This window comes from Eleutherodactylus coqui, chromosome 5, assembly GCF_035609145.1.
Source record: "Eleutherodactylus coqui strain aEleCoq1 chromosome 5, aEleCoq1.hap1, whole genome shotgun sequence".
Classification (NCBI taxonomy): domain Eukaryota; kingdom Metazoa; phylum Chordata; class Amphibia; order Anura; family Eleutherodactylidae; genus Eleutherodactylus; species Eleutherodactylus coqui.
The window spans coordinates 34,673,102-34,817,280 of record NC_089841.1 but is presented as its reverse complement, the minus strand read 5'-3'; the positions used below and the strand labels follow the sequence as shown (position 1 = coordinate 34,817,280).

At 46.8% G+C, this 144,179-nt stretch overlaps 2 protein-coding genes across 4 annotated transcripts; both read right to left on the bottom strand.

Moving 5' to 3' along the window:
- Positions 1 to 33,149: 33,149 nt before the first annotated feature.
- Positions 33,150 to 110,759, bottom strand: LOC136627177 (zinc finger protein 850-like). The gene is made up of 24 exons (XM_066602112.1): positions 110,589 to 110,759; positions 97,798 to 97,939; positions 97,281 to 97,460; positions 97,080 to 97,203; positions 96,933 to 96,997; positions 96,377 to 96,479; positions 92,501 to 93,432; positions 91,752 to 91,858; positions 78,828 to 78,908; positions 73,190 to 73,334; positions 72,681 to 72,863; positions 72,475 to 72,598; positions 72,329 to 72,393; positions 71,725 to 71,827; positions 67,047 to 68,301; positions 66,148 to 66,323; positions 63,376 to 63,539; positions 52,976 to 53,055; positions 46,628 to 46,772; positions 46,115 to 46,297; positions 45,909 to 46,032; positions 45,762 to 45,826; positions 45,162 to 45,264; positions 33,150 to 34,905 (listed from the first exon to the last, which is right to left on the bottom strand). The coding sequence occupies exons 1-24, from the start codon at positions 110,672 to 110,674 to the stop codon at positions 33,482 to 33,484; spliced, it is 6,159 nt and encodes a 2,052-aa protein (XP_066458209.1). The 5' UTR covers positions 110,675 to 110,759; the 3' UTR covers positions 33,150 to 33,481.
- Positions 110,760 to 111,988: 1,229 nt separating this feature from the next.
- Positions 111,989 to 120,374, bottom strand: LOC136629204 (uncharacterized). 3 transcript variants are annotated; one of them, XM_066605382.1, is made up of 2 exons: positions 119,485 to 120,373; positions 111,989 to 112,277 (listed from the first exon to the last, which is right to left on the bottom strand). In XM_066605382.1, the coding sequence occupies exons 1-2, from the start codon at positions 120,310 to 120,312 to the stop codon at positions 112,245 to 112,247; spliced, it is 861 nt and encodes a 286-aa protein (XP_066461479.1). In that variant the 5' UTR covers positions 120,313 to 120,373; the 3' UTR covers positions 111,989 to 112,244. The 3 variants fall into 3 exon arrangements, with proteins under 3 accessions (XP_066461479.1, XP_066461480.1, XP_066461478.1); XM_066605383.1 differs by lacking the exon at positions 111,989 to 112,277 and adding an exon at positions 112,693 to 112,827 and having other exon boundaries at positions 119,485 to 120,374; XM_066605381.1 differs by lacking the exon at positions 111,989 to 112,277 and adding an exon at positions 115,532 to 115,589 and having other exon boundaries at positions 119,485 to 120,374.
- Between the last annotated feature and the right edge of the window lie 23,805 nt (positions 120,375 to 144,179).

The following is a 144,179-nucleotide window of genomic DNA, read 5'->3' as shown; positions in this document are numbered from 1 at the left end:
CAGCCAGCACAGCACAATACCCCCTGGTCATGTGACCACCGACTCCTCCCACACAGGTGATCACATGACAGTGACATCATCACAGGTCCTGGAAGCTGCTGTCCGGCTCTACAGCTGGAGGTCTGTGTGTCCCCTCATGTCAGGTCAGTGGGGAAGAAGAGGATTAACCCCTTCAGGACCGCTGGGGGAGGATTAACCCCTTTTGACCATCTTCCTCCTCAGGGATCTTGTGCAGCCGGTGATAGCGCCCCCTTTCTGCCGTGTCCATATAGTGTAGCTCTGCCCCATGTAGGTCGCATGCGCGGCTCTGCTCCCTGTGCTCCTTCAGTGACGCCTGCTTACTTGTCCAGCGTCTTCTATTCGGTTCTGCGGATGTGCCGGCCGGCGCTCATGCACAGTATAGAATACGCCACGCCGTTGCTAGGTGATGGCGTTGATCTCACAACCATTGCTGCAATGATGATTGCAGGATTGATGGCTTTCATTGTCTTCAAGGAAGCCGTCCGTGGGGAGACCGCACAAAATCGATTTCCGCTTGTGGACATGAAATTGCGTATTGCCATAGTGTGCTGCGGTTTTTGCAATGCAAATCCCCCCGTCTGCAGGCGGCCTTAATCAGTAGACTATTTAAGTATTTATTTATTTCTCTACCCATCCTGTTCTGGTATTGTTTTAAGTGCAATTTAATCACACCATGTCTGTGCCTTGTCATAGATATGTGTGTGTGTGTGTGTGTGTGCGTGTGTATATATATATATATATATATATATATATATATATATATATATGTGTATATATGTGTATATATATATATATATAAATATATATATATGTATATATATGCATGCCTCTTCGGATCTATATTATCATGCCTGAGGAAGAACCCTGAGAGGCTTGAAAGCTTGCTGTAACATCATGCATTTTTGTTAGTCAATGTAAAGGTATCATATCTACAAGATTAATTGGTTTCTCTTGCTGGGAACAATCACACTTTGGCCTGAAGATACTAACCGGCAAGTAATATGGACTTGAGTTTTCGGGGTCTTAGAGAGAGGGACAATCCTATTATACAGTGACGGACCCCACTGCAGGAGACACCAAACCCAGGGTCCAGGACCCGGTAGGCCGGCTGGTGAAGCATCTCATGTGGCTCCATCTATAATCAGCCACCATCCTTCAATCATTATCTTTGCCATTTGTAAGTTCAGATTTCTCCCAGCACTTCTCTTCTGAAAGGCCAAGTAGCTCTGGGAGTGCAGAACTCACAGAGATAGGGATCTGGGACAGAGCCTATATTAGTGTAGTATAAATAGCGTGTGATCAGTATATTAGTGTAGTGGGATCAGTATATTAGTGTAGTGTAGGTGTAGTGTGATCAGTATATTAGAGTACTGTAGGTTTAGTGGGATCAGTACATTAGTGTAGTGTAGGTGTAGTGTGATCAGTATATTAGTGTAGTGTAGGTGTAGTGGAATCAGTATATTAGTGTAGTGTAGGTGTAGTGGGATCAGTATATTAGTGTAGTGTAGGTGTAATGTGATCAGTATATTAGTGTAGTGTAGGTGTAGTGGGATCAGTATATTAGTGTAGTGTAGGTGTAGTGGGATCAGTATATTAGTGTAGTGTAGGTGTAGTGGGATCAGTACATTAGTGTAGTGTAGGTGTAGTGGGATCAGTATATTAGTATAGTGTAGGTGTAGTGGGATCAGTATATTAGTGTAGTGTAGGTGTAGTGGGATCAGTACATTAGTGTAGTGTAGGTGTAGTGGGATCAGTATATTAGTATAGTGTAGGTGTAGTGGGATCAGTATATTAGTATAGTGTAGGTGTAGTGGGATCAGTATATTAGTATAGTGTAGGTGTAGTGGGATCAGTATATTAGTATAGTGTAGGTGTAGTGGGATCAGTATATTAGTATAGTGTAGGTGTAGTGTGATCAGTATATTAGTATAGTGTAGGTGTAGTGTGATCAGTATATTAGTGTAGTGTGATCAGTATATTAGTGTAGTGTGATCAGTATATTAGTGTAGTGTAGGTGTAGTGTGATCAGTATATTAGTGTAGTGTAGGTGTAGTGGGATCAGTATATTAGTGTAGTGTAGGTGTAGTGGGATCAGTATATTACTGTAGTGTAGGTGTAGTGTGATCAGTATATTAGTATAGTGTAGGTGTAGTGGGATCAGTACATTAGTGTAGTGTGATCAGTATATTAGTGTAGTGTGATCAGTATATTAGTGTAGTGCAGGTGTAGTGGGATCAGTATATTAGTGTAGTGTAGGTGTAGTATGATCAGTATATTAGTGTAGTGTAGGTGTAGTGGGATCAGTATATTAGTGTAGTGTAGGTGTAGTGGGATCAGTATATTACTGTAGTGTAGGTGTAGTGTGATCAGTATATTAGTGTAGTGTAGGTGTAGTGGGATCAGTACATTAGTGTAGTGTGATCAGTATATTAGTGTAGTGTAGTGTAGGTGTAGTGTGATCAGTATATTAGTGTAGTTTAGGTGTAGTGTGATCAGTATATTAGTGTAGTGTAGGTGTCGTGGGATCAGTATATTATTGTAGTGTAGGTGTAGTGGGATCAGTATATTACTGTAGTGTAGGTGTAGTGTGATCAGTATATTAGTATAGTGTAGGTGTAGTGGGATTAGTCTATTAGTGTAGTGTAGGTGTAGTGTGATCAGTATATTAGTGTAGTGTAGGTGTAGTGGGATCAGTACATTAGTGTAGTATGATCAGTATATTAGTGTAGTGTAGATGTAATGTGATCAGTATATTAGTGTAGTGTAGGTGTAGTGTGATCAGTATATTAGTGTAGTGTAGGTGTAGTGTGATCAGTATATTAGTGTAGTGTGATCAGTATATTAGTGTAGTGTGATCAGTATATTAGTGTAGTGTAGGTGTAGTGTGATCAGTATATTAGTGTGGTGTAGATGTAATGTGATCAGTATATTAGTGTAGTGTAGGTGTAGTGTGATCAGTATATTAGTGTAGTGTAGGTGTAGTGTGATCAGTATATTAGTGTAGTGTAGGTGTAGTGTGATCAGTATATTAGTGTAGTGTAGGTGTAGTGTGATCAGTATATTAGTGTAGTGTAGGTGTAGTGTGATCAGTATATTAGTGTAGTGCAGGTGTAGTGGGATCAGTATATTAGTGTAGTGTAAGTGTAATGTGATCAGTATATTAGTGTAGTGCAGGTGTAGTGGGATCAGTATATTAGTGTAGTGTATGTGTAGTGTGATCAGTACATTAGTGTAGTGCAGGTGTAGTGGGATCAGTACATTAGTGTAGTGGGATCAGTATATTAGTGTAGTGTAGGTGTAGTAGGATCAGTATATTGGTGTAGTGGGATCAGTACATTAGTGTAATGGGATCAGTACATTAGTGTAATGGGATCAGTACATTAGTGTAGTGGGATCAGTACATTAGTGTAGTGGAATCAGTACATTAGTGTAGTGGGATCAGTACATTAGTGTAGTGTAGGTGTAGTGGGATCAGTACATTAGTGTAGTGTAGGTGTAGTGGGATCAGTATATTAGTGTAGTGTGGGTGTAGTGTGAGCAGTTATTAGTGTAGTATGATCAGTATATTAGTGTAGTGTAGATGTAGTGTGATCAGTATATTAGTGTATTGTAGGTGTAGTGGGATCAGTATATTAGTGTAGGTGTAGTGGGATCAGTATATTAGTGTAGGTGTAGTGGGATCAGTATATTAGTGTAGTGTAGCTGTAGTGGGATCATTATATTAGTGTAGTGTAGGTGTAGTGGGATCAGTATATTGGTGTAGTGGGATCAGTACATTAGTGTAGTGTAGGTGTAGTGGGATCAGTACATTAGTGTAGTGTAGGTGTAGTGGGATCAGTACATTAGTGTAGTGTAGGTGTAGTGGGATCAGTACATTAGTGTAGTGTAGGTGTAGTGGGATCAGTGCATTAGTGTAGTGTAGGTGTAGTGGGATCAGTGCATTAGTGTAGTGTAGGTGTAGTGGGATCAGTGCATTAGTGTAGTGTAGGTGTAGTGGGATCAGTACATTAGTGTAGTGTAGGTGTAGTGGGATCAGTACATTAGTGTAGTGTAGGTGTAGTGGGATCAGTACATTAGTGTAGTGTAGGTGTAGTGGGATCAGTACATTAGTGTAGTGTAGGTGTAGTGGGATCAGTACATTAGTGTAGTGTAGGTGTAGTGGGATCAGTACATTAGTGTAGTGTAGGTGTAGTGGGATCAGTACATTAGTGTAGTGTAGGTGTAGTGGGATCAGTACATTAGTGTAGTGTAGGTGTAGTGGGATCAGTACATTAGTGTAGGTGTAGTGGGATCAGTACATTAGTGTAGTGTAGGTGTAGTGGGATCAGTACATTAGTGTAGTGTAGGTGTAGTGGGATCAGTACATTAGTGTAGTGTAGGTGTAGTGGGATCAGTACATTAGTGTAGTGTAGCTGTAGTGGGATCAGTACATTAGTGTAGTGTAGCTGTAGTGGGATCAGTACATTAGTGTAGTGTAGGTGTAGTGGGATCAGTACATTAGTGTAGTGTAGGTGTAGTGGGATCAGTACATTAGTGTAGGTGTAGTGGGATCAGTACATTAGTGTAGTGTAGGTGTAGTGGGATCAGTACATTAGTGTAGTGTAGGTGTAGTGGGATCAGTACATTAGTGTAGTGTAGGTGTAGTGGGATCAGTACATTAGTGTAGTGTAGGTGTAGTGGGATCAGTACATTAGTGTAGGTGTAGTGGGATCAGTACATTAGTGTAGTGTAGGTGTAGTGGGATCAGTACATTAGTGTAGTGTAGGTGTAGTGGGATCAGTACATTAGTGTAGTGTAGGTGTAGTGGGATCAGTACATTAGTGTAGTGTAGCTGTAGTGGGATCAGTGCATTAGTGTAGTGTAGGTGTAGTGGGATCAGTGCATTAGTGTAGTGTAGGTGTAGTGGGATCAGTACATTAGTGTAGTGTAGGTGTAGTGGGATCAGTACATTAGTGTAGGTGTAGTGGGATCAGTACATTAGTGTAGTGTAGGTGTAGTGGGATCAGTACATTAGTGTAGTGTAGGTGTAGTGGGATCAGTACATTAGTGTAGTGTAGGTGTAGTGGGATCAGTACATTAGTGTAGTGTAGGTGTAGTGGGATCAGTACATTAGTGTAGTGTAGGTGTAGTGGGATCAGTACATTAGTGTAGTGTAGGTGTAGTGGGATCAGTACATTAGTGTAGGTGTAGTGGGATCAGTACATTAGTGTAGTGTAGGTGTAGTGGGATCAGTACATTAGTGTAGTGTAGGTGTAGTGGGATCAGTACATTAGTGTAGTGTAGGTGTAGTGGGATCAGTACATTAGTGTAGTGTAGCTGTAGTGGGATCAGTACATTAGTGTAGTGTAGCTGTAGTGGGATCAGTATATTATTGTAATGTAGCTGTAGTGAGATCAGTTTATTAGTGTAGTGGGAACAGTATATTAGTGTAGTGTAGGTGTAGTGAGATCAGTATATTAGTGTAGTGTAGCTGTAGTGGAATCAGTATATTAGTGTAATGTAGCTGTAGTGAGATCAGTTTATTAGTGTAGTGGGATCAGTATATTAGTGTTGTGTAGCTGTAGTGGGATCAGTATATTATTGTAATGTAGCTGTAGTGAGATCAGTTTATTAGTGTAGTGGGAACAGTATATTAGTGTAGTGTAGGTGTAGTGGGATTAGTATATTAGTGTAGTGTAGGTGTAGTGGGATCAGTATATTAGTGTAGTGTAGGTGTTTAGTGGGATCAGTATATTAGTGTAGTGTAGGTGTAGTGGGATCAGTATATTAGTGTAGTGTAGGTGTAGTGGGATCAGTATATTAGTGGAGTGTAGGTGTAGTGGGATCAGTATATTAGTGTAGTGTAGGTGTAGTGGGATCAGTATATTAGTGAGCTAACCAGATTTTCCTGTAGTCAAAGCGGAAAGTGAGGTGTGGTCAGGGGGCCGGGCGGTGCTTTTAGAACATGTGATTTTATCTCTGTCGGTTTAAAAAGGACTATTCAAAAAGATAGAAAGAAACACCCTGTGGTCGTTTCTGTCAAGTCAGGCGGCTCTTGGTCCCTTTGTAGCTGGATTACTGGGGACGCGACAGATGGTGTTCCGCACGTGTCCCCATTGCCATGACAACTGCGTCATTTGCTCTGTCTCTACCTGTCATTAGCAGGCGCCAGGGGCTGTTTCTCCCGGCATCCTGTGATTGGGTCCTGCTGCTATCAGGCTCCCCGCCTCAATCATCTGCTGGTGGAGGAGTTCTGACAGCATTTAAACTGCTCAGTTTCTTTCCGACCTTGCCAGTGTATGTTTTGTCTCCAGCTACACCCACGTTACCTTGAATTGATGCCCTGTTGTGACTTGCTTGCTTTGGACCTGACTTCGACTTCGCCTGACCCCTTGTACCGTGTTCTCTTCTGTTTTCAACCCCGATTGCCTAACCTGCTTTTGTGTTTGTTTGTTTGCCTGTTTTTGTCTGTGAGTCTGACTCCTGCTCCGCATCCCTAGTGAGCCTAGGGACTGCCGCCCTAGGGCCTAGCCTAGGGGGGCAAGTAGGTAGGGACAGGGGTTGCCGGTAGGATTAGGGACTTCCACCTGCCTGGACTCCAGTCGTGACAGTTTCCTAGCTGGAGCACTTAATGGCCTTTTGATATACGCTTGTAGCACTGTGTAGGCCTATACTCTAATTCTGGTCATGATTGTATGTTGTTTTATAGTACACTGAGGTATATTTAAATGGTAAATATATATCATATAAAAGATCAGTCCTACCTTCCATAAAAAGTGGTTTTTCCTTTTGATACATTGCTTTAAGTGTTAGCAGATGATGGACCAGCAGCAGTTGTCCTCTTATCAGCTGTTGCCAAGGCCTCATACGTCATTGAAGAGTTGGCCACTTGGAAAAACGTGTCCTAGGACTCGTCAGCAGAATTACATTTTACTATAAGCATGGCTTTCAATGTTTCTATTTCTGGTTGCGTCTTTTTGCTCATCCACATAACATTGATGGCCGAAAATACTCTCTCCCAAACTATATTCGTTTTCGGAAAGCATTCAACAAGCTCCATGAATTTTTGAACTTGGTTGAATGGCACGTCATGTTCCTTAAAATTGAAAAAAGGTTTCCACCCTTCACACGTCTTTTGTTTGCTATCCTCAAATTCCACTCTTCAAATTTTTCTGATGGCGCAAACTATCTGACCTTGGCAGTATCATCCAATAAGTCATTATCGTTGTGTACGAGGTCTTGAAATTTTGATCCCAGTAACTGGAAGCTTCTCTTAATGCTTTACCATGAAGACACCAACTCCAAACAAATTTAGGTCTTCAAATTGATTGGATCCCTTCTCGAGAATTTCCTTACAATTGTCATAAAAATTGTATATCATCTTCACAAAGTTGTTTTTCTGAACCAGACCAGCCTTTTCGAGCTGATTTAGTTGCACTCATGCCTCATTCAAAATGAACCCGTTTTCACCTCAATTCTTACATTTTTGGACCAATCCCTTGTATTTATCAGTAACATATAGTGTGGCTATGAATGCTGGGGGAGCCCAGGGTGCCAGTGTAGTTCAGCTACGAGGTGCAGGCAGCCTGCTAGATTGAAATATGGCATCATTATTAGGTTGTAAGCCTGCATGGTGCACTACATGTATCATGTGGCCTGACACCTTGTTTTTGCAAGAATACTACTAAGCTACTGCCCCCCTCAATATAAGGAGGGCGCAGGAGTGGCTGTTCATCATGAACTGGCACCTGTGCGGTGGCTCCTCCATTTGGCAGTTTTGCTGTCTGCATATTTGAGATGTGGAGGTTCTACCTGCCCTCTTGCATCAGTATATCAGTAAGTATAGGGCCACTTTCTGTGTTTTTCTTTTTTTTTGTCTATTTATATTTCCCTTTTGTGTGATTTTACATTACAGGTAAGTTGCGGCGGTGATCAGGGGGGAGCGGGGGGGGGGGGGGAGAGTGAGAGAGAGATCTCCCCTCCGTTCCACCCCGCTCTTCCCCGCCGCTCCTCGCCCGCCGCCGGCACCCGAATCTTTAGAGACGAGCGGGGAGATACTCGGCTAAGGCACTACTCGCTCGAGTAGTTAGCCTTAGCGAGTATACTCGCTCATCTCTAGTCAAGATCCAACGATACCTCAAGTGCTGTCACAGTTTGTTGCTTCAGCCGCAGAATTGTGCAATGAAATATTGCTGCAATGTTGTGAATGAAGAATAGCCACAATTCAGCAAATGGATCTGCAAAAAAACATACAAATTTATGTAGGGCATTTTTTTTTGCGATTAAAAAATACGATTTCAATCCACAAAAAAAGTTTTAACATTCTTTCAACTGCAGACATAAGAGAAAGCCATCCAGTCTTCCCATATCCAAAAATTTGATGATCTTGCCAAATTCCCAGAAGTCCTTGAGTGACTCCACAAGAACACTATAGACGTAGAAATCGTAGACTGGTAGAGTTGGAAGGGACCTCCGGGGTCATCAGGTCCAACCCCCTGCTCAGTGCAGGATTCACTAAATCATCCCAGACGGATGTCTGTCCAGCCTTTGTTTGAACACTTCCATTGAAGGAGAACTCAACACCTACCGTGGTAACCTGTTCCACTCATTGATCACCCTCACTATCAGAAAGTGTCTTCTAATATCTAATCTGTCTCCTCCCTTTCAGTTTCATCTCATTGCTTCCAGTCTTTCCTTGTGCAGATGAGAATAGGGCTGATCCCTCTGCACTGTGGCAGCCCTTCAGATATTTGTAGACAGCTATAAAGTCTCCTCTCAGCCTTCTCTTCTGCAAGCTAAACATTCCCAGATCCTTTAACTGTTCTTCACAGGACATTATTTGCAGACCGCTCACCATCTTGGTAACTCTTCTCTAAACTTGCGCCATTTTCTTAGTCTTTTTTAAAGTGGGGGTGCCCAGAACTGGACACAGTATTCCACCTGAGGCCTGACTGAGGAAAAGGAAAGGGGGATAATTACCTTGCATGATCTAGGCTCTATGCTTCTTAACACATCCCACAACTGTTAAAGCCTTTTTTGCTGCTGCATCACATTTTTATTCATGTTCAGTATGTGATCTATTAGTATACCCAGGTCTTTTTCGCATGTGTTGCTGCTGCTTAGCCCAATTTCTCCCATTCTGTGCTATTTTTCTTGCCCAGATATAGGATGTATTTCTCCTTGTTTAATGCCATCCTGTTAGTCACCGCCTACTGTTAAAGCTTTTCTAGATATTTTTGAATCCTCTTTCTTCTCTAGTGTTAGCTATCCCTCCTAGCTTTGTGTCGTCTGCAAATTTGATCAGTTTTCCATCAATTCCCTCCTCTAAATCATTTATAAAAATGATGAACACTGGGCACAGGACAGAGCCTTATGGTACCCCACTTGATACATTCTTCCACTTGGATGTGTATCTTTTTGTCAGGGTAATTCTAAGTACAGCACCAATCAGGCCCACCCCACTTGCCCCGCTGCCGGCGGTAAGAAGAAAACACCACACGGAGGTCTGGTATCGTTCCTCACACGGGGACATGACTGCGCTCTTTATTACAGATTACATGAGATCTTATACCCTTTTGTCCCATCACCAGGAATGGGTGATGGGCTCATTGGCTAAAATTCACAGCATAACCATATATGGGAAGTCCGGATTTCCGGACTGAGACAGTGAAAGTTCAGATGCATAGTTGAACGGTCGTTATCTTGCTATGGCGCCTCTGGAAAAACAGCCAAGTATGCGTCCTTGTGTCTGGTTCTTCCTTTGCTGGGTTTTAAGATACATTTTGTCTTTGTCTCGCAAGGCCTTTGGAATATCTGATGTAAGGCGACAGATTAAGTTTTTTCTCATTTGGAATTGAATAGAACTTGCATATAGGTATAAAGCATAAAAAACATATGGCAATATATACATATACCTTCACAAACCCCCCTAAAAAACTTAATATGGAGATCAAGTACCAGACCTTGTACTCTTCCTCGGTCGCCTCTCCCTTGCATCAGGGTTTCTCCACTGCCCGTAAGTCCCTACTCCTAGGAGGGGGGATCCCTACCTCACCTCAGAAGGAGGCCATGGATTCCCTGGGCTTATTTCCGGGCATCCATACCCTCTATCTGTACAAGTTAACACCCCACAGGGTGTGCCCTCGCCGGAACCTAAGGTCTTCTGCACTAACCCTAGGCAAATGGGAATTCCACTGACAGTCCATCTTATGAGACCGGGACAGGCGCAGTACTAGTACATTTCTCCATTCTTCTGGTAACGTATCTGGTTGGCATTATCGGAACTGGCTCTTCATCTTTTTCAAACAAGGGAAACGTTGGTGTCACATTATCCAGTCCCTTACTCATACTCTTTTATCAAAGGAATAATACACATACAGGACATTACATACCCCACCTCTTTCTGCTAAAATCATATCCAGGGCCACTCTATTTTGGAACACCATGGATGCAGTGGGCCCTAACTGGTCAGCTAACCCTTGCGAAGCATCTCTGGTGTAGTTTACAAACCTCTGCTGATTGTAATAGATATAATTCATCCAATCTACATTATTATTAACAGTGACAATAGCAAATAAGGACTCAAAACCTGCTTTAACCTGATCTCTAGAATTAAATTAATCTCGCACCCCCCTTGGCACTCCTCTTGCATCTATGTATACATGTGGATCAAAGTTACCACCTGGAGTGTCAATGTCTCTCTTAGCACGATGCGGTGTTGGATTCTCACCTTCAGTGTAGTCTTCATATTGCACATTTGATTGTATTAATTTGTTCTGATCCCTGAAACAAGGGGCTAGTGTACAGTAATCAAAGGTGTGTGTTAGAGGAATTGTACCACATTATAGCATGTAAAGGATATGCAGGATCATGAGTTTTTGCAGTGCGAAGTGTGGATCCAAGTGGGCTTTCCTTCGAGCTTGACTGCAGTTGGGGTGGTGAGCAACATCTGGTAGGGACATTCAAACAGGGGTTCTCTCTTAAACTTTTTCACATAGACCCTGTCACCTGGTTTTAGATTGTGACACTCATCTGTAGGACCTGGGAGAAAAGCAGAGACTGCAGAATGCATTATTGACAATTCCTTGGAGAGGCCTATGACAAAATTAACAAGAAAATCATTCCCCAAACTCTGCTACTGTTGCATGTACCCTCCTAGAAAAAGAAACACTAATGGGAGACACTCAATTCAAGATTTGCCCATTTCCTCTATTGTCTTTTGTATCTACTTTCCCCCTACTCCGCGGATGGTAGGGTGTGTGAAAAGCCTGGAAAATACCCAAAACAGACATGATGTGTTGCATTATTTCACCTGTGAAGTGTGTACCTTTGTTTGACTCAATCACTTCCGGTACCCCGTATCTGCAGATTACCTCATTCATGAGCTTCTGTGCGGTTACCTGCTTATTTACTTTGGTAACAGAGTAGGTCTCCAACCTGAAAAGAAATCAACAACAAGCACATATTCATACTTCCCAACAAGTGGGAGCTGAGTGTAGCCAATTTGCAATCCCTGAAATGGGTAGAGTGGTCTAGGCAAGTGTTTTGTGGCCCCTTTACTTCTGCCCTGTTGCTTTACGGCAAAGATCATGCAAAATTGGACAAATGATGCAGCAGCTACAGAAAACCCAGGAGCCACCCGTCCTCGTTCAAGCGTCGACATCATTACTGCTTTGAGAGGTGCGTCTTTCTGTGCATCAGCTGGGCCATCATGGGGCACAGGGATTGTGGTGGGCAAGTGCTGTTGACTGTTCACCATATGCCGTCCCTTTTTAGTCCATTTTTCCTTTTCTTCCTTGCTGGCTTGTAACTGTAAAGTCCTTAGTATATCAAAGTTCAAAGTTTTTATCAAAGTCCAAATTTTTATCAAAGTCCAAGTTTTTATCAAAGTCCAAGTGTAGTCAAAGTCCAAAGTTATTGTCAAATTCTTCTTTTCTTCCATGGCTCCAGGGCCGCTGCTTTTGCTGTGTGGCCTGTCATGGCGTTGCCTCTTGTTTCTCCGGTGTAGGAATTGGTGTGAGCTTTCCACTTTGTCAGGTAGAAGTAGGGTCTCCATGAGACTGCACCACTGCATCATTCTTAATTGGCTGTCCTGCTGAGGTAAAGAACTATCTGGCCTTCCATTTTGGGCCGTAATCATGAGCTATGCCAAATGCATACCGGGAGTCAGTGTAAATGTTTGCCGTCTTACCTGTGGCCACTCTACACGCCTCCGTGAGTGCTTTTAATTCCGCTTCTTGTGCTGAGACATGCGGAGGCAGAGGTTCTGCTTTTACCGTGTCATGTTGTGTTACGACTGCATAACCGGAGTGGAGTTGTCAATCACCCTGGGTACCATCTATAAAAAACAACTCAAAATATGCATTATTAACAAGGGCTTTCAGTAACTTTTAAAACCTAAATTTTCTTGTTGCATCAATGCTAGACAATCAGGCTGGTATTCTATTTCAAAAAGATCAGAATCTTGTTGCAAAAAATTAAAACATTTAAAAATGGCTTGCAAAAAATTTAAAAATGGCTGACTTGCAATACCTAGATCACCTATGCCTTCTCCTCCCCCCCTTTGAACCAGGGTACTCAATTGGAAGAAATAGTAGCCGGGTTCAAGTTAGTACAACATTGTAAAAAGATTTGATGGATGCAGATAAGGCCTGTAAGATGTTAGCACCAATAACAGAGACATGAGTTACATCAGGGCAGAATAATCTACAAACATCTATTAATATTTGAAATGTGATATTCCTTTAAGTGAATTCATTATTAGTCTGTTCCTGCCTGCAATGTCTTATCAAATTTGAGAGAGAGAAAAAAAAACAAAATCTTTTACTAGCTGCTCAAGATCCTCACCCCCTCCCTTGTCGAGAAGAGGGATGAAACATTACGTACTATTACATCATCTAGCTCCACCCCTTCGATATTGGCTGCGTGCGTCTTTTTTTCACCTTCATTTAAGCTTAACAGTCTACACGTCCACATCTCAACCAAGCAAAGTCCCATGCATGGGGGGGACTTTTATCCCCAGTCATTACCTGCATCACACACTCACCACAGCCCGAACACGGGTCACTAACTCTCATCCATCCATGCTCTCAAGTCTGCTCCGTCACCCCCCATTGAAGGTGTCCCAGTACATGCAGATGCACAGACAAAAAAAGTTTGACAAACATACATACATCAGTTGAAAAACATTGAGGTGAGTGCTATAATGTTATAAAGTACATGATTCTATTGAGATGAGATTGTGAATGAGTGCTATTTTTGACAAATTATGTGAAAAAATTTGCTGAGTGACTGAGACATTCTATCTTTCTTATGTACTGAAGCTATTATATGCTATATTAAACGCTGAAATATTTTAGTTTCTGTGACCCTGAGCAAACGTGGGAAAAACCTAGAAAAATTTGTTATTCTTCATTGTACCGACCTGCAGAAAAAAAATGTATCATGTCATTTATGCTGCATGCGAGTCTATGGTAGCAGTAAAAATACACAGTGAATATGCCTGACATTTGTGTATTCACAACATATTTATGCAGAATGTAAGGAGAAATCTGCTGCACCATCTCACGTTTTTGTTTTCGCCCGCGTAAATACGCAGTTATCGCTACATACTTACGTGCAAAGAAAAATCTGAAATCTGCCCGGAATACATGTACATCAGTCATGTTAATCCGCTGCAATTTATGTGACGGAATACACTACGCCTATGTTAGTGAGCCCTTATTCTCTCCAGTAAATGTATTCATTATTTTGGATTTCTGTGGTTTTCATAACGATTCATCTTCTTTCCATTTAGGTCCCACAATACAGGATCCTCTGTTATCTTCTATAGAACAATTTCCCTGATTGACCCATCTAGGATGGAGAAGGACAGGAACAAAATGGCGGAGAGTATATTAAATCTCACCCTGGAGATAATCTTCCAGCTTACTGGAGAGGTGAGAGATTCTGATGATGTCACTTTATATAATTCTTATCTATGATAATAACAGATGATGTCACTGGACAGGGGGAGAGATTCTGATGATGTCACATTACATCATACTTGTCTATGGTAATAACAGATGATGTCACTGGGGAGGGGATGGACTCTGGTGTAGTGATATTTATTACTGTCTCCCCATATACAGGATTACACGTTAGTGAAGAAGACCTCTAGTGATGGCTGTCGGGCCCCTGTGTGTGATGGATGGGGAAGACCCCTGAGCCCAATCATGGGGCCCCCACCTCACCCCCTGATACATGAGAACATCAATGTACAGAAGATTCTAGAACTCACCAACAAGATGATTGAGCTGCTGACTGGAGAGGTGAGGCTGCAGGGAATGCTGGGACATTATAAAGTAACAGCACTGGAGGCTTCTGGGTGATGACTGTATGTTGTGTTGTCAGGTTCCTAAGAGGTGTCAGGATGTTGCTGTCTATTTCTCTATGGAGGAGTGGGAGTATTTAGAAGGACACAAGGATCTGTACAAGGAGGCCATGATTGAGACTCACCGGCCGCTCCCATCACCAGGTAATAGACAGGACTAAATACACGGGGACTTTATTATCTGTATGGGAAGAATGACTTCAGTGTCTGTCTGTGTTTCCTGCAGTTCCATGCAGTAAGAGAAGCCCACCAGAGAGATGTCCCCATCCTCTTCTTCCACAGGACCACCAGGTAGATGGAGATGTCCCTCTGATCTGTAGAAGGCTGTGAAGCTCTTGTCTTCAGTCTTATTAGATCTCTTCTACTTGTGTGATGAGGCCGGTGGAGATGGCAGGATTACCGCTGACCAGAGACATTACATGTTGTCTGGATCTTCTCCCAGTTTTCTAGCCGTGGACACTGCTGGTGTTACATTTGTGTGGGCAAATAAGCACAGGGCCCACACGAACGCGCCCAAAGTACAGGGATAAGAATCAGACAAAACAAATCACACACCAACGCACTATAGCTAGCATGCAAGAACAGAGCAACCACATACAACAGGACAGTTCACTCCTCAAGTCTAGTCACCAGCTCAGACATACAGAACATGACGCTGATCACAGCATATACACAGAACAGGGCTATCCGCACCTAATGTCTGGCCATCTGCACAAACCCCTGTTCAAACTCAACATATGTACAGGCATGCAAGACTAACCAACCATAGAGTGAAAGGATACCAGCCACCAAACACAAACAGTAAGCTACAAAGGAAACATGACTGCTCACCAGGTAAAGTAAACCATAGAGTAAAGGGATACTAGCCTCCTCTTGCAGAGGGCGGCTATTTATCTGCAAACAGACCGGTGGTGATTGGCTAGCAGGAGAACACCACACCTAGCCAGCTCAATCATTCCACACTTGTGGGGCTGTGCTGCAAGAAACGTATGTGGGTCAACAGATCCCAGCCAGCACAACCTGACAGCTGGTGGGAATAAGGAGCCAACAAGTTGGATTTATATCTATCTGATCAGAGGCAAAACTAAAAGCACGTCCCCTGCAACCTGTAACCATACCTGAACCGCGCAGCTGCAAAATGAATTTACATACATGATCCCGCCCCTTGGCAGAAGGAAATATAAGCAAAAAAGACAGGTGGACTATGCGAGACAGCGTGCGTGAGATACTCTGTCATGCACAGTACAATATCACTGCAATACTCAGTGATGGAACAGGTCACCAGCGGCTCCACAGCAGTAAAAATCTGCATGACCCACACAGTGTTTTATGCTTGCAACCATGGGACCTCAGCATTAGGCTGTGTTCATGTGTTTTTTGTTTCATTTTCTATTAGGATGACGATCTGACAAATATTAATACTACAGTGACAATTGTGACGATCAAAGAGGAGTTTGAAGAAGAGATTCCTACAGGTAACCGCCCAGGTGAGTAGTAACCACTAAATAGAGCAGAGAGGAGTCACAGATTCTCCTCGGTCAGCGGCTGCAGATGGTTATGTAGGTTTATAAGCTCTGTGATCTGTCAGTTTTCGCTGGATGTTCCCCCATTCAGCCAAAGGGCTCCTTCACACGGGCGTATTTTACATCAGTATGTTGTGAGCCAAAATCAGGAGTGGGTTCAAAATATGCAAGAACTGCAAATCTTTCCATTACACTTTTTCTCCACTCCTGGTTTTGGCTCACAAAATACTGATATAAAATACGCCCGTGTGAAGCAGCCCTAAATGTGGGTGACATGTGATACCGTTATAGGTGATAACACACGATGGGCATCTATAATATGGGTGTAATTATGGGCACCACATCGTAATAATGACACCATTATCGTATGGATTGTATCTGTATGAATAAATGTTTTGAAATAGAAAATCTGAGTGTAAAATCCATCTGTAGTCCGGATATATAATATATCTATGTGAACGAGGCCAATTCCTTTTAGACTCCTAGACTCCAGATTGTGGAGACATAGACCCAATAACAGAAGATTCCTTGGAGGATGGAAGGTTGGTGCTATGAGTGTCAGGAATGCTTCTCCCCAGGGCCTGGAAGAAAGAAACCTGGATGCCGGATCATCATTATCATATAAGAAATCTCACTGCAAGCAGGAAAGATTAATATCATCAAGTGTGGAGGGGGTAATGATGTCCAAAAAAAAGCTAGATTTAGCAGGTGAAGATCAAGTACTTGTTGCTACCTGTACGTTGCAAGCTGGACACTCTCCTAACTCTCCATTCATACGTGCGCTGTTATAACGCAGTATAGGTGCACGAAAAAAATCGCACCTATACTGCACTAAAAATCGTGTGAACAGGCAGCTGCTCCAGGAGGAGAGAGAAGAAGCCCCACAGGGATTTGGCACTTCCCCATAACCGTAAGAGAGCGGGGCTATGGATTAATCCCCCATAGTTGTGCTCGGTCTCCCTGCTATGGGGGATTAACCCATGTGTCTCTCCCTCGTGTGGCGCAGAGTGTTAAGGCAGCAGTTTGCGAGTTCAATCCCCGCATGGTTCAGGTAGCCGTGTCAAGGTTGACTCACCTTCTATCCTTCTGAGGTCAGTAAAATGAGTACTCAGAATGCTGGGGGGTTAAAATTACCTGAAATCACTGTGCAATGAGTCGGCGCAATACAAGTCGCTTTCCCTATGGATATCCCCATAGCGCAGAGAGAGTTGGCATCTCTCAGGGATTCCCATAGCAAAACTGGAGGAGGCGCAGCTTGAGGGGCGAATCCCCATCACTCTCAGAAAAGCCCTGTAACCCACCCCCCTCTCTCTCCCCACTATAGGGAAATCATTTGGGGAGAGAGGTGGAGGGAGTCCCGTACTGATCCAGTACAGGACTACTGATTACAGCAGGACATTTAAAACATCCTGCCAGTAGTACATTTTAAATGTCCTGTTGTAAATTCCTGTTAGTCACCACAGAGATCAAGGTAACCCTCATCCCCGTGAGGACTAACAGGAGTTTACAGGACATTTAAAATGTGCTTCTGGCAGCACGTTTTAAAAGTCCTGCTATAAGCAGCAGGGAATCTTCCTTTCCTGCACAGGAGTTTCCATAAACTCCTGCTCCACTAGGACTCAATGGAAACTTCTGCGCAGCTCCTATCTTTTCGTGCAGCACGGGCCTTAGATGTCGGCATTGTTGCCATGCATGTCCTATTTGTTAGATGTGCTAATTTAGCGTGTCTAACAATCTATATATATATAAAGACGAAAGCCCTTACTGACTCACTTACTGACTCACTTACTGACTCACTCACTGACTCACTCACTGACTGACTGACTCGCCACTAATTCTCCAACTTCCCGATGTCATAGAAACTTAAAATTGGGCACGAGCATTGAATATGTCATAAATAGGAAAAGTTAATGGGTCCCAACTCGATTATTCAATTCTAAGTGCAAAAGAATTAGTGTCCAAATTTTACGTACAGAATCTAATTCTCTCACTTCCCGATGCCATAGAAACTTAAAATTTGGAACAGGCATTGATTGTCATAAATAGGAAAAGTTAATGGGTCCCAACTCGATTATTCAATTCTAAGCGCAAAAGACTTAGCGTCCAAATTTTACGTACGTAATCTAATTCTCTCACTTCCTGATGTCATTTTATATAAAGGAAACGTCGCATGGTTACCTCCCCGTGATGTTTCCTGGGTAACGCAAAGAACTATGCAAAATGGTGAACTTATTTTTTTCCTCGGTATCTCTAAAGTAACCACGACTTCATAAGATTTTCCGTGTGAACACCAGATAAACACCAGTACCAATTTAACTCGGGCTAAGCTGGGTATATCAGCTAGCTGTTCATATGAACGCTTCTATAGGATCCCGTTGGATCCTATAGAAGCGCTTTCTGTGCACACCTCTTATGTGCTAAACAGAACTCGTCTGAATTAGGCCTAGAGAAGAGCCAAGCAGGGATGATGGGTTAATGGTTCGACCACCTTTGATGACATGGGTGGTGACGCGATCAATTATCTGCCTAAGAGACTGTTGCACCACCACTGGAGATGAATGGTAGGACAGCACTGGACTGTGAGCAGTGATGTGGCTAGATTACCCAATTTGTATTTAGAGTAGGGGAGGCCACATGGTGGCACCATTAGCTGAAATCTGGTGTATGCTATGCGGTGTACATTGGTCGGTGAGTGCAAGTTTGGTCCTGCTGTAGTGGCTGCTGCACTGAGGAGAGACCCTGAATAGTCCTGAAAAGCAAGGTCATGGTGACTGCAGTGATGCAGAGCACAGCCCAAGGTATGGACTAGAGGAGTTTCCCTCCTATCTCACCAACATTTTTGTGCAAGAGCAAGATTGTCTATGTCAGCGAGGAGAGGAAGTCTCCCTTCTTCGTGAGTAGAGCAGGAGAGACAGCTGAAGATGCAATTGCTGCAGTTGACGTCAACCAGGCCAAATAGAAACATACCTCAGCACTCATACACATTTAAGATCTGATTGTTTATACTACCCATATGAAAATGCAAAGGTCTTAGATCATTTTGATCAAAACACGGAGGCTCATCCGCCATATCCAGGTAACCCTATTGAATGGATTCTTAGTTTTTAAAGTACAAGAAAAAAAATTTGGTCCCAGACAGGCTGAAAGCGCCAGCCCACTTCCTCCCTCTCCCCATCTCCATGACAAGCAAGACACTGAGAGGACGCTATATTACTCTATCCCCTAATGGAGCATCCTCCCAGTGTCTTGGTTGCCATGGAAACGGTGAGAGGAATGAAGTGGGCTGGTGCTTTCAGCCTCTCTGGGACTGCTTGTAGAGGCTTCCCTGCACTACTTGTTTCCCCGCCCTCCCTGTCACATGGGAACTTCTCACCCACCCCTACCTACCTCCCCCGCTCTTTCTCTCTGAGTAAGTAGAACACAGATGCTGACATTTGCTCGGCAGGCAGCGTCTGCGGCCTGTAACTCCGCCCACCTCTTTTGAATTTCTGACACTCTGCCGCCCAGTACATAAAGGCTTCTCATAATCAGGTATATTCTTTTTGAAAAAGTTGGTTTTAACCCCTGAAACGCGTTGCATGCTTCCTTGCTGTATGTTTGTCTACCTACGTTTAAATAAATGACCCTTTAGAAATTACCCACTACCTCTGGCATCATCACTGGGGGAAAAGGGGTCTGCAAATGCTATCAGACACCTCCTCCAAGTAAGTGCTTTTCGCTTTTAATTGTGAATACTTTTATCTAGTGATCGGAGCACAGGATTTTCGCACATTTTTTTCTTGTGCTTTTGCTTCACCGAGCTCCTTTGTGGTGTTGGTCACCCCTAGACACTCTCCTTTATCTGGATCCCAAGGTTTCCAGATTGTATACTTATGGGGATTTCAGGTGTGACGGCTGTTACCTATCTAGGTGCAGCTGTTCATACCAGGTGAGTCCCCTCTTTTTTTCTTTTCTTTTGTTCTTTTATCCCACCTGATTGTGACCCACTGAGACTGAAGCACTGTCCTATTTACACTGTGTGTTTTTCCTCTTAATTCTTTAAAGACATCTCTCTTTTGACCAAAAAAGCCTGTTCAATATGACCATATAGCCAAGTATCCTGGTTCCCCCCTCTACCTTGGTTTGTGATAAAGTGCATGTAGCTTTCAGAGAGTTTGTGAGATGGACACCACCTAATAGCACTGACTCACAAGAACATTTATGGTTCTCCACTGAGCATTTACTAGTAGAGTGGTGACAGATATATAGATACATGAACATATGAAGATGAAGGCTTCACCACAGAAGGGGAGAACTGTAACATAACACCTTGGTGGCAGAACATCATGATGATCTACTGGTCTTCGCTCTGAAGTCTACTGCTAGTTTGTGATCTGACTGCTTATTTCTGTCCAATTGCATTTTGCTATGCGACCTATAATTTATATTGAAATGTTCTAAAATATCAATACCATTTTACTTATGTTCAATAATAGTAAAATCAGCTTTATTCTTGGCAGATGACTGCACCGGGAGCTCAGAAGGACGTCTGATATCTGCAGATTTTGAATCAGATGATAATAGTAGACAAGATACATATGAAGAACCTGCCATTATCCCAAATATACTCTCAGCTACTAACAGCAAAGATCCATCATTTGATCCTCTAATACAGGTCCCATCTTTTGATCTATCACAAACTGATAAGCAGAAGAAAAGTTACAGAAGACGAGAACATCAAAGAGATCACAGAGGAGAGAAGCTGTATTCATGTTTAGAATGTGGGAAATGTTTTACTTATAAAGCAAATCTTTTTGTACACCAGAGAACCCATACAGGAGAGAAGCCGTTTTCATGTTCAGAATGTGGGAATTGTTTTACTAGCAAAGCAAATCTTGTTATACATCAGAGAAGTCACACAGGAGAGAAGCCATTTTCATGTTCAGAATGTGGGAAATGTTTTACTAGCAAAGCACGTCTTGTTACACATCAGAGAAGTCACACAGGAGAGAAGCCAGTTTCATGTTCAGAATGTGGGAAATGTTTTCATGCAAAATCAAATCTTGTTATACATCAAAGAAATCACACAGGAGAGAAGCCATTTTCATGTTCAGAATGTGGCAAATGTTTTACTAGCAAAGCACGCCTTGTTACACATCAGAGAAGTCACACAGGGGAAAAGCCAGTGTCATGTTCAGAATGTGGGAAATGTTTTTATGAGAAATCAAATCTTTTTAGGCATCAGAAAATTCACACAGGAGAGAAGCCATTTTCATGTTCAGATTGTGGCAAATGTTTTACTTGCAAAGTATATCTTGTTACACACCAGAGAATTCACACAAGGGAGAAGCCGTTTTCATGTTCAGAATGTGGGAAAAGGTTTACTCTGAAATCATATCTTGTTAAACACCAAAGAAATCACACAGGAGAGAAGCCATAGTCATGTTCAGAATGTGAGAAAAGGTTTACTAAGAAATCACGAGTTATTAATAGAGATGAGCGAACGTACTCGGTAAAGCACTACTCGTCCGAGTAATGTGCTTTATCCGAGTACCTCCCCGCTCGTCCTGAAAGATTCGGGGAGCGCCGCGGAGCGGGGAGCTGCAGGGGAGAGCGGGGAGGAACGGAGGGGAGATCTCTCTCTCCTTCTCTCCCGCCCGCTCTCCCCTGCTCCCCGCCGCAACTCACCTGTCAGCAGCGGCGCTCCCCGAATCTTTCAGGACGAGCGGGGAGATACTCGGCTAAGGCACATTACTCGGACGAGTAGTGCTTTACCGAGTACGTTTGCTCATCTCTAGTTATTAAACATCTAAGAATGCACACAGAAAAGTAACTATTTTTTCTATGTTAAACTCATTTAATTGGCAAATGCTACAAGAAAAGAAATGCAAAAAGGTGATTTCATGTGAGAATAGGTGTTATTGTTTTTAAAAAATGCCACAATACCAATGGACTTTTTCCGGGCATTTTATGACATTTTTTTTCAGCAAAAACTGCTATGATTGGATGTTAATTAAAGGTCATTAAAAAGCTTTTTAATGTGCTGTGAACAGTTGTTTTCTTATATTTGCAGCAGGGAGAAGGTTTGAGACTTCTTATTCTGTTTTTTTTTCTAATAGGTTGTTTTTTAGAGCAGCTTCACAGACCATATATGTGCACACAAAATCAAGAGACTAGAACCCATTGATTTCAATGAGTTCATTCCTAGGCTGCTTTCTCACGGCCGAGAAAAATCATGCGAGGTTTGTGCATTGCGAGACGCACAAATCTTGCATGAATATGAGATCAATTCTTTTGAATGGGGTTCTATATATGAGTGATTTTTTTTTTTTCACGCATCATTGTGCTAGAAAAAAACATGCCGTGTTCCATCTCATCTGTTGTTTTCAACAGGGCAGAAAACACATTGCACGACCTGCAATACGTCCGTAAGTGTGATGCAAGATTTCCCATTGCAAACAACGGTAAACACTTTAGGATCGCAACTTCCCTGAAATGATGGGAGGCATTTTTAAGACAAAATTGCCTTGCATCTGCAGGGACATTGCACGTGCACGAGCGCAATATCAGGCCAAGTGAGAAAGAGAACAGCTGGAGAGAGTGAGAAGGAGAACAGCTGGAGAGAGTGAGAGAGAGAGTGAACAGCTGAAGAGAGAGAGTGAGGGAGGGGCGTGAGAGAGAACAGTGGTTGCTCAGGAGGAGAGAACAGCTGGAGTGAGAGAAGTAGAATGGCTGGAGAAAGAAAGAGAGAGAACAGCTGGAGAAAGAGAGAGAGAATGGCTGGAGAGAAAGAACAGTTGGAAAGAGAGAAAATAGCTGGAGAGAGAGAACGAGAGAGAAACTATAGAGAGAGAACAGCTGGAGAGAGAGTGAGTGGGGGGAGGGAGAGAGGCAGCATGGAAAGAGGGGGATAGGGAGAGAGAAGCAAAATGAAGAGACAGGGAAAGCGGAGAGATAGAAGCACATGGAGAGGGAGAGAGAAGTGGCATGGAGAGCGAGCGAGTGGGAAAGGGAGAGAGAAGTAGGTATGAAGAGTGGGAGAGAAAGAAGAGGCATGGAGAGAGGGGGAGCGGGTGAAGACAGAAGCAGCATGGAGAGAGATGGGGAGAAAGGAGCAGCATGGAGAGAGGGAGGGGGGAGAGGGGCAGAGAGAAAAGCGGCATGAAGAGAGAGGGCGAGGGGGGAGAGGGAGACGGGGAGAGAGAAGTGTCATGGAGAAAGGGAGGGGGGAGAGAGATAAATAGCATGGAGAGAGAGGGAGAGACAGAAGTGGCATGGAGAGGGGGTGAGAGAGAAGCAGCATGGATAGAGAGGGGGTAGAGGGAGAGAGGGGCAAAGAGAGAAGCAGCATGGAGAGAGGGAGACAGAGAAAGGAGGAGAGAAGCATCAGGGAGAGGGGGAGAGAGAAACAGCATGGAAATAGAGGGAGAGGGGGGAAGTGAGAGAGAAGCGGCATGGAGACAGAGGGAGATAGAGAGAAGGGGCATGGAGAGTGAACGAGAGAGAGAGGGGAGCTTCACAACCATTTCTCCAAATATTTAATGTTGTCGTAGCGAACATCAAGTCAATCTAGTTCAATAAATACACATGATCACATGGGAGGGCATGAACATGCTGAACTTAATTTGCACTAAATAAATACTAGGTAAGAGGGCACAGACATTTTGAGATTAATAGCAGGGAGGGATGACCATAACAGTAAATAATTAGTCCAATGACAAGGAATGTGAAATCTCTCCTTCAGACCTGCAAACAAGGAAGATGGAACAATACCTCTGCATCACCACCTTTTGGATGGCAGAATTCCTTCAAATCAATGTATGAGTTTTACCAAGTTTGTAAAGTTGATTATTGGGAATAGCACCCCTTCTGGGTGCTCTCTTTAGGGAGAGACAATGCCATCCCTGACCCACTCACTACCCAGGAGTCTCCACACACCCTCTGGGGGCTCTCCTAAAGGACACCCCTATTGACCTCCTTCAGACCTTTCATATTCTCCACTGATACAAGAACCCTGCTCCAAGGTTCCTTCCATTCTTGAGGGTTTCCAAAATGGCCATAAAGTTATACTCCCAAATTCTTCTGTAATGCTGCGACTTGAAGTTGCCCTTCAGTATGATAACTCTCATCTGCTCTATGTTGTGTCCACGACAACAGAAATGTTTTGCCACAGGTAGTTCAGTCTTTCTCTAATTATATGGTGATGAGATCTCATCCTGGCTCTCAGTTTTTAAGCTGTTTCCCCACCTTTAAAGCCCCCAACAGGACATTCACTGCACTGGATCAGCTACACAACATTGTATGTGGAACATGTAAATGTCCCAGGAATCTTATAGTTCTATTGTGCGTTGGGGATTTGTATCCTGTCACATCAGTACATGTGAGCAGGTGTTCTTACTCTTTTCAGTATAATAGTGTTTTATCCCCTTAAGGACATGGCCTATTTGGGCATAAGGATGCAACTATTTTGGGGGGATTTTCATCTCCACTTTTCAAAAGCCATATCTTTTTTTTCTGTTAACATAGCCGTATGAGGGCTTGTTTTTTCCTGGCAAATTGTTGTTTTTATTGGTGCCATTTTTGGGCACATAGACAATATTGTAAAATTTTTATTATTTTTTTTATGATAACAGAGAGATAATGCATCAATTCTGCCATTGCTTTTTGTTTTTTTACAGCGTTAATCATGCAGTATAAATGACACAATATGTTTTTTCTGTGGGTCGGTACGATTACGATACCAAAATTCTTTGTATTTTTGTAGGTTTTTCCATTTTTTCACAATAAAAACCCTTTTTGAGAAAAACATGTTCTAAGTCGCTGTATTTAAAGTCCTATAACATTTTTATTTTTCCAGGGATGGAGCTTTGTGAGGCTTGTTTTTTTTTGTGTGACGAGCTGTAGTTTTTATGGGTACCATTTTGGGGTACATATGGCTTTTTTGATTACTTTTATTGCATTATTTGGGAGGCAAAATGAACAAAATAAGCATTTTGCCTTAGTCTTTAAGGGGTTTTTTTTTGGCACTTTTTGTCCCTGTAGGGAACCTGTACCATAGCAGCTATGGTCTATTTGATAAAGCATTGCGGGACTTCTGTCCTGCAACCACTTATCGCTTGTTATAGCGATCAAAGGTACTGGCAAAGCAGGACGCCTGTAGCTAGCGTCCTGTTGCCATGGCAACCCATTGGACCTCCGCGATTACATCGCGGAGGTCCGATGACATCACAGACGAAGTGTGCTGCCTCTGTGAACCCTTTACATGCCCAAATCTACATTGCAGCCTGTAAGGGCTTAACAGCAGCGGTCGCTGTGTTTATGTACCCCCGCTATTGAAGTGGCTGGCCAGTTATCGGTAACAGCCAGCTCCCACTGATGGATAGTGCGGTATCTTTTCTGATCCCGCACCATCCACAGGGCATAAGTATACATCCTGTTGCGTTAAGTACACTGAAGCCAGGACGTACACTTATCCCCTGTGGCATTAAGGGGTTAATATGTCTGAAAAATTTCCTTTTTTGTGTGGTGTTCCCCTAAACCCAAGGACTTTACAAGTATTTTTACAAGCATTTTTTAGCATTTTATTGATTTTTTTATTTATTTTTTGGGTAGTTTTTATTAATTATATGAAACCAAGGAATTCTTGTATTTAATATATCTATGTCTATTTGTCTGCGTTTTATTGTCGATTAAATGATCAGATGACTGCAATGCCGTCACTGATGTCATCATGCTTACTGCCCTTGCTTCTCTTTATTACAGATACAGTGAAACACATAATGCATTCCACTAGGTCAGTGGTTTCCAAACTTTTTCCGCCATGGAACCCTTTTTGAAGCAAAAGTTTCACATGGCGCCCTAAAGCAGGACAGAGGGTGTGGTCAGGGGCGGGGGTTAAGGGCGTGGCTTATCACAACATATGATTTTTACATCCGTCATTATAAAAAGGACAGGGCCTTTAAAAAAAACAAAAAAAAAAACAGGGCGAAACGCTGGATGGGCTATTAATATACATTATATTTAAAATTAACATGCTGCAGAATTAAATCCCGCACCTCATGTCATCCACACGGGTTTTGTGCAGATTGCTGCCACCCCGTGTGGATGGGATTTTCAAAATCTCATCCACTTTGCTGCTACTGTGAATTCTGCAGCAAATCCACCCCATGTAGTAATAGTGACCCCCTGTATGGTGGCCCTTGTAGTAATAGCAACCCCCTATATTGGCCCCAGTAGTAATAGGTGACCCCCTATTGCGTCTGCAGTAGTAATATGTGACTCCCTATTGCATCCCCCGTAGTAATAGGTGACCCCCATTGCCACCCCTGCTATTGGTCCTCGCTCCACTCACAGCTGTAGCAGTGTCTGGGCTGGCTTTAGTGAGGAACATGACCTGCAGTGGCATTGCAATGTGACTTTGCTTTATATGTCACCGCAGGTTCTGTTCCTCACTAAAGTCAGCCCAGCATATATCTATATTCCACAACACTTCTGCTCGATTCACAACCTGATTGGTTGTTTGGGTTGGCTGATTCACTATTAAAGCAACCTGATTGGTTGTTTGAGTTGGGTGATACAGCTGTGACTAGAGCTAGAGCTTTTGTTCTTTATCCATTTCTTGTTGAATGGGGGGTTCCTCTTGCTGCTCTCTGAAGTTGCGGATATGTGGGATGTAGGGATATACACTGCATAGCCTGCCTGGACTTCGGGCACTAGCGGGTCAGCCCTTTACCAGGGACCTTGCGCCAGGTAAGTCCCTTTCTTCCTATTTTCTTTTTGTCTACATCCATTTGAAGGTGCTGCCCTATCCATATACTGTACAAAAGGCACTGCTGGTTCTCTGATCAGTCGCACTGAAGGGGATTTTCTGCATTCGATCCATCGCAGGGTTGTGACATTCTATGGGCTACACAAGGTCCATAAGGGACGGGACCCCTTGAGATGTCGCCCCATTGTATCAGGGGGGGAAGATCTGATACAGAACTGTGGGATATAGATGGTATCCTGCGCCCTTCTGTTACGGCATTGCCTTCAAACATGAGGGACACCAGAGACTCACAATTAAAGATAGCTGGGATCCTGGTGACATCTGGGATATGGCGGCTTCTATAGACATGGAAGCGTTGTACAGCTGCGTTGTTCATGAAGATGGTCTTCAAGCCGTTCGATCATTTTTAGAGACTCTCAGTCATTTTCTATCTAAGCATAATGAATGTCCCGAACCTTTTGCACTGTATACTTACCGACAATTACTCTGTTATCAACGGCTGGTTCTTCCATTAGCTCCGGGTACAACAATGGGGAGCCCTGGTGCCCCACGTTTGTTAACCTGCGCCTCGGTTGGTGGATGGACCACATAGTCTATTCTGATGATGGAGCACAGTGGACGGAGCAGATTGTATTCTGGACTTCATATATTGATGACAATTTTGTGCCATGGCCGGGATCTACAGAGAGCTTTGGTGACTTTGTGTCCTAGCTGAATATCAACGCACTAAATTTGAGGTTTACATACGAAATTGATAACGTCTCTACCGTCCCTTGAATTTTAGTATCTGGGAGCAACGACAGTCAACTAATGACCAGCTTATACTGAAAAAGTAAAGTGAGCAACAGTTTTCTCAGATAGGATAGCTACCCCGCCACCCTCCCCCCATCCATTTCGGAGGGGCATTCCCAAGAGGCAGTTACTCTGAATCAGGAAGAACTGCTCATCCGAAGCAGCATGGGAACAGGAGGCAAGAGACCCCAAAGGGCGATGTATGCAGAGAGCATATCCATCCGGCTACATAGATGAAGCTTACATTACTGCCAGACATCTCTAGAAAGGGGGTGATTATCCTCCGGTGGTAAAAAAAAAAAGCTAATGTTGGGGTATATATGGTGGTCCGACTGATCGGTACACCTTTGACTCAGCTTCTGATTCGACTTGAGACATTCATCGTAAATATTGCCCCCCCCCCCCCTTGAAAACTGATCCTGAATTGTCGGATTTCATAGCAGACGAGCCATCCATTACATACAGGAAGGCTCGAAGCAGAGGTGACCATTTAGTACATAGCTACTTGTACCCCCGATTCTGGCCAATTCATGGCTTAATAGAATGTGGCCGATGCAAAGCTGGTCAGACATAAAAGTTGGGTCCGAATATCATGATCAATATATGTCTAAGACCTTTTAGTTAAATGTATTTGCCGACTGCGGTGGGGTATTTGTGCATCTGTGACTGTGGCCAGCGGTACGTGGGAAAAACTAACCGTGAATTCAAGATACACATCCTAGAGCAGAGTCACGATATCTGGAAGAACCCGCTATCTAGACATGTAATGGAGACAGTGGGGATCCACCAACCATTAAGTGTTTTGCTTTGGAGGTCATGAGATTACCAATACACAAGGGGAATGTTGGTCAGATATTGTTGTAGAAGGAAACTTAGTGGATATTTCATCGTAAACCGGTTCGGCCTCACGGTTTGTATGAATGCCCGACTTTTACATCGTTTATTGGGGTAACTAGACCAGCTTTGTATTGGGGTACATTGATATAAGCTCCTGGTTGGGGTTGTTTACCTTACCTAATACCCCCTTATGGACCAAGTATTGTCCATAATATGTGTTCTTCTCGAATTATAATATCCTCTTCTCTGTTCTATATGGTAATTAGTAATAATCAGGTTCCTGGTGTGACTCAGGCCAGGCTCACACAAACATGTGTGCTGACGTACGAGCACTCAGCATGTACGCAATGAAATGCATACTTTTTACGTGCTGCCTGTCGTGGCATTTACATGTGTGTAATATCCACCAAGTTAGTGCATGCCGCAATTGTTTTCATTTGCGTGAGTAATCCATGCATTAAAAAAAAATTGCAAGTGGTGAGTGGCCCAATACAAGTCAATTGGCTATTAGCATTGCGTGCTGTACGTGGGAAATCTGCGCTTGCGAAGCACAATGACAATACACCTGTGTGAAACCAGCTAACTTTGTTTTGTTATGATAGATGACATGACCAGAGTGAACTGTATATGCAAATATGGCTACCCAGACAGATGGTGTCTCCATGAAAATGGCTACTTTATGGGGACTTATGCAGCTCCCTATATGCTCTACATCCTCACTGTTGCAAATGCGGTTATCCATCTAAGTCACATGATTGGTCAGCTGAATGATCCGCAGCGGACATCTTTGTTGAGGCATACCAGTCCCGTGTGTATGTAGTGGGATCGCTGGAAGGGATGTCTATTATCTAAATCTGGCTGATCATGTGATAAGCGGGAGCCATGTGATGTCACTTAGACGGCCATATAAACAGCTTTTTCCCACGCAGCATGTTGCTTCCTTTAGAGGCAGATGGAGAGCAGAGACCTCATGCAACAGCAGCCGGTCGGCATCATGGACTGACCGGGATGGGCAGGGACACAGCTATTCTTCCCATGTGAAGGCCATAATGCTGCATTGAGATCTGAGGATTCTCTTCTGCTTTATTGCAGAGAATTCCTCTGTATCTCCTGAGGATCTGAGACCAGATGTAACCGTCTAGGAAACGCGTCGGGGAGTTTGTTACTATCGGTTTATTCTTCATCATATGCCTGTTACTGTATCTGAGGAGGCTTTCATCCCCTGATATCAGCCTGCAGGTTTATATCCATCTGCCTGTTCTTCATGGGTAAATAATAATGTCTGCATATATGAATATTTATAGTGAATGGTTCTGGGTTAGGAAGAGGACTGGACTCTGATGGCACCTTGTTTGCTCCGTACGTTGTGGACTGATTTGCACCTGCGGGATTACACTGCTGGGACTTGGTTAATCCTAAATATACGATTGGAAACAAAACTCCAGCACTTCCATGGATTCCAGGATAAACCGCTCCCACAACTGTACTTACATGTTTCTGACTGAGGTCTTATCTGCAGCATGCTCTGAATAAGGACTCTTATGTTGGAAGTTGTTGTTATTCTGGGATTCCCAGAGGAGCCAGAGTTTTGTTTCTGCTGCTGTTTCTGGTGTGCCTGCACATGTCCGTGCTCCTGGGAAGTATATCCATGCAATGAGCCGGTGTTTGGGGTTACAGCTATATATATGATTGTTACATGGAGAGATTCAGTGTATCTGGGGATCATGTGGTCGTGTATATAATAATCTGTATGCTCCCCTGATTGATATTTGGTTGTGTATTCAGGGGGATATGGAGATGGGGGGTGTCCGCTCCTGCTGCTCACTGTGATAGAGACCTCTTAGGAGGAGAAGGACGATGATGAGGTGCTTGACCCAACATGGACAGACAGGTCATGATAGCATCTCACAGGGAGGTGGAAGAGGCCGGCAATGCGGACAGCGCCATGCTAAGGCAGGGAGTGGGGTGTCGCAGACAAGGGCAATTAAATTAATAAACGGAATGGGAAGACCGGAATACCCAAAGAGGGTGGTCAAAATTGAGATTATTCACCCTGGAAAAAAGACAATTAAGGGATGACCAAATAACTATGTATAAATACATCAGGGGACAATACAAAGATCCCTCCCATGATCTGTTTATACCCAGGACTGCGACGGTAACAAGAAGGCATCCTCTACCTTTAGAGGAAGGAAGGTTTCATCACCAGCATAGAAGAAGGTTCTTTACTGTAAGAGCAGTGGAACAGTGGAACTCTGTGCCTGAGGTCATGGTGATGGCAAAATCGATAAGGGAGTTTAAGAGGGGGCTAGATGTGTTTCTAAAGCGCTATGATATTACAGGAAATAGACATTAAATAGCCAGCGGGGTTGTTGATCCGGGACTTGGAGTCAGGTAGGAACTATTAAACGTTGATCCAGAGATTATTCTGACTGCCATTATAAAGTCGGGAAGGAATTTTTTCCCCCAAGGGTGCTAATTGGCTTCTGCCTCTTGTTTTTTTTTTCCTTCCTCTGGATCAACAAAGGGGGTGGAAACAGGCTGAACTAGATGGACATTGTCTTCCTTCAGCCTAATATAGTATGTTACCATCTCCAACTTTGCAACTTGATTATGCAAACTTGTAGTTTAATTACGAGGATCTGTAGAAGCTATGTCTAACTTGCAACAGCTCATCTCTAACTCTTGGGCTTTCATTTGCAGTTTCTTACAGTCCTGTTCATACTGCACAGATTGCGGAGTTTTTCTGGAGGCGCAATCAGCTTCATCTCTGGCTACATTTCTGAGGTTTTGTATCTCTTGATGGGCTTTTGAAAGAAATTCCTCATTATTTCTTTTTCTCACCTCTTAATTCTATCAAGCCTTCTTCATACTGAACAGTTTTCTGTTCCGCAGCAACCTGCATTCAGCTTCAGTTTTAGCTACCCTTTTAAGGTGTTCATTTTTCTTTAAGACCACTGCACTTTCTGCTTTCACCTGAGCCGCTTCTTTGAGAGCATCATCTCTTTCTCTCTGGAGTCTCTGTCTGCTCCTCTATTAGTAACCCTTGCTTCACCATAGTATTCTGCACAGCCCGCATCTGTACAAGTTCTGCCTGGTCTTTGAGCAAGCGTTCACAGTCTGTCTTACTTTGGACCTCAGGGTCTACACTAACCACACCTTCTTCTACTTTGCAAGAAGCAGTTTTCTTTCCCTTTTTCCTCTTCTTTGCACTTTTAATGTTTGTAGCCCAACAGACTTCTGGTTGCTGCTAGCAACTATTTCAATTACCTTGGAAACTACAGTTACAAAATTCTCTCTCTCCCTCTGGAGGCATATATGTGCTCTCGCCTGGCGTTGGCTGAACTCTCTGTGGGAACCTGTTTATACTCTATCTTTATTTGGGGAACAATTCTGGCAGCAGAATGTACCTTTCCATTTTCCTGCAGCTGAACTAAAGGTTTCAAAACCTAAGGGGCTAATCTCATTAAAGGAGATGTCCCGCGCCGAAACGGGTTTTTTTTTTTTTTAAACCCCCCCCCCGTTCGGCGCGAGACAACCCCGATGCAGGGGTTAAAAAAACCACCCGCACAGCGCTTACCTGAATCCCGGCGGTCCGGCGTCTTCATACTCACCTGCTGAAGATGGCCGCCGGGATCCTCTGTCTTCGTGGACCGCAGCTCTTCTGTGCGGTCCACTGCCGATTCCAGCCTCCTGATTGGCTGGAATCGGCACGTGACGGGGCGGAGCTACACGGAGCCGCTCTCTGGCACGAGCGGCTCCATAGAAGACTGCTGAAGACCCGGACTGCGCAAGCGCGGCTAATTTGGCCATCGGAGGCCAAAAATTAGTCGGCTCCATGGGAACGAGGACGCTAGCAACGGAGCAGGTAAGTAAAAAACTTTTTATAACTTCTGTATGGCTCATAATTAATGCACAATGTATATTACAAAGTGCATTATTATGGCCATACAGAAGTGTATAGACCCACTTGCTGCCTCGGGACATCTCCTTTAACTCTCTGTGCCAAACAGCATCTTTTCATGGTTTTTAGGTAGTCTAACTACATTTGAGCAATTCGCTACACACATTTTTAGACCTCAATTCACATGCTGCAGATTTCCCCTCATCATCATAAGCAGTTTTACTATACATTAGTACATCATCAAATTTTGCACCTTCCTGCAAGAAAAACACATTATCAGAATGTTCCAGTCCATGTTGCATCATTTCCTCAGTCCTCGGAGTGGTCTCCCCACTCCCCCGACTTGATGTGTGGCATTGTAGCCACTTTTCAGAACCCACAGATGACAGTCCTTGAACACAGTTCATACCTGCAGTTTTCGTATAAGACTGCGCCGACTTCTTTCCCTCCCACAGTTGAAAAAAAATAAGAAAAGTCCATGCCCAACACAAACTCTACCAGCAGTCTTTCACATTTCGTCAGCACACGTTATCGTATAATATGGCGTCTTAAAGATTACACTCACCGTCGTATCAGTCTCAGGACTGCACCAAAGAAATGGCAATATGTCTGACATAACGGTTGATGTGTCCTGCTGGGACACTGGACTTTCCAATGCACAAAAGTCTATGTGTCTTACTGTCGACGTCTGTTGCCCCTGGCAACCACAAACTTCGGCCTCCTGGCTCTTTAAACCACTGCTAGTAGCTTTTGTCGCTTAATGGCAACTTCAGCCTCCCGGCTCTGAATTCTACCTCCAGTAGCACTGCTCCAAGCAGATATCCACTTTACACCCATCGCTTTCTGCACCACTCAGCTTTGTGCCATCGCAAACTCTACTATATGTGGCAAGGGGGTTCACTTGCCTGCAGATTGCTGACCTTAATGTCAGGAAATGGGCACCACATGTGCACAAAAACACTCAGGAGACGTGGATTCTCTTTTAAATCTGGCACCTGCCAGTATTTATTGAACATTACACAGCAATTGTGTACAGCAGACAAATGTCCATAATTTAGGGTTTACAACCACAGGATCCCCATCTGTGGCATCTGGAGGGCGTCCTCCATCAGACTGGTGTGACGGTTCCCCAAACAGGCCCACACAGAACCTCAGGCTAGCGGCCTTTCAGCTCCACTGAGCTAACACTTTCCCTGAGTGTGACAGGAACCAATATTTTTATATGGCTTCCTGCCACACCCATAGGTGTTAACACTCTCCTATCCAGACTCAGAATGCCTCTCTAGGCCCTCTGAAGGCAACTCTCACTACTGCAAGTCTACAGTGTGAATTCTTAGATGTTTAAGAACTTGTGATTTCCAAGTAAAGCATTTCCCACATTCTGAACATGAAAATGGCTTCACACCTGTATGAGTTCTCTGATGTTTTACAAGATATGCGTTCTTAGAAAAACATTTCCCACATTCTGAACATGAATATGGCTTCTCTCCTGTGTGAATTTTCTGATGTGCAACAAGATTTGCTTTGATAGTAAAACATTTCCCACATTCTGGACATGAAAATGGCTTCTCCCCTGTGTGAATTCTCTGATGTTCAACAAGATTTGCTTTCCTAGCAAAACATTTCCCACAATCTGAACATGAAACTGGCTTCTCCCCCGTGTGACTTCTCTGATGTGCAACAAGATTTGCTTTCCTAGTAAAAGATTTGCCACAATCTGAACATGAAACTGGCTTCTCGCCTGTGTGAATTCTCTGATGAATAACAAGATCTGATTTATTTGAAAAACACTTCCCACATTCTGAACATGAAAATGGCTTCTCCCCTGTGTGACTTCTCTGATGTCTAACTAGATTTGTTTTGTTAGAAAAACACTTTCCACATTCTGAACATGAAAATGGCTTTAGCCCTGTGTGACTTCTCTGATGTGCAACAAGATTTGCTTTGCTAGTAAAACATTTCCCACATTCTCTACATGAAAAGGGCTTCTGCCCCGTGTGACTTCTCTGATGTGCAACAAGATTTGCTTTCCTAGTAAAAGATTTGCCACAATCTGAACATGAAACTGGCTTCTCGCCTGTGTGAATTCTCTGATGAATAACAAGATCTGATTTATTTGAAAAACACTTCCCACATTCTGAACATGAAAATGGCTTCTCCCCTGTGTGACTTCTCTGATGTCTAACTAGATTTGTTTTGTTAGAAAAACACTTTCCACATTCTGAACATGAAAATGGCTTTAGCCCTGTGTGACTTCTCTGATGTGCAGGAAGATTTGCTTTGCTAGTAAAACATTTCCCACATTCTCTACATGAAAAGGGCTTCTGCCCTGTGTGACGTCTTTGATGTGTAACAAGGTTTGCTTTGACAGTAAAACATTTCCCACATTCTGAACATGAAAATGGCTTCTCCCCTGTGTGAGTTCTCTGATGTTCAACAAGATTGGCTTTCCTAGCAAAAGATTTCCAACATTCTGAACATGAATATGGCTTCTTTCCTCTGTGGGGTCTTTGATGTTCTTGTCTTCTGTGACTTTCCTTCTGCTTATCAGCCTGTGATGGATCAGTAGATGGGACCTGTAGAAGATGATCGGATGATAGATCTTTGCTATGAAGTGCTGAGGAGATAACTTTGATAATGGCAGGTTCTTCATATGTATCTTGTCTACCCTTATCATCTGCTTCAAAATCTGCATATATCAGATGCCCCTCTGAGCTCCTGGTATTGTCATCTGCAAGAAATAAAGCTGATTTTACTATTTTTGAACACAAGTAAAAATCAAAATTGGCATAGCAAAATGTAATTAGACAGTATTAAGCAATCAGATCACAATCTTACAGTAGACTTCAGAGCGAGGACCAGTGATGTTCTGCCACCAGGCTGTTATTTTGCAGTTTTCCACTTCTGTGGTGAAGCTTCCATCTTAATTGGTACATATATCAGTGTACCTTTCACCACTCTTCTAATAAATGCTCAGTGGAGAACTATAAAGCTTCCTGTGAGGCAATGCTATTAGGTGGTGTCTGTCTCACATAGTTCCTGAGAGCTACATGCACTTTATCACAAACCAAGGTTGAGGGGAGGAAACCAGGATAGCTGCATATATGGTTATATTGAAGATTCCTTTGGAGGCTTTTTTTGTCTAAAAAGTGATGTCTTTAAAAATTAGGAATCTATTCAATTATGTTCACATGAATATAGCAGATGAGCCCCCATGTTTTGATCAACTTTTTTTTTTTTTTAAAGGAATTTTATTTAGCCAGAATTAACAAGCATGTAAACACGTAAACACGGATAACTGTCACCGCAGGTGTCAGATTCAGCAGATAGTACATTGCATGAAAAACAGGGTAGAGATAACCTTTGCCTGCTTACATATACATATTTCTTCTTGGCATGCTATACCTGGCTAGTACTTTTATTTCTTTCGCCCCCCCCCCCCCTTTAAACTCTTAACTTTATCAGTTATTGCTAAACAGTAGTTTAACCTTGAATAGATCAGCTGTGATCAATCAGGAAAAAAAAAAACCCAAAAAACTTAAACTTAGCCCCCCCCCAACCCCTTGGCGCGACTCTCTTAAGAACAACTGTGGGAATAGAGGAGAAAAAATTAGTTTTCTGAGCATAGGGTTTTATCGTAGAAAGCAGATTTAGCAGGTGTCTCTCTTTTTTTTTATCTTCTCTCACCCTCACTCCCCCCCTACCGCCTGGCTTGGCTCTCCCGACGCGGTCGCGGGGCAACTCACCCAGCTATCCCAAATCTTGTCGAATTTTTCAGGGCACCCCCTGGCCATGTATGTCAATTTGTACATTGGGATTTCAGCATTAACGACCCGGATCCATGCGCTCCTAGTCGGCCTCCCAGGGTGTTTCCAATTAAGTAGGATCACTTTTTTTGCATAGAAGAGTAGCAACTTGTATAATGTACGTGTTGCTGCCGCCACCGGCAGGTCTCCCACTAGCCCAAAGAGGCATGTTCCAGGATGCATGATCCTCGGTGCCCCTAGATGTGTTTCCATGAAGACAAGCACGTCTCTCCAGTATTCCTGTAGGACCGCGCACTCCCAAAACACATGCATGACCGTCCCATCCGCCACCAAACATCGTGGGCACGTTGCAGTAGGGAGCAAGCCCATGGTGCACAACCTGGAGGGGGTATAATATATGCGGTGCAGAAATTTAACTTGGATGAGCTTGTCTCTAGCGCTAACCAGGGGGGGACCAGAGCCACCCAGTATATCCTCATCCTCCCCTGAGGTCAGGTCAGGAATATCTCCCTCCCATCTCTGTACGGCCCTTTCGCCTAGCGGGGCCAAGCACCGCACCGTAAGGGCATAAAAACTCGACAGCGGTTTGACAAGATTGCACATCTGCGCCAGGCTCTCCAGCCGTGTCATGGATAGTGGGATAGACAGACCTCCAAACTGAGCCCTGGCTGCATCTCGCAATTGATAGTACCTAAAGTAGGAGTTTTCGGGCAGGCCGTGGGCAACCCGTAGCTGCATAAAGGTGCAAAACTTGCCCTCCCTGACTATGTCAGAGAGGACATTAACGCCCCGGCGTCTCCAGAAGGCGGACTCCGGGAAGCGCTGGAAGTGTGGCAGTTTGGGGTTATTCCAGAGGGGAGTGTGTGGGGATCGCGCAGTCTCCTCTGTTGTGGACAGTCTCGTGACCCGTTGCCAGGTCTCCAGTGTCACCAGCATGGGAGTAGGCAGAGGGGCGACCGAGGCTGAGGGGCCGCTCAGTAGCAGTCCCCGTAGGTTCTGAGCAGGGTCCACCATTCTACGTTCCAGGCCCACCGCCGGGTTGTAATTTGACGAGCATATCCACCATCCCGCGTATACCAGTTGGCTGGCCAGGTAGTAGTAATAGAAGTGCGGTAGGGCCAGTCCCCCTCCGTTCAATGGGAGGCACAGAGTCTCCAATTTAATCCTGGGTGTAGTGCCCCTCCACAGTATGCGCAGTACGATCCCACGGAGCTTAGTGAAGAATTTTTTAGGGACTAACATAGGAGAATTATGCAGTATATACAGGAATTTTGGTAGCAATTTCATTTTTAGCAGGTTTATTCTGCCCACCAGCGTGAGTGGGAGAGAGGCCCAGCGTGTCGCCGCCTCCCCGGCCCATGCCAGGAGGGGGACTAGGTTGGAGTTGTAAAAGGCGGATAGTTCCGCTGAGACCTTTACTCCCAGGTAGGTGGTCTGGGTTGTCCAGCTCAGCGGGGCGGGCAGAGGGAGCTCGGCGGCCGCAGGGTCCACCGCCAGTAAGTGAGTCTTGTCCCAGTTGACCTTAACGCCAGAGTGTGCGCCGAATGCGCCGAATATAATCAGGGCTGCGTCTAGAGACGCCTCCGGGTCTTGGAGGAAGAGTAGGGTGTCATCTGCATAGAGCGCTATGCGCTCTTCGTAGTTGTTCAGTTTAAATCCCTTCACTGTTGGTGACGTTCGGATTTGGATCGCAAGAGGCTCTATGGCGAGGGCAAACAAGGCAGGGGACAGAGGGCAACCCTGCCTTGTGCCTCTGCTCAGGGAGAATTGGGCAGACACATGTGCATTAGTTTTAATGTTGGCCACCGGGGAGTCGTATAAGATCTCGATCCATTTAATAAAAGTTGGCCCGAATCCGAACCGCCGCATCACCGCCCATAGGTACTTCCACTCCACTGAGTCGAAGGCCTTTGCCTGATCTATAAATACCAGGGTGCGCCTCCCGCAGTTAGTGTGCTTGTACGACAAGTGGTTGAAGAGCCTCCTCAGGTTCATGTCCGTGCTTTTGCCAGGCATGAAGCCGAACTGGTCCGCGTGTATGATCTCTTTTAGTACTGAGTTTATACGCGTCGCCAGTATTTTTGCGAGTATTTTTACGTCGTTGTTGAGAAGGGAAATGGGACGGTAAGAGCCGCAGTCCGTGGGATCCTTTCCGGTTTTAGGGATCATTATTATGAGAGCTTTACGCATTGTGTCCGGTAGCGCTCCTTCCCGCAGAATAGAATTATATAGTGTGAGGAGTCGCGGGGCCAGGATTTCCACATTTTTTTTATACCACTCCCCGGGGAGCCCATCCACGCCCGGTGATTTCCTATTGGGGAGTGCCCTAATAGCCTCCGTTATTTCTTCTATACTTAGATCCCCATCCAGGTGGGCCGCGCTGTCTCCACTCAGTGTGGGGAAGGGAATGCCATCCAGGTACGCCAGGAGCTGCGCTTCAGTATAGCTCAGTCTGGAGGTGTACAAATCTCCATAGAATTGGGCAAACGTTTGATTAATTAGTTTGGGATCATTTAATAGAGTACCCGTGCCGTCCCGCACCGCCGTAATTGGTGGCAGTGTCTGATCCTCCCTAGCCAAGTAGGCCAGTAAGTGGCCGTTCTTGTCTCCCTGATCAAAAATCCGGTGGCGGGAATACAGGAGTTTCTTCTTGGTGTATTCGATAAGCAGTAGTTTGTATTCCCGTCGCAGGGCACCCAGAATTGTAATAGTTTCCGGGGAGGGGTCTGCTATGTGCCCTGCCTCTGCTAAATCAAGGCGCCTTTCCAGGTCCAAGCGGCGGGCTCCCAGGGATCTTCTATGCTCGGCAATAGCCGAGGTAAAGGATCCCCTGGTGAAGGCTTTAAATGCGTCCCATACCACCAGCTCCGAGGCCGTCCCCTCATTGACCTCCCAGTACATTTCAGCCTCTTGTTCTACATACTCATGCACTTCTCTCTGTTCCAGCCACAGCGGACTCAGTCTCCACATAGGGCGACTGCCCCCAACTCCAAGGTCAAGAACTAATTGGAGCGGGGAGTGATCTGAAATGCCTCTGGGTAGATAGGATATATCACGAACCATAGGGAGGCAGTCCGGGGAGCCAAAACAGAGATCTATACGCGAGAAGGCATTGTAGGTCGGAGTGTGGCATGAGTAGGCTCTGTCATGTGGATGTCGCGTGCGCCATATTTCCTGCATTGAGTAGGAGTCGGCCCACGCAGGCAGCCGAGCCCGTGTGGAGGCGGCTGGGGTGAGACGGTCCCGCACCGGGTCCAAAATCAGGTTGAAGTCTCCCATAATTACTATCGGGGCCGCCTCAAGGAGGACCACTCGTGCCATCACCTCGTGAAGTATTTCAATGTTAGCAGGTGGTGTCAGGTAAAGATTTACTATCGTGAGGAGACGGCCATGGAAGGTTCCCTGTAGGATCAGGTAGCGACCCCCAGGATCTATGTGTATTTGGCGGAAGGCAAACTGGGCCGATTTGGCCACCAGTATACTGACTCCTCGAGCATAGTTTGAGTAAGTCGCGTGATACGCTGAGCCAATTGTTGCTCGTTTAAGCGCCAGCGTCTTTGAGCCCCTGAGGTGTGTTTCTTGAAGTAGTATCATGTGGGGGGAGTGGGTTTTAAGGAAGTCAAAAACCAATGCTCTTTTAATTTTAGAGTTTAGTTCCCTGACGTTCCAGGAGACCAGTTTTAAGTATGTGCTAGCCATTTTCAAGGGGGTAGCCATTGTTCCCATGAGTTCTTATAAAGCATCCGAAAGAGAGTCGCGCCAAAAATAACAACAAATAGAAAATTACAAAGCAATTCGCATTTACCAGCCTCAAACCAATCCCTCCCCTCCCACCCTACCCATCCCCCCGAACTTTGGACAGGTTTCGATCCCATAACTCACAACTTTGTAGGGGGCGTGAGACCTAGCCCCAATCGAGAATCACCAACAGACTATAACAGAAAAATGTAGAACAGTAATAGCAGTTACGAGCATGAAAATAAAGTCCCCCTGTGAAGAAACAGAGACAGGGTTATGTGATTGTGGGCCGCGTCAGTGTGGGCTATAGGTACCCGGCACAGGCCGCGGGCGCTGCGTAGGCCCTCAGTCCAGTCGGGCCCCCACAGTCTAAATAGAGAGAGATAAAAAAAGGGGTAACTTTAACGCAGCCCACATCGTTTTGCATTTTCATCATCTTCAGCTGCCGGCCATCTTATCGGGAGTGGAGGGAGAGGGGAGTGGAGGGAGGGGGGTGGGAACGGGAAATAAGAGGGGGGAAAGGGGGGGGGAAGGGGGGGGGGGAGTGGGAAAAAGGGGGGTGCCACCCTCCACCATTATGCCGCAATAATTCTGAGAAAGCAACGAACGGCCAGCCGCATCAAACGCGCATTTGTGAAAGTCTCACGGTGTAGGTTAATTTTGTTCGAGCCAGTTTAGGACATCCTCTGGGTTTTCAAAGAAGTGGGAACGGTTATCCTTGATCACCTTTAGTCTGGCAGGATATAACATGGCGTAGACAAGTTGTTTTGAGCGCAGCATTTTCTTTGCCTCTACAAATTTTTGGCGCTTTTGCTGTACCTCTAGAGAGAAGTCCGGAAAGATGCGGATTGTTTGTCCGTCAACCCTTATCGGGTCTCTCTCGCGGTTGAGCGCCAGGATTTTGTCTCTGTCCCTATAGTTAAGCAGTTTTGCAATGAAGGTGCGTGGAGGGCTTCCGGGCGGTGGGGCTCTTGATGGAATGCGGTGTGCTCTCTCGACGCAGAATAGGGGTGACAGAGAGTTGGGGCCGTACTCCTGTTTGAGGAGCGATTCCAGGAAATCACAGGGATCTCTGCCCTCAGCGCCCTCCGGTAGTCCTATGAATCTCAGATTGCATCTGCGCAGGCGGTTCTCCATATCATCCAGTTTTTTCCCCTGCGCCGTGAGGTTAGAGCCGAGGGTGCGCACTTGATCTGAGAGTGGTGTAACAGAGTCCTCTAAGTTGGAGACTCGCGTCTCAACTTCTGTTGTACGTTCTCTCAGCGTTTGGAAGTCCGCTCGCAGCAGACCAAAGTCCGACTGTAGTGCGTCAATTTTTTCTGTGAGGGCAGAGCGCGATTCTGTAATCGCTTTCAGCACATCGGCGATAGTTGGGCCAGATGCGGGAGGTGAAGCTGGTGCTGTTGCCTCAGGGGGCGCACTTTGCGGGCTGGGTGGCGCGTTAGGTCGGGAGTCCGTTGAGGTGCTGGGCCGTGAATATTGCTGCAGCTTGCTAGTTATTTTGGCTTGCTTGGTGGGCGCCATCTTGTCAAAGGATAGTAGTAGGGGATGTCCACCGGTCCGAACTTATAAATGTCACAGGGGGGGATTCATGCGCAGTTTAAACTTTAATGCATAGCTGTTGGGGTGCAAACATAGTGTAGTGGCATTTATGCACCTTTAGCGCGACACTTGCAGGCGGCAGCTCCGGGGTTGGTTTCTGAGTGCGCATGAAGCAGTCGGCGCAGTCTCTGGGTACCACGTGTTAAAAGGCGAGATACGCAGAAAGAGGGGGCTGCCAACCGCCTCCGCACCTCTCTGTTCAGGAGTAGAGTGCTTCCCTGAGGGAGAGTGGCTCCGTGCGCGGTGCTCCTCACTGTGTGCGTGGGTCTCCGCTGTGTTTCCCCTTCACTTCTTTCCCCCCCGCTGCCCCCGATCTTTCTCCTCTTGCACCCCTTGTCTTCCCTCGTCTAGGTGGTGTCCGACTGGGGGGGAGGGGTAGAGGGGGCCCCTTAATATGTCTGCCTGTGTGAAGTGCTTACTGCACGACAGGGAGCTCGCTCCAGGGGGTTTCAGTGCCTTCGGCGTGGTGCTACTGTCCAGTAGGGGTGGGGGAGCGCAGGGGGGGGGGCCGCAGGGTCCGGTGGCCGCAGTCACGGCGTCACTCACCCAGTCTGCTGTTTTGCGGGCCTGCCGTTCTCTTTCCTGCTCCCTCTGTCCGCTCCCCGGCTCTCCTCAGGTCCCAGCAGCTGCCCCCTCCCCTCCGCCGCTCCCCAGGGAGGGTTTGCCGTTGTCTTCCGCGGCCGGCCTTCACTTCCGGTCGGCCGCGTCTGTAAATTTAGGCCGGGGATGCGGCTGGAACTGTAGGCCTCAAAATCAAAAGTTCAGCTAGAGACCCACGGAGGGTCTCTTTCCGCAGGTCTCGGTCCGGAGGTGCCCAGGGTAATGATTTCGCCGCGGTGGAAGCCTCCAGGCGCGGCAAAAACTCGCCGGTATGCTCCTGCTGCCAGGAGCCCCGGTCTGTGCGTGCGCTCCTGTTGCCGGCTAGCCACGCCCCCCATGTTTTGATCAACTTAAGAGCTAAGAACCTAACATTTTCATGGGGGTAGTATAAACTACAGCTGTGCAGTTTTATTCAGATCTCAAATGTGTATGAGCGCTGAAGCAAGTTTCTGTTTGGCCTGGTTGACGTCAGCTGCAGCCATTCCATCTGCTCTCATGCAAAAGCTTTGGTAAATTGGGAAGGAAACTCATTTTGCCAATACCTTGGGTTGTTCTCTGGATAACTGCAGTCACCATAACCTTGCTTTTCCTGCCTATTTAGGGCCTCTCGCTTCGTTCAGCAGCCACTACAGCATGACCGAAATTGCACTCACCCCCAGTGTACACCACATACCATACACCAGATTCCAGCTTATGGTCCCATCTACTCTAAATACATATTGGGTAATCTAGCTGCATCACTGCTTGCAATCACAAGAGGGACCAGTGCTGTCCTACCATTCATCTCTAGCGGTCGTGCAACAGCAGCATCCTATGGGCAGATAAGGAATCACATTACCACCCATGTCAACAAAGTGAGTCGGACCAGAGACCCCCTTCACCAGTCAGAGAAACAGCATTGCTCAATAACTTCTTAGGGGCAATGTTGTAGCATCATCACTGCTTGGCTCTTCTTTAACCCCTTAATAGACACGCTAAAAACACTCACTGTTACCCTCATCCACTCTCGGCTCGACTATTGCAATTCGCTGCTAATCGGCCTCCCCTGCACCAGAGTCTACCCCCTCCAATCCATCCTGAATGCGGCAGCCATCTTCCTGTCCAGCCGCTACTCGGACGCCTCTGCCCTGTGCCAGTCACTGCACTGGCTGCCCATCAAATACAGAATACAATTTAAACTCACTACCTCATCCACAAAGCGCTCCACAGCACCGCACCGCCCTACATTGCTTCCCGCATTTCAATTAACCACCCGACCCGGGCCCTCTGCTCTGCTCATGAAATCAGGCTGAGTGCCTCTTTAATTCGAACCTCTCATTCCCGCCTCCAAGACTTCTCAAGAGGAGCACTTGTCCTCTGGAACGTGCTACCAAAAAATATCCGGGCAATCACTGACACACTAAACTTCAGACGTGCTCTAAAAACACACCTCTTCAGGGAAGCATACCATATCCCCTAAACCAAACCCCTCTGTACCCCACCTGATAATATGCTCCCAGTCCCACAGACTGCAATCCCTGCTAGCCGTAATCAACCGATACCTGAAGTCCTTCCAATTCTGACACTATACGGCCTGACCATTGTCTGTGTGTATAGCATCCCTTATTCTCCACCTCGCCATACTGTACACATCTCCAGGCTCTTTACCTCCCCCCCCCCCCGCCTATTTGTAGTATGTAAGCTCGTTGGAGCAGGACCCTCACCCCCCCATTTTCGTTTTCTCATCCCCGCATTTAAAAAATCGTAACTCCTTTATTTATCCATCGTCGTCGCTGTATGAGGGCTTGTTTTCTGCGGGACAAGTTGTATTTTTCAATGGTACTATTTAATGCACAATATAATGTACTGAAAGGCCTTAAAAAAATTCTAAGTGGAGTAAAATGGAAAAAAAAAAACAAACAAACAATGACATTCCGCCATCTTTCGGTGCGTCTTGTTTCTACGGCGAACAAACTGCAACGGAAATGACACGATAACTTTATATTCTATGGGTCAGTATGATTACTATGATGCTAAACTTGTTTTGCTGTTCTACTTTTATTTTTTTTAAAGACCTTTAATTTTTTTAAATTATTTTCTTCCATCTTCTGCGCCCAATAACTTTTTAATTTTTCTGCCGACGTAGTTGTACTATTTTGCAAAACATATGACTTTTTGATCGTTTTTTATTGCATTTTTTTCTGGGAGACAGGGTGACTGAAAAAGTGCATTTCTGGCTTTATTTTTTTTTTTTGGACGACATTCACTGTACGGAGTAAATAATGCGCTACTTTGATAGATCAGACTTTACGAACGTGGCGATACCAAATATGTATATTTGTTTTATGACTTAGATTTTTTTATTATAGATATAGCAAAAGGGGGCCGATTTAAACTTTTATTACTTTTTTTTTTACAATTAGTAAAACATTATTGTTATGATTTTTACTTTCTTTTTTAGCCCCCTTAGGGACCACAACTAGAGATGCTTTGATTGCTCCTCCAGTATGATGTAATACCATAGCATTACATCATACTGTAATCTGACAGGCAGTCTATAAAGCCACCCCACGGCGCTAGCTGTATAGGCAGTCTGCTAAGGCAGCCCTTGGGCCTTTCAGAAGGCCCCCGGCAGCCATGACACCTGCACGTCTCCCTGCGATCTGATCGCTGATTGACAGCGGCATTTAAAAGGTTAATAGCTGCGATCGGCAGTGCGGCTGACTGCAGCTATTGCCCGTGGGTGTCAGTTGTAATAAACAGCTGATGCCAGTGCTGTATGAAGAAAGGTTTCCCCGCGATCTCTCTTCATACATACCCCGACGATCCATGATGTAAATGTACGTCCTTGAGCAGGAAGGTGTTAAGGAGGGTTTCCAGCTTACAACTTACAGGCACAGCTCAGCCCATTGGATCAGATCTGTACTTGATCTTCACCTTCTTAAAACTAGCTTCTTTTTGGATGTCATTCCCCGACACACAGGATTCAGGTTTCTTCCTTCATTCATATTTTCTATTTCAAAACTTTTATCCTTCTTAATAACGGATACAATACATAAGATAATCACGTCATTATTACGATGTGATGCCCATAATTACACCCATATTATAGATGCCCATCGTGTGTTATCACCTATAACGGTATCACATGTCATCCACATTTAGTTTGTACTTTGGATGAATGGGGGAACATCCAGCGGAAACTGACAGATCCCAGAGCTTATAAATCTACATAACTATCTGCAGCCGCTGACCGAGGAGAATCTGTGAATCTCTGCTGTATTTAGTGGTTACTACTCACCTGGGCGGTTACTTGTAGGAATCTCCTCTTCAAACTCCTCTTTGACCATCACAATTGTCTCTGTAGTATTAATATCAGTCAGATCTTCATCCTGATCCAAAAGCTGTGAGACAAATATTGTAAAAGTCAGCAGACGGTTGGAGAAGTCCTGTGAAATGATCATTAATCATCATGAAAACCCAAAATGACCTGACCGGAGTAGTTATCTGAGCCACATAGCTGAAGGTCTAGAAGCCGGACATAGATATTAGATGACGGGTCAATGACCCCTCAGGAACCTCATACACATGTATATCCGGCATGGCTAGACACGCTGCACGTTGTCTCAGTGGAGATCAGCAGCTACCAGACACATCCGCTGTTTGTTTCAGGGGACATAAAGGAGCAGATAGATATAAATCCAACCTGTTGGCTCCTTATTCCCACCAGCAGTCTCCACCGCCAGAAAACTGGGAGAAGATCCAGACAACATGTAATGTCTCTGGTCAGCGGTAATCCTGCCATCTCCACCGGCCTCATCACACAAGTAGAAGACATCTAATAAGACTGAAGACAAGAGCTTCACAGCCTTCTACAGATCAGAGGGACATCTCCATCTACCTGGTGGTCCTGTGGAAGAAGAGGACGGGGACATCTCTCTGGTGGGCTTCTCTTACGGGATGGAACTGGAGGAAACACAGACAGACACTGAAGTCATTCTTTACATACAGATAATAAAGTCCCCGTGTATTTAGTCCTGTCTATTACCTGGTGATGGGAGTGGCTGGCGGGTCTCCATCATGGCCTCCTTGTACAGATCCTTGTGTCCTTCTAAATACTCCCACTCCTCCATGGAGAAATAGACAGCGACATCCTGACACCTTATAGGAACCTGACAACACAATATACAGTCATTACCCAGAAGCCTCCAGTGCTGTTACTGTATAATGTCCCAGCATGCCCTGCAGCGTCACCTCTCCAGTCAGCAGCTCAATCATCTTCTTGGTGAGTTCTAGAATCTTCTGTACATTGATGTCCTCATGTATCAGGGGGTGAGGTGGGGGCCCTGTGATTGGGCTCAGGGTTCTCCGCCATCCATCACACACAGGGGCCCGACAGCCATCACTAGAGGTCTTCTTTACTAATGCAGTGTAATCCTGCATATGGGAAGACATTATAATTATCACTATAGACATTTCCAGAATCCCTCTCCAGTCATATCATCTGTTATCACACTAAATAATTCTTATTTATAGTAATATTATCAGAATCTCTCCCCTCTCCAGTGACGTCATCTGTTGTTACAATAGATAAGAATGATGTAGTATGACATCATCAGAATCTCTCCCGTCGCCGATGAAAAGAATGATAAAGATATCATAAAGAATGATATAATGTGACATCATCAGAATCTCTCACCTTTCCAGTGACATCATCTGGTAGTACCATAGATAAGTATGATGTAATGTGATATCAGAATCTCTCACCTCTCTAGTAAGCTGGAAGAGTATCTCTAGGGTGAGATTTAATAAACTCTCCGCCTTCTTGCTCCTGTCCTTCTTCATCCTTGACGGGTCAATCAGGGAAATTGTTCTATAGAAGATAACAACAGAGGATCCTGTATTGTAGGACCTGATAAGAAAGAAGATGAATCATTATGAAAACCAAAGAAATCCAAAATAATTAATACATTTACTGGAGAGAATAAGCGGTTGCTCACATGAGCGTAGCGTTTTTTTTTGCCAACCAAAATGTGCATTTTCCGTGTGCATTTTGGGTTTTTGTGAATGTTACTATGCAGCGATAACCGTGTATTTACGTCGGTGACAAAAAAAACCTTAGAAGGTTGTAGTAGTGCAGTACACAGAAGGGCCTGTAGAGGGCTGAAGACAGGACTTCTGGTGTGAGGGTTAAAGGGGTTGTCCCGCGAAAGCAAGTGGGTCTATACACTTCTGTATGGCCATATTAATGCACTTTGTAATGCATTAATTATGAGCCATACAGAAGTTATCAGAAGTTATTCACTTACCTGTTCCGTTGCTGGCGTCCTCGTCTCCATGGTGCCGTCTAATTTTCAGCGTCTAATCGCCCGATTAGACGCGCTTGCGCAGTCCGGGTCTTCTTCTTTTCTCAATGGGGCCGCTCGTGCCTGAGAGCGGCTCCTGGTAGCTCCGCCCCGTCACGTGCCGATTCCAGCCAATCAGGAGGCTGGAATCGGCAATGGACCGCACAGAAGCCCTGCGGTCCACCGAGGGAGAAGGTCCCGGCGGCCATCTTCAACCGGTAAGTAAGAAGTCACCGGAGCGCGGGGATTCAGGTAAGCGCTGTGCGGATTTTTTTTTAGGTCCCTGCATCGGGTTTGTCTCGCGCCGAACGGGGGGGCTGTTGAAAAGAAAACAAAACCGTTTCGGCGCGGGACAACCCCTTTAAGCAAGGGGTGGAGCAGGAACTAGATAAAAGCCAGTTTCTGCCAAAAAGCATTAGAGAGAGGACCAGCGCAGCATAGGAAGGTGCTGCAGGCTGGTGGCCTAGCAAAGGCCAGAGTCCGAAAGGGATGACGCCCCTGGACTCACACCCAAGTTGGGGTGCTTATTTCAAAGACATACATATATAGACATTGTGTGATGTGCTGAGAAATAAACGCTGGCAGAAGCCAGACAAAGATATACGCAACTCCTGAGCCGTGTTTACACGCGCCATTTCTGGTACGAGAGGCCAGCGATCCCGAGGCGAGGGCAGCCCGTTTGCTACAAGGTGCAGGAGATTTCTCCTTTCATTCTGTGTAAATATGTTGTGAATATTCTTCATGGTGTATTTTTACCACTGCCACAGACTTGCATAAATGACATGATAGATTTTTTCCGTGGGTTGGTACAATTATGACAAATATTTTTTTTTAGATTTTTCCACTTTTGCACCTTTTTTTGAATTTTTTTTTTTTTAATTCGAAGTTCCATGATTTTTTAAAATTTTTTTTTATTTTTCCATGGACGGAGCTCTGTGAAGGCTTGTTTTTTGACTGATTAGCTATTGTTATTATTAGTACTATTTAGGGGTGTATATATATAGTGACCCAGAGGGATCCTACACAGCAATATAAGTATTAACTTGGGGATTGAAACGTTTAACCCCTTGAGTGGCGGGTTTCCTACCACCCTGTCGTGCCCACCAGGGCAGGTTTTTTAAAATGGTCTAATCATTGAATTTCAACTAGTTTTGCAGTTGCGTCTCAAGAGCCATAACATTTTCATTTTTCCATTGACATGGCCATGTGAGGGCTTGTTTTTTGCGGGACAAGTTGTGATTTTTTAAACAGGGGGGAGGAAAAAAAGAAATGGGGAAAAAAGAAAAAAGGGGCCATGTCATTAAGGGGTTAAATAATGTATTAACTTCCTTCTCTGGGTTATTATGACGCACACGGATACCACATGTGTGATTGTATTTTTGATTTTTTACAAAGTAAAGGGAGACAAGTGTTTTTTTTATTTTTTTAATAATTTTTTTCCTTTTTTTTTTTTTTAATTTTTTTAAAAAATTTTCTTTTTTTTTGTCCCTTTAGGGGACTTCCACAGGGACCCATCAGGACCCCTGATCACATTCCAGGGGTCTGATGGTGACAGCCCTTTACATGCTGCAGTGACAGCCCTTTACATGCTGCAGTCACATAGACTGCAGCATGTAAAGGGTTAACACAGCAGAGATCGGAGGTTTTCTCTGATCTCTGCTGTAAGAGCAGGTACCTAGCTGTCCTCTGACAGCTAACAACCAGCTCTCCCTGCCACAGAGACCATCGGCTTGCTTCTGACAAGCCAATGGTCTCTATGGCAACCTGTAAACAAAGCAGGACATTGCCGACATGTCGGCAATATCTTCTGCTGGTTTTTCAAAGCCCTTGCTTTGTTCTCTGTGGGACTGTGCAGGCAGAGCACACTGTCACAGCTTGTGGCATTGTGCTCTGCAGCTCCCATAGTGATACATAGCCCGGAAATCTTCCGGGCTATGTTGCTATGAGCAGTAGAGCTCGTCACGGAACTTTTCCGGGCGTGCCACTCAAGGGGTTAACTAAAGGTTAATCTGCCGAGTAACGGGGTTAGGAATAATCTGCCCAGCAACCAGCCTCTTTTCCATTGGCTGCTGGTAGTTCTTACTCTCATTGGCCAGTATGCCTGATGAGAAGGACTCAGGGATGGAGAGGACAGAGAAGGTAGGAGAGAAAGAGAGAAGAGTGCAGATAATAAAGAGACAGAAAGACAGAAGAGAGAGTGAAAAAAAAGGGAAAGTCCGCACAGGAAGGGAGGAAGTGCGCAGTTAAGGTCCATTTACACGGGACGAATGTTAGGCAAAAGATGCCCGACACTCGTCCCCGCATGCACACGCTCCCATGCTGTCACACGGGTGCTAGTATAGCTGGCTCGCTCACGGAGCGAATGGAGAGGGGCAGGGGAGCGAGAGGAGAGAAATCTCCTGCACTGCCCCCCCCCCCCCCCCCCCCCCCCATGCTGGCCGCTCTGTGACCATGGAACCACAGGAACGAGTGTCTGGCATAGTTTTTCCGACATTCGTCCTGTGTAAATGGAGCTTAAATTAGAGGACGTGGAGCGGACACACGTGATGGGAGTTGGTGAGAACAGCGAGGAGGAGAAGACAATGGGTGGAAATAGTGCGAGGTGCAGTTTGCAGAGAGATCCTGGAGCGGGTGAGCAGCTGTGAGGAAGGAAGTGCAGGAGCCCGTCTTCCATCCGTGTTACTGTAGAAGCCATCGCAACAGTCAGTACTACTGCAGAAAACCTCTTCTTGATCAAGGCTGTCACCCCACAGCCGTATGTCCCCAAGTCATCCCGTCACCTCACAGCCATATATCCCCAAGTCATCCCATCACCTCACAGCCATATATCCCCAAGTCATCCTGTCACCTCACAGCCATATATCCCCAAGTCATCCCATCACCTCACAGCCATATATCCCCAAGTCATCCTGTCACCTCACAGCCATATATCCCCAAGTCATCCCGTCACCTCACAGCCATATATCTCCAAGTCATCCCATCACCTCACAGCCATATATGCCCGTCATCCCGTCACCTCTCAGCCATATATCCCCAAGTCATCCCGTCACCCCACAGCTATATATCCCCAAGTCATCCCATCACCTCACAGCCATATATCCCCAAGTCATCCCGTCACCTCACAGCCATATATCCCCAAGTCATCCTGTCACCTCACAGCCATATATCCCCAAGTCATCCCGTCACCTCACAGCCATATATCTCCATGTCATCCCGTCACCTCTCAGCCATATATCCCCAAGTCATCCCATCACCTCACAGCCATACATCCCCAAGTCATCCCGTCACCTCACAGCCATACATCCCCAAGTCATCCCGTCACCTCACAGCCATATATCCCCAAGTCATCCCGTCACCTCACAGCCGTATATCCCCAAGTCATCCCGTCACCTCACTGCCATATATCCCCAAGTCATCCCGTCACCTCACTGCCATATATCCCCAAGTCATCCCATCACCTCACAGCCATATATGCCCGTCATCCCGTCACCTCTCAGCCATATATCCCCAAGTCATCCCGTCACCTCACAGCCATATATCCCCAAGTCATCCCGTCACCTCACAGCCATATATCCCCAAGTCATCCTGTCACCTCACAGCCATATATCCCCAAGTCATCCCATCACCTCACAGCCATATATCCCCAAGTCATCCCGTCACCTCACAGCCGTATATTCCCAAGTCATCCCGTCACCCCACAGCCGTATATCCCCAAGTCATCCCGTCACCTCACAGCCATATATCCCCAAGTCATCCCGTCACCTCACAGCCAGATATCCCCAAGTCATCCCGTCACCTCACAGCCATATATCCCCAAGTCATCCCGTCACCTCACAGCCATATATCCCCAAGTCAGCCCGTCACCTCACAGCCAGATATCCCCAAGTCATCCCGTCACCTCACAGCCATATATCCCCAAGTCATTCCGTCACCTCACAGCCATATATCCCCAAGTCATCCTGTCACCTCACAGCCATATATCCCCAAGTCATCCCGTCACCTCACAGCCAGATATCCCCAAGTCATCCCGTCACCTCACAGCCATATATCCCCAAGTCATCCCGTCACCTCACAGCCATATATCCCCAAGTCAGCCCGTCACCTCACAGCCAGATATCCCCAAGTCATCCCGTCACCTCACAGCCATATATCCCCAAGTCATTCCGTCACCTCACAGCCATATATCCCCAAGTCATCCTGTCACCTCACAGCCATATATCCCCAAGTCATCCCGTCACCTCACAGCCATATATCCCCAAGTCATCCCGTCACCTCACAGCCATATATCCCCAAGTCATCCTGTCACCTCACAGCCATATATCCCCAAGTCATCCCGTCACCTCACAGCCATATATCCCCAAGTCATCCTGTCACCTCACAGCCATATATCCCCAAGTCATCCCGTCACCTCACAGCCATATATCCCCAAGTCATCCCGTCACCTCACAGCCATATATCCCCAAGTCATCCTGTCACCTCACAGCCATATATCCCCAAGTCATCCCGTCACCTCACAGCCATATATCCCCAAGTCATCCTGTCACCTCACAGCCATATATCCCCAAGTCATCCCGTCACCTCACAGCCATATATCCCCAAGTCATCCCGTCACCTCACAGCCATATATCCCCAAGTCATCCTGTCACCTCACAGCCATATATCTCCAAGTCATCCCGTCACCTCACAGCCATATATCCCCAAGTCATCCCATCGCCTCACAGCCATATATCCCCAAGTCATCCCGTCACCTCACAGCCATATATCCCCAAGTCATCCTGTCACCTCACAGCCGTATATCCCCAAGTCATCCTGTCACCTCACAGCCATATATCCCCAAGTCATCCTATAAGTTATGTATAGGAGTCTGTACAAAAAAGGGGAAAACATTGTCACTAGGGCCAGGCTTACACAAAGTTTTTTGTTGCGCTTTACATCTGTAATAATAACGTCAACGAAAGTGTGCGGCGTTTAATGTTTCCCTTCACATTTATGTGCATTTAATGCATGTTTTACGTCTTAAAGATCGCAGCGTGTTCTATTTATTCGGGGGTCACGTGTGTAAGAGCCCTATGTGACTCTATGGGTGCCTTCAGACTGAAACGCATACACAATTACTTTGCATATTAGTGACATTATTTACGCATGTTGCTAGGAGACAAGTGAAGGGAGTTATAATAGACCCCCAGAGGCTATAGCAGCCGATGCAGGAGCCTCCGGGGCCCACCGACCCATCCGAGCGGCTGTCCGGGGATATTGGGGGCCATTATATACATCCCATGGCGACCCCTGATATCGGCACTCATTGCTCTGATGCAACGGATGTGGCTGCGCAAAAGTGCCAACCGCAAGCCGAGCCGAGAGAGCGCCATCCTGTGGTGAAGACACGGCAACTCTCACCAACACAGTAAAAATAGGTAAATGGCGCGTGCGCGGTCATGTCAGCGCTAGAAGGGGGTTTCCGGGGAGGTTGCGCAATGTTTCCCATCATTCCCTACTTGGGGTTATTTTGCAAGCGTAACACAAGTGGTACACATATAAGAATACGCGGGTAACACGCGGCAAACATTACAATATGTATTACAATACAGTCATGTGACCCCGGCCAAGTCAGGACTATTGGATTGTCGCCCCAAAACAGCAGGAAGGTCCAAATACTAAAATGTAGATTACTTGGTTAATACTATGTTCTGTCAGATCTGAAGGAGGAAATCCTCCCCTCCCCCCAGCAGCCCTGAAGGGGTTAATCATCTCATCCTTTTTCCCCACTGACCGGACATAGGTGGACACACAGACCTCCACTTGCAGAGCGGGACAAGAGCTTCCAGGACCTGAGATGATGTCACCGTCATGTGATCAGCCACGTGATGGGAGGAGTCATGGATCACATGACTTGGGGGCGTGTCAGCGCATGCAGAACTCTCTTGGGCTAGTTGTGATACCTGCTGGATGAGCTAAAGAAATCACGACGCAGCAGAGCGGGGATCAGGATGGATGGAGTAGAGCTGTGTGTGTGATGTGTGGGGGGATCAGGATGGATGGAGTAGAGCTGTGTGTGTGATGTGTGGGGGATCAGGATGGATGGAGTAGAGCTGTGTGTGTGTGATGTGGGGGGATCAGGATGGATGGAGTAGTGCTGTGTGTGTGATGTGTGGGGATCAGGATGGATGGAGTAGAGCTGTGTGTGTGATGTGTGGGGATCAGGATGGATGGAGTAGAGCTGTGTGTGTGATGTGTGGGGATCAGGATGGATGGAGTAGAGCTGTGTGTGTGATGTGTGGGGGATCAGGATGGATGGAGTAGAGCTGTGTGTGTGATGTGTGGGGATCAGGATGGATGGAGTAGAGCTGTGTGTGTGATGTGTGGGGATCAGGATGGATGGAGTAGAGCTGTGTGTGTGATGTATGGGGGATCAGGATGGATGGAGTAGAGCTGTGTGTGTGATGTGTGGGGGATCAGGATGGATGGAGTAGAGCTGTGTGTGATGTGTGGGGATCAGGATGGATGGAGTAGAGCTGTGTGTGTGATGTGTGGGGATCAGGATGGATGGAGTAGAGCTGTGTGTGTGATGTGTGGGGGATCAGGATGGATGGAGTAGAGCTGTGTGTGTGATGTGTGGGGATCAGGATGGATGGAGTAGAGCTGTGTGTGTGATGTGTGGGGGATCAGGATGGATGGAGTAGAGCTGTGTGTGGGGGGATCAGGATGGATGGAATAGAGCTGTGTGTGTGATGTGTGGGGATCAGGATGGATGGAGTAGAGCTGTGTGTGTGATGTATGGGGGATCAGGATGGATGGAGTAGAGCTGTGTGTGTGATGTGTGGGGATCAGGATGGGTGGAGTAGAGCTGTGTGTGTGATGTGTGGGGATCAGGGTGGATGGAGTAGAGCTGTGTGTGTGATGTATGGGGGATCAGGATGGATGGAGTAGAGCTGTGTGTGTGATGTGTGGGGATCAGGATGGATGGAGTAGAGCTGTGTGTGTGATGTGTGGGGGATCAGGATGGATGGAGTAGAGCTGTGTGTGATGTGTGGGGGATCAGGATGGATGGAGTAGAGCTGTGTGTGATGTGTGGGGGATCAGGATGGATGGAGTAGAGCTGTGTGATGTGTGGGGATCAGGATGGATGGAGTAGAGCTGTGTGTGTGATGTATGGGGGATCAGGATGGGTGGAGTAGAGCTGTGTGTGTGATGTGTGGGGATCAGGATGGATGGAATAGAGCTGTGTGTGTGATGTGTGGGGGTCAGGATGGATGGAGTAGAGCTGTGTGTGCGATGTGTGAGGGATCAGGATGGATGGAGTAGAGCTGTGTGTGTGATGTGTGGGGATCAGGATGGATGGAGTAGAGCTGTGTGTGTGATGTGTGTGTGTGTGTGTGGGGGGGGGGGGATCAGGATGGATGGAGTAGAGCTGTGTGTGTGATGTGTGGGGGGGGATCAGGATGGATGGAGTAGAGCTGTGTGTGTGATGTGTGGGGGGGGATCAGGATGGATGGAGTAGAGCTGTGTGTGTGATGTGTGGGGGGGGGATCAGGATGGATGGAGTAGAGCTGTGTGTGATGTGTGGGGGTCAGGATGGATGGAGTAGAGCTGTGTGTGATGTGTGGGGATCAGGATGGATGGAGTAGAGCTGTGTGTGATGTGTGGGGATCAGGATGGATGTAGAGCTGTGTGTGATGTGTGGGATCAGGATGGATGTAGAGCTGTGTGTGATGTGTGGGATCAGGATGGATGGAGTAGAGCTGTGTGTGTGATGTGTGGGGATCAGGATGGATGGAGTAGAGCTGTGTGTGTGATGTGTGGGGGATCAGGATGGATGGGGTAGAGCTGTGTGTGTGATGTGTGGGGGATCAGGATGGATGGAGTAGAGCTGTGTGTGTGATGTGTGGGGATCAGGATGGATGGAGTAGAGCTGTGTGTGTGATGTATGGGGGATCAGGATGGATGGAGTAGAGCTGTGTGTGTGATGTGTGGGGATCAGGATGGATGGAGTAGAGCTGTGTGTGTGATGTGTGGGGGATCAGGATGGATGGAGTAGAGCTGTGTGTGATGTGTGGGGATCAGGATGGATGGAGTAGAGCTGTGTGTGATGTGTGGGGATCAGGATGGATGGAGTAGAGCTGTGTGTGTGATGTGTGGGGGATCAGGATGGATGGAGTAGAGCTGTGTGTGTGATGTGTGGGGGTCAGGATGGAGTAGAGCTGTGTATGTGATGTGTGGGGGATCAGGATGGATGGAGTAGAGCTGTGTGTGTGATGTGTGGGGGTCAGGATGGATGGAGTAGAGCTGTGTGTGTGATGTGTGGGGATCAGGATGGATGGAGTAGAGCTGTGTGTGTGATGTGTGGGGATCAGGATGGATGGAGTAGAGCTGTGTGTGTGATGTGTGGGGGTCAGGATGGATGGAGTAGAGCTGTGTGTGTGATGTGTGGGGATCAGGATGGATGGAGTCGAGCTGTGTGTGTGATGTGTGGGGATCAGGATGGATGGAGTAGAGCTGTGTGTGTGATGTATGGGGGATCAGGATGGATGGAGTAGAGCTGTGTGTGTGATGTGTGGGGATCAGGATGGATGGAGTAGAGCTGTGTGTGTGATGTGTGGGGATCAGGATGGATGGAGTAGAGCTGTGTGTGTGATGTATGGGGGATCAGGATGGATGGAGTAGAGCTGTGTGTGTGATGTGTGGGGATCAGGATGGATGGAATAGAGCTGTGTGTGTGATGTGTGGGGGTCAGGATGGATGGAGTAGAGCTGTGTGTGCGATGTGTGAGGGATCAGGATGGATGGAGTAGAGCTGTGTGTGTGATGTGTGGGGATCAGGATGGATGGAGTAGAGCTGTGTGTGTGATGTGTGTGTGGGGGGGGGGGGATCAGGATGGATGGAGTAGAGCTGTGTGTGTGATGTGTGGGGGGGGATCAGGATGGATGGAGTAGAGCTGTGTGTGTGATGTGTGTGGGGGGGGGGATCAGGATGGATGGAGTAGAGCTGTGTGTGATGTGTGGGGGTCAGGATGGATGGAGTAGAGCTGTGTGTGATGTGTGAGGATCAGGATGGATGGAGTAGAGCTGTGTTTGTGATGTGTGGGGGATCAGGATGGATGGAGTAGAGCTGTGTGTGTGATGTGTGTGGATCAGGATGGATGGAGTAGAGCTGTGTGTGATGTGTGGGGATCAGGATGGATGTAGAGCTGTGTGTGATGTGTGGGATCAGGATGGATGTAGAGCTGTGTGTGATGTGTGGGATCAGGATGGATGGAGTAGAGCTGTGTGTGTGATGTGTGGGGGATCAGGATGGATGGAGTAGAGCTGTGTGTGTGATGTGTGGGGGATCAGGATGGATGGAGTAGAGCTGTGTGTGTGATGTGTGGGGGATCAGGATGGATGGAGTAGAGCTGTGTGTGTGATGTGTGGGGATCAGGATGGATGGAGTAGAGCTGTGTGTGTGATGTGTGGGGGATCAGGATGGATGGAGTAGAGCTGTGTGTGTGATGTGTGGGGATCAGGATGGATGGAGTAGAGCTGTGTGTGTGATGTGTGGGGATCAGGATGGATGGAGTAGAGCTGTGTGTGTGATGTATGGGGGATCAGGATGGATGGAGTAGAGCTGTGTGTGTGATGTGTGGGGGATCAGGATGGATGGAGTAGAGCTGTGTGTGATGTGTGGGGATCAGGATGGATGGAGTAGAGCTGTGTGTGTGATGTGTGGGGATCAGGATGGATGGAGTAGAGCTGTGTGTGTGATGTGTGGGGGATCAGGATGGATGGAGTAGAGCTGTGTGTGTGATGTGTGGGGATCAGGATGGATGGAGTAGAGCTGTGTGTGTGATGTGTGGGGGATCAGGATGGATGGAGTAGAGCTGTGTGTGGGGGGATCAGGATGGATGGAATAGAGCTGTGTGTGTGATGTGTGGGGATCAGGATGGATGGAGTAGAGCTGTGTGTGTGATGTATGGGGGATCAGGATGGATGGAGTAGAGCTGTGTGTGTGATGTGTGGGGATCAGGATGGGTGGAGTAGAGCTGTGTGTGTGATGTGTGGGGATCAGGGTGGATGGAGTAGAGCTGTGTGTGTGATGTATGGGGATCAGGATGGATGGAGTAGAGCTGTGTGTGTGATGTGTGGGGATCAGGATGGATGGAGTAGAGCTGTGTGTGTGATGTGTGGGGGATCAGGATGGATGGAGTAGAGCTGTGTGTGATGTGTGGGGGATCAGGATGGATGGAGTAGAGCTGTGTGTGATGTGTGGGGGATCAGGATGGATGGAGTAGAGCTGTGTGATGTGTGGGGATCAGGATGGATGGAGTAGAGCTGTGTGTGTGATGTATGGGGGATCAGGATGGGTGGAGTAGAGCTGTGTGTGTGATGTGTGGGGATCAGGATGGATGGAATAGAGCTGTGTGTGTGATGTGTGGGGGTCAGGATGGATGGAGTAGAGCTGTGTGTGCGATGTGTGAGGGATCAGGATGGATGGAGTAGAGCTGTGTGTGTGATGTGTGGGGATCAGGATGGATGGAGTAGAGCTGTGTGTGTGATGTGTGTGTGTGTGTGGGGGGGGGGGGATCAGGATGGATGGAGTAGAGCTGTGTGTGTGATGTGTGGGGGGGGATCAGGATGGATGGAGTAGAGCTGTGTGTGTGATGTGTGGGGGGGATCAGGATGGATGGAGTAGAGCTGTGTGTGTGATGTGTGGGGGGGGGATCAGGATGGATGGAGTAGAGCTGTGTGTGATGTGTGGGGGTCAGGATGGATGGAGTAGAGCTGTGTGTGATGTGTGGGGATCAGGATGGATGGAGTAGAGCTGTGTGTGATGTGTGGGGATCAGGATGGATGTAGAGCTGTGTGTGATGTGTGGGATCAGGATGGATGTAGAGCTGTGTGTGATGTGTGGGATCAGGATGGATGGAGTAGAGCTGTGTGTGTGATGTGTGGGGATCAGGATGGATGGAGTAGAGCTGTGTGTGTGATGTGTGGGGGATCAGGATGGATGGGGTAGAGCTGTGTGTGTGATGTGTGGGGGATCAGGATGGATGGAGTAGAGCTGTGTGTGTGATGTGTGGGGATCAGGATGGATGGAGTAGAGCTGTGTGTGTGATGTATGGGGGATCAGGATGGATGGAGTAGAGCTGTGTGTGTGATGTGTGGGGGATCAGGATGGATGGAGTAGAGCTGTGTGTGTGATGTGTGGGGATCAGGATGGATGGAGTAGAGCTGTGTGTGTGATGTGTGGGGGATCAGGATGGATGGAGTAGAGCTGTGTGTGATGTGTGGGGATCAGGATGGATGGAGTAGAGCTGTGTGTGATGTGTGGGGATCAGGATGGATGGAGTAGAGCTGTGTGTGTGATGTGTGGGGGATCAGGATGGATGGAGTAGAGCTGTGTGTGTGATGTGTGGGGGTCAGGATGGAGTAGAGCTGTGTATGTGATGTGTGGGGGATCAGGATGGATGGAGTAGAGCTGTGTGTGTGATGTGTGGGGGTCAGGATGGATGGAGTAGAGCTGTGTGTGTGATGTGTGGGGATCAGGATGGATGGAGTAGAGCTGTGTGTGTGATGTGTGGGGATCAGGATGGATGGAGTAGAGCTGTGTGTGTGATGTGTGGGGGTCAGGATGGATGGAGTAGAGCTGTGTGTGTGATGTGTGGGGATCAGGATGGATGGAGTCGAGCTGTGTGTGTGATGTGTGGGGATCAGGATGGATGGAGTAGAGCTGTGTGTGTGATGTATGGGGGATCAGGATGGATGGAGTAGAGCTGTGTGTGTGATGTGTGGGGATCAGGATGGATGGAGTAGAGCTGTGTGTGTGATGTGTGGGGATCAGGATGGATGGAGTAGAGCTGTGTGTGTGATGTATGGGGGATCAGGATGGATGGAGTAGAGCTGTGTGTGTGATGTGTGGGGATCAGGATGGATGGAATAGAGCTGTGTGTGTGATGTGTGGGGGTCAGGATGGATGGAGTAGAGCTGTGTGTGCGATGTGTGAGGGATCAGGATGGATGGAGTAGAGCTGTGTGTGTGATGTGTGGGGATCAGGATGGATGGAGTAGAGCTGTGTGTGTGATGTGTGTGTGGGGGGGGGGGGATCAGGATGGATGGAGTAGAGCTGTGTGTGTGATGTGTGGGGGGGGATCAGGATGGATGGAGTAGAGCTGTGTGTGTGATGTGTGTGGGGGGGGGGATCAGGATGGATGGAGTAGAGCTGTGTGTGATGTGTGGGGGTCAGGATGGATGGAGTAGAGCTGTGTGTGATGTGTGAGGATCAGGATGGATGGAGTAGAGCTGTGTTTGTGATGTGTGGGGGATCAGGATGGATGGAGTAGAGCTGTGTGTGTGATGTGTGTGGATCAGGATGGATGGAGTAGAGCTGTGTGTGATGTGTGGGGATCAGGATGGATGTAGAGCTGTGTGTGATGTGTGGGATCAGGATGGATGTAGAGCTGTGTGTGATGTGTGGGATCAGGATGGATGGAGTAGAGCTGTGTGTGTGATGTGTGGGGGATCAGGATGGATGGAGTAGAGCTGTGTGTGTGATGTGTGGGGGATCAGGATGGATGGAGTAGAGCTGTGTGTGTGATGTGTGGGGGATCAGGATGGATGGAGTAGAGCTGTGTGTGTGATGTGTGGGGATCAGGATGGATGGAGTAGAGCTGTGTGTGTGATGTATGGGGGATCAGGATGGATGGAGTAGAGCTGTGTGTGTGATGTGTGGGGATCAGGATGGATGGAGTAGAGCTGTGTGTGTGATGTGTGGGGATCAGGATGGATGGAGTAGAGCTGTGTGTGTGATGTATGGGGGATCAGGATGGATGGAGTAGAGCTGTGTGTGTGATGTGTGGGGATCAGGATGGATGGAATAGAGCTGTGTGTGGGATGTGTGGGGGTCAGGATGGATGGAGTAGAGCTGTGTGTGTGATGTGTGGGGATCAGGATGGATGGAGTAGAGCTGTGTGTGTGATGTGTGTGTGGGGGGGGGGGATCAGGATGGATGGAGTAGAGCTGTGTGTGTGATGTGTGGGGGGGGATCAGGATGGATGGAGTAGAGCTGTGTGTGTGATGTGTGGGGGGGGATCAGGATGGATGGAGTAGAGCTGTGTGTGTGATGTGTGGGGGGGGGGATCAGGATGGATGGAGTAGAGCTGTGTGTGATGTGTGGGGGTCAGGATGGATGGAGTAGAGCTGTGTGTGATGTGTGAGGATCAGGATGGATGGAGTAGAGCTGTGTTTGTGATGTGTGGGGGATCAGGATGGATGGAGTAGAGCTGTGTGTGTGATGTGTGGGGATCAGGATGGATGGAGTAGAGCTGTGTGTGATGTGTGGGGATCAGGATGGATGTAGAGCTGTGTGTGATGTGTGGGATCAGGATGGATGTAGAGCTGTGTGTGATGTGTGGGATCAGGATGGATGGAGTAGAGCTGTGTGTGTGATGTGTGGGGATCAGGATGGATGGAGTAGAGCTGTGTGTGTGATGTGTGGGGGATCAGGATGGATGGAGTAGAGCTGTGTGTGTGATGTGTGGGGGATCAGGATGGATGGAGTAGAGCTGTGTGTGATGTGTGGGGATCAGGATGGATGTAGAGCTGTGTGTGATGTGTGGGGATCAGGATGGATGTAGAGCTGTGTGTGATGTGTGGGATCAGGATGGATGGAGTAGAGCTGTGTGTGTGATGTGTGGGGATCAGGATGGATGGAGTAGAGCTGTGTGTGATGTGTGGGGATCAGGATGGATGGAGTAGAGCTGTGTGTGTGATGTGTGGGGGATCAGGATGGATGGAGTAGAGCTGTGTGTGATGTGTGGGGATCAGAATGGAGAGAGTAGTAGCGCATAAAGGACAGACAGACATTCAATTTTATATATTATATATATGAGTAGCTTACCCGTCGCGCGTTGCTGCGAAGACAGACAGACATACATACATTCGTTTTTATATATCTAGATAACCACCAACCACAGCGCAGCTTTCATGTTACCTCAGCGGTATAATATATAACAACCAATCACAGCGCAGCTTTCATGTTACCTCAGCAGTAAGAGAAATAACAACCAATCACAGCGCAACTTTTATTCTGCCTCAGCAATATAAAAAATAGCAACCAATCACAGCGCAGCTTTCATGTTACCTCAGTGGTATAATATATAGCAACCAATCACAGCGCAGCTTTCATGTTACCTTAGCAGTATAAAATATAACAACCAATCACAGCGCAGCTTTCATGTTACCTCAGCAGCAAGAGAAATAACAACCAATCACAGCGCAGCTTTCATGTTACCTCAGTGGTATAATATATAACAACGAATCGCAGCACAGCTTTCATGCAACCTCAGTAGTATAAGAAGTAGCCACCAATCACAGCACAGCTTTCATGTTACCTCAGCATTCTCAATATCCAGCAATTGTCTTGTGATACGTTCGGCGGATGCATCATTTTGTAGTTGAACACGCATCCCGTTGCTGGTAATGCCTTTTGCTTTCGTGCTTGAGATGGAAATCAAACGATCTTTCTCTGGGGGGCATAACTGGCGACGACGCTCGTACACGCGCCACCTATCGTAGGATGGATGTACTATGCCGGTAATCTTCCCAGGAGTGTACTCAACAACTTCCCAAAGTTTCATGGCAATTGGATGAATGGTGCAGTAATGCATAAAGGACAGACAGACAGACATTCATTTATATATATCAGGAAGTGAGAAAATTAGATTCCGTCTGTAAAATTTGGACGCTAATTCTTTGGCGCTTAGAATTGAATAATCGAGTTGGGACCCATTAGCTTTTCCTATTTATGACATAATCAATGCTCGTGCCAAATTTCATGTTTCTACAACATCGGGAAGTGAGAGAATTAGTGGCAATGATGGAAATCGAACGATCTACATGGGGGGGGGGTCGTAACTGTCGACGACGCACGCACGCACGCGCGCCATTTATCGTAGGATAGTTGTACTATGCCTATAATCTTCCCAGGAGTGTACTCAACAACTTCCCAAAGTTTCATGGCAATCGGATGAATGGTGTAGTAGCGCATAAAGGACAAACAGACAGACAGACAGACATACATTCAATTTTATATATATAGATGACCTGATAGACGGACTGCACAGTAAAATATCAATATTTGCAGATGACACAAAACTATACAATATAATTAATGCAACGGAGGACAATGTACGGCTACAAACACACCTAGATAAGCTGGGGGCTTGGGCAGGAAAATGGCAAATGAAGTTCAATGTGGATAAATGTATGGTTATGCACATAGGGAGGAGAAACGGATGTCACCAATATACACTAAATGGGGTACAGCTAGGGAAAAGTGATATGGAAAAAGACCTGAGGGTACTAGTGGACTATAGACTAAACTGGAGTAACCAATGCCAGTCAGCTGCTGCAAAAGCTAATAAAGTTTTGGGGTGCATTAAAAGAGGTATAGAGGCGAGGGACGAGAACATTATCCTCCCACTATATAAGGCACTTGTCATGCCTCACATGGAATACTGCGTACAGTTCTGGTCACCGGTGCTCAGGAAAGATGTTGCAGTGCTTGAGGGGGTCCAAAGAAGGGCAACTAAATTAATAAACAGAATGGGAGAATTGGAACACCCAGAGAGGTTATCAAAATTGGGATTATTCACCATGGATATAATACAGCTAAGGGGTGCTTAAATAGTTATGTTTAAATACATGAGGGGACAATACAAGGATCTCTCCAATGATTTGTTTATACTCAGGACTGTGACGATAACAAGTGGGCATCCTCTACATCTAGAGGAACAAAGGTTTCATAACCAACTCTGAGCCTGAGGACATGGTGATGGCAAACTGGATAGAGTAGTTTAAGAGGGGACTAGATGCGTTTCTAGAGTCCTATGATGTTACAGGATATAGACATTAAATAGCCAGCGGAGTTGTTGATTCGAGTTTTTAAGTCAGGTAGGAACTATCAAACACTGATCCAGGGATTGTTCTAACTGCCATTATGGGGTTGGGAAGGATTTTTTCCCCCCCAAGGGTGCTAATTGGCCTAGTCTCATTAGGTTTTGTTGCCTTTCTCTGGATCAACAGGGGGGAGGGGGACAAGCTGAACTAGATGGACATTGTCTCCCTTCAGCCTAACATACTATGTTACTATATCCAATTCTGCAACTTGTTTATGTAAACCTGTAGTTTGATTACGTACATCTGTAGAAGCTATGTCTAACTTGCAACAGCTCATCTCTTGGGTTTTCATTTGCAGTTTCTTACAGTCCTGTTCATACTGCACAGATTGCGCCTCCAGAAATACTCTGCAATCATCTTTACTGTTCTTTACTGTAAGAGCAGTGGGACAGTGGAACTCTGTGCCTGAGGACATGGTGATGGCAAAAATCGATAAAGGAGTTTAAGAGGGGGCTAGATATGTTTCTAGAGCGCTATGATATTACAGGATATAGACATTAAATAACCAGCGGGGTTGTTGATCCGGGACTTGGAGTCAGGTAGGAACTATCAAACGTTGATCCAGAGATTATTCTGACTGCCATTATAAAGTCGGGAAGGAATTTTTTCCCCCAGGGGTGCTAATTGGCTTCTGCCTCTTGTTTTTATTTTCCTTCCTCTGGATCAACAAGGGGGGTGGAAACAGGCTGAACTAGATGGACATTGTCTTCCTTCAGCCTAATATACTAGGTTACCATCTCCAACTTTGCAACTTGATTATGCAAACTTGTAGTTTGATTACGAGGATCTGTAGAAGCTATGTCTAACTTGCAACAGCTCATCTCTAACTCCTGGGCTTTGATTTGCAGTTTCTTACAGTCCTGTTCATACTATACACCTCCTCCCGTGAGATCTCTGGACCATTCCTCCAAAATATCACCGACTGTCTGTCCGCTGTCTCTAACACTATGTCCTCCCTTTTTCTCAAACTAAACCTCTCTAAAACTGACCTCCTTGTCTTTCCACCTTCTAACCGACCTCCCCTCAACATCTCCATTCCAGTGTCTGGCACCATCATAACCCCCCGACGGCATGCCCGATGCCTTGGGGTCACACTGGACTCTGACCTCTCCTTTGCCCCCCATATCCAATCTCTGGCCCAAACATGCCACATGCACCTCAAAAATATTGCTAAAATACGTCCGTTCCTAACCACGGACACGCTAAAGACGCTCGTGGTTGCGCTCATCCACTCCCGGCTTGACTACTGCAACTCGCTACTCATCGGCCTCCCCCGCACTAGACTCGCTCCGCTCCAATCCATACTAAATGCAGCAGCTAGACTCATTTTTCTATCCAGTCGTTATTCAGACGCCTCTGCATTATGCCAGTCGCTGCATTGGCTGCCCATCCACTGCAGAACTAAATTTAAACTCCTCTACCTCACTCACAAAGCTCTGCATGGCGCTGCGCCACCATACATCACCTCCCTCCTGTCAGTATACCACCCAGCCCGCTCACTCCGATCGGCAAACACACTCAGACTAAACACCCCTGTAATACGAACCTCTCATGCTCGCCTACAGGACTTCACTAGAGCAGCACCCATCCTCTGGAATGCTCTACCCCAAGGCATCCGGACAATTCCCGATGCACGAAATTTCAGACGTGCCTTAAAAACGCACCTCTTCAGGGAAGCATACCAAATCTCCTGACCTAGTCCCTCGCCCCTCCCTATGGTGCTCCACCCTGGTTGCCTTCTGATAAATGATCTGTACATAATATTTCCTATTGCCTGTGTTCCCCACCCCCTGCACCTCCTGTACCACCCTCAACCCATTTGTGTCTAACCCAATGTACCTTATATTGTAATTGTTGTATTGTTTTGCATTTATCCATGCCTGAAAGCGCTGCGGAATAAGTTGGCGCTATACAAATAAAGATTATTATTATTATTATATATTATTACTGCACAGATTGCGCCTCCAGACATACTCTGCAATCAGCTTCATCTCTGACTACATTTCTGAGGTTTTGTATCTCTTGATGGGCTTTTGAAAGAAATTCCTCATATTTATTTTTCTCACCGCTTAATTCTATCAAGCCTTCTTCATACTGAACGGTTTTCTGTTCTGCAGCAACCTGCATTCAGCCTCAGTTTTAGCTACCCTTTTAAGGTGTTCATTTTTCTTTAAGACCACTGCACTTTCTGCTTTCACCTGAGCTGCTTCTTTGAGAGCATCATCTCTTTCTCTCTGGAGTCTCTGTCTGCTCCTCTATTAGTAACCCTTGCTTCACCATAGTGTTCTGCACAGCCCGCATCTGTACAAGTTCTGCCTGGACTTTGAGCAAGCGTTCACAGTCTGTCTTACTTTGAACCTCAGGGTCTACACTAACTACACCTTCTTCTACTTTGCAAGAAGCAGTCTTCTTTCCCTTTTTCCTCTTCTTTGCACTTTTAATGTTTGTAGCCCAACAGACTTCTGGTTGCTGCTAGCAACTATTTCAATTACCTTGGAAACTACAGCTACAAAATTCTTTCTCTCCCTCTGGAGGCATATGTGTGCTAACTCTCGCCTGGCGTTGGCTGAACTCTCTGCGGGAACTTGTTTATACTCTATCTTTATTTGGGGAACAATTCTGGCAGCAGAATGTACCTTTCCGTTTTCCTGCAGCTGAACTAAAGGTTTCAAAACCTAAGGGGCTAATCTCATTAACTCTCTGTGCTAAATACCATCTTTTCATGGTTTTTAGGTAGTCTAACTACATTTGAGCAATTCGCTACACACATTTTTAGACCTCAATTCACATGCTGCAGATTTCCCCTCATCATCATAAGCAGTTTTACTATACATTAGTACATCATCAAGTTTTGCACCTTTCTGCAAGGAAAACACATTATCAGAATGTTCCAGTCCATGTTGCATCATTTCCTCAGTCCTCGGAGTGGTCTCCCCACTCCCCCGACTTGATGTGTGGCATTGTAGCCACTTTTCAGAACCCACAGATGACAGTCCTTGAACACAGTTCATACCTGCAGTTTTCGTATAAGACTGCGCCGACTTCTTTCCCTCCCACAGTTGGAAAAAATAAGGAAAGTCCATGGCCAACACAAACTCTAACGGCAGTCTTTCACATTTCGTCAGGACACACGTTATCGTATAATATGGCGTCTTAAAGATTACACTCACCGTTGTATCAGTCTCAGGACTACACCAAAGAAATGGCAATATGTCTGACATAACGGTTGATGTGTCCTGCTGGGACACTGGACTTTCCAATGCACAAAAGTCCATGTGTCTCACTGTCGACGTCTGTTGCCCCTGACAACCGCAAACTTCGGCCTCCTGGCTCTTTAAACCACTGCTAGTAGCTTTTGTCGCTTAATGGCAACTTCAGCCTCCCGGCTCTGAATTCTACCTCCAGTAGCACTGCTCCAAGCAGATATCCACTTTACACCCATCACTTTCTGCACCACTCAGCTTTGTGCCAGCGCAAACTCTACTATATGTGGCAAGGGGGTTCACTTGCCTGCAGATTGCTGACCTCAATGTTAGGAAATGGGCACCACATGTGCAGAAAACACTCAGGAGACGTGGATTCTTTTTTAAATCTGGCACCTGCCAGTATTTATTGAACATTACACAGCAATTGTGTACAGCAGACAAATGTCCATAATTTGGAGTTCACAACCACAGGATCCCCATCTGTGGCATCTGGAGGGCGTCCTCCGTCAGACTGGTGTGACGGTTCCCCAAACAGGCCCCCACAGAACCTCAGGCTAGCGGCCTTTCAGCTCCACTGAGCTAACACTTCCCCTGAGTGTGACAGGGACCAATATTTTTATATGGCTTCCTGCCACACCCATAGGTGTTAACACTCTCCTATCCAGACTCAGAATGCCTCTCTAGGCCCTCTGAAGGCAACTCTCACTACTGCAAGTCTACAGTGTGAATTCTTAGATGTTTAAGAACTTGTGATTTCCAAGTAAAGCATTTCCCACATTCTGAACATGAAAATGGCTTCACACCTGTATGAGTTCTCTGATGTTTTACAAGATATGCGTTCTTAGAAAAACATTTCCCACATTCTGAACATGAATATGGCTTCTCTCCAGTGTGAATTTTCTGATGTGCAACAAGATTTGCTTTGATAGTAAAACATTTCCCACATTCTGGACATGAAAATGGTTTCTCCCCTGTGTGAATTCTCTGATGTTCAACAAGATTTGCTTTCCTAGCAAAACATTTTCCACAATCTGAACATGAAACTGGCTTCTCCCCTGTGTGACTTCTCTGATGTGCAATAAGATTTGCTTTCCTGGTAAAACATTTGCCGCAATCTGAACATGAAACTGGCTTCTCCCCTGTGTGAGTTCTCTGATGTTCCACAAGATTTGCTCTCCTAGTAAAACATTTGCCACAATCTGAACATGAAACTGGCTTCTCCCCTGTGTGACTTCTCTGATGTGCAACAAGATTTGCTTTCCTAGTAAAAGATTTGCCACAATCTGAACATGAAACTGGCTTCTCGCCTGTGTGAATTCTCTGATGAATAACAAGATCTGATTTATTTGAAAAACACTTCCCACATTCTGAACAAGAAAATGGCTTCTCCCCTGTGTGACTTCTCTGATGTCTAACTAGATTTGTTTTGTTAGAAAAACACTTTCCACATTCTGAACATGAAAATGGCTTTAGCCCTGTGTGACTTCTCTGATGTGCAGGAAGATTTGCTTTGCTAGTAAAACATTTCCCACATTCTCTACATGAAAAGGGCTTCTGCCCTGTGTGACGTCTCTGATGTGTAACAAGATTTGCTTTGACAGTAAAACATTTCCCACATTCTGAACATGAAAATGGCTTCTCCCCTGTGTGAGTTCTCTGATGTTCAACAAGATTGGCTTTCCTAGCAAAAGATTTCCAACATTCTGAACATGAATATGGCTTCTTTCCTCTGTGAGCTCTTTGATGTTCTTGTCTTCTGTGACTTTCCTTCTGCTTATCAGCCTGTGATGGATCAGTAGATGGGACCTGTAGAAGATGATCGGATGATAGATCTTTGCTATGAAGTGCTGAGGAGATAACTTTGATAATGGCAGGTTCTACATATGTATCTTGTCTACCCTTATCATCTGCTTCAAAATCTGCATATATCAGATGCCCCTCTGAGCTCCTGGTATTGTCATCTGCAAGAAATAAAGCTGATTTTACTATTTTTGAACACAAGTAAAAATCTAAATTGACATAGCAAAATGTAATTAGAGAGTATTAAGCAATCAGATCACAATCTTACAGTAGACTTCAGAGCGAGGACCAGTGATGTTCTGCCACCAGGCTGTTATTTTGCAGTTTTCCACTTCTGTGGTGAAGCTTCCATCTTAATAGGTACATATATCAGTGTACCTTTCACCACTCTTCTAGTAAATGCTCAGTGGAGAACTATAAAGCTTCCTGTGAGGCAATGCTATTAGGTGGTGTCTGTCTCACATAGTTCCTGAGAGCTACATGCACTTTATCACAAACCAAGGTTGAGGGGAGGAAACCAGGATAGCTGAGTATATGGTCATATTGAAGATTCCTTTGGAGGCTTTTTTTTGTCTAAAGAGTGATGTCTTTAAAAATTAGGAATCTATTCAATTATGTTCACATGAATATAGCAGATAGGCCCCCATGTTTTGATCAACTTAAGAGCTAAGAACCTAACATTTTCATGGGGGTAGTATAAACTACAGCTGTGCAGTTTTATTCAGATCTCAAATGTGTATGAGCGCTGAAGCAAGTTTCTGTTTGGCCTGGTTGACGTCAGCTGCAGCCATTCCATCTGCTCTCATGCAAAAGCTTTGGTAAATTGGGAAGGAAACTCATCTTGCCCATACCTTGGGTTGTTCTCTGGATAACTGCAGTCACCATAACCTTGCTTTTCATGCCTATTTAGGGCCTCTCCCTTCGTTCAGCAGCCACTACAGCATGACCGAAATTGCACTCACCCCCAGTGTACACCACATACCATACACCAGATTCCAGCTTATGGTCCCACCTACTCTAAATACAAATCGGGTAATCTAGCTGCATCACTGCTTGCAATCACAAGAGGGACCAGTGCTGTCCTACCATTCATCTCTAGCGGTCGTGCAACAGCAGCATCCTATGGGCAGATAAGGAATCACATCACGACCCATGTCAACAAAGTGGGTCGGACCAGAAACCCGCTTCACCAGTCAGAGAAACAGCATTGCTCAATAACTTCTTTGGGGCAATGTTGTAGCATCATCACTGCTTAGCTCTTCTTTAACCCCTTAATGGACAAGCTAAAAACACTCACTGTGGCCCTGATCCACTCTCGGCTCGACTATTGCAATTCGCTGCTAATTGGCCTCTCCTGCACCAGACTCTACCCCCTCCAATCCATCCTGAATGCGGCAGCCAGGCTCATCTTTCTGTCCAGCCGCTACTCGGACGCCTCTGCCCTGTGCCAGTCACTGCACTGGCTGCCCGTCAAATACAGAATACAACTCACTACCTCATCCACAAAGCGCTCCACAGCACCGCCCCGCCCTACATTGCTTCCCGCATTTCAATTAACCACCCGACCCGTGCCCTCTGCTCTGCTAATGAAATCAGGCTGAGTGCCTCTTTAATTCGAACCTCTCATTCCCGCCTCCAAGACTTCTCAAGAGGAGCACTTGTCCTCTGGAACGCGCTACCAAAAAATATCCGAGCAATCACTGACACACTAAACTTCAGACGTGCTCTAAAAACACACCTCTTCAGGTTGGCATACCACATCCCCTAAACCAAACCCCCCTGTACTCCACCTGATAATATGCTCCCAGTCCCACAGACTGCAATCCCTGCTAGCTGTAATCAACCGGCACCTGCAGTCCTCCCAATTCCGCCACTATACGGCCTGATCATTGTCTGTGTGTATAGCATCCCTTATTCTCCACCTCGCCATACTGTACACATCTCCAGGCCTTTTACCTCCCCCCCCTATTTGTAGCTGGTTGGAGCAGGACCCTCACCCCCCCATTTTCGTTTTCTCCTCCCCGCATTTAAAAAATCGTAACTCCTTTATTTATCCATCGTCGTAGCTGTATGAAGGCTTGTTTTTTGCGGGACGAGTTGTATTTTTCAATGGTACTATTTAATGCACAATATAATGTACTGAAAGGCCTTAAAAAAATTCTAAGTGGAGTAAAATGGAAAAAAAAACAAACACAAAACAAACAATGACATTCCGCCATCTTTCGGTGCGTCTTGTTCCTACGGCGAACAAACTGCAACGAAAATGACACGGTAACTTTATATTCTATGGGTCAGTATGATTACTACGATACTAAACTTGTATATATTTTTTTTTTTTGCTGTTCTACTTTTATTTTTTTTAAAGACCTATAATTTTTTTAAATTATTTTCTTCCATCTTCTGCGCCCAATAACTTTTTAATTTTTCTGCCGACGTAGTTGTACTATTTTGCAAAACATATGACTTTTTGATCGCTTTTTATTGCATTTTTTTCTGGGAGACAGGGTGACTGAAAAAGTGCATTTCTGGCTTAAATTTTTTTTCGGACGACATTCACTGTACGGATAAATAATGCGCTACTTTGATAGATCAGACTTTACGAACGTGGCGATACCAAATATGTATATTTGTTTTATGATTTAGATTTTTTTATTATAGGTATAGCAAAAGGGGGCTGATTTAAACTTTTATTACTTTTTTTTTTTACAATTAGTAAAACTTTATTGTTATGATTTTTACTTTTGTTTTTAGCCCCCTTAGGGACCACAACTAGAGATGCTTTGATTGCTCCTCCAGTATGATGTAATACCATAGCATTACATCATACTGTAATCTGACAGGCAGTCTATAAAGCCTCCCCACGGCGCTAGCTTTATAGGCAGTCTGCTAAGGCAGCCCTTGGGCCTTTCAAAAGGCCCCCGGCAGCCATGACACCTGCACGTCTCCCTGCGATCTGATCGCTGATTGACAGCGGCATTTAAAGGGTTAATAGCTGCGATCGGCAGTGCGGCTGACTGCAGCTATTGCCCGTGGGTGTCAGCTGTAATAAACAGCTGATGCCCGTGCTGTATGAAGAAAGGTTTCCCCGCGATCTCTCTTCATACATACCCCAACGATCCATAACGTAAATGTACGTCCTTGAGCAGGAAGGTGTTAAGGAGGGTTTCCAGCTTACAACTTACAGGCACAGCCTAGCCCATTGGATCAGATCTGTACTTGATCTTCACCTTCTTAAAACTAGCTTCTTTTTGGATGTCACACAGGATTCAGGTTTCTTCCTTCATTCATATTTTCTATTTCAAAACTTTTATCCTTCTTAATAATGGATACAATACATAAGATAATCGCATCATTATTATGATGTGGTGCCCATAATTATATCCATATTATAGATGCCCATCGTGTGTTATCACCTCTAATGGTATCACATGTCACCCACATTTAGTTTGTACTTTGGATGAATGGGGGAACATCCAGCGGAAACTGACAGATCCTAGAGCTTATAAATCTACATAACTATCTGCAGCCGCTGACCGAGGAGAATCTGTGACTCTTCTCTGCTGTATTTAGTGGTTACTACTCACCTGGGCGGGTACCTGTAGGAATCTCCTCTTCAAACTCCTCTTTGACCATCACAATTGTCTCTGTAGTATTAATATCGGTCAGATCTTCATCCTGATACAAAAGCTGTGAGGCAAATATTGTAAAAGTCAGCAGAGGGTTGGAGAAGTCGTGTGAAATTATCATTAATCATCATGAAAACCCCAAATGACCTGACCGGAGTAGTTATCTGAGCCACATAGCTGCAGGTCTAGAAGCCGGACATAGATATTAGATGACGGGTCAATGACCCCCCCAGGAACCTCATACACATGTATATCTGGCATGGCTAGACACGCTGCACATTGTCTCAGTGGAGGAGATCAGCGTCTACCAGACACATCCGCTGTTTGTCTCAGGGGACATAAAGGAGCAGATAGATATAAATCCAACCTGTTGGCTCCTTATTCCCACCAGCAGTCTCCACCACCAGAAAACGGGGAGAAGATCCCGACAACATGTAATGTCTCTGGTCAGCGGTAATCCTGCCATCTCCACCGGCCTCAGCACATAAGTAGAAGACATCTAATAAGACTGAAGACAAGAGCTTCACAGCCTTCTACAGTTTAGAGGGACATCTCCATCTACCTGATGGTCCTGTGGAAGAAGAGGACGGGGACATCTCTCTGGTGGGCTTCTCTTACTGGATGGAACTGGAGGAAACACAGAAGACACTGAAGTCATTCTCTACATACAGATAATAAAGTCCCCGTGTATTTAGTCCTGTCTATTACCTGGTGATGGGAGCGGCTGGTGGGTCTCCATCATGGCCTCCTTGTACAGATCCTCGTGTCCTTCTAAATACTCCCACTCCTCCATGGAGAAATAGACAGCAACATCCTGACACCTTATAGGAACCTGACAACACAATATACAGTCATTACCCAGAAGCCTCCAGTGCTGTTACAGTATAATGTCCCAGCATTCCCTGCAGCGTCACCTCTCCAGTCAGCAGCTCAATCATCTCATTGGTGAGTTCTAGAATCTTCTGTACACTGATGTCCTCATGTATCAGGGGGTGAGGTGGGGGCCCAGTGATTGGGCTCAGGGGTCTTCCCCATCCATCACACACAGGGGTCCGACTGCCATCACTAGAGGTCTTCTTCACTAATGCAGTGTAATCCTGCATATGGGAAGACATTATAATTATCACTATAGACATTTCCAGAATCCCTCTCCAGTCATATCATCTGTTATCACATTAAATAATTCTTATCTATAGTAATATCAGAATCTCTCCCCTCTCTAGTGACATCATCTGTTGCTACAATAGATAAGAATGATGTAGTATGACATCATCAGAATCTCTCCTGTCGCTGATGAAATCATCTGTTAATTACCATAAAGAATGATGTAATGTGACATCATCAGAATCTCTCACCTTTCCAGTGACATCATCTGGTAGTACCATAGATAAGTATGATGTAATGTGATATCAGACTCTCTCACCTCTCCAGTAAGCTGGAAGATTATCTCTAGGGTGAGATTTAATAAACTCTCCGCCTTCTTGTTTCTGTCGCTCTTCATCCTTGACGGGTCAATCAGGGAAATTGTTCTATAGAAGATAACAACAGAGGATCCTGTATTGTAGGACCTGATGGGAAAGAAGATGAATCGTTATGAAAACCATAGAAATCCAAAATAATTAATACATTTACTGGAGAGAATAAGCGGTTGCTCACACGAGCGTAGCGGGTTTTTTTGCCAACCGAAATGTGCATTTTCCGTGTGCATTTTGGGTTTCTGTGAACGTTACTATGCAGCGATAACCGTGTATTTACGTAGGCGAAAAAAAAACCTCAGAAGGTTGTAGTAGTGCAGTACACAGAAGGGCCTGTAGAGGGCTGAAGACAGGACTTCTGGTGCGAGGGTTAAGCAAGGGGTGGAGCAGGAACCAGATAAAAGCCAGTTCCTGCCAAAAGCATTAGAGAGAGGACCAGTGCAGCATAGGAAGGTGCTGCAGGCTGGTGGCCTAGCAAAGGCCAGAGTCCGAAAGGGCTGACGCCCCTGGACTCCCACCCAAGTTGGGGTGCTTATTTCAAAGACATACATATATTGACATTGTGTGATTTGCTGTGCTGTGACGTGCTGTGAAATAAAGGCTGGCAGGAGCCAGACAAAGATATACGCAACTCCTGAGCTGTGTTTACATGTGTGGTGCGCCATTTCTGGTACGAGAGGCCAGCGATCCCGAGGCGAGGGCAGCCCGTTTGCTACAAGGTGCAGGAGATTTCTCCTTTCCTTCTGCGTAAATATGTTGTGAATATTCTTCATTGTGTATTTTTACCACTGCCACAGACTTCCATAAATGACATGATAGATTTTTTCCGTGGGTTGGTACAATTATGACAATAAATATTTTTTTTTAGATTTTTCCACTTTTGCACCTTTTTTTTTTTTTTAATTCGAAGTTCCATGATTTTTTTTTTTTTTCCATGGGCGGAGCTCTGTGAAGGCTTGTTTTTTGACTGATTAGCTGTTGTTATTATTAGTACTATTTAGGGGTGTATATATATATATATATATATATATATATATATAGTGACCCAGAGGGATCCTACACAGCAATATCGCTATATTAAGGTAGTTTAAGTATTAACTTGGGGATTGAAACGGTTAACTAAAGGTTAATCTGCCGAGTAATGGGGTTAGGAATAATCTGCCCAGCAACCAGCCTCTTTTCCATTGGCTGCTGGTAGTTCTTACTCTCATTGGCCAGTATGCCTGATGAGAAGGACTCAGGGATGGAGAGCAGAAAGAAGGTAGGAGAGAAAGAGAGAAGAGTGCAGATAATAAAGAGACAGAAAGACAGAAGAAAGAGTGAAAAAAAAGGGCAAGTCCGCACAGGAAGGCAGGAAGTGCGCAGTTAAGGTCCAATTACACGGGACGAATGTTAGGCAAAAGATGTCCGACACTCGTCCCCGCATGCCCGCGCTCCCATGCTGTCACACGGGTTCTAGTATAGCTGGCTCGCTCACGGAGCGGCCAGCTGGGGGGCGGGCACTGCAAGAGATTTCTCTCCTCTCGCTCCCCCGACCCTCTCCATTCTCTTAATACAGCGGCTGTTCAGTACTGAACAGCTGCTGTATTAAGGGAATGGAGAGGGGCGGGGGAGCGATAGGAGAGAAATCTCCTGCACTGACCGGCCCCCATGCTGGCCGCTCTGTGACCGTGGAATAACAGTGACGAGTGTCTGGCATAGTTTGCCCGACATTCGTCCTGTGTAAATGGAGCTTAAGTTAGAGGACGCGGAGCGGACGCACATGATGGGAGTTGGTGAGAACAGCGAGGAGGAGAAGACAATGGGTGGAAATAGTGCGAGGTGCAGTTTGCAGAGAGATCATGGAGCGGGTGAGCAGCTGTGAGAAAGGAAGTGCAGTTGCCCGACTTCCATCCGTGTTACTGTAGAAGCCATCGCAACAGTCAGTACTACTGCAGAAAACCTCTTCTTGATCAAGGCTGTCACCCCACAGCCGTATATCCCCAAGTCATCCCGTCACCTCACAGCCATATATCCCCAAGTCATCCCGTCACCTCACAGCCATATATCCCCAAGTCATCCCGTCACCTCACAGCCATATATCCCCAAGTCATCCTGTCACCTCACAGCCATATATCCCCAAGTCATCCCGTCACCTCACAGCCATATATCCCCAAGTCATCCTGTCACCTCACAGCCATATATCCCCACGTCATCCCGTCATCTCACAGCCATATATCCCCAAGTCATCCCGTGACCCCACAGCCACATATCCCCAAGTCATCCTGTCACCCCACAGCCGTATATCCCCAAGTCATCCTGTCACCTCACAGCCATATATCCCCAAGTCATCCTGTGACCCAACAGCCACATATCCCCAAGTCATCCCGTCACCTCACAGCCATATATCCCCAAGTCATCCTGTCACCTCACAGCCATATGTCCCCAAGTCATCCTGTCACCTCACAGCCATATGTCCCCAAGTCATCCTGTCACCTCACAGTCATATATCCCCAAGTTATCCCGTCATCTCACAGCCATATGTCCCCAAGTTATCCCGTCATCTCACAGCCATATATCCCCAAGTCATCCCGTCGCCTCACAGCCATATATCCCCAAGTCATCCCGTCGCCTCACAGCCATATATCCCCAAGTCATCCCGTCGCCTCACAGCCATATATCCCCAAGTCATCCTGTCACCTCACAGCCATATGTCCCCAAGTCATCCCGTCACCTCACAGCCATATATCCCCAAGTCATCCCATCACCTCACAGCCATATATCCCCAAGTCATCCCGTCACCTCACAGCCATATATCCCCAAGTCATCCCGTCACCTCACAGCCATATATCCCCAAGTCATCCCGTCACCTCACAGCCATATATCCCCAAGTCATCCCGTCACCTCACAGCTGGATGTCCCCAAGTCATCCCGTCACCTCACAGCCATATATCCCCAAGTCATCCCGTCACCTCACAGCCGGATGTCCCCAAGTCATCCCATCGCCTCACAGCCATATATCCCCAAGTCATCCCGTCACCTCACAGCCGGATGTCCCCAAGTCATCCTGTCACCTCACAGCCATATATCCCCAAGTCATCCTGTCACCTCACAGACATATATCCCCAAGTCATCCTGTCACCTCACAGCCATATATCCCCAAGTCATCCCGTCATCTCACAGCCATATATCCCCAAGTCATCCCGTCACCTCACAGCCGGATGTCCCCAAGTCATCCTGTCACCTCACAGCCATATATCCCCAAGTCATCCTGTCACCTCACAGACATATATCCCCACGTCATCCCGTCATCTCACAGCCATATATCCCCAAGTCATCCCGTCATCTCACAGCCATATATCCCCAAGTCATCCCGTCATCTCACAGCCATATATCCCCAAGTCATCCCGTCATCTCACAGCCATATATCCCCAAGTCATCCCGTCACCTCACAGCCGGATGTCCCCAAGTCATCCTGTCACCTCACAGCCATATATCCCCAAGTCATCCTGTCACCTCACAGACATATATCCCCACGTCATCCCGTCATCTCACAGCCATATATCCCCAAGTCATCCCGTCATCTCACAGCCATATATCCCCAAGTCATCCCGTCATCTCACAGCCATATATCCCCAAGTCATCCCGTCATCTCACAGCCATATATCCCCAAGTCATCCCGTCACCTCACAGCCATATGTCCCCAAGTCATCCTGTCACCTCACAGACATATATCCTCACGTCATCCCGTCATCTCACAGCCATATATCCCCAAGTCATCCCGTCATCTCACAGCCATATATCCCCAAGTCATCCCGTCACCTCACAGCTGGATGTCCCCAAGTCATCCTGTCACCTCACAGCCATATATCCCCAAGTCATCCTGTCACCTCACAGACATATATCCCCACGTCATCCCGTCATCTCACAGCCATATATCCCCACGTCATCCTGTCACCTCACAGCCATATATCCCCAAGTCATCCCGTCATCTCACAGCCATATATCCCCAAGTCATCCCGTCATCTCACAGCCGGATGTCCCCAAGTCATCCTGTCACCTCACAGCCATATATCCCCAAGTCATCCCGTCATCTCACAGCCGGATGTCCCCAAGTCATCCTGTCACCTCACAGCCATATATCCCCAAGTCATCCTGTCACCTCACAGCCATATATCCCCAAGTCATCCTGTCACCTCACAGACATATATCCTCACGTCATCCCGTCATCTCACAGCCATATATCCCCAAGTCATCCCGTCATCTCACAGCCATATATCCCCAAGTCATCCCGTCACCTCACAGCTGGATGTCCCCAAGTCATCCTGTCACCTCACAGCCATATATCCCCAAGTCATCCCGTCACCTCACAGCCATATATCCCCAAGTCATCCTGTCACCTCACAGACATATATCCCCACGTCATCCCGTCATCTCACAGCCATATATCCCCACGTCATCCTGTCACCTCACAGCCATATATCCCCAAGTCATCCCGTTATCTCACAGCCATATATCCCCAATTCATCCCGTCATCTCACAGCCATATATCCCCAAGTCATCCCGTCATCTCACAGCCGGATGTCCCCAAGTCATCCTGTCACCTCACAGCCGTATATCCCCAAGTCATCCTGTCACCTCCTCCCATCGCCTCACAGCCATATATCCCCACGTCATCCTATAGGTTATGTATAGGAGTCTGTACAAAAAAGGGGGAAACATTGTCACTAGGGCCAGGCTTACACAAAAGTTTTTTGTTGCGCTTTACATCTGCGCGCAATAGTGTCAATGAAAGTGTGCGGCGTTTAATGTTTCCCTTCACATTTATGTGCATTTAATGCATGTTTTACGTCTTAAAGATCGCAGCGTGTTCTATTTATTCGGGGGTCACGTGTGTAAGAGCCCTATGTGACTCTATGGGTGCCTTCAGACAGAAACGCATACACAATTACTTTGCATATTTGTGACATTATTTACGCATGTTGCTAGGAAACAAGTGAAGGAAGTTATAATAGACCCCCAGAGGCTACAGCAGCCGATGCAGGAGCCTCCGGGGACCACCAACCCATCCGAGCGGCTGTCCGGGGATATTGGGGGCCATTATATACATCCCATGGCGACCCCTGATATCGCCACTCATTGCTCTGATGCAACGGATGTGGCTGCGCAAAAGTGCCAACCGCAAGCCGAGCCGAGAGAGCGCCATCCTGTGGTGAAGACACGGCAACTCTCACCAACACAGTAAAAATAGGTAAATGGTGCGTGCGCGGTCATGTCAGCGCTAGAAGGGGGTTTCCGGGGAGGTTGCGCAATGTTTCCCATCATTCCCTACTTGGGGTTATTTTGCAAGCGTAACACACGCAGTACACATATAAGAATACGCGGGTAACACGCGGCAAATATTACAATATGTATTACAATACAGTCATGTGACCCCGGCCAAGTCAGGACTATTGGATTGTCGCCCCAAAACAGCAGGAAGGTCCAAATACTAAAATGTAGATTACTTGGTTAATACTATGTTCTGTCAGATCTGAAGGAGGAAATCCTCCCCTCCCCCCTGCAGCCCTGAAGGGGTTAATCATCTCATCCTTTTCCCCCACTGACCGGACATAGGTGGACACACAGACCTCCACTTGCAGAGCGGGACAAAAGCTTCCAGGACCTGAGATGATGTCACCGTCATGTGATCAGCCACGTGATGGGAGGAGTCATGGATCACATGACTTGGGGGGTGTCAGCGCATGCAGAACTCTCTTGGGCTAGTTGTGATACCTGCTGGATGAGCTAAAGAAATCACGACGCAGCAGAGCGGGGATCAGGATGGATGGAGTAGAGCTGTGTGTGTGATGTGTGGGGGGATCAGGATGGATGGAGTAGAGCTGTGTGTGTGATGTGTGGGGGATCAGGATGGATGGAGTAGAGCTGTGTGTGTGATGTGTGGGGGATCAGGATGGATGGAGTAGAGCTGTGTGTGATGTGTGGGGATCAGAATGGATAGAGTAGAGCTGTGTGTGTGATGTGTGGGGATCAGGATGGATGGAGTAGAGCTGTGTGTGTGATGTGTGGGGGATCAGGATGGATGGAGTAGAGCTGTGTGTGTGATGTGTGGGGATCAGGATGGATGGAGTAGAGCTGTGTGTGTGATGTGTGGGGGATCAGGATGGATGGAGTAGAGCTGTGTGTGTGATGTGTGGGGGATCAGGATGGATGGAGTAGAGCTGTGTGTGATGTGGGGGGATCAGGATAGATGGAGTAGAGCTGTGTGTGTGATGTGTGGGGGATCAGGATGGATGGAGTAGAGCTGTGTGTGATGTGTGGGGGATCAGGATGGATGGAGTAGAGCTGTGTGTGATGTGTGAGGGATCAGGATGGATGGAGTAGAGCTGTGTGTGATGTGTGGGGGATCAGGATGGATGGAGTAGAGCTGTGTGTGATGTGTGGGGGATCAGGATGGATGGAGTAGAGCTGTGTGTGCGATGTGCGAGGGATCAGGATGGATGGAGTAGAGCTGTGTGGGGGATCAGGATGGATGGAGTAGAGCTGTGTGTGTGATGTGTGGGGATCAGGATGGATGGAGTAGAGCTGTGTGTGTGATGTGTGGGGGATCAGGATAGATGGAGTAGAGCTGTATATGTGTGTGATGTGTGGGGATCAGGATAGATGGAGTAGAGCTGTGTGTGTGATGTGTGGGGATCAGGATGGATGGAGTAGAGCTGTGTGTGTGATGTGTGGGGGATCAGGATGGATGGAGTAGAGCTGTGTGTGCGATGTGTGAGGGATCAGGATGGATGGAGTAGAGCTGTGTGTGTGATGTATGGGGGATCAGGATGGATGGAGTAGAGCTGTGTGTGTGATGTGTGGGGATCAGGATGGATGGAATAGAGCTGTGTGTGTGATGTGTGGGGGTCAGGATGGATGGAGTAGAGCTGTGTGTGCGATGTGTGAGGGATCAGGATGGATGGAGTAGAGCTGTGTGTGTGATGTGTGGGGATCAGGATGGATGGAGTAGAGCTGTGTGTGTGATGTGTGTGTGTGTGTGGGGGGGGGGGGATCAGGATGGATGGAGTAGAGCTGTGTGTGTGATGTGTGGGGGATCAGGATGGATGGAGTAGAGCTGTGTGTGTGATGTGTGGGGGGGGGGGATCAGGATGGATGGAGTAGAGCTGTGTGTGATGTGTGGGGGTCAGGATGGATGGAGTAGAGCTGTGTGTGATGTATGAGGATCAGGATGGATGGAGTAGAGCTGTGTTTGTGATGTGTGGGGGATCAGGATGGATGGAGTAGAGCTGTGTGTGTGATGTGTGGGGGATCAGGATGGATGGAGTAGAGCTGTGTGTGTGATGTGTGGGGATCAGGATGGATGGAGTAGAGCTGTGTGTGATGTGTGGGGATCAGGATGGATGTAGAGCTGTGTGTGATGTGTGGGATCAGGATGGATGTAGAGCTGTGTGTGATGTGTGGGATCAGGATGGATGTAGAGCTGTGTGTGATGTGTGGGATCAGGATGGATGGAGTAGAGCTGTGTGTGTGATGTGTGGGGGATCAGGATGGATGGAGTAGAGCTGTGTGTGTGATGTGTGGGGGATCAGGATGGATGGAGTAGAGCTGTGTGTGTGATGTGTGGGGGATCAGGATGGATGGAGTAGAGCTGTGTGTGATGTGTGGGGGATCAGGATGGATGGAGTAGAGCTGTGTGTGATGTGTGGGGATCAGGATGGATGTAGAGCTGTGTGTGATGTGTGGGGATCAGGATGGATGTAGAGCTGTGTGTGATGTGTGGGATCAGGATGGATGGAGTAGAGCTGTGTGTGTGATGTGTGGGGATCAGGATGGATGGAGTAGAGCTGTGTGTGTGATGTGTGGGGATCAGGATGGATGGAGTAGAGCTGTGTGTGTGATGTGTGGGGGATCAGGATGGATGGAGTAGAGCTGTGTGTGATGTGTGGGGGGGTCAGGATGGATGGAGTAGAGCTGTGTGTGATGTGTGGGGATCAGAATGGAGAGAGTAGTAGCGCATAATGGACAGACAGACATTCAATTTTATATATTATATATATGAGTAGCTTACCCGTCGCGCGTTGCTGCGAAGACAGACAGACATACATACATTCGTTTTTATATATCTAGATAACCACCAACCACAGCGCAGCTTTCATGTTACCTCAGCGGTATAATATATAACAACCAATCACAGCGTAGCTTTCATGTTACCTCAGCAGTAAGAGAAATAACAACCAATCACAGCGCAACTTTTATTCTGCCTCAGCAATATAAAAAATAGCAACCAATTACAGCGCAGCTTTCATGTTACCTCAGTGGTATAATATATAACAACGAATCGCAGCACAGCTTTCATGCAACCTCAGTAGTATAAGAAGTAGCCACCAATCACAGCACAGCTTTCATGTTACCTCAGCATTCTCAATATCCAGCAATTGTCTTGTGATACGTTCGGCGGATGCATCATTTTGTAGTTGAACACGCATCCCGTTGCTCGTAATGCCTTTTGCTTTCGTGCTTGAGATGGAAATCAAACGATCTTTCTCTGGGGGGCATAACTGACGACGACGCTCGTACGCGCGCCACCTATCGTAAGATGGATGTACTATGCCAGTAATCTTCCCAGGAGTGTACTCAACAACTTCCCAAAGTCTCATGGCAATTGGATGAATGGTGCAGTAATGCATAAAGGACAGACAGACAGACAGACAGACATTCATTTATATATATCAGGAAGTGAGAAAATTAGATTCCGTCTGTAAAATTTGGACGCTAATTCTTTTGCGCTTAGAATTGAATAATCGAGCTGGGACCCATTAGCTTTTCCTATTTATGACATAATCAATGCTCGTGCCAAATTTCATGTTTCTACAACATCGGGAAGTGAGAGAATTAGTGGCAATGATGGAAATCGCACGATCTACATGGGGGGGGGTCGTAACTGTCGACGACGCTCGCACACGCGCCATTTATCGTAGCATAAATGTACTATGCCTATAATCTTCCCAGGAGTGTACTCAACAACTTCCCAAAGTTTCATGGCAATCGGATGAATGGTGTAGTAGCGCATAAAGGACAAACAGACAGACAGACATACATTCAATTTTATATATATAGATGACCTGATAGACGGACTGCACAGTAAAATATTAATATTTGCAGATGACACAAAATTATACAATATAATTAATACAACGGAGGACAATATACGACTACAAATGGACCTGGATAAGATGGGGGCTTGGGCAGAAAAATGGCAAATGAAGTTAAATGTGGATAAATGTAAGGTTATGCACGTGGGCAGAAAAAATGCATGTCACCAATATACACTGAATGGGGCACAGCTAGGGAAAGGTGATATGGAAAAAGACCTGGGGGTACTAGTGGACTATAGACTAAACTGGAGCAACCAATGCCACTTAGTTGCTGCAAAAAGCTAATAAAGTCTTGGGGTGCATTAAAAGAGGTATAGGGGCGAAGGATGAGAACATTATCCTTCCATTATATAAGGCACTTGTCAGGCCTCACATGGAATACTGTGTACAGTTCTGGACACCGGTGCTCAGGAAAGATGTTACAGTGCTTGAGGGGGTCCAAAGAAGGGCAACTAAATTAATAAACAGAATGGGAGAATTGGAATACCCAGAGAGGTTATCAAAATTGGGATTATTCACCATGGATATAATACAGCTAAGGGGTGCTTAAATAGTTATGTTTAAATACATGAGGGGACAATACAAGGATCTCTCCAATGATTTGTTTATACTCAGGACTGCGACGGTAACAAGTGGGCATCCTCTACATCTAGAGGAACAAAGGTTTCATAACCAACTCTGAGCCTGAGGACATGGTGATGGCAAACTGGATAGAGTAGTTTAAGAGGGGACTAGATGCGTTTCTAGAGTCCTATGATATTACAGGATATAGACATTAAATAGCCAGTGGAGTTGTTGATTCGAGTTTTTGAGTCAGGTAGGAACTATCAAACACTGATCCAGGGATTGTTCTAACTGCCATTATGGGGTCAGGAAGGATTCCCCCCCCCCCCAAGGGTGCTAATTGGCCTAGTCTCATTAGGTTTTGTTGTCTTCCTCTGGATCAACAGGGGGGAGGGGGACAAGCTGAACTAGATGGACATTGTCTCCCTTCAGCCTAACATACTATGTTACTATATCTAATTCTGCAACTTGTTTATGTAAACCTGTAGTTTGATTACATACATCTGTAGAAGCTATGTCTAACTTGCAACAGCTCATCTCTTGGGCTTTCATTTGCAGTTTCTTACAGTCCTGTTCATACTGCACAGATTGCGCCTCCAGAAATACTCTGCAATCATCTTCATCTCTGGCTACATTAGAACGGGGTTCTTTACTGTAAGAGCAGTGGGACAGTGGAACTCTCTGCCTGAGGACGTGGTGATGGCAAAAATCGATAAAGGAGTTTAAGAGGGGGCTAGATATGTTTCTAGAGCGCTATGATATTACAGGATATAGACATTAAATAACCAGCGGGGTTGTTGATCCGGGACTTGGAGTCAGGTAGGAACTATCAAACGTTGATCCAGAGATTATTCTGACTGCCATTATAAAGTCGCGAAGGAATTTTTCCCCCAAGGGTGCTAATTGGCTTTTGCCTCTTGTTTTTATTTTCCTTCCTCTGGATCAAGAAGAGGGGCGGAAACAGGCTGAACTAGATGGACATTGTCTTCCTTCAGCCTAATATACTAGGTTACCATCTCCAACTTTGCAACTTGATTATGCAAACTTGTAGTTTGATTACGAGGATCTGTAGAAGCTATGTCTAACTTGCAACAGCTCATCTCTAACTCCTGGGCTTTGATTTGCAGTTTCTTACAGTCCGGTTCATACTGCACAGATTGCGCCTCCAGACATACTCTGCAATCAGCTTCATCTCTGGCTACATTTCTGAGGTTTTGTATCTCTTGATGGGCTTTTGAAAGAAATTCCTCATATTTCTTTTTCTCACCGCTTAATTCTATCAAGCCTTCTTCATACTGAACGGTTTTCTGTTCCCGCAGCAACCTGCATTCAGCTTCAGTTTTAGCTACCCTTTTAAGGTGTTCATTTTTCTTTTTTTTTTAAACTGTTTTTATTGATTAAATCAGGACAAACCTTGACATTGCAGTGTTATTTGCTGCTTTAGCATCATGAGTATGTAAGTCATCCCGATTCACTTTTGCATAACATTTTTATATAACTGGGAGGGTTAGGGAGGGGGATGAGTGGGGAGGGGAAGTAGGGCGGGGGGAGGGGGGAAGGGAAAAAAAAAAGGAAGGAGGGGGGGTCTCAGTTAGGCAGGAAGGTACGGGGAGGGGAACATTTGCATTAAACCAAACTTTTGACCCATTTTGATATTTACATATTTAGTCTGTTGAACTTCCTGCTGGGGATCTTCAGAAAGTGTGGAGGCCCCGCACGACCAGTGATTTTCCCTATCATGGTGTATCCCCCACTGCCGCCTGCTCCTGGAACCAATAGGTGTGGTAAAAGCAATTTTTTAGTTTTTCTTTTACTCTCTGTGGCATTAGTTGGATGAAGCTTCCCCATGTTTCGAAGAAAGCTTGTACCATTTTCTCCTTGAATAATGGTGTTTCCGCCCAGTCCATTTGAAATAAGAATGCAAGTTTTTCCAGGAACAATCTGAATGGGGGACCTGTTGGTTGCACCCAGGTCTGTAGGATGGCTTTTAATCCTGCTGCTGCTATAAAGTATAGTAACTTTCTTACTCCTCTGGCACAGTGATATGTCTTGGAGTCTAGGTACCCAAATATTGCCCAGGCTGGTTCTTGTGGGCAGAAGTTTGTCAGGTGTGTTATAGTGTATTCGCATATTTGGGACCAGAAATTTTTTATCAGAGGACATGTCCACAAGCTGTGGTATAAGTTAGTGTTTGGTTCCTGGCATTTGAAGCAGTTTGGGGTATCATAGATTCCCATGTAAAATCCCTTGATTGGGGTGAGGTATGATCTGTGGACTATCTGTAGCCTCATTTCCAGAAACCTGGCCGATGGCAGGTATTTATGAGCTGACACTAGAGATTCCTTAATTAGTGTGGATGTGAGGTCTGGGTTGTCCAGAGACCATTTCTCGACCCCTGGGTCAATGTCCTCTTCCTCCCTCATATTCCTTATTGCTCTGTATAGTTTAGATATCATTCCCCGTGTTCCCGTTTTCTTGGAGATCCAAGTGTCTCCTGTCTGTGTCCAGTCATGTTCTTGGAACTGTGGTATAAGTCCTGTGATATAGTGTCTGGCCTGCAGGTATGGAAATAGTGGAATAGGGAGCTTGGGGTATTTTTGTTTTATTTCTGCGTGGGTTAGAATTCTTCTTTCCCTTTTGTGCAGTAGTTTATCTATTGAGTCCAGCCCATGTGCCTTCCATTCAAAAAAAATGTTGAGGTTTTCCGTCCTGGAAGTTAGGGTTGTTTATAAATGACAAGTATGGGGATATGTGTGGTGACGTTTGACTTTCTCTACGTAGTTTGTTCCATGCTTTCCATGCTGCTAGTATCAAGGGGTTGTGTTTGATTTTTCTTGGCAATTCTGAGTATGGTTGGTGAAGTATGTTTTGTAGTTGTGTTGGCTTAGCCATTATTTGTTCGAGTGGTGTATTTGTGAAGTGTGACTTAGAGTAAATCCAGTTGTGGATAATTCTCGCTTGTGCCACTAGGTTATAGTCCCGTATATTTGGTAGATTAGCGCTGCCATTGTCTTTGTGTTTGTGTAGGGTTTTAAGGGCAATGCGTGGTCATCCCCCCCCCCCCCCCAAATAAAGTTTCTATATAGATAGTTGATCTTCTTTATGTCTTTCAATTTTAAGAATATGGGGAGTGAGTGAAGGATATATAGTAATCGTGGGAATTCTACCATTTTTAAGAGGTTAATTCTCCCCAAAAAGGAGACCGTAAAGTTCCTCCATACATTTAGGGTCGTTTCTAGTTTTTTGACATATGGTTCAATGTTTGTATTGTAGAGTGCAGAAGGGTTTTTTGTGATTTGAATTCCCAGGTATTGTATGGAGTGTTTTTCCCATTTGAATGGGTATTGGTTTGCCCATGTGGGTTTAGCTGGCCCTCTAAGTAGCAGTGCTTCAGTTTTATCCAAATTCAGAGTGTAGCCTGAGAGTTTGCCTATTTTCTCTATTTCCAGTAGTAGGGGTGTTAGTGTTTCCCTGGAGTTGTTAACTATGAGTAAGAGGTCATCGGCAAATGCTTCTACCTTTATCTTTGTTTCTCCATAGCACGCCCCTGTAAAGAGCGTTGTGTGCGTTAGGAATCTAAGTAGCGGGTCGATTGATATGTTAAAGAGTAATGGCGATAAAGGACAGCCTGTCGTGCTCCTCTAAATAAGTCAATGTGGGAGGTGTTAAGGCCGTTGACTGTGAGGATTGTGGTGGCGTTTGTTTGTGTTGTGTTAATATAGTTTGTAAAGGTCTGTCCAAATCCTCTTTTTTTCAGTAGTATGTTTAGGAATGACCAGGCCATTTTGTCAAATGCTTTCTCAGCGTCTAAGCTGAGAAGCATTGTTATGGGATTCTCAGGGTTTTGCGCTGCAACGGTTGCCGCTATGGCGGCTCTGATGTTTTTTTAGGGCACTATGTCCTTGTGTGAAGCCTTTTTGCGATGTGTCTAGCATGGACGGTAAAATGGTTTGAAGTCTGTCGGCTAGTATTTTGGATAAAAATTTATAGTCGCAATTTAGTAGTGCGATCGGTCTGTATGATCGCGGGTCTGTCGGGTCTTTATTTTGTTTGGGGAGTAAGATTGTTCTGGAAGTGCCAAAGTCCTCCTTTTGGGTATCTTCCGTGTATATTGCATTGTATAATTGGGTCAGCACTAGTACTATGTCCGTTGTTAGTATTTTGTAACATTCTGTCGTGAAACCGTCCGGTCCCGGCATATCCCCCCGCTGCTGTCGCGATTACTCCCCGGACCTCCTCCTCTTGTATGTCGGCGTTCAGTATTGTTTTTTGTTCCTCTGTAAGTCTCGGCAGACTCGATGTTTTCAAGAAATTGTAAATGTCTTGTATGTTGGCTGGCTCTGCCCGGTATAGATTTTTAAAGTATTCGTATAATATTTGGGTTATCTCTTCCTGTTTTGTCGTAAAGGTGTTGTCGTTAGTGTGCCTTAGGGTTAGTATTGGTTTGTGTGGCTGTCTTTGTTTAGCTAGATTTGCTAACAATCGCCCCGTCTTATTGCCCCATCTATAAAATTTGTTTTTTGTTAATTGTGTTTGCCAGTGTGCATGTGTGTGTACGAATTTGTTCAGCAGGTGTTTTGCTGTGAGAAATATTTGATATGAGTTATCATCTTGAGAGTCTATGTGTTCTTTTTGTGCTGCCAAAAGGGAGCTATGTAAGGCCTCAAATTCTGTTTGAAATTTTTTCCTTTTGTGGGATACGTAGCTTATGATGTGGCCTCTCATCACTGCCTTTGAGGCTTGCCAGAAAAGTGTTATGTTGTCTATGTGTTCTCTGTTGTCATCTGCGTAATTGTTTCAGTGTAATTTTATGTACTCTCCGAAGTCTTCCGATTCCCGTAGATATGAGGGGAAACGCCATAACCGTGACAGCTTCCGAGAAGGGACCATTTGTAGTGTTGTTGCAATCGGTGCGTGATCGCTTAGGAATACCGGATGAATTATAGATTGCTGGTGGCAATCAAATATTTTATTCGATATCAAGAAGAAGTCTATTCGAGAGAACGAGTGATGGGCGTTGGAGCAACATGTATACTCTCTGCTAGTTGGATTTGAGAGTCGCCACAGGTCGCACACGCGGCGTTGGTCTATTAATGTGATTAACGCATGTGTGGTTGGGGTTGGTTGAGTGGAAGGTCCTGTTCTTTCTAGTGAGTCGTCTTGTATGCCATTAAAGTCTCCCCCCAGGATTATGTGGTTGTTAAGATAAGGTTGTAGTTGTTCTGTTAATGTAGCATAGAATTTTGGTTGGCCTGTGTTGGGGGCGTATATGTTCACCAAGCAGTATGTTTGTGAGTCTATGCTGACCCTCAGCACCAGGTATCTCCCTTGTGGGTCTGCTATGGTTTGCTTCGTCATGTGTGGTATGTTTTTCCTGATTAGGATGGCTACTCCTCGGGATGCTGATGTATGTGAGGCTGTGTAACATGTTTCTATCCACGGTGCTCTCAGCTCACCCTTCCCCTCTTTTTTCCAGTGTGTTTCCTGCAGAAACACGTCTGGCTTGTGTCGCTTCAAGTGTGTTAGTACTTTTTTTTCGTTTAATAGGTGTGTTAAGTCCATCTACGTTCCAAGATAGAATTTGTAGTGTTTTGGGTGTGTGGTATTCTGTTGTCTCTGAGTCTATAGGCATGCTGGTGTGTGTGTTTTGGTTATATTTACCGTTATATTTGCCTTTTTGTTGTTGTCGCTTCCCCAGGTCCCAGCGAGCCATGGGTGCAACTGAATGGTGGTCGTGCCATGTAGGCAGGGTCCTCCGATCTCCTTTTTAGGTTTTTTTCCTAGAAATCAAATGGATCATAGTGAAAAACATGAAAAAGAACACAAACATAAAACATGAATGTAGTCTTTTCTTTTGCATTAGTGCTGCCACATCCGCGTTATTTGGATCAGGGTCGTGTTGGGGATCAGGGATCTAGTTCCCTCTTTCTTTCTGTCTCATCCTTGTCCGTCTTCTTCTTCCAGTCGTAGGTGTCTTCTTGCGTCTTCCGGAGTGTTAAATATCAGCAATCTGTTGTCTTCTTGGATCCGAAGTTTTGCGGGGTATAGCAATTGGAAACGTGTGTTTCGCTCATGCAGGGCTTGACAGATTGGAGTGAATACTTTCCGTTTTTGAGAAACTGCAGCTGAGAAGTCCTGGAATATAAGGATTTTTGTTCCTTGGATTAGTAGTTCTCGTCGTCTGTAAGCCTGTAAAATACTTTCTTTCGTTGCCCAATGCATGTACTTGGCTATCACTGGGCGAGGTCGGGTTCTGTTGTTGCGTCCGTCTCCTGGTGGGCCAATTCTGTGGGCCCTTTCAATTGTTAAGGAGTCATTTGGCATGTTGAGTTGAAGGGCTTGTGGCAGGTCTGTGGTTAGATATGTTAAAAGTTGGGCGTTGGTTATCGATTCCGGAATTCCCACAAAGCGCAGATTATTGCGTCGGTGTCTGTTCTCTAGATCGTCTATTTTTTCCTGGAGTGCTTCGGTTTCTTGTCGGCTTCTTTGTAATGAGGCTTCTAAGGTTGCTATGGAGTGATCTGTATTTTGGGTCTTTGCTTCTAGCTCTGTCAGTCTTTGGGTGTTGTCTGTGATTTGCGACAGAGCTGAGTTTATGGATTTGTGCAGTGTCTCTAGTCTGTTATCAAATAGTGGTAGTAGTATTTTTGAGACCTATTGCGCCACCATTGTGGCCTGTGTAATTTCTGCGCTGTTGTCCATCAATGGTTCAGTAGTTTGCGGAGGTGGGGTTTCGGGGTTTTGGTCCGATGTTATTGTAGCTCGGGGTGGGGTGTTTCTTGGGAGGGTGTGGGTTGTTGTATGTTCTTGCTCTCTTTTTCTTTTGCACTTTTGATCGGTCTGTTTTTCTGCTTTCCTCCTATATTTGTTTTGTCTGTATCTGTCTGGCGCGTTGCTCGTGTTGAGGTGTTCGCGTTACGTTCGTTTAGATATTTGTCCATATTTTAGTTTTCTCGGTTCTGGTGGTTATGTAGATTATGCGTCTGAGGATCTGTTTTTTCCCTGTATCCAAGATCTCTTTTGCTTTGTTGCTGGTTTTTTAGTGCGGATGTGGCTTCTCATTTAGTTAGCATTCTTGCATTTTTGCTTGTGGGGTTTTATTGGGTTTTCCTGGTAGTTGTTGTTCCTGTTATGTTTGCTTCTGCCCCCTTTTCTCACCTCCACTCTATTACAAAGGGGTTGGGGGTTTATGTTTTGTGGGTGTTTTCTCCTCCAATTCGTTTCCTTCCCCTTTTTCCCTCTCTCCTTTCCTTGGGATACTTTGTTTTTAGCTGTGCTGTCCTTATGTGCTCCTCTTTCCTTTCCTTCCCCCCCTTCCCCTCCCCCCCTGGCTTTGTTTATATTTCTGTTGTTTTATTGGGGCCTCGCCCAAGGCTGCGGCTGGGTGGGGTTTGTTTACTACTCCTTTGTGTGGTTATGGGGGCTTTTGTGTGGAGTGTCTGTTTTTTTCTTTCTCTTTTTCTCCCCCCTGCTGCTTTCCCTGTGGCCTCTTTCTGGGGTGAAGTGTGGGTAGGGGCTTCCCAGTCCTCTGGGGGGGGGGTTTCTGTGCCCTTCCCCTTACTCACAGGATCACGCTGCGGGTCCCACCAGCACCGCCGCCAGGGCCTCAGGCTGAAGTTTTTAGCGGCCCGCCGACAGCCTCTTCTCCGCTGGGGCCGATGCTTCGGGTGCCGCTGGGCAGCGGTGTGCTTCAGATGGAGGAGCCGGTCTCCCAGGAGTCGCTCCGGCGGCTGTTATGGTGGGCGGGGCTTGCCGCGGGTATCGCGGCCAGGAATCAAGGCCACGGCTTCTGGTGCTGCTAGGCCGCGATGCTCCGGATAGGTCCCTTGGGTCTTTTGGATGTCCTGCGGGGGTCTCTCCCCCTGTGCTGCGCTGCATGGAGGCTGTCACAGCCGGGGGACTGGATCGCGGTTCCCGCCGCTGTTTGGCCTCCGCTTTCTGGCTATCTCCCGGCGGGTTCGTGGCTCCCAACGGGTCTCCCGGGCCCCTTCTCTGTCTCTTGGGGTCTTCTCTGACCGGGTGTTATCGCGGCCTTCGCGGCCGAAAGTCTACGCCACGGTTTCGGGCGTCTCCTAGGCCGCAGCACTTCGGGAATCCCCGGCGCATCTCGGGTGGAGGACGGCGGTCCGGCAGGTCTTACCGGGGGGTCTCCGATGAGGTAAGGTCCCGGTGTCTTCCTTTTCCCCCTGCCTATGTCCCGGTTTGGCGGTTCCGCGGGTCGTGATGTGGGGTTCCCCGGGGGCTTCCTGGGCGTCTTTGAGGTGTAGGGGGCTTCTGCCAAGCAAGTGGGGGAGATGTTCATCCCCCACAGCTGCTTTTGTGAGGCACCAGAGGGTCCCGATGGTTCTGGGAGGCTGTGTTGGCAGGAGCTCTGTAGAACACGTCCTGCTCCCTCTGTGTCTTGGGCGGAAGTCTTATTTTTCTTTAAGACCACTGCACTTTCTGCTTTCACCTGAGCTGCTTCTTTGAGAGCATCATCTCTTTCTCTCTGGAGTCTCTGTCTGCTCCTCTATTAGTAACCCTTGCTTCACCATAGTATTCTGCACAGCCCGCATCTGTACAAGTTCTGCCTGGACTTTGAGCAAGCGTTCACAGTCTGTCTTACTTTGAACCTCAGGGTCTACACTAACTACACCTTCTTCTACTTTGCAAGAAGCAGTTTTCTTTCCTTTTTCCTCTTCTTTGCACTTTTAATGTTTGTAGCCCAACAGACTTCTGGTTGCTGCTAGCAACTATTTCAATTACCTTGGAAACTACAGCTGCAAAATCCTTTCTCTCCCTCTGGAGGCATATATGTGCTAACTCTCACCTGGCGTTGGCTGAACTCTCTGCGGGAGCTTGTTTATACTCTATCTTCTGTCCTTGAACACAGTTCATACCTGCAGTTTTTGTATAAGACTGCGCCGGCTTCTTTCCCTCCCAAAATAAGAAAAGTCCATTCGCAATACAAACTCTACCAGCAGTCTCTTACATTTTGTCAGGACACATGTCATCGTATCATATGGAGTCTTAAACATTAGACTCACCATCGTATCAGTTTCAGGACCGCAGCGAAGAAATAGCAAAATGTCCAACATAATGGTTGACGTGTCCTGCTGGGATACTGGACGTTCCAACGCACAAAAGTCCATGTGTCTCCTAGCAACAGCCTCCCACTGTTGACATCTATTGCCCATGGCAACTGCAAACTACGGCCTCCTGACCCTTTACACCCCCGCTTACAGCTTTTGTTGCTTCACAGCAACTTCGGCCTCCTCGCTCTTTGAATTCTACCTCCAACAGATATCCATTTTACAGGCATTGCTTTCTGTACCACTCTATCTTGTGGCACCCGGGTTCACTTGCCTGCGGGATCACCGACGTCAGGAAATGGGCACCACATATGCAGAAAACACTCAGGAGATGTGGATTCTCTTTTAAATCTGATGCATGCCAGTATTTATTGAACATCACACAACAATTGTGTACAGCAAATATCTGTAATTTAGGGTTCACAACAAACAGGGTCCCCGTAGGTGTTAACCCTCTCCTATCCGGACTCAGAATGCCTGTCTAGGCCCTCTGAAGGCCACTCTGAAAGTCTACAGTGTGAATTCTTAGATGTTTAAGAACTTGTGATTTCCTAGTAAAACATTTCCCACAGTCTGAACATGAAAATGGCTTCTCTCCTGTGTGAGTTCTCTGATGTTTTAAAAGATATGCATTCTTTGAAAAACACTTCCCACATTCTGAACATGAAAATGGCTTCTCTCCAGTGTGAATTTTCTGATGTGCAACAAGATTTTCTTTCCTAGTAAAACATTTGCCACAATCTGAACATGAAACTGGCTTTTCCCCTGCATGACTTCTCTGATGTGCAACAAGATTTTCTTTCCTAGTAAAACACTTCCCACATTCTGAACATGAAACTGGCTTCTCCCCTGTGTGAATTCTCTGATGTCTAACAAGATTTGCTTTGTTAGTAAAACACGTTTCACATTCTGAACATGAAAATGGCTTTAGTCCTGTGTGACTTTTCTGATGTACAGCGAGATTTGTTTTGCTAGTAAAACATTTCCCACATTCTGTACATGAAAAGGGCTTCTGCCCTGTGTGACTTCTCTGATGTGCAACGAGATTTGTTTTGACAGTAAAACATTTGCCACATTCTGAACATGAAAATGGCTTCTCTCCTGTGTGAGTTCTGTGATGTTCAACAAGATTTACTTTCTTCGGAAAACATTTGCCACATTCTGAACATGAATATGGCTTCTTTCCTTTGTGAGCTCTTTTATGTTTTCGTCTTCTGTGACTTTCCTTCTGCTTATCAGCCTGTGATGGATCAGTAGATGGGACCTGTAGAAGATGATCGGATGATAGATCTTTGCAATGAAGTGCTGAGGAGATAACTTTGATAATGGCAGGTTCTTCATATGTATCTTGTCTACCCTTATCATCTGCTTCAAAATCTGCATATATCAGATGCTCCTCTGAGCTCCTGGTACCATCATCTGCAAGGAATAAAGCTGATTTTACTATTTTTGAACACAAGTAACAATGATATTGATATAAACAGAGTCACTAGCTCGGATGCCGGAATTGGCGTGGTTGTCCATCTATCCCGGCAACGCCTCGTCGCTCAAAAAGGATTGTTGAAATTCTTTATTATGGAAATAAGGCAGGTAATACCCAGGTTCTGGAAGCAGAGTGTAGATATAACGAGGGGTGCGTGGGTAGAAGCAATGGATGAGATTAAGCACATGGAGGGGCTCAGACTTGCGGACAATGAGGCAGGATACGAGGGCTTCTACCACACGTGGGCAATGTGAACAGATATGCGGAATACCCCCATTTTCATTAGATGGTTACAAGATGGCACATGTGAAACATAATACAGAAGCGGTTGCCCAGGAGTCCCTACCTGGATATTCCCTTCCCCTCCCTCTCCCTTCTCTATTCTGACCCGTTATTTCCCTATATGTGTGATTCATGCTATGTAGTTTGTTGTGTTATTGGCTATAAACAACGTTCCTAACTAGGACTTACAATCACTTAATCTTGTGTATATGATGTTTATTGAAAAATCAATGAAAACTTATCGAACGAAAAAGGATACGTTAGAACATTTCTATATAAATTACGAGTCGCATAAAATGTAATTAGACAGTTAAGCAATCAGATCACAATCTAACAATAGACATCAGAGCGAGGACCAGTAGATCATGATGTTCGGCCACTAGGCTGTTCTCTTGCAGTTTTTCACTTCTGTAGTGAAGCCTCCATCTTCATAGGTTCACATATCGGAAATCTCGCAACTTTGACGCAGCAAACAAAATGTGAGCTTTCCGCTGGGAAAGCACAGCTTCAAAACCTGCGGCAGTTAGCCTTGGGCTTTGGAGCGGCTTCGCCACATGCTTTTCTGTTGCGTCTGGTTTTCCCATAGAGGAGAGCGCGGCTGCAGCAAAAGAAAAAAAAAATGCTGCGTTCTGACATGCTGTGTGCCGTGAATCCACTCCGTAGCACCGGATTCGCCGTGATGGATTTGCCGCCCCATGTGTAATGAGATTTTTGACAAATCTCGTCCATATGGCTGCTAATCTTGGGATTAGAGGCCACAAGCGGATTTGCTGCAATAAAATTCTGCAGCAAATCCGTCCTGTGTGAACCCAGCCTAAAGTTTCCTCTGAGTCAGTGCTATTAGGTGGTGTCTGTTTCACACATTCCCTGAGAGCTACATGCACTTTATCACAAACCAAGATGGAGGGGAGGAAACCAGGATAGCTGGGTACATGATCATATTGAAGATTCCTTTGGAGGATTTTTTTTTGGTCCACAGCGTGATGTCTTTAAAGATTAGGAATCTATCCAATTAGTTTCACATGAATATGGCAGATAGGCCCCATGTTTTGATCAACTTAAACGCTAAGAACCTAACATTTTCATGGGGGTTTTATAAACTACAGCTGCACAGTTTTGTTCAGATATTAAATGTGTATGAGCGCTAAGGAGAGTTTCTGTTTGGCCTGGTTGACCTCAGCTGTCGCCATTCTATCTACAGCTGTCTCACCTGCTCTACTCAAGAAGAAAGCTCTTGTGCAAAAACTTTGGTAAATTGTGAGGGAAACTCCTCTTGCCCACTTCTTGGGCTGCTCTCTGGATCACTGCAGTCACCATGACCTCGCTTTTCATGCCTCTCACTTAGTGCAGTAGCCAGTAGAGCAAGACTAAAATTGCACACACACCCGTGTGAATCACATAACATACACCAGATTCCAGCTAATGGCGCCATTATGTGGTCCCTCCTACTCTAAATACAAATTGGGTAATCTAGCCACATCACTGCTCGCAGTCACGAGGGGGAACAGTAGTGTCCTCCCATTCGTCTCCAGAGGTAGTTCAATAATTGCATCTTATGGGCAGATAAGAAATTGATCGTGTCACTCACCACCCATGTTATAAATTAGGTTCCGACTCTCTTTACAAGTCAGAGAAACAGCATCACTGAACAACTTCTTGGTACAACAGAAGCATCCCATGGGCAGATAAGGAATTGATCACGTCTAGAGATGAGCGAATCTGCTCGTTTAGGGCGTTTTTGGACTCGAGCAGCGCTTTTCCGAGTAACTGACTACTCGGACGAAAAGATTCGCGGTGCGGTGTGGTAGAGCGGGGGTAGCAGTGGGGAACAGGGGGGAGCTCTCTCTCTCCTCCTCCCCCCCCCCCCCCCCGCACTCCCCTCTGCAACCCCCTGCTCACCCCCGGCGCCCCCCGAATCTTTTCGTCTGAGTAGTCAGTTACTCGGAAAAAGCGCTGCTCGACTGCAAAAACGCCCTAAATGAGTTGATTCGCTCATCTATAATCACATCACCGCCCATGTCAACAAAGGGAGTGGGACCAGAGACCCCCTTTACCAGTCAGAAAAAAAAGGCATCGCTCAATAACTTCTTTTGTGCAGTGCTGGCGCATCATCACCACTTGGCTCTTCTTTAGGGAAGGTTCCCAGCTTGCAACTTATTGGTACAGCCCAGCCCATTGGAGCAGATCTGTAGGAGAACTACTTGATCTTCACCTTTTTAAATTTATCTTCTTTTTGGATATCATTCCCCTCCCCCTCCATCCCCCACCCCACACAAACCATCCAGATTTCTACCTTCATTAATATTTTCTATTTCAAAAGTTTTATTCTTCTAAATAACGGATACAATACATAAGATAATCACATCATTATTATAATGTGGTGCACATAATTACACCCATATTATAAATGCCCATCCTGTGTTATCATCTATAACGGTTTCACATGTCACCCACATTTAGTTTGTACTTTGGCTGAATGAGGAACATCCAGCGGAAACTGACAGATCCCAGAGCTTATAAATCTACATAACTACCTGCAGCCGCTGACCGAGGAGAATCTGTGACTCTTCTCTGCTGTATTTAGTGGTTACTACTCACCTGGGTGGTTACCTGTAGGAATCTCCTCTTTACACCGCTGATCACCACTCACATTTGTCTCTGTAGTATTAATATTGGTCAGATCTTCATCCTGGTACAAAAGCTGAGAGACAAATATTGTAAAATTACAACCAAAAACGACCCGACGGGAGTAGTTATCTGAGCCACATAGCTGAAGGTCTAGAAGCCGGACATAGATATTAGATGGCAGCTCAATTACCCCGCAGGAACCTCATACACATGTATACCCGGCATGGCTGGACATGCTGCACGTTGTCTCAGTGGAGGAGATCAGCGTCTACCAGACACATCGGCTTTTTGTCTCGGGGAAAATAAAGGAGCAGATAGATATAAATCCAACCTGTTGGCTCCTTATTCCCACCAGCTGTCTCCACCGACAGAAAACTGGGAGAAGATCCAGACAACATGTAATGTCTCTGGTCAGCGGTAATCCTGCCATCTCCACCGGCCCCATCACACAAGTAGAAGACATCTAATAAGACTGAAGACAAGAGCTTCACAGCCTTCTACAGATCAGAGGGACATCTCCATCTACCTGGTGGTCCTGTGGAAGAAGAGGACGGGGACATCTCTCTGGTGGGCTTCTCTTACTGGATGGAACTGCAGGAAACACAGACAGACACTGAAGTCATTCCTAACATACAGATAATAAAGTCCCCGTGTATTTAGTCCTGTCTATTACCTGGTGATGGGAGCGGCTGGCGGGTCTCCATCATGGCCTCCTTGTTCAGATCCTTGTGTCCTTCTAAATACTCCCACTCTTCCATGGAGAAATAGACAGCGACATCCTGACACCTTATAGGAACCTGACAACACAATATACAGTCATTACCCAGAAGCCTCCAGTGCTGTTATAATGTCCCAGCATTCCCTGCAGCATCACCTCTCCAGTCAGTAGCTCAATCATCTTGTTGGCGAGTTCTAGAATCTCCTGTACATTGATGTCCTCATATATCAGGGGGTGAGGTGGGGGCCCAGTCATTGGACTCAGAGTTCTTCCCCATCCATCACATACGGGGGCCCAGCAGCCATTACTAGAGGTCTTCTTCACTACTGTGTAATCCTGTATATGGGGAGACATTAATTAATATCACTACGGACATTTCCAGAATTCATCACCTCTCTAGTAACATCATCTGTTATAACCATACATGAGAATGATGTAATGTGACGTCATCAGAATCTCTCCCCTCCCCAGTAACATCATCTGTTATTACCATAGATAAGAATGATGTAATGTGACATCATCAGAATCTCTCCCTTCCCCAGTAACATCATCTGTTATTACCATAGATAAGAATGATGCAATGTGACATCATCAGAATCTCTCCCTTCCCCAGTGACGTCATCTGTTATTACCATAGATAAGTATGATGTAATGTGACATCAGAATCTCTCACCTCTCCAGTAAGCTGGAAGAGTATCTCTAGGGTGAGATTTAATATACTCTCCGTCTTCTTGTTCCTGTCCTTCTCCATCCTTGATGGGTCAATCAGGGAAATTGTTATAAAGATGATAACAGAGGATCCTGTATTGTAGGACCTGATGGAAAAGAAGATGAATCGTTATGAAAACCACAGAAACCCAAAATAATGAAGACATTTACTGGAGAGAATAAGGGGTCGCTCACACAAGTGTAGTGTATTCAGTCATGTAAAGTTCTGCGTATTTATGCAACCGAAATGTGTGTTTTCTGTGCGTATTTTAGATTTTTGTGAATGTTACTATACAGCGATAACTGTGCAGCAGATTTCTCCTTACATTCTGCAAAAATATGCTGTGAATTCGTAAATGTCACGCATATTCATTGTGTATTTTTACCACTCCCACAGACTTGCATAAATGACATGATATATTTTTTCCACAGATTGGTACAATTACGACTAATATATATATGTAATTTTTTTTCTTACGACTTTTGCACAATAAAAAGCCTTTGTTTTTTCAATTTTTTTAGCTTTTTAATTCAATGTTCTATTTTTTTTTTATTTTTCCATGGACGGAGCTAAGTGAAGGCTTGTTTTTTGACTGATAAGCTATTGTTATTATTAGTACTATTTAGGGGTGTATATATAGTGACCCAGAAGGATCCTACACAGCAATATCGCTATATTAAGGTAGTTTAAGTATTTACTCGGGTATTGAATCGGTTAACTAAAGGTTAATCTGCCAAATAACGGGGTTAGGTAATATCTGCCCAGCAACCAGCCTCTTTTCCATTGGCTGCTGGTAGTTCCAACTCTGATTGGCCAGTATGCCTGATGAGAAGGACTCAGGGATGGAGAGGACAGAGAAGATAGGAGAGAGACAGAAGAGTGAAGATAACAGAGAGAGAAAAAGTGAGTGGAAAAAAATGGGAAAGTTCCGCACAGGAAGGCAGAAAGTGCGCAGTTAGTTAGTGGATGGAGAGCAGACGCAAGAGATGGGAGTTAGTGAGAGTAGCAGTAAGGAGAAGATGGGAGGTGGAGAAGGAGCGGGCGAGCAGCTGGAAGGAAGGAGGTGCAGGAGCCCTTCTTTCAGCCAGAGTCCAAAGTGAGCCTGTAACCGAGAGGTAAAGCACTGAAGTGCCTGAGGACTGGTATAGTCACCTTGGGTGAGGGAGTCAGCGCATCAAGAACCTAATTCTGACAGAAGTGTTACTGTAGAAGCCATCACAACAGTCAGTACTGCAGGAAACCTCATTAATCAAAGCTGTCACCTTACAGCCATATATCCCCAAGTCATCCCATCACCTCACAGCCATATGTCCCCAAGTCATCCCGTCACCTCACAGCCATATATCCCCAAGTCATCCCGTCACCTCACAGCCATATATCCCCAAGTCATCCCGTCACCTCACAGCCATATATCCCCAAGTCATCCCGTCACCTCACAGCCATATATCCCCAAGTCATCCCGTCACTCCACAGCCATATATCCCCAAGTCAGCCCGTCACTCCACAGCCATATATCCCCAAGTCATCCAGTCACCCTACAGCCATATATCCCCAAGTCATCCTGCCATCTGACAGCCAGATATCCCCAAGTCATCCCGTCACCTCACAGCCATATATCCCCAAGTCATCCCGTCACCTCACAGCCATATATCCCCAAGTCATCCCGTCATCTCACAGCCATATATCCCCAAGTCATCCCGTCACCTCACAGCCAGATATCCCCAAGTCATCCCGTCACCTCACAGCCAGATATCCCCAAGTCATCCCGTCACCTCACAGCCAGATATCCCCAAGTCATCCCGTCACCTCACAGCCAGATATCCCCAAGTCATCCCGTCACCTCACAGCCAGATATCCCCAAGTCATCCCGTCCCCTCACAGCCAGATATCCCCAAGTCATCCCGTCCCCTCACAGCCAGATATCCCCAAGTCATCCCGTCCCCTCACAGCCAGATATCCCCAAGTCATCCCGTCCCCTCACAGCCGTATATACCCAAGTCATCCCGTCACCTCACAGCCAGATATCCCCAAGTCATCCCATCACCTCACAGCCAGATATCCCCAAGTCATCCCATCACCTCACAGCCAGATATCCCCAAGTCATCCCGTCACCTCACAGCCAGATATCCCCAAGTCATCCCGTCACCACTCAGCTATATATCCCTAAGTCATCCCATCACCTCACAGCCGTATATCTCCAAGTTATCCAGTCACCTCACAGCCATATATCCCCAATTCATCCTGTCGCCTCATAGCCATATATCCCCAAGTCATCCTGTCACCTCACAGCCATATGTTCCCAAGTCATCCTGTCACCTCACAGCCATATGTCCCCAAGTCATCCAGTCACCTCACATCCATATGTCCCCAAGTCATCCAGTCACCTCACATCCATATGTCCCCAAGTCATCCCGTCACCCCACAGCCATATATCCCCAAGTCATCCCGTCCCCTCACAGCCATATATCCCCAAGTCATCTCGTCCTCTCACAGCCATATATCCCCAAGTCATCCCGTCCCCTCACAGCCATATATCCCCGTCATTCCGTCCCCTCACAGCCATATATCCCCGTCATCTCGTCCCCTCACAGCCATATATCCCCGTCATCCCGTCCCCTCACAGCCATATATCCCCGTCATCCCGTCACCCTCACAGCCATATATCCCCGTCATCCCGTCACCCTCACAGCCATATATCCCCAAGTCATCCAGTCACCTCACAGCCTTATGTCCCCAAGTCATCCAGTCACCTCACAGCCATATGTCCCCAAGTCATCCAGTCACCTCACAGCCATATGTCCCCAAGTCATCCCGTCCCCTCACAGCCATATATCCCCAAGTCATCCCGTCACCCTCACAGCCATATATCCCCAAGTCATCCCATCACCCTCACAGCCATATATCCCCAAGTCATCCCGTCACTCTCACAGCCATATATCCCCAAGTCATCCTGTCACCACACAGCCATATATCCCCAAGTCATCCAGTCACCTCACAGCCTTATGTCCCCAAGTCATCCAGTCACCTCACAGCCTTATGTCCCCAAGTCATCCAGTCACCTCACAGCCATATGTCCCCAAGTCATCCCGTCCCCTCACAGCCATATATCCCCAAGTCATCCCGTCACCCTCACAGCCATATATCCCCAAGTCATCCCATCACCCTCACAGCCATATATCCCCAAGTCATCCCGTTACCTCACAGCCATATAGCCCCAAGTCATCCTGTCACCTCACAGCCATATATCCCCAAGTCATCCTGTCACCTCACAGCCATATATCCCCAAGTCATCCCGTCACCTCACAGCCATATATATCCCCAAGTCCTCCTGTCACCTCACAGCCATATATCCCCAAGTCATCCTGTCACCTCACAGCCATATATCCTCAAGTCATCCTATTGGGATATATAGGAGCCTATACATAAAGGGGAAAAGATTGTCACTATAGCCGGGCTCATGCAAAAGGATTTTTGTTGTGCGTTACATCTACTCGTTCCCAGCAAGAGAAACCACGTAATCATGCAGATATGATACCTTTTAATGGCTAACAATAATACATGATGTAATAGCGAGCTTGCGAACCGACACAGGGTTCTTCTTCAGGGTAAAATGGATTGGATCTGAAGAGGCATGGATATTTATACACACTTATAACATACATACTTATGACAAGGCACAGATATGGATGTGATTGGTTCGCACTTAAAAGGAATTCTGCAACAGACAAACATTCTTAACTAGACACTGATAAGGGAGTGAAAGTTTTATATTCCCTGAATTACTGTTGGGGGAGGGGGTTGTCATGCCAGGAATGCTGCAAGAGGTACACAAACATTTTTAACTAGACACTGATAAGGGAGTCTGCATTGCCCTCTGACACGTAAAAAGGAACTTATCCCTGTAATGTAAGGAGCTGTAAGACCTGCTCACATGTACTGACTGCGGACAGGACACAGCATGACTAGAAGATCCCGGTGACATTAACATGTTCCACGTCCAATGTTGTGTACCTGATCCTGTGCAGTAAATGTCCTGTTGGGGGTCTTTATGTCGGAGAAACAGGACAGAAACTGAGAGCAAGGATGAGATCTCATCGCCACACGATTAAACACAGAAAGAGACAATTCCCTGTGGCCGAGCACTTTTCTAACCATGGACATGACATAGGAGATATGAGAGTTTTGCTATTAAAGGATGGTTTTAAGACACAAAGCTATAGAAGATTTTGGGAATATAAATTGATAACAACTTTTGACACGCTGAATACTGGGTTAAATTATTTACGATGATTTATGCGTGAATGGGAGGTGTGAGACATTTATTGCACAGATAAGACTGCTGGCCTGGTGACCCCTCATCAGCAGTAATTCAGGGACCATAAACTTTCACTCCCTTATCAGTGTCTAGTTAAAAATGTTTGTGTACCTCTTGCAGCATTCCTGGCCTGAACCTCCCCCCCCCCCCAACAGTAATTCAGGGACCATAAAACTCCCTTATCAGTGTCTAGTCAAAAATGTTTGTTTTTGTTGAAATATTCCTTTTAAGTGCAAACCAATCCCATCCATGTCTGCGCCTTGTCATAAGTATGAATGTTATAAGTGTGTATAAATATTCATGCCTCTTCAGATCTATTCCATTTTAGCCTGATGAAGAGCCCGAGAGGTTTGCAAGCTCACTATTATTACATCATGTATTTGTGTTATCCATTAAGAAGTATCATATCTACAAGATTACGTGGTTTCTCTCACTGAGAACAATCACATTTTGCTCTACTGGCTAACACGGTACCAGATCTTTGTTTTCCTTTTACATCTGCTCATAATAGCATTAACAAAAGTCCATGGATTTTCATTGTTTCATTCATTACTCAAAAATCACATTTACTGCGACATCAAAGGTTCACTTATGTACATTTAATGCGTATGTTACCTGAAAAAGATTGCAGCATATTCTATTTTTTGTGCGTCACGTGCATAAGAGCGCTATTGTTCTCTATGAGTACAATCAGATCACAACGCATACACAATTAGTTTGCATATTTGTGACATTATTTACGCATGTTGCTAGGAAACAAGTGAAGGAAGTTATAATAGACCCACAGAAGCTACAGCAGCCGATGCAGCAGCCTCCGGGGACCACCGACCCATCCGAGCGGCTGTCCGGGGATATTGGGGGCCATTATATACATCCCATGGCGACCTCTGATATGGGCACTCATTACTCTCATGCAACGGATGTGGCTCCGCAAAAGTGCAAACGACAAGCCGAGCGGAGAGAGCGCCATCATGTGGTGAAGACACTATTCTCAGAGCGCGAACACGGGAAAGCACAAAAAAAATTTGCGCCTCTGTGGTCATATGAGCGCTAGAAGGGAGTTTCTGGGAAGTTGGGAAACTTCTCCCATTATTCCCTGCTTGGGTTCGTTATTACACATGTAACACACGCAGTACATACACAAGCAGACGTGGTGAACTGCTGCGAATATCACCCTACGTATTACGATACAGTCATGTGAGCCCGGCCAAAGGCACGACTATCGGATTGTCTCCGCGACAACTAAAATGTAGATTTGGTTATGTAGGGGGTCAATCAAGTCTTGACCGTAGAGCGGATGCTGTCTGCTTCCAGATTAGTCTTGAGATATGGGTACCCATAGACGACACAAATGGACAACCACATGCTGGATGAGTTGTCAGAGTGAAGTGCGTTTATTCAGAGTATTACAGAAGTTATAGGGAAAAGTTTGCTGACGTATGATTTGATTACTGCGCATGCCCAAGGTTACATAGCATCTGCAGATTTTAATTAGCATTACACATCTTTTAGAGAAGTCTCCTACATAAACAATATATCAATGTCCGGTGACACCTGTAACAAAACAAAACATTCCTGAACACTTCTGAGAGAAAGGAGTGAACTTTCTCAAGGGAAAGAATGCATGTGAGAGAGGAAGCTGATAAGGATTCGAAATCATTATTATAATTGGGTCTAACATTCTTCTAGTTCAAAAGTGAAAGATGTACAAATACATGTGTTTAGCAAAAGCAAAGAATACAAAATGGAGTCGCTGTAGTCAATAAGGCATAAACGTGAATTTACCCCTCACATTCCCCCGTTTTGGACATGGGGTCAAGACAAGTATGACTCCTAGTCCATAAACACGTGATTCATATCGGCGAAAAGAAAGCTTTTTCAGTACATTTAGAAATACATGAAATTATACCCTTAATTGCTCTATAAATGCATGATAAAATCATCACAACTTGTAATATACTTTGTAGGATCCCCATAAACCAACCTCCTAAACCAGAAAACCAATTGGCAGGGTTCAAAGCACTAAATGTGTTACCCCACCAGCTATCTCTGGTTTCTGAGTTTTCATTTGTCCATGCAAACAGTTCTTTTGACGGAACAGGAACAGCCAAGAAAGGAAAACCAGTGGCACCAGGTGTGTGTACAAGTCCAACAGTACTTGGTGGTGCCTAACAAGGTGGTTTTGGGCATTGTCCCTTTGCACCCTCTCACAAGGGTGAAGCATGGAGTGAAGAGTCCAAAAGTCCATCAATAAACAAAATGTCCTTCATTTTCCTTCTCATGGGGGGGGGACAAAGGTAGGGCGTGAAAAGTCCATTAGTCCTAAAACAAACAACAGTTCTTTCAACTTTACTAAAGTAGGTGTGGTCAGCAGGACTTGACAGGGCCCTTTGACTCTGGGCCCTAGGGATTTCCGGACACGTCTCTTTGCGACCACCCAATCTCCAGGTAGTAGGGAATGAGATCCCTCTAAGTTGTCTGGGCCTGGAATGGGAGAAAAAGACTAGATTCTGGGTTACCATTAGTTGGTCACACAGGTGCTTTACATATCCGGCTACTATGTCATAGCCCTGCTGCAGGGCTTGTGGATGATGCAACCCCAATCTTGGCATAAAGCCAAACAACACTTTCTTTAACTTAAGCGTACCATTTAGTCTGTTAACTTTGTCTAAACTCTGCAGGTGTGAAGTGTGTACCTTTGTTTGAGTCAATCACTTCCGGTACCTCGTATCTGCGGATTACCTCATTCATCAGCTCCTGTACGATTACCTGCTTATTTACCTTGATAACAGGGTAGGTCTCCAACCTGGAAAGACATCAACAACAACAAGCACGTGGTCATACTTCCCAATAAGTGGGAGCTGAGTGTAGTCAAATTGCAATCCCTGAAATGGGTAGAGTGGTCTAGGCAAGTGTTATGTGGCAAATTTACTTCTGCCCTGTTGCTTACGGCAAAGGTCATGCAAAATTGGACAAGTGATGATGCAGCAACTACAGGAAACCCAGGAGCCACCCGTCCGTGTTCAAGCGTCGATCTCATTGCTGCTTGGAACGGAGTGCTGGATGAGGCAAGCATCGCCACCATGCTAAAGAAGATGCTAGAAGGCCTGGAGTACCTGCATAAGAACGGCCAGATCCACAGGGATGTTAAGGCTGGAAACATTCCCCGGGGCGAAGACGGCTCCGTGCAGATCGCAGATTTTGGCGTCAGTGCGTTTCTAGCCACAGGAGGCAACATTGTCAGGAATAAAGTCAGAAAGACCCTTGTGGGCACGTCATGCCGGAACGGCACCGGAGGCGACGAAGCAGGCCAGAGGACACGACCTCAAGGCGGACATCTGGACCCCCGGTAGGTGTGTCTTTCCGTGCATTTGCTGGGCCATCATGGGGCACAGGGACCGTGGTGGGCAAGTTCTGTTGACTGTTCGCCATTCACCGTCCCATTTCTGCTGCTTGTAACTGTAAAGTCTTTTAGCATATCAAAGTCCAATGTTTGTATCAAAGTAATTCAAAGTCCAAAATTATTGTTAAATTCTTCTTTTCTTCTTTTCTTCCACGGCTTAAGGGCCGCTGCCTTTGCTGTGTGATCTGTGATGGCGTTGCCTCTCGTTTCTCTGCTGTAGGAATTGGTGTGAGCTTTCCACTTGGTCACCGCTGCACCATTCTTAACAAGCTGTCTGGCCTTCCATGTTAGGCCGTAGTCATGAGCTTATGCCAAATGCATACTGGGAGTCAGTGTAAATGTTTGCCGTCTTACCTTTTACCACTCCACACGCCTCAGCGAGGGCCTGTAACTCCGCTTCCTGTCCTGGGACATGCGGAGGCATTCTGCTTTTAGGACATCTTGTTGCGTGATCACTGCTTATCCAGCGTGGAGTCATCAATTACCCTGGTACCATCTACAAAAACAACTCAGAATATACATTATTAACAAAAACTTTCAGTTGACATAAAGAAGAGACAGTGTCTGCAATTACATCTTCCTGGACATGTGCCAGGGGGTACTGACGGACCAAGGGGGCTAAGAGCTTGTTCCTCTGCGTACGTAAAAGTGAGGACGGGTAGAGGTGTCGCTTGGTCTGCTGCCATCCGACATAAGGTCGGGTGACTTTCAGACCCGGGGTGTATACAAGCCTCACCGGACGGGTGAAGTTTGATACAACCTCCCAAGGGTCCCATCACGCAATTCTCAATATGCTTTCAGGACCTTCCAGCATAAGGAAGCGAGTGAGGTATCGTGACCCTTTAAACATTACCTCAAGCGGTTCAGTTTCTGCCAGCTGAATTGGCACTCCTGAAACCCCTTGCACCGATTATCGCTAGACAATCAGGCTGGTATTCTATTTCAAATAGATCACCTTGTTGTAAAAAGGAAAAAGAAAAAAAAATAAAAATTTAAAAATAGCTTTAAAAATAGCTGACCTGCAATACCTAGATCACCTATATCTTCTCTCCCCCCCTTTTGAACTAGGGTACTTAATTGGAAGGGTAACCGAGTTCAAAGTAGTAGAAGAATGACAAGAGCACATTGTAGCTGGATTTGACGGGCCAGAAATAAGTGCTTGGGTTGCACTTGCGTGTATATGCTCCGGGTGTCATGGGGGGGGGGTGAGGACCACTAGGGGGAGTTGGTTCAAGACCAACTCCGAAGATTTGTTAACCATTGCCTGTACTGCTGCCACCGCACAAACACATGAGGGAGCTCCTCGAGCCACTGGATTCTGAGTAGCATCCAGGTGGCCGTGGTCGTCCCCTGTGCTTTTGTGTCGATACTGTCACCTGGTCAGAAAATTCAGTACAGAAAAGAATAACGGATGAAGTATAAAAGGATGAGAATGAGCTTCAGGGGTGAGAGAAAAGAATGAGTAGTTGTATAAGAGCGAAAACAAAGTGGACCAATGGGGGCAGTATGAAAACAAGGCCCAGAAAGGTGCGGAATTTGGCAGCAGGTGTAAGTACAGGTTTGGCCGTCCGTACGTTTCTTCTATAGAGCATTCTCAGAAACAGTATAATTATGACTTGTTGGCAGGCTGCCAAATTATCAGCACACAGCGCCTACATCACACACATTATGCATACATTACAGTCTGAACACGGGTCATTAATTCTCATCCGTTCATGCGGTCAAGTCTCATTCAAATATTATTAGTAAGAGTTCACACAGGACGTAACACGCAGGATGCAACTGTCCTTATCTTGCAGACAAATACATTCAATCATTCTCACCCCTCCCTGGGATCAGTCAAACTTTAACTGTCTGTAATACCAGAGAAGTATACCAGATTCCACATCAACCACTTTGTAAAACTAATGAACACACATTTAGCAATTATGCACACGTCCGACCAGTTACAAAACTGACATTTACACAAAGAACAGCAAAAACAGCAAGATTCATTGGATTCATTACGGGTTTCATTCTATTCAAGCAAGCAGGGTTACTCGTTCAGTGTTCTCCACTCTAATCTTTTTGGCCTTGAGAGGCACGCATTCCTCTATCTCTCTGGAACAGAACTAAGATTTTTGGAAAACAGCCAGAATATCCAGGCTCCAAACCACACCAATCAAACCTGGACGGCAGAGGAATAGTTAAACGCTCACACAACAAAAAAAAAGGACAAAAGACCAAACGTATGACAAAAAAATTAGATTACATAACATGAAGACACACAATATTGGTTATTTGACACATAATTATTCACAGATTCTGCATGAACTTGCTTTATGTCCCTAGGGACACAAACTATAAAAGAATTCTCTTTCTCTGATAACTACCGTATCTACACGTATCTTACTCCTTCTATCAACATACTTTCACCAACTTTTGCTTATCTCTGAATCTGTGAGACTTTGTGGGTCTCAGATCCCCAAAATTCTAACTTGCTTTGTCTGTCCTTTGTTATTTCTCTAACTTGCTTTTCCATATAGGCATACTCTTTGCCTTAAACATTTCTACTATTTCACATGAATTTTTGAGACAGGATTTGTAGCCCCAGTGTCTATAAGGAAGGGCACTTCCTCACTTCATATGGAAACAGGCTCGAGAGTCTGTGTGCCTCTATCCTCTGTTTCCACGGTAGGGATACTGGGGCTGGATCGCCGGGACTTCATTGGGACGGATTCGGGCGACGCGGCGCTGTCGCTGGGAGTGGCGCCCTGATCCGTCTTCTGGTTACAAGGTTTCTTGGGACAGCGGCAATGCTTGGCCAGGTGGCCTACCTTGCCGCAGTTGTAACACTTGCGTGTTTCTCTGTGGGGTCTGTCCCAGAGTTGGACTTTCCCCTCCTGGTAGCTATAATATTTAACCACCACTGCAGGGCGCTTCTTATCCATAGCAAACCCTACTGCCTTTTTATACAAGTCTCTGGGCTTGGCTTGTTGCCAATCAGGGGTGCATGCTTTTATTTTATTTGCCAATGATGGGCCAATGCCTTGCATGAACGCTTCACACATCATTGAGTAGTACACTTCATCTGTACGGGGGGGTGAGACCCATGTCTCTAGCCTTTGTTTCTAATCTGCCAAAATAGCATTCAACGGTTTCATTCTTTTCCTGTTTACACATAGTTAAAGCTGTTTTTTTGTAAAGGGTGTCGTTGTCCGCATCTGGGACAATGCCAATAAGGTTTTTTTTTTCTTTGGGGCTCTTGTGGTGGAGTTGCAGCGGTACAACTCTGATACTCAGGAAGAATCTCAGAGCTGCTTGCGGTTGGTAAAATCGGGTGCATTCTGGTCGGATCACGCACCGGGGGTGGTGCATACACAAGTATGCCCTCAAACACCGGCTCACAATCCCACCGTTCTACGTTTGCCTTTCTACTATATTTGATTATGGCCTCTACTCCTTTATCTAGATTGGCATCTTTGATAGCTTTCTTGTGTTTTGTTCCGTACTGCCGCCAGAACTCATAGTTGAAAGTTCCTGCCTTTTTAAGCCCTATCAGCTTGTAAACTTTACGGGCTTGTTTATAACTGTCCTCCCCCTCTCTCTCCCTAATTATCTCAATAGGGGTCAAGAACTGAGACCCCATACTAATAATTGGACTTGCCATTTTTGATTCACCGGTAAATCTGGCGGTCGCGATGACCTTTTAAGTCCCTTCTGCCAGGTCGCGGCTGGCAGGACACAAATGTGTACTATGGGCAGGACACAAATGTGTATTATGGACTTTGGTGTCCGCTGTCTCTACCTCAGTCCTTCGGGTAGATCAGGACAGTCCCTTCTGCCAGGTCGCGGCTGGCAGGGTATGAATGTTTTAATATTCACTTATTAGTATTATGGACTTGGTGTCCGCTGTCTCTACCTCAGTCCTTCGGGTAGATCAGGACACAGTCCCTTCTGCCAAGCCTACGGCTGGCAGGGTACGGATGTTTACTAGTAGACTTTTTATGGAGAGAGAGGAAACCACCTCTCACCTTTATACGCGGCCTCTGTGATCTTATAACAAATGACAGCTAGGAAAATGAGTGCGGCAGTCAGAGTACAACAGAAAGTTATCAATTCAATGGTTCCAGCAGACAGCATGGCAATATACACATGTGGGTTCTTTCCGTCTAACACGGTTACTAAGAACACCGTAAGTTACACAGGCAGAAGTATCCTATAAACATGCAGCAACAAACCTTTCTGTCGACACGTGGCTCTTGGAGACAGGGGGGCTCAGATCTTTGAGTGATAAGTCAATGGCTTACCTTACACCGGTGTTTTGTAGATCTGAGGTCCCGTGTCCCCTAGTCCGGATGGTCGGCAGGCAGGGTTGTCAGATATTGGCTGCAGGTAAGGAGTTAAATTCTGGCCCTCGTTGGTTGCGCCAAGTAATGTAGGGGGTCAATCAAGTCTTGACCGTAGAGCGGATGCTGTCTGCTTCCAGATTAGTCTTGAGATATGGGTACCCATAGACGACACAAATGGACAACCACATGCTGGATGAGTTGTCAGAGTGAAGTGCGTTTATTCAGAGTATTACAGAAGTTATAGGGAAAAGTTTGCTGACGTATGATTTGATTACTGCGCATGCCCAAGGTTACATAGCATCTGCAGATTTTAATTAGCATTACACATCTTTTAGAGAAGTCTCCTACATAAACAATATATCAATGTCCGGTGACACCTGTAACAAAACAAAACATTCCTGAACACTTCTGAGAGAAAGGAGTGAACTTTCTCAAGGGAAAGAATGCATGTGAGAGAGGAAGCTGATAAGGATTCGAAATCATTATTATAATTGGGTCTAACATTCTTCTAGTTCAAAAGTGAAAGATGTACAAATACATGTGTTTAGCAAAAGCAAAGAATACAAAATGGAGTCGCTGTAGTCAATAAGGCATAAACGTGAATTTACCCCTCACAGTTACTATTATGTTCTGTCAGACCTGAAGGAGTTAATCCTCCATCAGCCGTCCTAAAGGGGTTAATAATATCATGCCTTTCCCCACTGACCTGATATAAGGGGACACACAGACCTCCACTTGAAAAACCATGTAGCAGCCCCATGCTTCTAGGACCCATAATGAGGTCACTGTCATGTGATCAGTCACATGTAAGGGCGGAGATAGGGATCACATGACCAGGGGAGTAATTACTGTATGCAGGAATCTGCTGTGCTGGTTGTGATCCCTGATGGATGAGCTGAAGGAATCAGGATGTAGCAGAGCTGTGTGCGTGATATGTGGGGATCAGGATGGATGGAGTAGAGCTGTGTGTGTGATGTGTGGGAGATCAGGATGGATGGAGTAGAGCTGTGTGTGTGATGTGTGGGGATCAGGATGGATGGAGTAGAGCTGTGTGTGTGATGTGTGGGGATCAGGATGGATGGAGTAGAGCTGTGTGTGTGATGTGTGGGGGATCAGGATGGATGGAGTAGAGCTGTGTGTGTGATGTGTGGGGATCAGGATGGATGGAGTAGAGCTGTGTGTGTGATGTGTGGGGATCAGGATGGATGGAGTAGAGCTGTGTGTGTGATGTGTGGGGGATCAGGATGGATGGAGTAGAGCTGTGTGTGTGATGTGTGGGGGATCAGGATGGATGGAGTAGAGCTCTGTGTGTGATGTGTGGGGATCAGGATGGATGGAGTCTGTGTGTGTGATGTGTGGGGATCAGGATGGATGGAATAGAGCTGTGTGTGTGTGATGTGTGGGGGATCAGGATGGATGGAGTAGAGCTGTGTGTGTGATGTGTGGGGGATCAGGATGGATGGAGTAGAGCTCTGTGTGTGATGTGTGGGGATCAGGATGGATGGAGTAGAGCTGTGTGTGTGTGATGTGTGGGGATCAGGATGGATGGAGTAGAGCTGTGTGTGATGTGTGGGGATCAGGATGGATGGAGTAGAGCTGTGTGTGTGATGTGTGGGGATCAGGATGGATGGAGTAGAGCTGTATGTGTAATGTGTGGGGATCAGCATGGATGGAGTAGAGCTGTGTGTGTGATGTGTGGGGATCAGGATGGATGGAGTAGAGCTGTGTGTGTGATGTGTGGGGGATCAGGATGGATGGAGTAGAGCTGTGTGTGTGATGTGTGGGGATCAGGATGGATGGAGTAGAGCTGTGTGTGTGATGTGTGGGGATCAGGATGGATGGAGTAGAGCTGTGTGTGATGTGTGGGGGATCAGGATGGATGGAGTAGAGCTGTGTGTGATGTGTGGGGGATCAGGATGGATAGAGTAGAGCTGTGTGTGGGGGGGGGGGATTAGGATGGATGGAGTAGAGCTGTGTGTGTGATGTGTGGGGGATCAGGATGGATGGAGTAGAGCTGTGTGTGTGTGTGTGTGTGTGGGGGGGGGGGGGGGGGGGTGATAAGGATGGATGGAGTAGAGCTGTGTGTGTGATGTGTGAGGATCAAGATGGATGGAACTCTATTTTATTATAAAATTAGGAAACATAACAGTAATTGTCAAAACACAAATCTGTCTCTCTCCACAGTTTGGAGCATCAAACACAAATTAACACAACATGTGTATTCCAGTCCGTACAATGTCCGCTCAGGAAGCTTGCTTCTTCTGAACAAAACATGAAAATAAGGACCTCCTCATCCTCTCTTGAGCTTCTCTTTTGTTCTTTGCCTCTTCTCCTGCTTTAGTTTTTCTGTCCGTATCTTCCCTTACTGCCCATGGACTCTCTGGTGCCAGAAGATCTTCGATGCCAGACAAATCAGCAGTGCCAGTATACGTTCCCCAGAAAGAAAAACAAATAAACTGGCTTTAGATTTTTTTTTTCTTTTTTTTCCCATTTGAAATGAAACAACAGTACCACCTAGAACATTCCCCTCATAAACCCCCCTACGCTATGCCGGGCCCTTAAGAGATGAAAAGAAGATAACATGAAATATATACATTATTTCTACAATTTTCTGTTAGTGTAGTTATACTATAACCTACTTACAAAATTATTATTTATATATTTTTTTTTTTTTTTTTTTTTTTTCCAACACAATAACTAAGCTAATATTTACAGCATATTATATACATATATACACAAAATATAATTTATTATTTTTTATTTATTTATTTTTTTTTTTATTTTTTTTATTTCCCCCCCCCCCCCCCCTCAATATAATTTAATTAAATTTTGTTACACACTTAATTCTCTTCACTATAAAGAAAATGACCTTCACCCTCTTACCATCACCGTCTTACCATCGAGTCCTGGTTCAGTCATTTGCAAGCCCTATTTCTCCTTTTGTACTTAAAACAAAACAAAAAGCTATTAGTGTGAGAAAAACCAGCCCACCACCAGGAATCGGAAAGGGAAACAGGCTAGGGCACCGTAAAAGAAAGGCCCCTCCATAACCGAGATGCCTTTGGCGCTCCCAACCTGCTGCCCTCCCAAGAACGTACCTTCCCCAGGTCCTCAAGAATGCCCCTACATACTACTTCCACCGGGAGGATTTTCTGACGCGTCGAAACTAGACACCTTGCGTGCCACGTGAAATATCTAACCACTAGGCTGACTAAATATAACGTGCATTTATCCCGGCCACCCAGAACTCTGAAAGCTCCATATGCCCACTCGGAATAGGAGAGTCCAGCCAGCCGGGGCCAGCCGATGGAAATCCCCACCCTTCTATATACCTCTGTATTGAAGGGACATTGAAGTAGGAAATGCTCCATGGTTTCCACCGTAGAGCCACACTCCTCACGGGGGCAATTTCTTTCCTCCGTGCTCCTATACTTCAGATTGTCCCTCACATACAGCTTTCCGTGGAAAGAGCGCCAGGCCAAATCCCAAAACTTCATAGGGACCCTCACTGAATTTAACAAAACCAACCCACCCTCCAGGTCCTGGCCTGGGCAGTCCTTGAGGGCCAATGGCTTTTGGAAACGGGAGGTCAGGACCCTCCTATCAAGGAACCTCCTCGAGAGAGTCTCAACCTCCACAGCCCCCAAGCCCCATCGACGGATAAGCTTCAGAGCCGGAGTAACGTAAGCCGGGAGATGTCCGTGCGGCGTGCGTAGGTCTTTCACTCGCCCTCCTCTCACCCAATCCTGGAGAAAGGGCCGAAACCATGACTTAGAGGAAACTACCCACCAAGGAGCCCTTTCCTCATTGCGGAAATTGACTAGATTAATCTTCAAGAAGGTGTTGACTAAAAACACCACGGGATTGACCATACCCAATCCCCCTAGTCTCCTTGGGCGGTATGTAACCTCTCGCTTCACTAGGTTCAGCCTGTTGTCCCATAACAGCTGGAAGAACAGGCTATACATCCGTGTCCAAGAAGACTCTGGCAAGATGCACACGCTGCCTAGATAGATAAATAAGGGGAGCAGGAAGGTTTTGATGAGGCTCACCTTTTCCCTCAGGGACAAAGACCATCCCTTCCATTGGTCCACCTTTTGACTAGCATCTTTTAGTCTGCCTTCCCAATTTGTTTCGGGATAATTTCCCTGGCCGAAATGGATGCCCAGAATTTTTAATGACTCCTGGGGTCTTGGGAGGGTGTCCGAGAGACTAAAATCAGGGTCTCCTTCTCCCAACCAGAGACTTCCACACTTATCCCAGTTGAGCTGGGATCCAGTTACTTCTGAATACTCCACAACCTCCGACATCACCCATCCCGCCTCCTCGCGAGAAGAGACGAAAATCGTGACATCATCGGCGTAGGCCACCACCTTTAGTGCCAGCCCAGAGTCCCCCAGGCCCACCCCAACCCCCGCCAACGGCCCACAACCCAACCTCCTTAAAAAGGGGTCGATCGCAAACACGTATAGCAGGGGGCTTAAGGGACAGCCCTGACGAACCCCGGATCCCACAAAAAAGGGGCGCCCAGCCCAACCGTTCACCAGCGGGAAACTCTCAGCCCCTTTGTACAAAGTTTTTAACCAATTGACAAACCCTACCGGCAGACCATATTTCAAAAGCACCGACCAGAGGTACTCATGGTTAACCTTATCAAAAGCCTTTGCCTGATCCAAGGACAGCAAGAACCCTCTCCAGTTCCCAGCCCTGCCCTGCTCCACAACCTCCCGGACACTCAGCACAGCACTAAATGTGCTTCGGCCTGGAACAGAACAGTGCTGATCACCCGAAAGCAGCTCCGGTGCAAAACGCACCAAACGATTAAACAGCACCTTAGCCAAAATCTTCCGGTCCGTATTGAGCAGCGCTATGGGACGCCAATTCTCAATCCGGGACGGATCCTTACCCTTTGACAAGATGATCAGGGCTGACCTCCTCATTGACTCTGGCAGAGTACCCGAGGAAAGGCACTCATTATATACCTCAGTCAATAGGGGAACCAACTGTTCCTTAAAGGTTTTGTAGAACTCGGATGATAAGCCATCCGGACCTGGCGTTTTCTTGAGCTTAAGCCCATCAAAGGCCAGTCTCACTTCCTCTTCTCTGATAGCGTCTGTCAAAACGTCAAGCCCAGAGGTCACTCTCTCTTCAGGAATGGTTTCAGCCAGGAAAGCCGACAGCCTGTCTCGATCTTGATCCTTCCCTGCCAGAAGGCCCGAGTAGTAGGATCTGACTACCTCCAGGATCTCTGAACTGGACCTCTTCAGAGACCCTGTACTATCAATCAGTCCTGTAACCATCTTACTATTTACTGACATCCTACAGTTTCTGTAGGGGTCGGGCGAGCGGAATTTCCCGAAATCCCTCTCAAAAACCAAGGATGTGTACCTATCATACTGGCACCTTTTTAACAGGGATTTCACTCTGGAGACTTCCTCACGGTTGCCCCCCGCCGAGACAAGCCTCTCGAGTTTCCTCCTCAGTCCTTGATATAAACGATAACAAGACAAGGATCTGAGGTTAGAGAGCTCACGGAAATACCTCGCTGCCCTTTTCTTGAAAATCTCCCACCACTCTGACTTACTGTTACATAGGCCCATGAGCGGAATCTGGCTCTGAAGGAACTCCTCAAAGGACTGTCTTATCTCAGCTTCTTCCAGGAGGGCCGAATTCAATTTCCATAAACCTCTACCCATCCGAGGGGTATCTGTAACATTCAAAGTAAACATAATTAAACAGTGGTCGGAGAACTCCACCTCCACCACCAATAAAGGTGAGGAGACAGCTTCCTCCTTTAAATAAAACCTGTCTATCCTAGACCTACTACTACCTCTATGGAAGGTGAACACTGTGTTGCCTGGGGCATGCCTGATGTGGATGTCCTCCAGGCGAGCCTCACTGACTATTCTATTCAAAGCGACGCTATCATAATCCAGTCTGTCTTTGGTACCTCCCCTATCGCAGAGCCTCGTGACGTTATTGAAGTCTCCACCAAAGACTACCAACCGGCTTGAAAAAAGATAGGGCTTGATCCTTGTGAAAAGGTCCTTTCGCTCACATTGACTTTGAGGACCGTAGATGTTAATCAGTCGTAGCTCTTGACCTCCCACAAGGACGTCTAGGACCAAACACCTCCCCATTTCCACCTCAATCACCCGTCGGCATGTGACATCTGCGGTTTTAAAAAGAACCGCCACTCCGCTATACTGCTCGGCCGCAAGAGACCAATAGGAGGGCCCGTGAGTCCACTCCCTCTTTGCCTGATATATACTGGCTAAATCTGTTAGCCTGGTCTCCTGCAAAAATAAAATATCAGCTTCAACACGGCTGAAAAAATCAAAGGCCATAAATCTTGCAGTATTTGACTTAATGCTGGCTACATTAATGGTCGCCAGCGTCAACGGACTGAGTGCCGCCATCTAAGGTGATTAAGGTTGGATGACTCTTATCTTATCCCTTCCCCTTTCTTCACCCGAAAACCCACATTCCTCTCCTCCTCTCTTTAATGACGCAGACATATCCATGCCCTCGATTGTTGCCCCTCCATCTTCAGGGGACGCCAAACGTTTGTCTGGTGGCTTCGGTACCTCCTCCCTCCCCTGGGACTCAGTCTTCCCAAGGACGGGAGGGGGGGTCACATCCTCCGGCCCCTCCCCACCCCTCTCGGGTTCCCCCGTCACCCCCACCAGCAAGGGAGATTCAGGTTCCCCCTCAAGGGATTGAAAACGGTTTGAAAGAGACACCAGAGGGGAGCCGGTTTGTCCTTCCATTAGTCTCTGACTCGGGGCAGGAGAAGATTTCCTTTTACCTGGTTGTTTTTTCTTTTTCACATCCTTTTTCCGCCTCTTTTCCAGCCATTCTCTGCCATCTTCATTTGATGACAGAGCGGCGCCAGAGGCGGACTCCTCTTCCCTCTGCAGTCTCTCGGTCTCCTCCTCCAACTCGCTCTCCCCTGGAGCCTCAGTAGCAGGAGCTTTCTCAAGGGCAGGGGCGCGGACCGTACCAACGGTTTTCCCAGATGTTTCACCTGCCCTTGCCGCCTTCCTGGCTTCCAGGCGTCTCATCTGACTTGCTGTCTTACTGCTGTTCTTCACTGGACCCTCAGCCCCAGTACCCCCGTCAACACCCTCCCCCACCGGCAGACCCTCACCCTGCGTCTCCTGAGGCCTACCCGTGGGTTCAGGGGCCGTGTTGGCACTAGATCGAGGGCAGCGGCTGTAGGGGTGTCCTAGAACACCACACAGGTGACAGCGTATGTCCCTACACGATGCGGCTGTATGGCCTACCCCTCCACATGAGAAGCACACCTGCTGAGTGCAGTCTGCACTAAAATGGGTGGGGTCGCCGCATCGGTGACACACTTTAGGCTGTCCCCGGTAGAAGACCGAGATCCTGTCCCTACCCAGATAGGCCGAGGAGGGGATGTGGGTCACTGAGTTCCCCGCCCGGCTCAGCTGGACCAGAAAAGTCCATGCCCCGGACCAGATACCATATTCATCCCGGTTTTTCACCGGGGCACCCTTAACTTCTCCAAAACGACTTAACCAGGTCATGATGTCAAGCGAAGACAGAGACTCATTACGCGTTAACACAGTCACCGTCTTTACATCGTCCTGGCGGGACAGGGGGGAGACCCTGAAATCCCGCCAGCCGGGCCGATTCTTCACCAGCTCGTAATTGGTCCAGAAGAGTTCCAAACCCTCTGGCCTTACGAAACTGATGTCGAACTCCGGGGTACCGAAGGGATGGATCAGAGCAAAGATGTTATGTGCCCTGAAGCCCATCTTCAGCAGTAGTTCAACCACCTCACTTCTCCTAGGGCATGTTTCATCACTTTCCCACCGAAGACGGACTGCATTCCTTCTGGTCCCCCTTGGCCCGCCTGTTGGGAGTGACCAATTTCCCGTATTTTCTCGGAAGGCAGAAAGACCAAAACGTTGAACCCAAAAACTTAAATCCACCTGCTCACCATCTATAAGGGCAGACCTCTCGCCCCGTCTCAGAGCGGCCGTGAGTTGCTGTCTTAAATCCCTATCCGTGCCACCAGACAAAACCCTCCTCGCATCACCCTGAACTGCACCAGCGTAGCTCTTTGCCCCAGGGGCCACCGGGGGGTTACTACTGTGGGGAGGGGAGGGCCTAGATGAAGGGCCCGGCATAGCCCCCCTCTCATCTCCACTCATCTCATTATTGCTCCTGCTCCCTTGCTGGGGAGGCTCAATCCCTTTTCCCCCTTCCATAATTTTTCCACTCCAGCATCCTTCACCTGCATTCTCACCTGCACCCACACTCTTCTCCCTCCCCTCACTCTCCCTACTTTCCTCAACCTCCACACCTTTGTTATTCTGCATTTTATTCAGTTTTGTTCTTTCAACACTCCCCTCCTCCCCTCTATCAGTGTTTAGCCCTTCATTTCCCTTATCTATTACAATCTCCTTCTCTCCCTCTGCTTCTACTTGCTTTATGACTTTCACCCCCTCATGCACTCCACCATTCTTTCTTTTATTTCCCTTTTGTCCCTCCTCAGTTCCCCCTCCCCTCTTGTTTTGGGAAACTGCTTGTATCGTCTTCCCTGCTGCTTTCTTTACCTTCGGGCTGGCCTGCACCGAAAGGGTCCCCGACGAGCCACTTTGCAGCATGGCCTGGGTCCCCCCCAGCCGGCCATCCCGACCGCTCTCACTCATTCTTCTTTTACCCTCCTTTATTTCAGCCACACTCTTACAACTCGCAGCTCTTCTCATTTTACCATCTTCCAAAGAGACTGACTTTGGCGCGGTTTCTCTAGCACTCGGGCCTGATGCTGTCTTAATTGCCCCAACTGGTTTCCCGGTAGCACCTTCCCTGGGCGCTACTGCTTTTACATCTATTTTTTTTCCCTGGACATTTTTAACCCTCTGAGTGCTGAGAACCCCGGACTGCTTTTTACTTTCATTCATCAGCTGCCCCTTTTTAATCACTCCTGCCTTTCCACTCCCCGCTGCTTCAGCTCCCCGCCGCTCCGTCTCCTGTGCACGATCCGCTGCCTTAACTCCTAACTCCCCGCTGGACACTAGCCCCGTGCCTGTATGAGCCGGGAGAGTTTGGGATTCAGGTTTTACATTGCATGTTGCTGGCACTGCTGATTTTACACTGGCATCGCCTCTGCCCTTTCTTGATACATTTAACCCCTGCCCGGTCCCTTTTGTTTTAGTATCTTTTCCTTTGTCCTGGAGAGGAGAGACCACCGGCCGCTGCTGCGTTGCCGCCTGTGCGTTCTCCCCCCCTCCAGGGCACTGCTCATCTACTATTGGCAAACAATCCATATCATCAGTCCCCTCACCCGGCTCCTGTACCTCCACCACAGTAGCCTGGTCTGAGGAGACCTGCTTAGCTACATGCTCCAACTGTACTTGCTCCACCGAGCCCGCGAAACCATCATTACTATGCCCCTCCCCCTTGTAGTCTGACCCTGCAGCAAGCACCTTGCCAGACTGGACACGGGGGGCTACCAATGGTTCTATTTTCTCTCCCTTTTGACTGGCTCCCGGTGCCACTTCAGACACCGGGCGACCCCCTGCCGCAGGGATTGCATTATCAGGAAGTGGCACATATCTTGAACTTACCACTTCCACTGTAGCCTTCTTCGCCTGGCCTTTTGCGCGGATACGGGTGTCCTCTTCAGGTGTCTCGTTCCCGAAGCACAGCTTGCTCAAATCTGGGGGGGCCTCCATTTTCTGGATCTCGCTGAGTAGATACCCGCCGCTGTCACTTTCCTCTTCCATGGATGAACCTGAGAGGGGCGGGTCGGCTTGTCTTGCCGGGATGCTAGCGTCAGACTCGTGACCCGTCCTCTGCTTTCCTTGGCCGCCTCTGGGGCTCTGTTCATTAACCCCCTGCGATCTAGCAGTGTTTGAATGCTGCTGCAGGCTTGCAGAAAGCTGGGTTTTCCCTCTGCAGCCTTCCTCTGCACTCTCTTCACTGCTGGTATAGGATGGAATGTTCCTATTAAAGCGCTCCTGGTGTCTCCAGTTCTCCGACATGCTGCCTCCGTTTGCCTTTATAGCGTCTTTTCTTGCCGTCAGTTTCTTAATTTCCTCCATTATGTTCTTTATTTCGTCCTGATAGTCTTTCTTTTGGTCTCTTGAGCATGTCTCTAGCAGGGCTTTCAGACCCTGCACTTCATGCTGCAGTTTCTTCAATTTGCCGCTTATTGCCTCAAACTCCCGCTTGTACTTATTAAAGCGGGTGGCTAATTGCTCCGCTGTCTCTCCATCCTTTCTTTCACCCCAGGAGTACAGATCTTCCTCCTGGGGCTTATCTTTAGTTTCTGCTGCTTGTACTCTCAGTCTCTGCGACCTCCTTAATTCTGTATTGGCTCCTGGAACCGGCTGCCTCTCGCTGCCCCCCGCCGGTCCATCCCGGGAGGCAGTGGATGCCCCAGGCGAGGGCATACACGCTGGGGAAAAGCAGACCTTCTCCCCCTAGAAGAGGGAGAGGCTGCCTGCACGTCTTCACTCTCCAACAGCTGAGCACACACTGCTGCACTCTGACACGCCCACCGCAGGATGGATGGAGTAGAGCTGTGTGTGATGTGTGGGGGATCAGGAAAGATGGAGTAGAGCTGTGTGTGATGTGTGGGGGATCAGGATGGATGGAGTAGAGCTGTGTGTGTGTGATGTGTGGGGATCAGGATGGATGGAGTAGAGCTGTGTGTGATGTGTGAGGATCAGGATGGATGGAGTAGAGCTGTGTGTGATGTGTGGGGGATCAGGATGGATGGAGTAGAGCTGTGTGTGTGATGTGTGAGGATCAGGATGGATGGAGTAGAGCTGTGTGTGTGATGTGTGGGGATCAGGATGGATGGAGTAGAGCTGTATGTGTAATGTGTGGGGATCAGCATGAATGGAATAGAGCTGTGTGTGTGATGTGTGGGGATCAGGATGGATGAAGTAGAGCTGTGTGTGATGTGTGCGGGTCAGGATGGATGGAGTAGAGCTGTGTGTGTGATGTGTGGGGATCAGGATGGATGGAGTAGAGCTGTGTGTGATGTGTGGCATTAGGATGGATAGAGAAGAGCTGTGTGTGATGTGTGGGGGTCAGGATGGATGGAGTAGAGCTGTGTGTGTGATGTGTGGGGGATCAGGTTGGATGGAGTAGAGAGGTATGTGTGATGTGAGGGGGATCAGGATGGATGAAGTAGAGCTGTGTGTGTGATGTGTGGGGAATCAGGATGGATGGAGTAGAGCTGTGTGTGTGATGTGTGGGGATCAAGATGGATGGAGTAGAACTGTGTGTGTGATGTGTGGGGGATCAGCATGGATGGAATAGAGCTGTGTGTGTGAAGTGTGGGGGGATCAGGATGGATGGAGTAGAGAGGTATGTGTGATGTGAGGGGGGATCAGGATGGATGGAGTAGAGCTGTGTGTGTGATGTGTGGGGGATCAGGATGGATGGAGTAGAGCTGTGTGTGTGCTGTGTGGGGATCAGGATGGATGGAGTAGGGCTGTGTGTGTGATGTGTGGGGATCAGGATGGATGGAGTAAAGCTGTGTGTGTGATGCGTGGGGGATCAGGATGGATGGAGTAGAGCTGTGTGTGTGATGCGTGGGGGATCAGGATGGATGGAGTAGAGCTGTGTGTGTGATGTGTGCGGGTCAGGATGGATGGAGTAGAGCTGTGTGTGTGATGTGTGGGGATCAGGATGGAAGGAGTAGAGCTGTGTGTGTGATGTGGGGGATCAGGATGGATGGAGTAGAGCTGTGTTTGTAATGTGGGGGATCAGGATGGATGGAGTAGAGCTGTGTGTGTGATATGTGGGGATCTGGATGGATGGAGTAGAGCTGTGTGTGTGATGTGTGGGGATCAGGATGGATGGAGTAGAGTTGTGTGTGATGTGTGGGTATCAGGATGGATGGAGTAGAGCTGTGTGTGTGATGTGTGGGGATCAAGATGGATGGAGTAGAGCTGTGTGTGTGATGTGTGGGGATCAAGATGGATGGAGTAGAACTGTGTGTGTGATGTGTGGGGGATCAGCATGGATGGAATAGAGCTGTGTGTGTGAAGTGTGGGGGGATCAGGATGGATGGAGTAGAGAGGTATGTGTGATGTGAGGGGGATCAGGATGGATGGAGTAGAGCTGTGTGTGTGATGTGTGGGGGATCAGGATGGATGGAGTAGAGCTGTGTGTGTGCTGTGTGGGGATCAGGATGGATGGAGTAGAGCTGTGTGTGATGTGTGGGATTAGGATGGATAGAGAAGAGCTGTGTGTGATTTGTGGGGGTCAGGATGGATGGAGTAGAGCTGCGTGTGTGATGTGTGGGGGATCAGGATGGATGGAGTAGAGAGGTATGTGTGATGTGAGGGGGATCAGAATGGATGGAGTAGAGCTGTGTGTGTGATGTGTGGGGGATCAGCATGGAATGAATAGCGCTGTGTGTGTGATGTGTGGGGGATCAGGATGGATGGAGTAGAGAGGTATGTGTGATGTGTGGGGGATCAGGATGGATGGAGTAGAGCTGTGTGTGTGATGTGTGGGGATCAGGATGGATGGAGTAGAGCTGTGTGTGTGATGTGTGGGGATCAGGATGGATGCAGTAGAGTTGTGTGTGTGATGTGTGGGGGATCAGGATGGATGGAGTAGAGCTGTGTATGTGATGTGTGGGGGATCAGCATGGATGGAATAGAGCTGTGTGTGTGATGTGTGGGGGATCAGGATGGATGGAGTAGAGCTGTGTGTGTGATGCGTGGGGGATCAGGATGGATGGAGTAGAGCTGTGTGTGTGATGTGTGCGGGTTTAGGATGGATGGAGTAGAGCTGTGTGTGTGATGTGTGCGGGTCAGGATGGATGGAGTAGAGCGGTGTGTGTGATGTGTGGGGATCAGTATGGATGGAGTAGAGCTGTGTGTGATGTGTGGGATTAGGATGGATAGAGAAGAGCTGTGTGTGATGTGTGGGGGATCAGGATGGATGGAGTAGAGAGGTATGTGTGATGTGAGGGGGATCAGGATGGATGGAGTAGAGCTGTGTGTGTGATATGTGGGGATCAAGATGGATGGAGTAGAACTGTGTGTGTGAAGTGTGGGGGGGATCAGGATGGATGGAGTAGAGAGGTATGTGTGATGTGAGGGGGATCAGGATGGATGGAGTAGAGTTGTGTGTGTGATGTGTGGGGGATCAGGATGGATGGAGTAGAGCTGTGTGGGGATCAGGATGGATGGAGTAGAGCTGTGTGTGTGATGTGTGGGGGATCAGGATGGATGGAGTAGAGCTGTGTGTGTGATGTGTGGGGGATCAGGATGGATGGAGTAGAGCTGTGTGTGATGTGTGGGGGATCAGGGTGGATGGAGTAGAGCTGTGTGTGTGATGTGTGTGGGGATCAGGATGGATGGAGTAGAGTTGTGTGTGTGATGCGTGGGGGATCAGGATGGATGGAGTAGAGCTGTGTGTGTGATGCGTGGGGGATCAGGATGGATGGAGTAGAGCTGTGTGTGATGTGTGGGATTAGGATGGATAGAGAAGAGCTGTGTGTGATGTGTGGGGGTCAGGATGGATGGAGTAGAGCTGTGTGTGTGATGTGTGGGGGATCAGGATGGATGGAGTACAGCTGTGTGTGTGATGTTTGGGGATCAGGATGGATGAAGTAGAGATGTGTGTGATGTGTGGGGATCAGGATGGATGAAGTAGAGCTGTGTGTGTGATGTGTGTGGGGATCAGGATGGATGGAGTAGAGCTGTGTGTGTGATGTGTGGGGATCAGGATGGATGGAGTAGAGCTGTGTGTGTGATGTGTGGGGGATCAGGATGGATGGAGTAGAGCTGTGTGTGATGTGTGTGGGGATCAGGATGGATGGAGTAGAGCTGTGTGTGTGATGTGTGGGGATCAGGATGGATGGAGTAGAGCTGTGTGTGTGATGTGTGGGGGATCAGGATGGATGGAGTAGAGCTATGTGTGTGTGATGTGTGTGGGATCAGGATGGATGGAGTAGAGCTGTGTTTGTGATGTGTGGGGGATCAGGATGGATGGAGTAGAGCTGTGTGTGATGTGTGGGGATCAGGATGGATGGAGCAGAGCTGTGTGTGTGATGTGTGGGGGATCAGGATGGATGGAGTACACCTGTGTGTGTGATGTGTGGGGGATCAGGATGGATGGAGTACAGCTGTGTGTGTGATGTGTGGGGATCATGATGGATGACGTAGAGCTGTGTTTGTGATGTGTGGGGATCAGGATGGATGGAGTTGAGCTGTGTGTGTGATGTGTGGGGATCAGGATGGATGAAGTAGTGCTGTGTGTTATATATCCAAAATCATGAGCCTCCGCTTATGTGTGAAGAAACAAATTCTTTATTTAAGAAGTGTCACAGCATAGATCACAAGAAGGGCGTGTTTCGGTCTTTAGCAGACGTTTGTGACCAAGGTCTGCTAAAGACCATGGTGAGTTTATAATATAGTTTGGAGATAATGCCCTTGAAGGGATGGTCTTTCTTAAAGAGCTTGTGAATAAGTAAGTCGTGGTTAGTATTAAGTATATCTGGTTAGAAAAGAGATATCAAGTCTAAAATTGCATTGTAGTCCCTTTTGTTAAGTTATGGTAAACATAGCGTCTTTCGGAGGTCTTGTAATGAGATAAGCATTATTATGGAAGACCTTCAAAGCTGGTGTGTTTGAAAATTTGGCATGTTGCAAAAGGTAGTGTACTGGATCATATTTTTCTCCAGCAGGCTTCAGGGTATTCTGTAGCTTCCAAATTGTATAGTGTGCACATATCATCGACCAGATCAGACACAAGTGCGGGTCTAAGCTGAGTCTGCTCTACAATGTGTAGAGCCTCAGGCTTTATTGTAACACATGATACCTGCCCTTTTATGGGCGTGCAACAGATGATATCAGTAACATATACATATTCTTATTTGCTGGGTCATATAGAATCCCCCGCCTCCCTGCCCACCTTCTCTCAAGCCCAGTGTAGTGTGGACTTTGTCCTCTTAGCATGCAGTCAACCTTAAGGAATTTCTGTGTACATGACAAGTCATTGTTTAAGTAGTTTCTGTGTTATTTAAGAAGTTTCTGTGTGGGGGTAGGGCTGGGGAAACATCCAAGATGAACATAAGCAATACATATAGCACTGTGATTTAACTCTTTCCTTATGCAGCAGAGCTCCACATTTGGCTGAAGTCACAAAACACACATCTTTCACCATGCCATTGTCCAGCAACTACCATAATGAAATTATGCAGTCATTAGCCTCTATAGAGTCAAATCACTACAGCTGCGTAATACTTCCAGTTCATTACAGATCAATAGACATTTTACGCTGACTAATTATCATGTCTACCACAGTAGTTTTGAGTCTTTTCATTTTATTTGGCATTAAGTTTAAGAACGGAGTATATCTGCTTATATTAATGGAATGAATTTCCATTTCTAATTTAGTTTGTGCTACCTTTTAGAGAAAGTTGTAGGAAGCGGGTTATTGATTTTTTTTAGTAAGGGTTTATTTTATGTGGTTAACCAGGTAGTGAATGGAGTTTGGTCCTTAGGGTTTGGTGTTCTAGTACGGCCCATAGTTTGTTGTTGGAGAGGTTTGTTAGCTCGATTATTCGGGTTAAGTGTACTGCATTGTAGTAGGATTCTAAGCTGGGTAAACCAATACCCCCAGCGTTTCTATGCCTAATTAGAGTGACGTTATTAATAGAGATGAGCGAACGTGTTCGTCCGAACTTGATATCCGTGCGGATATTAGGGTGTTCGGGATGTTCGTTATTCGTAACGAACACCATGCGGTGTTCGGGTTACTTTCACTTCCTTCCCTGAGACGTTAGCGCGCTTTTCTGGCCAATTGAAAGACAGGGAAGGCATTACAACTTCCCCCTGCGTCGTTCAAGCCCTATACCACCCCCCTGCAGTGAGTGGCTGGGGAGATCAGGTGTCCGCCTAATATAAAAGTCGGCCCCTCCCGCGGCTCACCTCAGATGCCTTGTGAGTTAGATGAGGGACAGTGCTGTTTGTACCGGAGCTGCTGTAGGGAAAGAATTGGTAGTTAGTGTAGGCTTCAAGACCCCCAAAGGTCCTTATAAGGGCCACTGATAGCTGTGTGTTGGCTGCTGTTAGCAGTGGCAATTTTTTTTTCCCTCAAAATCGGCTCTGCAGAGCGTTGCACCCGGCATTAGGGACAGAAGTGTTGCATAGGCAGGGAGAGTGTTAGGAGTGAGTGTAGCCTTCAAGAACCTCAACGGTCCTTTCTAGGGCCATATTTAACCGTGTGCAGTACTGTGCTGGCTGCTGTTAGCTGTGCTGCATATTTTTTTTCTTCTCAAAATCGCCTCTGCAGAGCATTGCACCCTCCATTGATACTGCAGGGAAAGAATTGTGTAGGCAGGGCCACAACACAGTTATTATTCATTGAATATACGCAGTGCGGCCTTTTGCTTGTAAAACAAGTGAAAAAAATTCTATTTGACCTGCCTCTGTCCGTCCTAAGGGCTGTGGACACGTGTCGGCTGCGTGTGCAACGTTTAAAAATCAGACGCACCCAGCTACGCTTTACTGCTGGCTTCGCCATTTGCTTTCCTTAATTGGGAAAAAAAATACCTGCTCTGCCAGAGTTATAATAACTCTGCTACCCTCAAGTTCTGTGCCACATTAGCAGGGCCACAGCACAGTTATTAAACTTCTCATGTTCATTGAATATACGCAGTGCTGCCTTTTGGTGGAAAAAAACTTTAAAAAAAATCTATTTGTCCTGCCTCTGTCCGTCCTAAGGGCTGTGTGTACGTGTCGGCTGCGTGTGCAACGTTTAAAAATCAGACGCACCCAGCTACGTTTTACTGCTGGCTTCGCCATTTGCTTTCCTTAATTGGGAAAAAAATACCAGCTCTGCCAGAGTTATAATAACTCTGCTGTGGTGGAAGTCCAGTATTCCTATATTTTGGATCGGTGGGCCTTGGCAGTAGACAGTTATCAATTTAACATTCTGTATACATACTTCTGTCTTGCTACAAATATAGTTCATGACAGTTGTGCAATAAGTACTTCCTACATATGAAAGTATCTGTTTTTCATAACTCTGCTGACAAAGATGGAATTTAGCCCGTAACCAACATGTATAAATATATTTGACTGTCCAGCTGCATGCACTAATACGGAACTAGGAATCAGACATGGACAACCGCAGAAATTACCCAAGCAATTTTACTGGAAACGTATGCAAATAACATGGGAGGTTTGTGCAATTTATAGTTCATGATGTAACATCCAATCATATCGAAGGAACCCCACGTGGCTCCAAGACAACCCACTCATTTCATCCACCACCTGATGGCCAATCACAGATGACCGGAGGATGGAAGAATTGCAAGATGCTTATCCAATAATTAAACAATACGTTGTATGCATGTAATCTTTGACCTGCCCAGATGGGCGGATTTGTTAAACTCTTAAAATAGGCTACACGCCGATCATTAAAGTTAGAATTGAGGAAGCTATGCATGCTGAACCTCGTGTCAGTGTGGGAACTTCTTATGCGCATTATCAATTCAGAATTAATATGGAGGGCTGTAAACATTCCAAATTGAGTAAGCCGTGATTCCGCAAAGGAATTCTACGACACTGCTACCCTCACGTTCTGTGACACATTAGCAGGGCCACAGCACAGTTATTAAACTTAGATTATTCATTCACTAGAGGCAGTGGGGCCTTTCGTTTTCAAAAAAGGGAAAAAATTATATTTGGCCTGCAGTCTTGCGCCAATTTATTTCCTGCCTGTGAAATCAAATCACTGGTAATACAGCATGCTGAGGGGTAGGGGTAGGCCTAGAGGACGTGGACGCGGCCGAGGACGCGGAGGGCCAAGTCAGGGTGTGGGCACAGGCCGAGCTCCTGATCCAGGTGTGTCGCAGCCGACTGCTGCGCGATTAGGAGAGAGGCACGTTTCTGGCGTCCCCACATTCATCGCCCAATTAATGGGTCCACGCGGGAGACGGTTATTAGAAAATGAGCAGTGTGAGCAGGTCCTGTCCTGGATGGCAGAAAGTGCTTTGGGCAACCTATCGTCAACCCGCAGTTCTGCGCCGTCCACTGCTGCAAATCCGAATCCTCTGTCTGCTGCTCCTCCTTCCTCCTAGCCTCCTCACTCCACTACAATGACACCTGCTCAGGAGCGGGAACACTCCCAGGAACTGTTCTCGGGCCCCTGCTTAGATTGGGCAGCAGCGGTTCCTCTCCCACCAGAGGAGTTTATCGTCACTGATGCCCAACCATTCGAAAGTTCCCGGGGTCCGGGGGAAGAGGCTGGGGACTTCCGCCAACTGTCTCAACAACTTTCTGTGGGTGAGGAGGACGATGATGATCAGACACAGTTGTCTTGCAGTGAGGTAGTAGTAAGGGCAGTAAGTCCAAGGGAGCAGCGCACAGAGGATTCGGAGGAAGAGCAGCAGGACGATGAGGTGACTGACCCCACCTGGTGTGCAACGCTTACTCAGGAGGACAGGTCTTCAGAGGGGGAGTCAAGGGCATCAGCAGGGCAGGTTGCAAGAGGCAGTGCGGTGGCCAGGGGTAGAGGCAGGGCCAGACCGAATAATCCACCAACTGTTTCCCAAAGCGCCCCCTCGCGCCATGCCACCCTGCAGAGGCCGAGGTGCTCTAAGGTCTGGCAGTTTTTCACAGAGACGCCTGACGACCGACGAACAGTGGTGTGCAACCTTTGTCGCGCAAAGCTCAGCCGGGGAGCCAACACCAACAGCCTCACCACCACCACCATGCGCAGACATATGATGGCCAAGCACCCCACAAGGTGGGACGAAGGCCGTTCAGCGCCTCCGGTTTGCACCCCTGCCTCTCCCCCTGTGCCCCAACCTGCCACTGAGATGCAACCCCCCTCTCAGGACACAGGCACTACCGCCTCATGGCCTGCACCCACACCCTCATCTCCGCTGTCCTCGGCCCCATCCAGCAGTGTAGTTCAGCGCACCGTCCAGCCGTCGCTTGCGCAACTGTTGGAGCGCAAGCGCAAGTACGCCGCCACGCACCCGCACGCTCAAACGTTAACCGTCCGCATAGCAAAATTCATCAGCCTTGAGATGCTGCCGTATAGGGTTGTGGAAACGGAGTCCTTCAAAAGTATCATGGAGGCGGCGGCCCCGCGCTACTCAGTTCCCAGTCGCCACTACTTTTCCCGATGTGCCGTCCCAGCCCTGCACGACCACGTCTCCCGCAACATTGTACGCGCCCTCACCAACGCGGTTACTGCCACGGTCCACTTAACAACGGACACGTGGACAAGCACAGGCGGGCAGGGCCACTACATCTCCCTGACGGCACATTGGGTGAATTTAGTGGAGGCTGGGACAGAGTCAGAGCCTGGGACCACTCACGTCCTACCCACCCCCAGAATTGCGGGCCCCAGCTCGGTGGTGGTATCTGCGGAGGTGTATGCTTCCTCCACTAAAGCACCCTCCTCCTCCTCCTCTGTCTCGCAATCAAGATGTGTTAGCAGCAGCATGTCGCCAGCAGTCGGTGTCGCGCGGTGTGGCAGCACAGCGGTGGGCAAGCGTCAGCAGACCGTGCTGAAACTACTCAGCTTAGGCGAAAAGAGGCACACGGCCCACGAACTGCTGCAGGGTCTGACACAGCAGACCGACCGCTGGCTTGCGCCGCTGAGCCTCCAACCGGGCATGGTCGTGTGCGACAACGGCCGTAACCTGGTGGCGGCTCTGCAGCTCGGCAGCCTCACGCACGTGCCATGCCTGGTCCACGTCTTTAATTTGGTGGTTCAGCGCTTTCTGAAAAGCTACCCACGCTTGTCAGACCTGCTCGTAAAGGCGCGCCGGCTCTGCGCACATTTCCGCAAGTCCCACACGGACGCTGCCACCCTGCGCACCCTGCAACATCACTTTAAGCTGCCAGTGCACCGACTGCTGTGCGACGTGCCCACACGGTGGAACTCTACGCTCCACATGTTGGCCAGGCTCTATGAACAGCGTAGAGCTATAGTCGAATACCAACTCCAACATGGGCGGCGCAGTGGGAGTCAGCCTCCTCAATTCCTTTCAGAAGAGTGGGCCTGGTTGGCAGACATCTGCCATGTCCTTGGTAATTTTGAGGAGTCTACCCAGGTGGTGAGCGGCGATGCTGCAATCATTAGCATCACCATTCCTCTGCTATGCATCTTGAGAAATTCCCTGCAAACCATAAAGGCAGCTGCTTTGCGCTCGGAAACGGGGGCGGTGGAAGACAGTATGCCGCTGGATAGTCAGGGCACCCTCCTGTCTATTTCTCAGCGCGTACAGGAGGAGGAGGAGGAGCATGAGGAGGAGGGGGAAGAGACAGCTTGGCCCGCTGCTGACGGTACACCGGCTGATTGCCTGTCATCCTTTCAGCGTGTATGGCCCGAGGAGGAGGAGGAGGAGGAGGAGGAGGAGGATCCTGGCAGTGATCTTCCTAGTGAAGACAGCCATGTGTTGCGTACAGGTACCCTGGCACACATGGCTGACTTCATGTTAGGATGCCTTTCTCGTGACCCTCGCGTTGCACGCATTCTGGCCACGACGGATTACTGGGTGTACACACTGCTCGACCCACGCTATAAGGAGAACCTGCCCACTCTCATTCCCGAAGAGGAAAGGGGTTCGAGAGTGTTGCTATACCACAGGACCCTTGCGGACAAGCTGATGGTAAAATTCCCAGCCGACAGCGCTAGTGGCAGAAGGCGCAGTACTGAGGGCAAGGTAGCAGGGGAGGTGCGGAGATGGAGCAGCATGTACATCCCAGGCAGTGCAACAGTCTTTAAGGGCCTGGCCAGCTTTATGGCTCCCCACCAAGACTGTGTCACCGCTCCCCAGTCAAGGCTGAGTCGGCGGGAGCACTGTAAAAGGATGGTGAGGGAGTACGTAGCCGATCGCACGACCATCCTCGGTGACGCCTCTGCCCCCTACAACTACTGGGTGTCGAAGCTGGACACGTGGCCTGAACTAGCGCTGTAGGCCCTGGAGGTGCTTGCTTGTCCTGCGGCTAGCGTCTTGTCGGAGAGGGTGTTTAGTGCGGCTGGGGGAATCATCACAGATAAGCGTAGCCGCTTGTCAACCGACAGTGCCGACAGGCTAACACTCATCAAGATGAACAAAGGCTGGATTTCCCCAGACTTCTGTTCTCCACCAGCGGACAGCAGCGATACGTAAGCAATACGTAGGCTGCACCCGCGGATGGAAGCTACGTTCTCTCTCACCATCCAAAACGGGGACATTTCTGCTTCATCAATCTGTGTCTAATATTCCTCCTCCTCCTCCTGCTCCTCCTCCTGAAACCTCACGTAATCACGCTGAACGGGCAATTATTCTTAGGGCCACAAGGCTCACTCAAATAATTTTTCTGAACAATTTTTATAAGTTTCAATGCGCTTAAAAGCGTTGGAACTTTAACTTGAACCAATTTTTCGTTACACTGGGCTGCCTCCAGGCCTAGTTACCACTTAAGCCACATTAACCAAAGCGATTCACCTGCCATCTTGGTTGGGCATGGCCAATTTTTACTGAGGTACATTAGTACTGTTGGTACACCAATTTTTTGGGGCCCTCACCTACAGTGTAATCATAGCAATTTGTATGTTCTTCGCCTGCACTCATGGTACAGAAAGGTGTGTGGGGTTGGCCTACACTTTAGCTACATAAATGTAACTTGGGCCTTGGCTATACTAAGGCTACTGAAATGGAACTAAGACTGCGCTCCCACTATACTGCTGCTTCAGAATTGTTACTGGGGCCTGTCTTGAGTGCTACTATTGCTGACATGGAACGAAGACTGCGCTCCCGCTATACTGCTGCTTCGGAATTGTTACTGGGGCCTGTCTTGAGTGCTACTATTGCTGACATGGAACGAAGACTGCGCTCCCGCTATACTGCTGCTTCGGAATTGTTACTGGGGCCTGTCTTGAGTGCTACTATTGCTGACATGGAACGAAGACTGCGCTCCTCCTATAATGCTGCTACTGATATGTTAGTGGGGCCTGTCCTAATGCTACGGCTGAAATGTTACGAATTCTGGGCTCTGCCTATACCGCTGCTAATGGTATGTCTCTGGGGTGTGGAAACAGAGGCTTCCCAAAGACATGATGGCGGCGAGGCCATTTCCCACCAACGCGGTTACTGTTAAGGTGCATATAACCACGGACACGTGGAGAGGACACGTAGTGCCTCAAAAACATCCCCCTCCTCCTCCAACAGGGAAAACATTCTTGGCAAATGCCTTTGCATTGGTTCGTCTGGTGGCAGTCCAAGAATTTCACCTTTACCGACACAACAAGAGAGCCCCCACACCATCCCCCCGCCACGGCCCACTTAATCCTGGCCGCATTCCGAAAACCAACAAAATACAACCGTGCTACTAGGTCCGCAGTCACCACCACATTACCACCAACGCGGTTACTGTTAAGGTGCATATAACCACGGACACGTGGAGAGGACACGTAGTGCCTCAAAAACATCCCCCTCCTCCTCCAACAGGGAAAACATTCTTGGCAAATGCCTTTGCATTGGTTCGTCTGGTGGCAGTCCAAGAATTTTACCTTTACCGACACAACAAGAGAGCCCCCACACCATCCCCCCGCCACGGCCAACTTAATCCTGGCCGCATTCCGAAAACCAACAAAATACAACCGTGCTACTAGGTCCGCAGTCACCACCACATTACCACCAACGCGGTTACTGTTAAGGTACATATTACCAGTCTGACTGGGGCATGCAGACACCTTGACAGAATGAATAGTGTGTGGCACATAGGTTCCCCATTGCTATGCCCACGTGTGCAGCTCCTGATGGCGGTGGCACAGGATTCTATTTCTCATCGCTTCTGTACAGCATTGTGGGCTATCGCCCCGCCCCTTTTAAAGAGGGTCGCTGCCTAGCCGTGCCAACCCTCTGCAGTGTGTGCCTGCGGTTCCTCCTCATGGCAGACGCACTTCTAAATAGACATGAGTGTGGCGTGGCATGAGGGCAGCTGAAGGCTGCGCAGGGACACTTTGGTGTGCGCTGTGGGGGGGAGGGGGGGGCGGTTGGTCAGCATGTAACCCAGGAGAAGTGGCAGCGGAGTGTCATCCAGGCAGTGATTGTGCTTTGTTGTAGCTAGTGTGGTGCTTAGCAAAGGTATGCCATGCTAATGAGGGCTTTTCAGAAGTAAAAGTTGTTGGGAGGGGGGGGGGGGCCCACTCTTGCCGGTATTGTGGCTTAATAGTGGGACCTGTGAACTTGAGATGCAGCCCAACATGTAGCCCCTCGCCTGCCCTATCCGTTTCTGTGTCATTCCTATCACTTTCTTGAATTGCCCAGATTTTCACACATGAAAACCTTAGCGAGCATCGGCGAAATACAAAAATGCTCTGGTCGCCCATTGACTTCAATGGGGTTCGTTATTCGAAACGAACCCTCGAACATCGCGGGAAGTTCGTTTCGAATATTGAACACCCGAACATTTTGGTGTTCGCTCATCTCTAGTTATTAACTTTGTGACCTTTATTCTGCCAGATAAATTCAGAGATTATATATTTCATTGGATTGAGGTATTTCTATAGGGAGCTCTTGTAACAGGTAGAGGACTTTCGGTAAAGACCCATTTAGACACAAAGATTATCGCTTAAAAGATGTCGCTCAAACGACTTTTGAGTGATAATCGTTGTGTCATTTACAGCACAAGATGATCGCTCAAGATGAGCGATCATCTTGCGCTCCAAGCGGAGGATGTAGAAGATGACAAGCGGGGTGTCCCCGCTTGTCTTCTGCGTCCAGATGTTTTCTGCACAGAGCGCCCGGCTGTTATACAGTCAAGCACACCGTACCGGGTATAGAGAACAGAGCCGGACTGCTCTGTTCTTCATACCCAGCTTTTTATCAGGGAGCGGGATACAGCTGAAACAATAGTATCAGCTGTATCCCGCTGTGAATCCCTGATAAGGCTGATCATCATCTTTCAGCACGCTGAAAATCAACGATGAGCAACGGCTTAAAGGGGTTGTCCCGCGAAAGCAAGTGGGGGTATACACTTCTGTATGGCCATATTAATGCACTTTGTAATATACATCGCGCATTAAATATGAGCCAAACAGAAGTTATTCACTTACCTCCTCCGTTGCTAGCGTCCTCGTCTCCATGGTGCCGTCTAATTTCAGCGTCTAATCTCCCGATTAGACGCTCTTGCGCAGTCCGGTCTTCCCCCTTCTGAATGGGGCCGCTCGTGCCGGAGAGCTGCTCCTCGTAGCTCCGCCCCGTCACGTGTGCCAATTCCAGCCAATCAGGAGGCTGGAATCGGCAATGGAGCGCACAGAGCCCACGGTGCACCATGGGAGAAGACCTGCGGTCCACCGTGGGTGAAGATCCCGGCGGCCATCTTCGCAAGGTAAGTAAGAAGTCGCCGCAGCGCAGGGATTCGGGTAAGTACTATCCGGTTTTTTTTTTTTAAACCCCTGCATCGGGTTTGTCTCGCGCCAAACGGGGGGGCTATTGAAAAAAAAAAAAAAACGTTTCGGCGCGGGACAACCCCTTTAACTAAAAACTGCACGATGTCAGTGCAGTTAGTCACAACGATTATCGCTCAAAAGACGGCTTTTGAGCTATAATTCTTGCGTCTAAATGGGCCTTAATACTATCATTTCCTTTGCAGCCATGAGGTTTGGAGGGTTATCCATGTAGTTAGGTCATTTTTAATTTTGTCTAATAGAGTGTAGCAAGCGGGGTACACTTGCCTGCGGATCGTTGACCTCTCATATAAAAATGGCGCACCACACTTAGAAACTGCTCAGGAGATGTGGATTTGCCAGCCTTTATTTTTATAGCACATCATATAACAACGAAATACACAGTTCATGTGAGCACCCCACCTGGATGTAGAGTTTAGGGTTGTCTTCCCTGTCAAACTCCTGGTCTGCATTAGACCCTGGGCTAGCAGCCCTTGCAGCTCCATGAACCTGGCTCTCAGCCAATGTCTCTCTCAACTTCGGTGTGAGTCCAGGGTTGTCGTCCCTGTCGGACTCTGGCCTTTTCTAGGCCACCAGCCTGCAGCACCTCTTCTCTGCTGCGCTGGTCCTCTCTCTGCTTGGGTGAGTCCAGGGTTGTCATCGCTGTCGGACTTTGGCCTTTTCTAGGCCACCAGCCTGCAGCACCTCAGCTCTGCTGCGCTGGTCCTCTCCCTCTCTCTCTAACTTGATTCTGGCAGAAACTGGCCCTTTTCTAGTTCCTGCTCCACCCCTTTGTGTTAACCCTCGCAACCGAAGTCCTGTCTGCAGCCCTCTACAGGCCTTTCTGTGTACTGCAGTACTACATACCCACCTTTCTTTGATATAGGTCGTATTACACTTTCTTTTTGGGCCGCCGGGGTCAAAACTCCAGGCTCGGGGGTCTTTCGCCCTAACTGGCACTTTCTGAAGTTCAACTTCCATGTTGAATACTTCACATCGTAAATCACTCATCTGTTCAACTGTTGCAGGTGCTATGTCTTCAGTCTGCACTTCAGTAGCACCATGTGCACTTATTTCCATTTGTGTGCCTTCTACCACAGAGATACTTTCATTTATTTGCACAACTTCCTTATCCAGGACAGGAGTAATGTCTGAGGCCTTTTCCCCAGTCTCTGCTACCTTCGTGGCCTTCTCTGCTTCAGCAGTTTCACCTTCTGCCTTCTCTTTGGTCACTTGAACTTCAGAGGATTGCTCACTTCCCATCTGTAGCTCAGCTCTCACTTTCTCAATGCCTTTCACAATTTTTATCTTCTTTTTAGAATTCAACAGGGTCTTCTTTCTTTTCACTTGTCTGAACTGGGCCCTAGACCTCTCTAGTCTCTGAACCTTCTTGTGAGCAATATGACCCTTTGACTCCCAGAGCTTCACCTTTGTATTTACTTTAACTTCTTAGCGGACTTTTGCAATACCCGTTTTTCTTCTGACACCACCCTCAGGGTGCGCATCAAGGTTAGCGCTTCAGTCTCTTTCTTAATATTCTCCAATAGGATCTCCATTCCTTCTACCGGTCGTTGGAACATACTTTTTAGCTTTTCCCGTATCAGGGTTCTCTTTTCAGCATCTGTCTTGGCGCTAATCCAGTCTTGCATTTCAGTGTGCACCCGCTTGTTGCGCCTTTCTTTTGCAACTTTAGGAAATACTGACTTCCCCTCAGTAAGCCACTGTTCACACATCTTTTGTTTCTTCTCCCAGTTGGACACCATCTGACATTGGTGACCAAGCTCCACACTAATGTCTTCTACTTCCTGCTGAAGACTCACTGTAAACTTCACAAGTTCATCATAGACATCAGTTTGAAGACAAAACAGCTGATTTATCGCTTTCACTTCTTCTAGGATTTCACTGTCTTGCTCTTCACCCGTGACCCAGCATGCAGGGTTCTCATACAGTTTCTCTTCCATCTCTGACACCTGCGCCTGAAGTGTTGCAATCTGTTCTGACAGATTCCTCTTAGTTTCTACATCTTCCTCTAACTGCTTGAGGAACACATCTGTCTTATCTTGCATTATCTTCAGGTGTGCACTAAGACCAAGCCTCTGCTGCGTCTCTTCTTGCACCAGCCTCTGAGACTCTTCAGTCTGAGCTTCCAGCTTCACCTGCAGTTTCTTCACCTGCTCAGACAACGCTGTCTGCCTTCTGTCACCTTCAGTAACTTACTTGTATCTCTTGAAGCTGCATTTCCACTGCCTCTCTCTTGCATTCAGATGCACACTTGTCTTCCAACAACCCCTTCACCTTTTGGGTCAGCTCAAGACACTCCCCTTTTACATGTTTCTTTTACTTTTTCAATTTGCTTCAACTGCTTGGACAGTTTCCCAACAACTACAGCATGACTCCGTTCCAGCTCCTGGATCTGGGTTCCATGTACTTCAGCTTTCTCATCCAAGCTCATCTGTAGCTGGGACACCAGTCTCTCATGCAGTGCCTCTTGGTTTTCTTTGTAACCCAGTATGTCTTTCAAGATCTCTGCTTGCTTCTCTGCCTGACTGCAAGCAGCTTTCTCTAATTCCAGCTTTTCCCTAAGCTGACTTAGCTGGCACTCCAATTCACCATTTTTTTTTGCCAACTGCATTTTCAACTCTGCAACCTGATTCTGCAAACCTGTAGTTTGATTACGTTCATCTGTAAAAGCTCTTTCTAACTTGCAACACGTCATCTCCAACTCTTGGGTTTTCATTTGCAGTTTCTTACAGTCCTGTTCACAATGCACAGATTGTGCCTGCAGACATACTCTGCGATCAGCCTCATCTCTGGCTACATCTCTGAGGTCTTGTATCTCTTCATGGGCTGTTGAAAGATATCCCTCATACTTCTTTTTCTCACTTCTCATCTCTTCTAAGCTCTGCTCACACTGACCATTCTTCTGTTCCAGCAACACCCGGTGATCAGCCTCCTCCTTAGCCAATCTCTCAACATGCTCATTCTCCTCTAAGAGAGCTGCATTCTCTGCTTTCAGCTGCTCAACTTCTTGGAGAATACTTTCCTTTTCTTTTAGGAATTTATCTGTCTGCTCCTCTGCTAACAGCCTTTGCCTCTTGGCCTCTTCTCCAAGCTAACACAAGATAGTCCTTTCTTTCTGTAACTGAACTTCATAGTTTCTATTAGCAGTTTGCAATGCTTCCTCAAACTTTACATAAGCTTGCATGTGTGCAAATCCCTCCTGAATTTTAAATAAGCGTTCTCTTGCTGTCTAACCCTGGACCTCAGGATCTACCCCATAAATCTCACTTGTCTCACTAGCAGCAGCCTTTTTCTTCTTTTTTGCAGATTTAGTACAATCTATCTTTTCTCTCTCTAAAGGCATAGTACTACTCACTCCAGCAATTCTAGTCTTACACACACTATCTTCATTATTACTTCCCTCTTTCACTAGAGGAATACTTGCACAGGCTCTCACATGGGCGTTGGCTGCACTCCTCATTGCACCCTGTTCACATCCTGACTTCATTTGTGAAACAAATCTACACATATTAGGCACAGAATACATCCCACCATCCCCCACACATGACATTTCAGGGTTTATGGACTTTTCTTGCACCACCCGGTCAGCACAGTTCTCAGACAACTCTTCCTTAAATGATCGTGCACACTGTGTGACTTTCATGGGATCATCATGCACAGAAAACATATCATGCAACACATTATGTACCGTATGGTTTTTGAACTTTTTTGCACCCAATGCAGACACTGCAGTATTCTCAGTACTCTCCTGCAAGGAAAACATTCTGTTATGCAGCATTGTAACCACATTGGCATCAATTTTTTCACTCTCAAGTCCATACTGCCCAGAACCCACAGTCTCTTTAGTGGCCTCACCACTCCATGGATTCTGCTCCAGCTTTCTGTTACAGTCCTTTGGCGGGGACACCTCCTGCCATGCCCTCAAAGCGCTGTAGTCAGCCTCCAACACAGAGCATTGGGGTTTTACTGGCCACTTTGCCACTGGACATCCATACATACATAACTCCATTTGCAAACACCCAAAGCATGGCTCTTTCTGGTTGCCTCCTGCACCACCTGCAATCTTGACTGCACAGTCCATAACACACAACTAAACAAGTTCAATAACTTGCCTCGCAGACGTCCTCTGCATGGTCCTCTGTTGCTCCCACAGCAACCGCAAACTTTGGCCTCCGGGCCCTTTAACCACAGCTTCGGCCTCCTAGCCCTTAAAACTTTGCATACAGTACAACCGCACACTCGGCCTCCTGGCCCTTTAAACTCTGCATACAGCAGGTATCGCACACTCGGCCTCCTGGCCCTATAAACCGCATACAGCAGCACTGCTCCCAGCAAACATCCACGTGTTGCTCCTGCAGCTTTGTGCGCCACTCCAGATCATGCCAGCGCATCTTCCACCCTATGTAGCAAGCGGGGTACACTTGCCTGCGGATCGCTGACCTCTCTTATATGGAAATGGTGCACCACACGTAGAAACTGCTCAGAAGATGTGGATTTCTTTATCTGGCTCCTGCCAGCTTTTATTTTTACAGCACATCATATAACAACGAAATACACAGTTCATGTGAGCACCCCACCTGGGTGTAGAGTTTAGGGTCGTCTTCCCTGTCAAACTCCTGGTCTGCACTAGACCCTGGGCTAGCAGCCCTTGCAGCTCCACGAACCTGGCTCTTTCTCACAGCCAACGTCTCTCTCAACTTCGGTGAGAGTCCAGGGTTGTCATCCCTGTCGGACTCTGGCCTTTGCTAGGCCACCAGCCTGCAGCACCTCAGCTCTGCTGCGCTGGTCCTCTCTTTCTCTTGGGTGAGTCCAGGGTTGTCGTCCCTGTCGGACTCTGGCCTTTGCTAGGCCACAAGCCTGCAGCACCTCAACTCTGCTGCGCTGGTCCTCTCCCTCTCTCTCTAACTTGATTCCTGCAGGAACTGGCCCTTTTCTAGTTCCTGCTCCACCCTTTTGTGTTAACCCTCGCACCAGAAGTCCTGTCTGCAGCCCTTTACAGGCCCTTCTGTGTACTGCACTACTACAAGAGGTATAAAGTTTGGTTGGTTTAAGGGTGCATTCAGATGACCATATATCGGCTGGGTATTCGCGTCGGCCGATATACGGCGTCTCTCTCTGCAGGGGGAGGAGGCTGGAAGAGCCGGGAGCAGTGCTCTGAGCTCCCGCCCCCTCTTTGCCTCCTCTCCACCCCCCTACACTATTTTCAATAAGGAGAGGCGGGACAGGGCGGAGCTAATTCCTAGACCTTAGTCCCGCCCCCACCCCGCCTCCTCTCATTGCAAATAGTCCAGAGGGGCGGAGAGGAGACAGAGAGTGGGCAGGAGCTCAGAGCACTGCTCCCGCTCTTCCAGCCTCCTCCCCCTGCAGAGAGAGACGCCGTATATCGGCCGGCGCGAATACCCAGCCGATATATGGTCATCTGAATGCACCCCAAGTCAGATAATTCTGGTGAAATTTTTGTTACCAGATACATTATGTGGGAACAAGTATTTTTAATGGGAGATATTTTGGGTAGTAGGGCCCACGTTGTTTTATCTATATTTATGTTTATAAGCTCTGATTTTGAGAAATTAAAATTTGAAGTTTGAGATTTGACCAAAAAGCTCACAATCTCTTAGAGAGAAAGGTGAGGGTTAGATATAAATAACAGGACATCATCTGCAAAAGATGCTATGTTGTGATCCATTTCTCTGCCTTCTAAGCCGGTAATTTGTTGATTCCGCACAATTCTTTCCAGGAAGACCTTTTTAGTAAGAGCTTCCTTAGGAGGGGCGGGATGGGGCGGAGCTAAGCGCTGGGACTTTGCCCCGCCCCCATCTCGCCCCCTCCTATTGCAAGTAGTGGCAAGGGGCCAAGAGGGGGCAGGTGCTCAGTTCCTGCTCCTGGCTCTTCCATCTCCCCCCCCCTGCAGACAAGGACACCGTATATCGGCTCGGCGTGAAAACCGAGCCGATATACGGTCGTCTAAATAAGCCCTAAGGCTGAGATGTTTTAGAATAGGTGGAGCTGAAGCCATCTGTGCATGGACTCTTGCCTTTAGGGTGCGTTCGCAAAAGCGTATATCGGCTCGGGGGGAGGCTGGAAGAGCCCAGGAGCAGGAACTGAGCTCCCGCCCCCTCTCTGCCTCCTCTCCACCCCTCTGCACTATTTGCAATGAAGAGAGGCGGGGGCGCGGCTAATTCACGGACCTTAGCCCCGCCCCCACCCCGCCTCCTCTCATTGAAAATAGTGCAGAGGGGCGGAGAGGAGGCAGAGAGGGGCTGGAGCCTCAGTTCCTGCTTCTGGCTCTTCCAGGCCCCCCCCCTGCAGATGAGGAGGACGTATATCGGCTCGGCGTGAAAACCGAGCCGATATACGCTCTTGTGAACGCACCCTTAGGGAGTATGCTGATGGCGTCCTCCATTTCTTTTAGGGAGATTGCGTTGTTCACCACTAATTTCGGTTGCTGCAGATTTGTGGAAAAGAGATTTTTACATTTTTTGGATCTGAGTTATTTTATGTGGCTCTGAGTTATGTTGTTTGTCAATATTGTAAAGTTCAGAATAATAGGAGCCAAACTCCCCTTTTTATCTAAAATGTGACCCAATCAAGAATATGTGGGGGAGATCCCTGCCTAAGGCGAGGCGATCACACTGATAAAAGTACCCCCACTTCTCGTACTTGGACTTGTATTTTCCCTAAACTTGGGAAGTCAAATGGCAAACAAAATTATAAGAGATCACAACCACATCTATGAGTAGCCTTGCAGCAGGTCATCGTAAGGCGGCTAATTATAGCAATGGTGTAGTGTTCTAATGAGCTTCTCAACATATCTTTTATCTACCTTGCATAGGTAAGGTACACAACAGAAAATCAATCTATAAAAATTTTGACTGTATACCCATGAACCACTCTGCAATACATTTGAACCAGTTAGCTAGATTACAAATAGAGAAAATGTCATTCCACCACAAATCCTGTTTCTCCTCATGTTCTTCTAGCCATTTATCTCTCATCTCCTGGATTATCTGGAACCTGGATCTGACCTGAATGTTAACTTTAGGATCTATATAATGACAACAGATGGGTCCAATTATTTGATGCATTCCACCCAGGGCAGCTAATGAGATAATCTAGTACTATTGTGTGTTGATGACTAATGACAATTATCTGGGATTGTATTCAATTTGTCTGATTAACCAAGAATTGCAGCAAATATCAGGTCATCTAGATAGTCTATGGCCTCCACCAATTTATCCCACATCCGCATAATCATTGGGTAGACAAATAGTATACTAAAAATGTTATTTTCTGCACTCATAGTGTCAGGACTCAAACATGGGAACTCCTGTGCTCCATGCGGTTTCTCTCCCCAGTGAGCTATTCAGCTTATTGGACCAACTACTCTGCTGATCCTAGCATTGTCTTTGCTCCAATTAAGTCCACTTCCTATCTCCATGTCTTGGCCTTGCCCTGCTACTAATTGGGACTTCCTATAAAAGCCTGACCCCGATCCAGGGCATGATTATTCTGCTCCGTAGCATTGACTGATCAAGCACCACTTCTGCCTGCTGCTCTACTATTGTCACAAGACTTCCCGTTGCTGACTTTTGGCTTTCTATCTGACTATCTTACCCACCTCATCCTTTTGTACTGCAAAACGAGACTTCCTGTTGTTGACTCCTGGCTCTACTCTGACTACTCTCCTGACCTGAGGCTCCACCCTTATGCCTAAACTGCTACAAAATAATTACGCCAAAACATGGAGCCCATAGTCACTGCCCTGTGAAAGCAAGTTAAAGAGCTCCAGGAATTTTGTGCCTCCTATCAAGTTTGCTGGATTACAGGCACTGGTGCTAGATCAACAAAAGGAGATAATCAGTTTACAGAGGCAACTTCTGGATTTTCATCACTTACGCTCTGATGTCAACATGACAATGTCTGCAAAATTCGGTGGGGATCATTGTCAATATAGAGGCTTCCTTAATCAATGCCGGATTTACTTCCAGATGTATCCCACCATGTTTACCAGTGACAGGAAGGTGTTTTTCATCATTAACCTCCTCACTGATGAGGCCCCTACATAGGCCTTGCTGTGCATAGAGACCATCAGTAATCTCGACAGCCTCAATGCCTTCATGACCGCTATGATTCAAACCTTTATTTTTTTTAAAGGAGCTTTATTTAGCCAGAATAGTTAACAAATAAACAGTAGATGTCCACCTCAGTGGTACATAACATTGCATAAATACAGAAAAAACATCAATACCTCCTGACACATAGTAGTTGGCTATAAACTCTTATTTTAACTTTGTCAAATGTTGCTAATCAGAAAACATAACAAGCGGGCACTTTACGTCCAGTGCAACAGGAAGAAAAGGGAAAAAAGGAAAGGAGATCAACAAGAACACCCGCCTTCCCCCTTCGCCCCCACCCCCAACAACATAGCATGACTCTTAAAAGGAAAGACATAGCTTAAAAGTCAAGTCAAGCTGTAAGGACTGTGGATGTGGAACCACTGTGTCAATCTACTGGGTAGGTGAAAATACGATCCAGCACGGCTGATAGCAAACCCCAGCATGGGAGGTAAGATACCAGATGAACAGCCGCATATATGGATGGGAACTAGGGAAGGTATCTTGCCCTGAACTGATAACCAGGAAAGGGAAACCCCTGCCTATAAGCTGAACACACATCCTGATAAGTCTTTCTCTAGGCGCTGACTTACCCTGGTGGACCAGAACACCTATAGGACAAAGATAAAACAGCAACCGGAGTACAGAAACAAAGAAAGGATCTGGTCTGGTTAACACTCCAGGCATCTTTCAGGAATTTGTTAATGACATTTTCAGAGATCTTCAACAATGTGTCGTTGTCTATTTGGACGATGTCTTGATTTTTTCCCCCAGATATACCCTGGCACCAGAGGCAGGTTCGCTCGGTGCTCCAGCGTTTAAGGGAGAATCGTTTGTTTGCTAAATTGGAGAAGTGTTTTTGAACGTGAGTCACTTCCCTTTTTGGGGTATATTGTCTCCAAACAGGGTTTGCAGATGGATCCTGAAAAAGTCTCTGCAGTACTGAATTGGCCTCGTCCCTCCAGCCTTCATGCAATCCAGCGATTCCTGGGCTTTGCAAACAACTACTGACAGTTTATCCCACACTTCTTCTCCCTGATTTCTCCCATCTCTGCTCTTACATGTAAGAAAGCTGATGCCAAGCAATAGTCCCCGGAGGCAGTCTGCTTTTCATGCTCTAAAGGTAGCCTTCTTGTCTGCCTCTGTGCTGCACCGACCAGATGGTACAAAGCAGTTCTTTCTGGAGGTTGATGTTTCTTCCTCAAGTGCAGGAGCAGTCCTACTGCAAAAGGGGGCATCTGGCAATAAGGTGACATGCGTTTTTTTCTTCAAGTCATTTTCCACGGCAGGCCAGAAATACTCTATAGGGGACCATGAGTTACTGGCTATCAAGATGCGCCTGGATTTTGCCGTTATCTGCTGGAGAGAGCCTCGCATCCCATTGTAATTTACACCGACCATATAAATCTGACGTATCTTTAGACTGCACAATGGCTCAACCTCCGTCAAGCTTGGTGGGCCTTCTTTTTTGCACGGTTTGATTTTGTATTGTATTTTTGGCCTGCCAACCAAAATATTAAGGCTGACGTATTATCCAGAGCATTTGACTGTAACGACACTGAAGAGGCTCCACAATTCATTATTGAACTTGCCAGATTGGTGACCATAGCTCCTGTTCGGGTTAAGGATATCCCGCCAGGAAGGACGTTCGTACCCGAGGCCAAGAGGAGAGTTGTTCTATCCTGTGGGTCACTGTTCAAAAATAGCTGGTCATTTTGGGCAACGCAAGACTAGCAAGTTAATTCATCATC

Bases quoted from the DNA above. Each gene is read 5' to 3' on its own strand.
- LOC136627177 (XM_066602112.1), bottom strand. From the start codon at position 110,674: ATGACAGTGACCTCATTATGGGTCCTAGAAGCATGGGGCTGCTACATG. The intron at 68,302-71,724 runs GTGAGTAGTAAC...TATTTCTTGCAG, and splicing joins TCCTACAGGTACCCGCCCAG to ATGACAATACCAGGAGCTCA. The intron at 46,773-52,975 runs GTCAGTGGGGAA...CTTTCTTATCAG, and splicing joins TGTGTGTCCACCTATGTCCG to GTCCTACAATACAGGATCCT.
- LOC136629204 (XM_066605381.1), bottom strand. From the start codon at position 120,312: ATGCCCTCGCCTGGGGCATCCACTGCCTCCCGGGATGGACCGGCGGGG. The intron at 115,590-119,484 runs GTAAGTTCAAGA...TGAATGTTACAG, and splicing joins AGAAGGCTACAGTGGAAGTG to ATACCCCTCGGATGGGTAGA.